Genomic DNA, 144,179 nt, shown 5'->3' on the forward strand with positions numbered 1-144,179 from the left:
CCCGTCTCGGGCACCACGCGGCTCGGCTCTGCGTGGGGACCACGGCCGGCCTGGAGGGCAGAAGGCCCCCTCTCCTGCGCACAGTCCATGGAGGGCAGCCACGGGGCGTCAGCAGTGACCGAAATGGCGCCGGCGGCCTTAGCACAGGAGGAAGAACCTGCTGTGCCGCCGCGTGGGGCGCCGCCATCCGGCAGAGACCCGTCGCTGCAGACTGTGGGGACCGACGCACGGGGACTGCCAGTCCCGCGGGCGCCGCCAGGGGCAGGGGCGACCTGGTTCTCCTCACCCTGCTGTTGCTTCTGCTCCTTCTCCCAGTACGACTGGGTGGCCATCACGCCCAGTTTTCCCTCAGACACGGCAGAGCTCGGCAGCGGACGCTGCCTGTGTGGAGCCCTGAGGTGGAGAGGCGACGAGGAGTGGCGACTTGGGGGGGGAGGGGGGGTGGGGGCGGGCCCGGTCGAGTCCTCGCCTCTGATTGGTGAGCTGCGTACCACGTGACTCTCGTCTTCCCGGAGCGCACCAACCCAGCTCCCTCTGGGGCCGAGCAGTAGGGTGTGCTCCGCCCGCCAGCCGTTGGCCTGGCCAGGTCAATGGTCTGAATGGTCCGTCCTTCCACGGGCCCCTACGAGTGTGGGGGTGTGGGGGTGTGGGTGTGGGGGTGGGTGTGTTTCGAGGGACGGGCCGGGGCAGGAAGGCTGTGTATATAAACCGTTTGCGTCACCCCAAATCAGCTTAGCTTGTCAGCCCCGCTCTGGTGGCTCAACCTCAAGCGATGGCTTGAAAGAAATACCGTGCTGGCCAACAGGAGCTATCCCCGAGCCGGCTGTCCCTCCTGGAATCTGGTCAGGACACTGGGCCCGTGTGGGATCCCAGAGGGGACGGCCCCGGAACTCCTCGGGGCATCTGGGTGACGCCGCACCGGGGTCTGGTCGGCCGTAGGGTCGGAGGGCGGCCGGAAGGTGAGAAAAGGGATGGGCTTCGGAATGTTCACCACTCCTGCCCCGCGCCAGAGGGGGATTTAGAATTTTCCAGTAAGATGCGTCTCCCTGCCTTGCCCCCTGAATACACACTGGGGTAGCCTGGGAATAAGGGTGATACTGTCCTTAAATATGTGTCCTCATTTGTATGAGCTGCGTAGTCGTCCACTGATGAATGTGCATTAATTCGTTTGACCTAGTCTCCATTCTTGGTTCCCGTTCTGCCTTTGATGGGACTATAAATATGCTGTGATGCACAGGCGTGAAGTTCAATATTTGGACACTGAGTTTTAGTCATTGTCACAAATGTCGTTATTACTGCATGTTTAGTGCCCAAAACAGAAAAGCAAATGCAGGAAAGCTAGAACCTAAGTTCCCACATTCTCACAGGCGAGTACTGGAAATGTTTAATAATTTTTTGGTACAATGGCCAGTCATAAATAATGCAGAGTTCTTTTTTTATGTAAAAATGAAATTATTTACGCATACATATTGTTTTCTAACCTCCTTTTTGGGTCCAGTAAACATTCTTTCCGTGTCAGTAAATGAATTTACACAAGATCATCGTGTAACTGCAAAACATTCCTTTTATAGAGGAAGTTTACACTTTCAAACATTGCTATATTGATCAACATATATGTTGTTTCCGACTTTTCGCTGTCTCTGACACATCAATGTGAGACATAGCCTTTTGGCTAAAAATTGTTCATATCCCCAAATCTGACCTTGTTTTGGATAAATTCCCAGAAGGGGAAATTCTTGGTACAGGCCATGCACATTTCTAATTCTTTGACTGAAATATTAGCAAGATGTTCTCCTGAAAGTCACTGTTCTAACCATTTTGGCCGGATGGAATGGAATGTTTACCGGACCGAAGGAGAAACTGGAGTGAAACACAATGCAAAAAAGACTGGAACGGTATTTGGAGGTGTAAATAACATGGAATGGAAAGTGGATTTGAAGTGGAATGCAATGGAGACTGATTACAGTGGAAACTGCATAAAATGGGGAATGGAATACGCACTTGAACAGGGTATGGAATGGACCATTGAATGGGATGGACATTGAATAGAATAGAATGGGAAAATGGGGTGGAAGTGGGAATGGAAATAAATATCTAATGACATGTAGAACCAAAAACATATATGTAATGTTACATGAGAAAAGGAATGGAATATACAGTGAAATAAAATATTAAAGAAAATAGGAAAAATCAAAATTAAATGGGAAGGAATCATAGAATGGAACAGAATGTGCAATGTCATGAAGTCAATGGGCTATGAAATTTGCACTATAGATTTAAAAATACTGGAATGGAATAGAAACAAACAATGAAATTTGGGATGAAATATAGAATACACAAAAAAATATCTAGAATGCAAAGTTATGAAGGATGAAGTAGACAATAAAAATGAACTGGAGTGGAATATGGAAAACAGATACTGATGAAGTAGAGGATATACTTAAAGAATAAATGGATAGAATGCATTCCAGTCATCTACCACTCTGTAACCGAGTGTCTTGGGACAATGACCATTTGATCCTGCTCAGGCATCCTGTAGAGCTGGAACTCAGACAGGGCAGAGGGGGGATGGCTTGTCTCTGCTCTAGGATGTCGTTGTCTGAGGCCTCAGCTGGCAAAACTTGAATGGCTGTGAGGTCGTGAGGGTAGGACAGCAATCAGTGATGACTCTGATTTTTGGACATAGTATCTGGGTGGATGGTGGTGCCACTTGCTGGAATTGGGAAGACTTGCAGATTGGGGACACAGTGGGAATCACTGATTCTCATGGGGAAAATAAATTCTGGAAGAGTAAGTTTTGTTTGCCTCATAGTTTATATTCTGAATGTTTTCAATGAACATAGATTACTCTTACATTGAGGACAATATATAGCTATTTACAGTCTGGAAAGTAAGTAATTTCTAATGTTCAATTATTATTTAAGCTGTTTTAAGAAACCAGGCTCTCCTGTATGATATTGGATGGGGTTATACATTCATAGCACCTTGCAAGATGGAAATTTGATGAGACATATAAAAAGTCATAAACATGAAATACATTTGATGCTACAATTCCCCTTATGGGCATTGATTCTAAAGAAATACATTATGTTTTTTATATATATGTATATACACACATACTATATATATATGTATATACATGTTATATATGTATGTATATATAACCACAATGTTACATGATCGAACATGATTATTTTAATGTCATTTATTTTGAAAAATTTGAAACCACCTAAATTTCCAGCAGGATACTGGATGTCCATAGGATAAACTTAAGCAGATTTTATAGGATGTTTTTGAAGAACTTTTAATGCTATTGGAAAATGGCTATTTTATGCCAATAAAAAATAATATACTGATGTGTATGTACATCTATCTATCTATCTATCCATCTTTCTATATACCTAGCATTCTATGTATATTGAAATCTCATTCACTAGAGCAATGGTGCTCATCCAGGGGCATTTTGCCCTCCAGCGGACACTTGGCAAAGTCTGGAGACATTTTTGTTTGTCACAACTTGGGTAAATGGCAAGTGCTACTGGCATCCAGTGGATCAAAGGTAGGGATGCTGCTTAAACTCCCTGAGTGAACAAGGCAGCGTCTTATAACAAAGAATGATCTGGTCCAAAAGATCAGTAGTGTCCAGGTTGGCAAACCCTGCAGTAGAGCATGTAGATAATTCAGAAAAGTTTAAACAAAATTTAAATCATGGGCAATCCCGTCAGTGATCAATAACTACTGTTAAAAATTTGTCATGTGTAGGTGTTAGATTTTCTATGAGAATTTTGTATTTTATAGTCACCAGAGGGGTATGTGTGAAGTGAATTACCTCATTTTTAGAGTTAATTCTTCCTCCGCAATCGACAGATGATTTTCAAATATTAAACATCTTAGTCTTTGCTTAAGAAATGATGTACCTTGCATGTCACCTATACTTCAATTAAAAAAAGGAAATGAAGTACCTTAAGAATTGCAATTTGAGCTCATTTACGTGGAGAGAGATTCCACCAGTATCAATCCATCATCATCTCTCTACCGATTTTCACCTTTCTGATCAAAGGTTTCGTTTCCAACTATTAACATATTTGGTTAAAATAAAGGAAGACTGCAGCCCATAACGCCACGTACCTGATTATACAGGGCAGTGTGGTTGACTAACCAGGTCATGGTAATCTCATTACCCTTCCAGTGACTGGCTTAGGAATGGGAATTCCCCAGTTGTAGTTGATGAGCTATGGATACGTGTCTGCCTGGAGTCTTTGTGGAACATTTTCTCAGCTCTTCAAAAAATACAAGAGATACAACAGATTGTTTACATTAATAATCTAAAAGAATGTATATATTTGATATTATAGTTAATGAATGAATTCAGCATGATTGCTGGATATATGGTCAATATCACAAAATTCAATTGGATTTCTATATACTAGCATTAAAATTGCAAAGAGAAAAATTTTAAAATGCCACTTATTACAGCATCAGAAAACAGCAAACACCTGGGAACTAAACTAACAAAGGAGTCCCAACACCTCTGCCCGCACATAACATAACGTTTCGGGGGAACTTGAAGAAGACCCATGTAAATCAGAGATATATCAAGAGTGAACTGAAGAGAGACTTCTCGTGAAAATGATCCATGGATTCAATGCAATCCCAATCCAATCCCAGCAGAGATTTTGAAAATGGAAATGGGCAGCTGTGTCCGAATTACGTATGGATAACAAAGATCCAAGAAGAGCCGGAGAACAGTCATCCAAACCAAGACTTTCCAGGACTTTTACAGCCAGAGAGCAAGACCAACTATGACGCTAGAATAATTAAGATAGTGTGGGGTGGGCACAGGAATGGACAAATAGACAAAGAGAACAAAGAGAAGGCCCGTACTCAGACTCACACAAGTGCGCTCACCTCATTTACGTCAATTGTGCCACTGCAGTGCTCCGGGGGAAGGAGAGTCTTTTAAATAAGTGGAGCCAGACTAACTGGATAGCCATCCATGTGGGGGATAAAGGGACTTTGACCCCTAAAATTATGCCTACACTAAAACCAATTCCAGAAGTTAAAGCTTATAGAAAATAACGTATGAGCATATCTTTATGACCTTGGAGTAGACGAGGATATTGGAAACAGAACACAAAAAGCACTAACGATACAGGAAAACGTGGATAATTTGGACTTTGCCAAAATAAGGACTTCTGTTCACCAACAGACACATTTAGAGAGCAAAAAGATAAGCCTCAGAACGGGAGAAAGATATTTGCAACATGTATATCCCACAAATGCCTTATGTACAGAATGTAATACCACCCAGAATCAAGAAGAAGACAAGACCATGCAATGAAAAATTGGCAAGATATTTGAACAGGACCTTCACAAAACAGGACATCCAACTAACTGACCAACAGACAAATAAAAAGCTGTTCAACCTCTGTCACCAGGGACATGCACGTTAAAATCCCAGTGAGATATCATGAGACGTCCAGCAGAATAGCCAAGACGACTAACAGTGGCAAGGGTTAGTGAGGATACGGAGGAACCCCCTAATGCTGGTGGGAGTGTAAACTGGTACCACCCCTTTGGAAAACTGTTTGGTACTAGCTCTTAAAGCTGAACATGTGCATTCTCTATAACCCAGCAATTCTATCTATATTAATTGTCTATTCCCGCATAACAAACTGCCATAAACTTAGCCACTTAAAAACAACGTCTACTCACTAGCTCACAGTTCTGGAGGTCAGAAGTCCACGTATGGTGTCAATCTTAAAAATAAAGCAGCCAGTTATTTTACCACCAAAACGGAGTTTATTTGGGAATAGCCAGGGAATTGCAATTCAGGACGTGCATGCAATGGCAGACCATAGGCAAATGCATCAACCAAGGGAGAAGAACTTTAATTTGTAGAGGAAAAGAAGAAAATTGGGAGGGGTTGTTTTGAACAAAAGTCCATTGGAGAAAAGCAAGAGTTCATGGTGGTGATGGTTTCTCATGGGCTGAGTTTCTGGGGTAGTCGGTTTCTGTTTGGGATGCAATGTACACTTCTTCCTGTAATTAATGATTTTCCCCTGTTGATGACTTCTTTGTGTTGGGATCTGTAATTGACTGTCTTTCCCGTAATTGACCTCCATTGGTACTGCCTGGGAGCTCCAACTTCTGACTCCCTGACTCCATTTTGAATGAGGATTCTCTTTATTATTTTTCACATTTCCCCTTTTGATCAAGATCTTTCTCTGAAAGCATTGCTGATCAAGAGTCAGGTTCTCTGTGCATAGTGGTTTTGTTCCTCAGTGCCAGGAAGGACCCCTTCTGGTTGTCACGCCCCCCGTTGGAGGGAAAATGCATAGTGGTTGGAAACCATTTAAGCCACGTTTGAGTAACAGGGAAGGTTAGGAGGGAGAACTCCAAGGCATCTCTTATTCAAAGTCTATAGTTGTCCAAGGTTGTAAGCGTCAGAAAATCATTATTTTCATAATAAATCATTTATTATTTATGATAAATACAGCAAAAATAGTGATCAACCATATAAGCTCTTTTTTGGGGGGGGTTGCTTTACTGAAACCTTATAAGCAAGGTACCAGGCCAATTTTTCCAAGCAGTTCCTTAAAGGTGTCTAGTCATTTCTGAATCTATGTACATCTTATTTGAATATGACCTTCTAGTCAAAGCCTTGCTAATGTAGCCGGTATTTCCAATTATGCCCTGTTACAAGAAGAACAGACCTTCAGGGAACCCATGCAAATACATACAGTGTCATGAAAAGAATACTTCATAGTTTCCAAATTCTGGGAGGATCAGGTAGAGAGAAAAAGAGAAATGTTTCAACCCCTTTTGCAGAGATACACTTTAGCAAATTACTGTTAAGTTGTAGATAGCCTGAAGGAGAGGAGAAAAGGGGGTCTCTTACATTTGGGAAACAAAACATCAGAGCAATCAGTCCTCCAGCCAAGTTCCAGAAATTTCCACCCAGTTCAGTGTTATGATCTTAAAGTTATTAAAACCTGTGTTCCAGAGTACTATCAAAGTCTTTTCCATGAATCTCTTTGAAAATGAAACGTATTTGTAAAAGCATCAGAGTAAAACAATAAGTGTCTGTTACTAACAAAAGGCTTAAAACAATAGGCAATGGGTAAATGCAACTGACAAGTAAATTTGAGTACTTTTGTGGCATACATTTTCGATACCAACTACAATTATAGGTAATCACGTTAGCTTAGGACATATCAGATTTTCATGTATTTTATGCAAGTTCTAGAACACTTTTTAGTAACATTCGCCCATACAATATAACCTAAAAAGGTTTATTATTGCTTATTCGAACACACTTCTCATGTAATTTGACATACCAAGTAAGCCTAATTAGTATAATGTCTCTCCTTTTATAAGGAGAAGGAAAGAATCTTTTGAGGTGTCCTAGGTGCCCTCTGAAAAATTCCAAAGTTACATCCAGGTCAAAAAGACTTCACTTAGAATTTGAATATTTGGGGAAGCTTTTCAAAAATATCCAAAGGTTTGGATACTTGACCAAATAGGATCCCTGATCATTATGAAATAATACTTAAGCCTCGATTCGACCAAAGTAAAAGTAAGAGGTTTCAAAGGCAAATACAAAAAGGTTCCATGGTTGTAAGCAAAACTTAACTCCTTTAATGCTAAGAAGACTCAGTTTTCCTAAGTAATTAAAGACCTGATAGGAACAACACAGGAACCTTCTTGATAAAACACAAAATCTCTGTTTTCTAGGCATATTACTTAAAAATAAAGAAGCTTTCACAATCCATTATCAAAAACAGACCAAGAGCCCAGGAATACCTTGTCCTTTCAACAGAAAATAAAGCCAAATTTTAATTTGGCATCAGCTTATTTTGGTATTAAAACTCACTTGAATACATTCACTTTAATCTTCGCCAGCTTGACCACACCTTAAAATTCCCTTCCCCAGATTCCTTTCCACAAACCTTCGACACTCTCTTTTCACATGCAGATTTTGTCCTGTGTTTCCCTCTTCCCCTTTCCAAAACAACCAGCCTCTCTTTAGGGCAAAATTACTTTCTTTTCCCTCAACAAAATGCATTTCCATTCCTTATACCCTCTTTTATCAAAACACACATCTTACTTTCTTTACATACAGAGATGTTTCCCTTATTAGTACGTGTATTGATTATAATTCTTCACCCTTAGAATCCTTAATTCTCAGTGAAAAACAAAGAAGTAAGCAATTTTGAACTATTTTAGCATTTTTCAGCTTTGTGAACTTAGAAATATCTTTTACGAATTTCTAGAAACGTCCTTTTTCATAGAAAATTTCTCAGTGTAGTATAAAATGTGTTCGCTAAAGATTCAAATATCTTTAGCTTCTGTGCAATAAGAAGCCAAGAGAAGACTAACCTATGTTAAGTGATTGACATTCATCTTAGTTTGAGATGATTTAGATATCCAATGACCATCCCTTATTTAGTTTAACTTAGTATAAACTTTGATCTTATTTAAATTCATTTAAATTAATTGCTTTTAACAATCATGCTCTGATTTGACATTAAATAGCCAACCATCCTCTTCAGTTACTTTCTTGCTGACAGATTTTGTAACAGAGATAAAATGAGCTTAATAAACCCAGGTAGAATGACAGTTGTATGTCTGCATTATATTCAGCACTGATAACTCTAAAGGACATGCCTGTTTCAATTAAACCAAGAACCTTAAGCTAGCTTTTATTTACTAAAGATTAATCCTCAATCGTGTAAACTGGAAAACATTTGGGTAAGTTTCTGTTATATTTCTGAGGTTATGCATACTTACTTTATAAGCGCTTAATTTCAAGCCAATTCAATAGGGCTCTTTTACAAATCAATCTTAGCAATACCACCCAGAGGTTAAAAAAAAATCACATATGTGCCTAGACATACATGACATGTAGACAGACACAGAGACCTTATAGCTTTCGTTTTAAACATTTCAGCCATGTCTCAGGTACAAAGTTCAAAGGCACAGTTGGGTGCAAATTGTGTTTCTGGCAGACGGATGAAGTTAAGGTTACTCACTCACATGGCCAGAGTTTCAGCACCAGAGGTGGTGCAGAAGCAAAGGAGGCAGATGGGATTGGAGGTAGGGCCTGAGCATAAGACAAAGAAACCAGGGGGAAGGGAAGGAGAGGCCTCAGAAGCCGTTTTATTCTCCCTCAGTTTTTCAGCTGTTTTGGCTAGTTTAGATACAGTATCTTGCAGTGAGACAATTTTAGAGCTCTGTGCACACTTGGAAGCCTCCAGGTACCAATTAAAATCAACGTATCACTTGTTCTGCTTAATTTTAGAGCTGCGGTCTTCCAATTTGTTTTTTAAGAAAAATGAGTTTAGGGAGATCTAAAGTTCCCCATAATGGCCACTGTAATTCCAAACTACTCTTGGTCAGTTTGGCCCATTTAGTTAGAAACGTGCATGCAGGGGGCCCAAAGTTCTCAAGTATAAACTCAGCTGGGGTCCCTGAAGGAGGGTTTCCCTCCGAACATTTAGGTGATCGGGGTCCCATTTCTGAAATTTCCTCTGAAAACCCGAGGAAGTTGCTAAGGTCCTAGCCCTCATCCCCAAAAGCATCTAAAAACAAAAGACAGTTGTCGGATTCTCATCCCTGATTCCAAAAGGAATCTGGAAACCAAAGAAAAACACCTGGATTTTCAGCAAGCCCGAGCCCCAAAAGGAGCTGTGCTGCCTTCAGAAAACAATTGAATGCTCACCAAGGATAATGCCTTGAGCCCAAGGACAGAGCCTCGAACCGAACGGACAAAGTCCCTCCCTCGAGAGGACAAAGCCTCTCCGGATCCCAAATAAAGTCAGAGGCTCAGATCCCCAGGGGCGTGGAGCCCGAAATCCAAGAGGGGACTCACCAACCTGAAAGCAGGCAGCGACTCCTGGAAACAATGAATTCAAGGGCCTCGGTGTGAGTACCTTGCTTGGCTCCAGGGCGCATCGTCTCTCGAGGGGTCACCTCCTTTGGATCCCACCTCATGACACCATTTATGTCAACCTTAAAAATAAAACAGCCAGTCATTTTACCAGCAAAACAAATTTATTCAGGAATAACCAAAGAATTGCGATTTTGGACGTGCGTGCTACAGTCGACCACAGGGAAATCCAACACACAAGGCAGAGGAATGTTATTTCATACAGACAAAGGAGGAACTTGGGTGCGGTTATTTTAAACCAAAGTCCATTGGAGAAAAGCAAGAGTTCAGGGTGGTGATGGTTTCTCACAGGCTGAGTTTCTGGGGTAGTCATTTTCTGTTTGGCTTCCTGACTCCACTTTAGATGAGGTTTCCCTTTACTAATTTTCATAGTGGCATGACTTTGTTCTCTGCTCAGTGTTTCACCAGGTGAAATCATGTGTTTGCCAGGCTGTGTTTCTTTGTGTAGGCACTGAGGAAGAATCCACTTCCAAGCCCACTGAAGTTATTGGCAGAATTCAGTCCCACTCTGAGCTCCTAGAGGCCACCCATAGTTCCTTACCACATGGACCATGCTGTACATCCTCTCATGCTTGAGTCTCTCAGAAGAGGCCTAGGCCGTTTTAAGGGCTCACCTTCTTAGGCCTGGCCCACCCAAGATAACCTCCTTATTTGAAGGTCCACTGATATGGGACCTTAATACATCTGCAAAATCTCTTTTCCCTTTTAATGTAACATAATCACACGAGTGATGTCGCATCAAATTTACGGGCTCCTCTCACACTCAGTGGGAGAGGATTATGCAAGGGCAAGGGTCATTAGTGGTCATCTTAGAATTCTGCCTACTAGTCTGCCCTGTGGCTCCCGGTGGTCCAATCTGTCCCACACACAAAACTCATTCACCACATTCGACAGTCTCCAAATGTCTCATGGTATTATGGCATCAGCTCAATTCCAAAAGCTCATCGGAATCGCATCGCCTCAACCATCTAAATCAGGTATGGATGACGTTCCTGGGTATAATCCGTGTAGTACAACTCCTGGGGCACAATCTTTCTCCCACTGGGTACCAGTGACGCTACAGTGACAAGCTGTGTTCCCCCAACACACTGTGGTGGGACGGGCAGAGGATAACAGCTATAAACATTCTAGTTTAATATGGAGCGAAATGGAAGGCAGAATGCAGTTCGAGTCCCAGAGCACTTTGGAAATCCAGCCGGGAAAACACCAGACAGAACTCTCTGATGAAGTTTTAAAGCCTGGAATAATCCTTGGTAGCTCTGGGTTCTGCCCTCCAGACCCTTAGTTCCGCCCTCTGAGCCACCCTTTCTTTTTCATGAAAGGTCGCAGGTGTTTGCAGCGGAGTAGTCCTTATCTGCCTGCTCTCTGCCAGTAGAATATTAGAGGTCCAACAGCCTCTTCCATTTTGTACCTTCTCTTTCCCTTTGAGTCCAAGCTTGCCGTGTTCCTGCTGATGGAAGTTTCTCCAGAACCCCGTGGGGCTTGTGTGAATTTCACTGGCATTCACTCTTTTACACAAAAGCCCCACCCATACATTGGTTCAAGGCAATCCCTTCTTCATGGGGGTCCTGCTGGGATGACCTAGGGACAGCAACCTTGAGCTTCCCAGAGGCCCTCCAGCGTAGTTAAGAAAAATCTGCAAGACACCCTTTTAGTCTCTTGAAAGGGCTTTTGTGGGACTGAATACTCTGAACTTTTGGTCTTTCTGAGCTTTCAGTAGAAGTTTGTGCAGCCAAACCCTTGGCTTTTCCTCTACATCACATCTTGAGAAGCAACCTCTTAATGTTATCTATCTTCCTTCCTTTCTCTGTCTTGCTTTCTCAAAGAGAAGGAATGGACTCAATTTGACTCTTCCCAGAGGACTCTCCACAGGGATGTGACGCTGGAGAATTATGGAAACCTAATCTCACTTGGTATGTGAAATGTACCCTCTTTCCTGTGTTCTATTTTAACATTTTGGGATAGTCTTCCTTTTTCCGGGCTTTATCTCTTGCGCCGTATCTATCTTTTAGTATTAAATCACCCACTCAACATACATTGAGTGCCTACTGTATGCAAGGCACTGTGCTAGGTTTTGGAGATATGAATCACCTTACCTGAAATAGCATTCCCATAATTTTCTACCGTCTTGCCAGATCTACTTTTTCTTCACAGGGTACTGCTGGCTTACATTTCTTTGTTCCTTTGTTACTGTCTGTCTCCCATATTAAAATAAGTCCCATGAAGGCAGAGACTCTGTCTTTTGTGCTAACCAGTGCATCCTAGATACGTAGAATAAGCCCTGGCACACAGCAGATGCTCAAAAAAAATTGGTTGAATGAGTTCTGAGATACAAGGCATTACCCTTGCCATTGATGTCCTTGTCCTCAAAAAGCTCACAGCTTTGTAAGGGAGACAACAGCGCTGAAATACTTGCACTTTCCTGAGTACACCAGGCTCTCGTAGCAGCTGTCTTGCTGCTTGCTACACATCCTTCAAGGTTCAGCATTTTATGTCTGCCTCCTTTCCATATATTCAACTAACATTTCCTGATGGCCCACACCATTCCGGGGACTGTCACATTTGCCAGGGAACTGGAGAGTGCTGACAAGAATAAAAGCATTCTAATCTGTGCCCCACGGGAGCTTAGTCTAGAGAGGCATACAGGCAAGGACGGTATTATGTGATAGATGCTGTGGTAGACGGAAGCACTGGGCCCGATGGAAGCCCAGAGGAGGGGCTTGAAACTTGTCCTAGGGAAGATCAGGGGAGACTTTCCGGAAAATGAAGTGTTTGAGCTAAATTCTAAGGGATGGACTCATGAATTCCACTTCATCCATCAAATATTTAGTGAGCGCTTACTCTGTACCAAGCCCTATTCTAAGGGCTGGCAATGCAGTCTTAACAAAACGGATACAAATAGCACCCTCGTAAAGCCTATTTTCTGGTGGAGGATGAAGTGGAATTAGCCAGATCAGGGAGGAAAATCAGTTCCAGCTGAAGGAGCCATGTGACTAAAGACCTGGGAGCTAACAAAAGCCAAGTTTGTTGGAGAAGCTCCAAGCATCAAGTTGTTCAGTATGGCTGGAGGGGAGAGGACAGAGCGGGAGTGGTGAGACTTAATGCTTTAGAGGGCACCAGGGACAGATCGTGCATGGCCACGTATGCTGTTCTCAAGAGGCTGTATCCCAAGGGCAGGGGAGGGCCAGCAGGTATTTTCAGTAGGAAATGACATTTTCATCTGGGAAGGCTTTCCTGACCATCTCGTCCCCTCCTGTCTACCATCTGAGTTAGATCTTCTCTTCTGTTCCCAGTACCTCCCTGTGATCACCTCATCGTAGCACCATAAGAGCTATGCGTAACTTTTCATTGGGAAATATAATGCATGGACAGAAAAATATATAAAAGATGATGTGTAGGATATAATGGATAATGATGAAATGAACGTCAAAATAACCACCACCTACTCAAGGACAGATTTTTTTCCATCTATATTAAAATTTGTCTATGTTTTTAAAATTGTGATAACTTTGCTTTTACTGTTAGGGAAATACTGCCCTCATATTATGAGTTAAGATGTGTTTCACACTCTCCTATATCATGGAAGAGTTTGTGAATAATTGCTTCTTTCTTCTTTATGTGTTTGGTATACTTGTCCAGTGAAGCCATCTGGACAGGGACTTCCCTTTGTGGGAAATTTTTTTTATTACTAAATTGATACATTTACTCGTTATAAGTGTATTTAAATTTTCTGTTTCTTCTTGAGTCAGTTTTGGTAGTTTGTGTCTTTCTAGCAATTTGTTCACTTCATTTAAGTTATGTAATTTGTTGGCGTATTATTTCCTTATAATTCTGTTTATTTCTGTAAGGTCAGGAGTAATATCTCCTCGTTTAATCTGATTTTAGTAATCTGTATCATCTTTCTCTTATTATTCGTCAGTCTGACTAAAGTTTGTCTGTTTTGTCTATCTTTGCAATGAAACTTATTTTGGTTTTATTTGTATTCTCCATTGTTTTTCTGTTCTCTATTTCATTAAGTTCCTCCATAACCCTTATTATGTCCTTTGTCTGCTTGCTTTAGGTTTGGTTTCCTCTTCTTCTTTTCATTATTTTAAGGTGGAAAGTTAGGTTTTTTATTTGACATCTTTCTTTCAATATAAGCTTTTAAAGCTATAAACTTCCCACTAAGCACTTATTTAACTGCATCCCATAACTTTTGGTATATAGTGTCTTCATTTTCACTCATCTCAAAGTATTTTCTATTTTCTGTTCTGAATTTTTCTTTGACTCATAAGCTACTTGTTAGGGGGTTGTTTAATTTCCATATATTTGCAGATTTCCAAAATTTCCTGCTGTTATTAATTTCCATTTTTCCTCCACCGTGATCAGATAACATACCTTGCATGATTTCAATCTTTTTAAAATTTACCAAAGCTCTAACTTATGGTGTATTCTGGAATTTTTCTATGTATGCTCAAGAAGTATGTGTATTCTAACGTTTTTGGTTAGAGTGATAGATATCTGTTAGATCTAATTTGCGTATAGTTTTGTTCAAACCTTCTATTTCCTCATTGATCTTATGCATGGCTGTTGCATCATTATTGCATGTATACTACTGAAGTCTCCAGTTTTTATTGTTGACTCTTCTATTTCTTCCCTCAATTCTGTACGCCTTTGCTTCACATATTCTGGAGCTTTGTTTTTAGGTGGATAAATGTTATAACTTCCTTATGATTGAACTTTTTTCATTATAAAACATTACCCTTTATTTCTAGTAATATTTTTAGCTTTTGAAAGCCTAACTTTCTGCCATTAGTATAGCCACCAGAGCTTTTTATGACTGCTGCTTGCATGATGCATGTTTTTCCATCCTTTTTCTTTTAAGCTATTTGTATCTTTGAATCAAAAGTATGTCTCTTGTAGATAGCACATGTTTGGATCACTTTTCTCCATGGAAATTATTATTTTTTCAGTTTTATTGAGATATAATTGACATACATCACTGTCTGAGTTTCAGGTGTAAAGCTTAAAGGTTTAACTTACATATATTGTGAGCTGGTTACCAAAATAAGTTTAGTTATTATCCATCATCTCTTAGAGATACAGTAAAAAGAAATGGAAAACTCTTTTTTTCTCTTGTAATGAGAACACTTAGGATTTACTCTCTTAACAACTTTCATATCTATCATACGCCAGTCGTAACTATAGTCATCATGTTGTACATAATACCTCTAGTACTTATTTATCTTACAACTGGAAGTTTGTACCTTTTGACCACCTTCCTCCAATTCCCACTCCCGCACCCTCTGCCTCTGCTCACCACACGCCTGATCTCTTTGTCTATGAGTTTTTGTTTCTTTAAGATTTCACATACAAGTGAGACATATAGTATTTTTCTTTCTCTATCTGACTTATTTCACTTAACATAATACCTTCAGGGTCCCTCCATGTTGTCACAAGTGGTAGAATTTCCTCATTTTTTTAATTGCTGAATAATATTCCATTGTGAGTGTGAATATATACATACATACATATATATATATATATATATAGGTTTTACAACTTCTTTATCCATTCGTTCATTGACGGACACCTAAGCTGTCTCCATGTCTTTCCTATCGTACATAATGCTGCTACGACCATGGGGGTGCAGTATCTTTTCGAGTTAGTGTTTTCGTTTCCTTTGGATATAGTCCCGGAAGTGGAATCATTGGATCACATGGTAGTTCTATTTTTAATTTTTTGAGGATCCTCCGAATTGTTTTCAATAGTGGCTGTGCCAATTTACATTCCCACCAAGAGTGCGCAAGGGTTCCCTTTTCTCACATCCAGACCAGCATTTGTTATCTCTTGTCTTTTGGATGATGGCCATTCTAGTAGGGGTGAGGTGATATCTCATTGTGGCCTCAATTTGCATTTCCCTAATGACTAGCGATGTTGAGCTTCCTTCATATACCTGTTGGCCTTTCATATATCTTCTTTGGAGAAATGTCTATTCAGGTCCTTTGCCATTTTGTAATTGGATTATTTGTTTTTTGCTGTTGAGTTGAATGAATTCTTAATCTATTTTGGATATTCACCCCTTACCAGACATATGGTTTACAAATAATTTTTCCCTTTCTGTAGGTTTTCTTTTCACTTTGTTTATGGTGTGTTTTGTCGTTCAGATGCTGTTTAGTTTGATGTAGTCCAATTTATTTTTGATTTTGTTGCTTGTGTTTTAGGTGACATATCCAAAAACTCAGTACCAAGCCCCATGTCAAGGAGCTTTATCCTTATATTTTCTTCTAGGAGTTTAATGTCTTACATTTAAATCTTTAATCCATTTCGAGTTAATTTTTGCGAGTGGTTGAAGGTATGGGTCCAGTTTCACTCTTTCACATGTGGATATCCAATTATCCTAGCACTGTTTATTGAAGAGACTGTCTTTTCTCCACTGAGTATTTTGGCTCCACTGTCAAATATTCATTGAGTGTAATATACTTGGGTTTATTTCTGGGCTCTTGATTCCATTTCATTGGTGTATGTGTCCATTTTTATGCCCCTGCCATACTGCTTTGATGACTATAACTTTATAGTACAGATTGAAATTAGGAAGTGTGTGGCTTCCACTTTGTTCCTCTTTCTCAGGTTTTCTGTGCCTACTGGAGGTCTTTTGTGGTTCCATATAAATTTTAGGAATGTTTTTCCTACTTCCATAAAATATGCCTTTGGAATCTTGATAGGAAGTGACTGAACCTATAGATGGTTTTTGGTAGTATTGATGTTTTAACAATGTTAATTCTTCCAATGCAGGAACACAAGGTACTCTTTCATTTACTGTGTCCTCTTTGATTTTTTCATCAATGTCTTCTAGTTTTCAGAGTAGAGACCTTTTACCTCCTTAGTTAAATTTATTGCTAACTATTTTATTGCTTTTGATGCTATTGTAAATGGGATCAATTTCTTATTTCTTTTTCAGAAAATTCATTGTTAGTGTATAGAAACACGACAGAGTTTTTTTTTGAAGATTCACCCTGAGCTAACATCTGTTGCCAATCTTCCTCTTTTTTTTTCCCCTCCCCAAAGCCCCAGGACATGGTTGTATATCCTAGTTGTAAGTCTTTCCAGGTCTTCTATGTGAGCCACCACCACAACATGGCCACTAACAGATGAGTGGTGTGGTTCTATGACTGGGAAGTGAACCCAGGGCACCAAAACAATGAGCGCCGAACCTTAACACACACCTAGGCCATCAGGCCTGGCTCACCCTTGTCTTATTTCTGATCTTAGGGGAAAAGCTTTCAACCTTTCATCATTGAGTATGACGTTAGGTGTAGGATTTGGTTCTTTTTGCCCCTCTTTTTCTGCCTTCTCTGGTTTTAATTGAGCTTTTCATATGACTCCATTATTCCCTCGCTTAGCATATCACTTTTAATTCTTTTTAAATTGTTCTTAGTGGTTGCCATGGAGTTTACAATATACACTTTTACTAATCTAAGGCCACCTTCAAATAACACTGTACGGCTTTGTGTGTAGTACGGGTACCTTATAAAAGAGCATTCCCAGTTCCTCCCTCCCGTTGCTTGGGACGCTTCTGTCCATCATTTCGCTTATCTACATGCTATAATCACCCACTATGTGGTCACTATTATCTTTTAGAAAACAGTTATGTTTTAGATGACACAAGAATAAGAAACATAGAAGATGTTATTTACATCCATTTAATACTTCGTTGACCCCCTTCCTTTCTTCAGGTAGACCCAAGTTCCTGACCTATATGATTTTCCTTCTGCCTGAAGAACGTCACTTATCATTTCTGGGAAGGCAGGTTTCCTGGAGATTACCTTGCTTAACTTTTACTTGTCTGAGAAAGTCTTTATTCCGTGTTCACTTTTGAATGACAACTTTCTGGAAATAGAATTACAGGTGGGTGGTTTTTCTTTTCAATCAACACTTGAAATATTTCACTCTTCTCTCTTCTTCTTTGCATGGGTCCTGATGAGAAGTCGGCTGTACTCCTTGTCCATATTCCTCAATAGGTAAAGTGTTTTCCTCCTCCAGCTTATTCTTTCAACATTTTTATTAGTTTTTAGTTTTATGCAGTTTGAATATAACATGTCTAGATGTGCATGCGCGCGTGTGTGTGTGTGTGTGTGTGTGTGTGTGTGTGTGTATTTAGTATATATACTGCTGGTATTTACTATGATTCCTGAATCTGTGATTTGCTATCTATAATTTCTTTTGGGAGTTCTTGACCCATATTCTTTCCAATATTCATTCTTCTCTGTTATTTCTACCTTCTGTCCTTTTTTGGTATTTGGATTAACGCATCAAACTTTTTCCAATTTCACATGGCGGGATGTTAAGTTACATGCTTTTCCTGATTTTATCCTCTTTGCACTTCTGTTAGAAAAGTTTTATTGACCTATGACCTAGCTTCAAGTTCACTGATTCTTTCCTGGGTCATGAAGAATCTACTAATGAGCCCCTCACTTCTGTTACTGTGCTTTTATTTTCTAGCATTTCCTTTTAATCCTTTCTCAGAATTTCCATGTCTCTGCTGTGGGGGATCAGAATTTGGCACCCCAAAATGTGTCTCTTTGGCTTATTTTAAGAACAAAAGACTCTGAAAGAAACTGTCACCTTCTCCCTCACTGCCTAAAAGAATTTAAGATAGAAGGCCTGTTCCAGGAAGGAGCTAATAACGTAAGAGAACTATAGTATACTATAAACTAGGTGTGACAGACAGGGAGGAACCTAACAAGGACCTTTCAATCTAAGTCCTCCCCATCTCTCATTGTCTTTGTGAGGCGTGGGCAACACTTGTTTATCAAACATTTGCTTTTCCGTCTCCATGTACGTTGCCTTCCTCCCCTTTGAAGTCCCAAACCACTACCCACAACGTCCTCCTTTGTCCTTCGTTGAAGATGGTATTGAAGGTAGTGGCTTCCACTATTTTGGGGAGTTACTCACTTTTCCTGGGTTTCTCCCACGTATACGTTATTAAATTTATTCGATTTTCTCCTCTTATTCTGTCTCATGTCAATTTAATTCTTAGACTAGCCAGAAGGACCTAGAGGGTAGAGGAATAGTTCGTCCTTCCCTAGACTGCTTACATTACCCATCTGCTTTTGTGTGCTGTCTATTTTTCCGTTAGAATCCTTAACATCTTAATCACAGTTATTTTAAATTTCCTGATTGACAATTCCAAAATGAGTGTTATATCAGAGATTGGTTCTAATGCTTGCCTTTTCTCTCCATTCTCTCAGTTTTTGGCCTGCTTTGTAATGTTTTTGTTGAAAGCCAGAAAATTTCTTTTGGGTAATTAGGACCTGATGTAACTAGGCATTTAGTGTGAATATTTATGTTAATCTGGCTAGGGGCTAGGCTGTGTTTTATGTTTGCTGCAGTATGACTGCCAGAGGTCTCCAGTGCTCTAGTGGCCTTATTTCGGTCCCCTCTTTTGAATTTGGGCTTCGCAAAGCACTCCTGCTCAGAGAGAATCTGTGTTTTTGAAGCGCTTTCAGTTATAACCCACTGGTATTTCTCTAGAAGCCCATTGATGTGGTGATAAGGCGTGGGGGAGGGGGAGAATTCCACAGCTTCATGACTAAATCTCAGTCTTTTAGAGGGACTGTGTCGCTGGGCTGCAACCTTCACAAGTGTTTCTCCAGGGGCATTACCTTCTCCCCGTGACCTCTATCCTTTCCCTGGCTGCAGTATTCCCACATTATTTCCTGGAAGCCTTGGCCCCTACTCACTTTTCTGTTTCCCTTAGGTGAGACAGGAGGGCTAGAGTGGGCTGGGGCGGGAGCAATAGCTTTCCTCCACCTAGGATAAGGGTCTAGCAAAGCCTTTTCCCTGGAGAGTACTCCTTTGTCATGGAAGACTCTGGCGGTATTTTGACAATGATTACTCTCTTTCTCTCTCCCAGACACAAAAACAAGGGCATCTTTCTCAGATCTCCACCAGGAAAATCTGTTTCCTGGAGTGAAAGTCCATGAAGTTGTGGATGCCCCCTAAGAGTGCAGTATGGGGCGGGGGGTGGGTAGGGGGAGCAGATTCTCACTTTCCTGCTAGTCCACACTCAGCCTCAAGAAATTCATCTTATTTACCATTTAAATGTTCTTACCAGATTATGACTACAGAGGATTCTGATTCAGGGAGGCAGATCTCGGTTTTGACACTCTGGATTCCACTCTTGCGCCAGAGTTTACGTGGTGGTTTGCCCTGCCAGCTCAGTTCTGTGAGGAGTCTAAAATATAGGTGGATTCAGTTTTTCCAGCGTTTTCTTGTTTTAAGGATGGGATTGGTGATCTCTGCCCTCTCTATATGTTGGGGCTGAAACCAGAAGTTTTATTTGTGACCATTTTTGAAATATGCCACAATCAGTATAAGCCTATGAGTTTCAAATATCATGGTAAGTACCAACAGAAGTAGAGAAACGTTGAAAGTAGTTGTCTCAGGGAGCCAGTAGGAGGAGGCTATGTGTGGTGGGATTGGGTGAGGTTTGGGAGGGGCGCAGGATTTAGAATCAGGTGATTTCTGTTTTTGTTCAACACTTGTGTTATTATTTAGCCTTTAAAATGATACACATATATGACTTAAGAAAATTTAATAATAGGTTGTGCATTTTATGTAGAAATAGTCTATAGAAATTTTACATCGGAGAATACATGGTAATTCTAAGCCTGATTTCAAGAAGATTAAATAAACACCCTCAATACATACAATTGCTAAAACAGCTATTCTCTCTCCTTTATTGATGTCAATTGTCACTATTTGTTAACTGATATGTATGTGTAGGTGAGGAAGAACTATTCCTCTACCCTCTAGGTCCTTCTGGTTGGGCTAAGAATTAAATTGACATGAGACAGAATAAGAGGAGAAAATCAAACAAATTTAATAACATGTATACGTGGGAGAAACCCAGGAAAAATGAGTAACTTGCAAAAATGGTGGAAGCCACTACCTTCAATACCATCTTCAACGAAGGACAAAGGATGATGTTGGGGGTAGTGGTTTGGGACTTCAAAGGGGAGGAAGGCAACTTACATGGAGGTGGAAAAGCAAATGTTTGATAAACAAATGTTGACCACGCCTTGCCAAGACAATGATAGATGGGGAGGACTTTGATTGAAAGGCCCTTGTTAGGTTCCTCCCTGTCTGTCACACCTAGCTTATATTATACTATAGTTATCTCACAGTGTTTGCTCCTTTCTCAAACAGGCCTTCTATCTTTAATTCTTTTAGGCAGCTGAGGGAAGGTGAAACTTTCCTCCAGAGTCTTTTGTTCTCAAAAATAGTCAAGCCAAATAGATACATTTTGTGCTGGTAAATCCCATCCCCCACAGTCCCCACTTTGAAAGTTTAAGAAGTTTCACAGTCCAGAAGCTGAGTTGGTAGATTGTTCCATCTCATTGAACCAGTCTCTTAGTCCTGACGATAGGTCAGTCTAGTTAAATTCATTTTAGAAGGTGGTGATGTGGGTGGGCTCCCAAAGTTAGGCGTATATAGTGTAAGCAAGCAAGCAGGTATTTAATAAGAAGCATTTCTATGGAAACAAACAAACAAAAAAAAACAAAGTTAATGGTTGGAGCAAATTATAAACCAGTTTCTGAGCCCATGGGGCAGCCAGTCAAGATTTCTAGACGTCAGGGTCGAAGCATCTTTTGCAGTTTGAAATGTCTTTGATGATGCCATCGGAAGTTCAGGCATCTCTTGAGTGGCTTACACAGCAACAGGCATGCTATCGTGGTGATCTCTCTTAAGCTTACTATGTTGTCAAGCTTCAGTTTGCAAGGATTCAGGAAGAAGTGCGGTTTCAGTTCTCAAGGATTCCAAATGGAAATGATGAAAAACATTGAAAATGTTAGTTTGCAGATTTGGAGCTAGCTTTTTCAGGAGACTAGAAGAATTCAGGATCCAGTCCAGTTTACAAGATCCAGGTAGAAAACAATAAGCTCAAGGAAAATTAACAGAACTAGAATGTGTAATATAGGTTTCTATTGAAACATAATTTTTTCCCTTTAAAATCACCCTCATTTTTACCAAATATAGCCCAATTAAGACAAACCTGTTTGCAAAATAAGTCTAGTTTCAATAACATTGGTCCAATTATTTACATAAGCACAGCAAGAAAAGCAATTGATCACATAGGCTCTTTTAAACCTGCTTTGCTGGAACTTTTTATAAGGAATCCCAGATTGAATTTTAAAGGCCTCTCAAGGCCAGGAAAGCCAAGCCAAGGGCTTGTCATCAGACCCCGCCTGCAATACCTTAGATTTGGGTGGATTCCTCTCTTCTTGAGGTCCCCCAAATAACCTGAGTTTCTTTGCACCTGCCAGGGAAGTGAGCTTCCATGCTCACCTGGTAAGCTTGCTGGGAATCCTGTAAGCAAGGTACCAGGCCAATATTTCCAAGTGGCTTCATTTGTCTCATAAAGTAAATCCTTGTCCCTCAAAGCTGTTTGGTCACATCCAAGTCTATGCACGTTTCTCTCAAATATGACATTCCAATCAAAGCTTTGGTAATATAAGCAATGTTTCTAATTGTGTCCTGTTATAAGGAGAATGGATTCTTATTGAACTTGTGGAAATAACTACATAACCATGAAAATAAGAATACTCACTCTCTAAGAGTTTCCAAATTCTGGAGGGATCAGGTAGGGAGAAAAAGATCAACGTTTCAATTCTGCTGACAAAACTATAATTTACCAAATTGCTATAAGTCATACTTAGCTTAAGATAAAAGAGAAAACGGTTTTCTTAAATCTGAAAATAACAAGACATTAAAAAATCAGCAATATTTTAAGTGAAAATTCATAAAAAATTATAATCATCCTCACCAGTTCATTCAGTCCCACGTAATCAACTCTTGATCTTGATCTTCTGTTAGCAGTTTCATGAAGTCATCAGTTTCTCCATTGCAGTTCAGTTATTTCTTACCCAGTTCAGTTTTATGATCTGAAAGTTTATCAGAAACCTGCATTCTCTAGTCAGTGTCAGAGTCCTTTCCATGAATTTCTCTGAAGACGAAACATATTTGCAAAAGCAAAGTAAAACAAAGCAGTCTGTAAATGACAAAAAAACTTAAAAATGGCAATTGATAAAGAAACTTGGTTATTTTTATGACATATAACATTTTAAGATAATAACTAGAATTATGACTGATAACCAGGACAGATCAGAATTTTAGGAATATTACATAATTTTTAGGATGCTTATATCAATAACATTTACCCACATGATATCACAGGTCCCTATGAAACAATTCTTAGTTATCCATTTAACTAAAGTGACAAGAGAAGATGTTAAAGGCAAACATACAGAGTTAAACAGTTAAAAAAAAATAATTTAGTTCTCTTAATAGAGAGACATCAGCGTTTTTGAGCATGGGAAATTGTTTTGACAAATCATAGAATTTCTGTCTTTTAGGTAGACTTAATCAAAAAGAAGGGAACCTTTTGTAATTTCCTTACCCAGAGCAGACTAAAGGCTTGAGAAAATTATCCTTTAAACAGAGAGAAAACCAAATTCTAATTTTGCACCAGCTTATTTCTGATATTAAAACTCATTTATGTAATGAAATTCATTTCAGTCTGAGCCAGCTTGACCGTGTATAAAACTCTTTTCTCAGACTTTTTTCCCCCATAAACCTTCTATAACCTATTTAACAGGCAAAAATATCTTTATTTCTTATACCTTCTTTACTGAAAACATACATCTTACTTTCCTTGAATACAAAGATGTTTTCCGTATTAATTTTTAGTAGCTTTAATCACACATTAGAATTTTTTAACCCTTAGAAACCTTAACTTTTAAGTAAAGACTATGACATAAGCAATTATGGACTGTCTTTTACATTAGCATTTTGTGGCTTGGCAAGTTTATAAATACTTTTTATCATTTCTAGAAACATGCTACTTCATAGTAAAACCCTTTAATAAAATACAAGACGTGTTTACTAATTGACCTAAACATCTTTTAGTTTCTCTGTAATAAGAAGCCAAAAGTAGATAAACCCATATTTAGTAATTACTATCTAATATTTTATCTTATTTGTAAGTGATCTAGATATTCAATCAATTTTCTATCATTTAATTTATCTGAGCAAAAGTTCAATTTTAAGTTACCAAAGAGATTTTGGAAGTTGTTTTAAATACACATGTCATAAAATACAATTATCGTTAAAAGTTTATCTATAAGCTCTTATCTCACTTACATCTTAATCATTTGCCCCCAAGAATTATGTTTAGATCACTCACGAAAACTTTATGAGACATTCGACAAAATAACTTATTCTTTTTGCCGACAAATTTTGTAATTGAGAAAACATGAGTTTGTTTGACTAGAAAACGCAGGCTGCATCTCTGTATCTTACCCAATGCTGATAACTCTGAGAACATGTCCATTTTAGTCATCACACAAATCAACTTAAATACGTTTTAACTTATCAGAGGTTATTTTATATCATGTTAACTTGAAAATCATTTGGGTTAGTTTCTATTAAATTTAGAAATAATTTATATAAGTACTTACTTTAAGCCAATTAAATAGAGTTCTTTTAGAAATTATACCATCCGGAGGTAAAATATCACACATTTATAACATGGACACACACACGTAGAGATTCCACAGCTATTGTTTTAAAATTACCATCATGAATCAGGTGCAGTAAAATGAGGTTCACTAGTTATGAAAGAACAGTTGTATCCAAAGGTTGTTTTAGAAATTGGTAAGAGTTAAGCTCACCTGCTAAATCTTTTTACTAGTATTTGTAGAGATGACATTTAAGAATTTTTTTTTAATTTTCAAGTATTTCCTCTTCCTTTTTGTAAGACAACGATAGTTGCTTTAAGTTTCTCAAATACTTGGGTTGTAGCCTGAATGATATCAAAAGACAGATCTGCTCATTGAATTATCTTTTCTTGGATTTGTTTCTTTATATCAGGGAGATTTTTAATGTAAGAGGCAAATGAAAAGATTTTTATGTTCTAAAACTTCAGGACAATGTATCGCACCGTTAGAACGTCTGCACAAAACGTTTAACAAAGCCCCTCTTTCTAAGTGCACAATTTAACCCTAGACCAACTTTCCTTGGAGGGAGGGCTTTTATTATCTTTTTTACTAGCACCTGATATTAGCCTCTAGTTTTTATCTGATACTGTGTGGGCTCAGGGAACCCTATTGACTTCCCTTTAGTGTGTTTAATTAACACTGTCTGAAGGGCAGATTTATGTGCTGTCTTACAATATCAGGCAGGGAAACGTTCCCCAGTGAGACACAACGTCTATCTCTACAGTACAATCTATAATACAATCATGCAAAAGAGATGTAATCACTTCATATAGAGCCCATTTAAATATACCAATTTCCTACAAAATTTTATCTGAAGTCCATCAACTCTGATACCTCTAATCATAGCTTCTATTAGGACATCATCAACCAGTCTCGGTCTTATAATATTGGGTAAGGGAAGCATTCCCACACAAATATCCATTTTCAAAACACACGCAAGCCAAGTTGATAAAACCTCTTCACATAATATTAGCTCAAACATTCTAACCTTTATAATCCTATCAACCCTTACACTTTTACGTTTGTTTTCATTCTAGTTGCAGCCTGAGTCAGGGTCCCAACACTAGGTTTTGGTACCAACGCTTGTGGATTCCTGCATGAGGGAGACTTGGACATTTCCCTTCTCCATTTCCTGGTTATTCTTCCCATTTTACTCAGAAGGCTTTGAGTCCACAGCAAGAGGTCGAACCAAGGGACCACGGCCCTTTTGTTAATCTTTAATTTGATTAACCATCCTAACTGTTGCACCAAGCGATTGTTGGTCAGGTTTCTCCTTTTGATTTCTGCCTTCTGGCTTTTTAAATAGAGCAGACTTGTTTGGGGCCCTTTAATCTTGGGGAGACTAGTAAGGGGTCCCTTCAGCCCACCCAACGTTAGGCAGTGATGTATTAAACCTTTGTCCTAACCCCATTAATGTCCATTTTATTTATCACATTTTTTAAAAATAACCATCTTAAGATTTCCGTCCTGCTGGGATGAGTCTCAAGACTCTTCCCTTTCTGATTCACCTTTGTCCCCCCCAACCTTTGTTTTGTAATTGGCACCTGAGCTAACATCTGTTGCCAATCTTTGTTTTGTTCTTCTTCTTCTCCCAAAAGCCCCTCAGTAATAGTTGTATATTCTAGTTGTAGGTCCTTCTGGTTGTGCTATGTGGGATGCCACAGCAGCATGGCTCGATGAGCAGTGCCATGTCCGTGCCCAGGATCCGAACCAGTGAAACCCTGGGCTGCCGAAGCACAGCACGCAAACTTAATCACTTGGCCACAGGGCCGGCCCCTGTTTCCCCTTTCGATATTTGCTTTATATACCTTATGTTCTAAAAAGTCCTTAATTTTTTTTTTTACCCTGTAGAGAACAGTCCCTTGACTTTCCCTGGACTTCTTTTTCTTCTTTTGTTAATTAACTTAATGTTTTCATTAGCATCTGTAAGACCAGGAGAGGAAACTGAGACCCCAAATTTTATTAAGTTCTTGAGACTAGTCATTATTTCTTTGCATTGTCTTTTAAATTTGCTATTTTTATAGGTACCAATAAAGCATCTGTATTCGAGAGCTCTCTAAACATTTTTCCAATTTAGAAGTTTTTCCAATTTAAAAGATCCATTGTCTGGCCTTTGACGAGTAGGATCCTAATAGCAACTCAAACCAATCAGCCTTTTATGGCTTACCCATGGAGGCAAGAGGTGTCCCCAAATGAGAGTGCAAAGGAGGCAGCCCTCACAAGATCCAGAATGTTCACTCCCCAAAAAGTGTAAGAGAGCAAAGGCCTTCATTACACATGCAGAACGCACTAACCGACAATGAAGGTTGAGATGCCAAAGGCCCCTAATGGACTGAGATCCCTGATGACAAACTCCCCTGAGAGCTGATACAGCCAAAGAACATACACCTTGGAACCCTAGTCTCTGTGTGGCTGGCCGCCAAGATGCACACTGGTTTGTGCATCCTCCTGATGGTGAAGACCAGAAAGGTCACAAAGCCAAGCTCTCAAGACATAGAAGAAGACAAAAGAAAACAAACTTCATCTTCTATGCACATTAACAGCTTTAGGTAAGCCTTGAGTCTCTTGGAGCCAAACGAATACCTAGGAGGGAGGTTCTGCAGGGTTGGGGGTTGTATGTGTTTTAGAGTACTTCATTGCACGGAAATTTTCTTGACGTTGGCGGGGGTCCTCTGTCATCTACCCCATTCTGTGTCCAACTTATCCTATCATGGGAGTCTTCTTGAGATGGCAAGTGCCCTGATGGCTCTTAAGTGCCCAACCCATGCCCACCAATGTCATGGCCTCTTTGGCTTCCAAGATCCCCGTTAGCAACAGCTTTCACCTCATGCACATGTCAACTCACAGCAAAGTTTACTGTGGGACAAGCCCAGACAACAGGCTTATAGAGATGCCTGTGTCTTGCCCTATGGGTTCTCCTTTTTTGTGACAGTGACGCAAAGACAAGGAAAAATAGTGACCATCTCTGGGAGGAGAAGGGTCAACAAACCAAGAGTACTCCAACAAAATTTCCCAGAGTTGCTGAGTCCAAGAAGCTAGCTTTGCCAATATTTTACCCTGCTAATCTAAATTTAGAAAAGGAAAAACAAATTCACCACTCTCACTTCCACTGAAAACTGAAGGCAGAGATTCGGGAGACTGACGTGGTAAGAACTCTTACCTGCTCCCAGCTCTCATCAGAAGTCTAGGATCTCTCAGCTGCAGGAGTCCAGGAGTGAGCAGCGTCTAGCCAGTGATGTTTTATCCAATCCTCATCACCAAAGTGTAGGGGAAGAAGAATTATCCCTCTGCCCTCTAGGTCCTTCTGGCTGGTGTCAGAATTAAATTGTCATGAGACAGAATAATGGGAGAAAAATCAATGAAAGTTTAATAACATGTATGCATGGGAGAAGCCCAGGAAAACTGTGTAACTCCCCAAAATGGCGGAAGCCACTACCTTAAATACCATCTTCAGCTAAGGACAATGGAGGACATTGGCGGTACTAGTTTGAGATTTTGGAGGAAGGCAATTTACATGGAGGAAGGCAATTTACATGAAGATGGAAAAGCAAATGTTTGATGAGCAAATGTTGACCTCACCTTGCAAAGCCAATGAGAGATAGGGAGGACTGATTGAAAGGCCTTTGTTCTGTTCTTCCCTGTCTGTCATACCTAGTTTACATTATACTATAGTTATCTTATGGTATTATCTCCTTCCTGGAACAGGCTGTGTATGTTAAACTCTTTTAGGCAGTTGGGGGAAGGTCAGGGTTTCTTTCAGAGTCATTTGTTCTTAAAAATAATCAAGCCAAAGAGACACATTTTGGGGTGGCCAATTCTGATCCCTCACACATGTATTGCTCATGATCACAGCAGGTTTGCACACGAATTGAGTAGGGTAATAGGGTGAAAATTGCTCTCTGCTAAATCTTTGGGAAACAGTTAAAGAGAGAGGGCTATAGTCCCTGTTCACAAATGAAGAAATTAAGGCTAAAAGAGATTCAGTATCATGCTGAAAGTCATACACTGAGTAAGTGGTGGATCTGGGACAGTCTCCCAAGTCTCTCTGATACCAGCATTCATTTTCTTCCCCGTGTACTTCTCTGCCGTCCTAGAATGCACATTTTTGAAGAGTCACAGCTTTTTTAGAAAACGGTGTTATTTTTTTCAACTAGGTCTGGGAACCAAAATCCCTGAGGGAAGTACAAGAAGAGCTGAATACAATCATCTAATTCTTTTCGGAAATCACAAATTCCTAAGCCTTCTTAAATGGATTTAGAAGCTAGAAACAAAGATAGAAATATTCCAAATTTATTTACTGAAGACAGCCTAAACCCTGATTCCAAAACCTGTAAAAGCTAGTACATGCACACAAGCCCACAAGCACACAGACTTACACAAACATGCATGCATGCACTCGCATGCGTGCATGCACACACAGAAATAGGGATCTATCTCACTTAGGAGCATAGGTTTAATGTTTTTATCCATAAAGTTTGAGTATATAAGGTTCAACAGTATGTGGGAAATCTACTGCATCCTGGCAGGTTTTCTAGTCACGAGAGGCTGGTGTGATATTGAGAAATATTTTAGTAATTTAATAATCTATCATATCGATAGTCAAAGGAGAAATACCATGTCATTTGAAATGTTGAAAAAAGACTCAAGAAATTCAGCCCATCCCTGATAAACTCTGTGCAGTCTTCATTAGTTCTTGTCTACTTGATTTGCCTTCAGCTGAGAGAATTATGTTAATTATGTTAATTAGGTAACAATCCCTTACCTGAAACTCTTGGGACCGGATGTTTCAGAATTCATATACCACACTTCACTAAGAGCCATAGCAGGGTCTGGAGTAGCACCGTGAATCCAGTAAAACAATATTTCTGCAGGGAAACATAAACATTCATGCCAAGAAGGATAGATAAAGACAAAAGAGCCTCATGTCTGTTCAGGTCGTGTTTTACGGGCAAATGAGTCAGAGAATCAACTTTAGTTTTTATAGCCTTTGAGGCTTTAGGCTTACAATAAGGCACGTTCAGTCTGAAGTGTGTTTCTGTCAATTCTTCTCACATGGTATACATGTCTTCCCCCTCTATTTTTGTTAGATTTTCTTTAATTGAAGTACAGCACAGAAAGTGAAGAGTGCACAAACCATAAGAGACAACAACTTGATGACTTTTCACAAAGTGAACACATACCTGTAACCACCACCAAGACCAAGATCTGGAACATTACTGGAGCCTCAGAAACCCACGTTATGCCCCTGTCTAGGTGTTTCACGTGAAGGCTAACCACTATTCTGACCTACGTCAGCATAAGGGTTTCTTGTTTTTGTTTTTGTTGTTTTGCCTCTTCTTAAACTTTATATAAATAGAATTATCAGTCACGTATGTTTTTATGCCTGGCTTCTTTTGCTCAGTGTTCTGCTATTGATATCTGCCCATGTTGTTGCACGTAGGGGTATTTTCTTGTTTCATGTCTGTATCGTGTTCTATGATATGAATATATCACACTGTATTCATTCATTCAACTGTTGATAGATGTTCATATTGCTTGCAGTTGGTGACTACCATCAATAATGATGCTGTGAACGTTTTTATTTGTGTGTCTGGAGAACATGTTTGTATTGGTGTTGCGTATATAGTTGGATTGTGTCATCGCCAGAATTCTATGATGATGCCCAATGACCCATGTCCTTTTTTTTAATTGAGGAAACATTGTTTTAATAACATTATATAAATTTCAGATGTACGTTATTCTATTTTGACTTCTGTATAGACTACAACATGTTCACTACCGAAAGTCTAGATGCCATCCATCACCATACACGCGAGCCTTTTTACCCCTTTCCCCCTCTCCCCACCCCTCTTCCCCTCTGGTAACCACCAATCTGTTCTGTATATCTATGTGATTTTTTGATGGTTTGTAAATAAACATCCCGATTAAAAACTAGGAAGAAGATCTGAGTGGACATTTTGCCAAAGGAGATACACAGATGGCCAACAGACACATGAAAAGATGTTCAACATCATTTCAGAGAAGACTCAAATAAATAAAATTAGAAACGAAAGAGGAGACATTACAGCTGATACTACAGAAATACATAGGATCATAAGAGACTACTGTGAACAATTATATGCCAACAAATTAGATAACCTAGAAGAAATGGACAAATTCCTAGAAACACAAAACCTACCAAGACTTAATCCAAAAGAAATAGAAAATCAGAATAGATCAATAATGAGTAAAGAGATTGAATCCATAATCAAAAACCTCCCAACACAGAAAACCCCAGGATAAGACACCTTCACTAGGGAATTCTACCAAACACTTAAAGAAGAATTAACGCCAATCTTTCTCAAGCTCTTCCAAAAAATTGAAGAAGAGGGGACACTTCTAAACTCATTCTACAAAGCCAGCATTACCCTGATGTCAAAGCCAGATAAGGACGGTACAAGGAAAGACATCCATCGACAAACATCCCTGATGAACATAGACGCAAAAATTCTCAACAAAATATTAGCAAACCAAAGTCTACAACACATTGAAAGGATTATACACATGGTTAAGTGGGATCTATTGCTTGGATGGAAGGGTAGTTCAACATACACAAATCGATAAATGTACTACACCTAATTAATAGAATGAAAGATAAAAATCACACAATCATCTCAATAAATGCAGAGAAAGCATTTCCCCAAACTCAACATCCTGTCGTGATAAAAAAAAAACCTCAACAGATTTCGTATATAAAGAACGTATCTCTACATAATAAAGGCCTTATATGACAAACCCAGAGCTAACATTATACTCAACGGTGAACAAGACAAAGATGCTCACTCTCACCACTCTTATTCAATATAGTCCTGGAAGTCCTAGCTAGAGCGATTAGGCAAGGTGAAGAACTAAAAGGCATTCAAATCAGAAATGAAGAAGTAAAATTCTCACTGTTTGCAAACGATACGATTTTGTATATAGAAAATCCCAAAGACACAACCAAAAATCTATTGGAACTAATCAGCAAATTAAGTAAACGTTCAGGATATAAAATCAACATACAGAAGTCAGTTGCATGTCTATATGCGAATAATGAAACATCTGAAAAAGAAATAAAGAAAACTATCCCTCTCACAGTATCATCAAAAACAATAAAATATTCAGGAATAAATTTAACCAAGGAAGTGTAAGATCTGTACATTGAAAAATACTAGACTTTGTTGAAAGAAATCAAAGAAGAAACAAACAAATGGGAAGACATCCAATGTCTATGGATAAAAAGCATTAATATCGTCAAAATGTCCATACTACCCAAAGCCATCTGTAGATTCAACACAGTCCCCAGCAAAATTCTAATGGCATTTCACAGATATAGAAAAAACAATCCTAAAATTTGTATGGAACCATGAAAGACCTGAATAGCCAAAGCAATCCTGAGAAAGAAGAACAAAGCTGAAGGCGTCACACTTCCTGATTTTAGACTATACACCAAAGCTATAGTAATTAAAACAGTATGGTCCTGGCATAAAAATAGACACACAGACCAATGGAACAGAACAGAGATACCAGAATTAAACCCCTGCATATACGGCCAACGAATATTCGACATGGGAGCTAAGAACATCCAATGGGGAAAGGATAGTCCCTTCAACAAATGGTGTTGGGAAAACTGGATAAACACATGCAGAAAAAAGGAAATTAGGCCCCTGTCGTATACCACTCACAAAAACTAAATCAGAATGGATCAAAGACTTAAGCATAAGACCTGATACCATAAGATTCCTAGAAGAAAACATAGGGAAGAAGCTCCTAGACCTTGGTCTTGGCAATGATTTCTTGGATAGGACACCCAATGCACAAGCAACAGAAGTGGAAATCAATAAGTGGGACTACATCAAACTAACAGGCTTCTGCACAGCAGAAGAAACAATCAACAAAATGAAAAGGCAACCAAAAGAACAGGAGAAAAATTTTTCAAACCATATATTGGAGAATATATATATATCCAAAATATATAAAGAACTCATACAGCTCAATAACGACAAGGAAAAAACAATCCAACTAACAAATGGGAAGGGGAACTGAATGCACATTTTTCCAAAGAAGACACCCAAATGGCCAACAGGTACATGAAAAGATGCTCAGCATCACTATTCATCAGGGAAATGCAAATCAAGGGATACCAAATAGCAAAAAAAATCTTGAAAAAGACGAACAAAGTTGGAAGACTCACACACCCCGATTTCAAACATATTACAAAGCTACATTAATCAAAAGAATGTGATACCGGCATGAAGACAAACATACAGACAATGGAACACAATGGAGAACCCAGAAATAAACCCTTGCATTTGTGGTCAAATGAGTTTTGGCAAGGGTGCCAATAATTGTCAATGGGAAAGGACAGTCAATTCGACAAATGGTACTGGGACAACTGGGTATCCATGTGCAAAAGAAGGAAGTTGAACTCTTTACCTCGCAACATACACAAAAATTAAGTCAAAACAAATCAAAGAACTAACCGTAAAAGCAAAAAGTGCAAAACTCTTAGAAGAAAACAGGGGGAAAGCTTCATGACATTGGATTTGGCCATAATTTCTTGGATATGCTTCCACTTCCCTTGTCTCACAGGGTGACATCAAAACAAAATACGCCAGATGCCAGGCATCATCAGTGGTATGGAACTCTGTTGCTTAGGAGCCATTTCCATACTGCAGCTAGGTATTAGGCCATTCTACAGCTTGAAAAGCACAGGCAACAAAAGTGAAAATAAAAGTAAAATGGACTACATCAAAATTAAAAATTCCTGAGCGTTAAGGGACACAATCAACAGAGTGAAAAAAGCAACCTACAGAATGGGAGACAATATTTGCAAATCATATATCTGATAAGGGGTTAATATCCTGAATACATAAAGAACCTGTACAATTCAATAACAAAAAACCTCCAAATAGTCCAATTTAAAAAATGAACAAAGGACTTGAAAAGACAAGTCTTCATAGATGATATATGTATGGGTCGCAAGCATATGAAAAGATGCTCAATATCACTAATCATTAGGGAAATGCAAATCAAAACCACAATGATATCACTTCACACCCATTAGCAGGGCTACTATTAAAAAAACCCCAGAAAATAACAAGTGCTGACAAAGATGTGGACAAACTGTAAATTTTGTGCACCGCTGGTGGGAATGCAAAATGGTGCAACTACTGTGGAAAACTGTAACTTGGTTCATTAGAAAATTAAAAATAGAATTACTATATAATCTTGCAAGTCCACTTCTGGGTAAATATTTGAAAGAATTGGAAGCAGGTGAAGACATATTTGTACACCCATGTTCATAGCAGCATTATTCACAATAGCCAGTAAGTGGAAGCAACCCAAGTGTCCATCGATGAACGAATGTAGAAAGAAATTGTGGTATGTACATACAATGGAATATTATTCAGACTTAAAAACGACAGAAATTCTGACTCATGCTACAACATGGATGAACTTGAAGACGTTATGCTAAGTGAAAGAAGGCAGTCCAAAAGGCAAATGCTATATAATTCCACTTATATGAGATGTCTAGGGTAGTCAAATTCATAAACAGAAAGTAGAATGTTGTTCGACAGCGGCTGCGGGGGAGGGGAAAATGGAGTGGTGGTGTTTAATGGGGATGGCGTTTCCAGTTTGTAAGATGAAAGAGTTCTGGAGTTTTGTTGCACAACAGTGTGAACATGCTTAATACTACTGTCCTGTACACTTAAACATGTTTAAGATGATAAATTTTATGTTGTATGTATTTTACCGGAATTAAATTCTTTTTAAAAAGCAACTCTTTATTGAAAAGCCATCATATGTCAGCCACCATGCTCTGTTCTTTAATGACATATTTTTAAAACAACTTCCATATGTGGGAAGTCCTATATTTATTCCCATTTGATGGACATTGAAATTGAGGTGCTAAGCAATTTTGTGCTTTGCACGATCTCATAACTAGTTGAGCTTGGCTTCAGAGTCAGACATCCTGGGTCTTAATTCTAGTTTTCCCATTGACTTGCTGTGTTGTTCGGGACAACTTAGTGAACCTGGAAACCTATGTTTCCTCATCTCTCAATAGGGCACGATAAGAGTGCATGCCATCTAGATTTTTGTAAGGGTCAAAACAGACAGTGCCCGTTAAGTGCTTCCAACAGTATCTGGCACGCAGTGAGTGCCCAATGAAGATGGATTTTGTATGGTTAGGGTTATTATCATGTACCCAGATGTTTCTGACCCCAATGGCTATACTCTTAACACTCTTTCTCAGGGCTGGATAATCATATCCTCAGATAAAGATCAAATCTGTATGAAGAACACTAGAATTCCAGCTATTCTGTCTGCACTGAGGGCAATTACTATTTCACACAGTTCCTTAGGAATAGCAAAGTGTACCTAAATTACAATTCCTTCCATTTATTGGCAGATGCTGTATACCTGGACTGTGCTAATCCCTAATGCTCAAATGACGTATGGTAGAAGTAGCAGCTAACATTTACCGAAGGCTTGCTGTCAAACGAGCTGACATATTTGGCCAGTAAGTAACAACGATGTGCCCAGGTAGACTCAGTTCATTACCTACATAGACAGGAAAAGTAATATCAACATGGTGTTAGCTCCCACTTCCCTTGTTCCACAGGGTGACATCAAAACAAAATAAGCCAGATGATAGGCTTCATCACTGGTATGGGACTCTGTTGCTCACGAGCCATTTCCAAATTGCAGCTAGACATTAGGCCATTCTATAAGCTTCAGCTGTACCCTAAGGTGAGGGAAGGAAGAAAGATGAAAAGTTCTGGAACCAGAGAGGTGATAAGAAACTGCCTATGGTGGCCTCTCTCAAAATAGGGAGATGGTGAGAAATGGTCTTGCAGCAGCTTCTCAGAACTCAGCCTGTCTTTCCACATTCCTGGAGGATAACAGGGCATTCTACTCAGCTGCAGATCAAACTGCGGTTGAAACTTACTTACATGGCCCATACACGAGCTTGTCAGTGTGCTTGGCACAGAGCAGTTCCCCTACATATACTGTGTGCCAGAAATAACCTGATGCTCATGAGAGCCATTAGAGGCATATTTTATCATCCCTAAATTGCAGATGAACAAACAGGCTAAGAAGAATAGAGAGTCTTGCCTTGAGTCTCAGATTAATACAAGGTAGGTGAAGATATACCTGACTCAAGGGCCCATGCCTTTTACCCTACACCAAACTGCCTTCAGTTTTACCAGTGCACAAGGTGGACGTGCACTGTCATTCCAACTGGACTAGAGGATCTTTGAATATAGAGAGTAAGATTTAACCTACTCTTACACTGCTGATGCCTAATTCAGTGCAAAGCAAAGTAGGTACTCAAGGAACAAGTGTTGACTCATTCACTGGGGATTCATTTTGTACTTAACACGTGGCCTACTTGATAGAGTGTAATTACTTCTAATGACAATTTGTTACACAATCTCTGTAACATAGATTTCTTTTTTTCTTAAATGGGGCAACAGGAGAATAATTGCGTGACCTGATAATGTTAATGGTATTCCTTGTTCGAGAGAGAGAGAAACAAAGAGAGAAATTCTTCCATTGTAAGCAAAGTAACATAGTAGTAAAGGATTTGGCTGTGAATTCAGAATATTATATAGGTTTTATTCCAGGTTCTGTGTTGGGGGGCTTTCTTTTTGCTAAATAACCTTGGATAATTTGCTTAGACTTCTTTATATCTATGATTCCTCATCTCTGAAATGTGAATAAGACCATTACTTACCTCTTGGATGTACTGTTTTGAGGATTACATTTTATATATGTGTGTGTGTGTGTGTGTGTGTGTGTGTGTGTGTGTCTATATACATATACATATATACATATATATATATAATAGTATTCTTGGGCCCACAGGTTATTGTATCTCAAAATTGGTTTTCAAATCACCCAAAATTGCAGCAGCATCTTCAGAATTCCTGAGATGTGATTTCCAAATGTCTGTTTCCTCATGTCATCGTATTTGAGGCCTAAAGTCAACCTGAACTTAAGGGAAAGAGCTTATTTTTAAAACTCTGTGTTACGTCTGATACGGGCTGAATCTTGTCATCCCAAAATTTATATGTTGAAACCCTAGTACCTCAGAATGTGACTGCATTTGGAGATAGGGCCTTTAAAGGGATGATTAAGTTAAAATAAGGCCGTTAGCGTGGGCCCTAATCCAATCTGACTAGTGTCCTTATGAGAAGAAACAATTTGGACACACAGGGAGACACTAGGGGTGTGTGCGCGCACACGCACACACACACACACACACACACACACACACAGAGGACAAACAACGTGAGAACACAGTGAGAAGGCAGCCACGTGCAAGCCAAGGAGAGATGCCTCAGAAGACAACAAACTTGCCAACACATTGATCTTGGACTTCTAGCCTCCAGAACTGTGAGAAAGAAATGTGTTGTTTAAGCCACCCCGTCTGTGGTGATTTTTCAGGGCAGCCGGAGCAGACAAATGTAATACAACATGTTTCTGTCTCTCTTCCTGGACCGAAGGCAGGAAATGTACCTGATTTGTCTCTCTTGCCCCAGGGTACACAGTCTGGCACAGGGTAGGTGGGTAATAAACATCTGCTCACTGTACAATGTCAATGAAGTAGACTAGCAGGAGGGGCTACCTGAATCTCCACCCCCAGATTCATAGCTGACGGGCCTGGCCAAGTCCTATGTCCTCCTCCATGTAGTGAACTGACTCATAGGCCACACACGTGGGTCAGGCTGCCTGGTTCATATCAGCTTCATTACTAACTTCCAGTGTGACCACGGGAAATTCTCTGAACATCTCTCTAACTCGTTCTCTTCATCCGTAAATGAGATAATAATAGTTGCCATATCTTGAGCTGCTGTGAGGATTAAACGAAATGATGATATATTTAAGTGCTTAGAGCTGTGCCTGGCTCAATATAGGCAGTCAATAAAATTTAGCTCTTAAAATGTACATGCCTCAGAATTACTATAAGCAATTACGTAAACTCAATAAATGTTGGTAATTAATATTAGTTAACGGCAATTGCTACTAACATCATTTCATTTGATTCTTCTAACAATTCTGCAATGTCGCTGGTAATATCTGCCACTGTAGAAACTGAGTTGCGGTAGTTAGGTATCCTAACCTAGTGCCCTTTGAGAGGAAGTATTGGTGAAACAGAAAAAGGTTACACATGTTTACAGATGGTGTTACCTAAAATGTCAATCTAGTTTTCATCTTAAAATTTTATCTCAGGCGGAGTGACTCCAATTGTGCTGAGTTTTCAGCTTCATTGAAAAGAAACAAACATGAAGGAGGACTGAATATCATGCATCATACATGAAGTGGAATTTACACTGGCTTTAGAATCTGATAGGATACGACTGGGTTTTAGACCTGGTCTTAAATACTCAGTTCCCTCATTTGTAAAATGAAGGTGACCATACCTATTTTGAAGGTGTGTTGGGAGGCTTAAATTGAAGACAATATCTAAACCTCCTAACTTACAGTATGTGGTATTTTATAAATGGTCACTTTGGGCTATCTTTGTACGCCCATCAAATGTCACAGGGCCCCTTACATGGCAAATGATGTTTTCAGGAATTTTTTTTTTTTTTTTTTAATGAATGAACTAGAGCAATGATTCTTAAGCATTTTGGTCTCAGAAACCCTTTACACGCTTAAAATCTTTTTAAAATTTATTTTATTTTATTTTTTTAATTGCAGTAACATTGGATTATAACATTATATAGCTTTCAGATGTACATCGTAATATATTTCAAATTCTGTGTAGATTACATCATGTTCACCACCCAAAAACTATCCATCCCCTCACATGTGAGCCTAATCACCCTTTTTGCCCTTTTGCTCTCCCCCTCGCCCTTCCCCTATGGTAACCGCCAATCCAATCTTCATTGCTACGTGTTTGTTTGTCATTGTTTTTATCTTCTACTTATGAGTAAGATCAGGCGGTATTTGACTTGCTCCCTCTGACTAATTTCACTCAGCATAATACCCTCAAGGACCATCCATGTTGTCACAAATGGCCGGGTTTCATCATTTCTTATGGCTGAGTAGTATTCCATCAGGTATAAGTGCCACACCTTCTTTATCCATTCGTCCCCTGATGGGCACCTAGGTTGCTTCCAAGTCTTGGCTATTGTGAATAATGCTGCAATGAACATAGGGGTGCATGTATCTTTATGCCTTTGCGTTTTCAAGTTCTTTGGATGAATACCCAGCAGTGGGATAGCTGGATCATATGGTAGATCTATCCTTAATTTTCTGAGGATACTCCACACTGCTTTCCATAGTGGCTCCACCAGTTTGCACTCCCACCAGCAGTGTACTCTCCACATCCTCTCCAACATTTGTTGTTTCCTGTCTTGTTAATTATAGCCACTCTGACCGGCATGAGGTGATCCCTCATTGTGGTTTTGATTTGCATTTCCTTGATAGCTAATGATGCTGAGGATTTTTTCATATGCCTTTTGGCCATCCATACATCTTCTTTGGAGAAATCTCTGTTCAGATCTTTTGCCCGTTTTTGAATTGGGTTGTTGGTTTTTTTTCGTTGTTGAGCTGTATGAGTTCTTGGTATATTTTGGATATTAACCCCTTATCTGATATGTGGTTTGCAAATATCGTCTCCCAATTGTTGGGTTATCTTTTCGTTTTGTTGATGGTTTCCTTTGCTGTGCAGAAGCTTTTTAGTTTGATGTGGTCCCATTTGTTCATTTTTTTCTTTTGTTTCCCTTGCCCGGTCAGACGTGGTACTTGAAAATATGCTGCTCGGACCGATGTCAAAGAGCGTACTGCCTATGTTTTCTTCTAGAAGTTTCATGGTTTCGGGTCTTACGTTCAAGTCTTTAATCCATTTTGAGTTGATTTTTGAGCATGGTGTAAGGGAATGGTCCACTTTCATTCTTTTGCATGTGGCTGTCCAGTTTTCCCAACACCATTTATTGAAGAGACTCTCCTTCCTCCATTGTATGCTCTTGGCTCCCTTGTCGACTATTAGCTGTCCGTAAATGTGTGGGTTTATTTCTGGGCTCTTGATTCTGTTCCATTGACCTGTGTGTCCGTTTTTGTGCCAGTACCATGCTGTTTTGGTTACTATGGCTTTGTAGTATATTTTGAAATCAGGGAGTGTGATACCTGCAGCTTTGCTCTTTTTTTCTCAGGACTCTGTTGGCTATTCAGAGTCTTTTGCTGTTCCATATAAATTTCAGGATTCCTTGTTCTATTTCTGTGAAAAATGTTGGAACTTTGATAGGGATTGCGTGGAACCTGTAGATTGCTTTAGGAAGTATGGACGTTTTAACAATGTTAAGTCTTCCAATCCAAGAGCACGGGATATATTTCCATTTCTTTGTGTCTTATTCGATTTCTTTCAACAATGCTTTATAGCTTTTTAGTGTACAGATCTTTCACCTCTTTGGTTTAGTTTATTCTAGGTATTTGATTCTTTTTGTTGCAGTTGTAAATGGGATTGTATTCTTAATATCTCTTTCTGCTACTTCGTTGTTAGTGTATCGAAATGCAACCGATTTTTGTATGTTGATTTTGTATCTCGTGACTTGACTGTATTCCTTTCTTGTTTCTAAAAGTTTTTCTGTGGATTCTTTAGGGTTTTCTAGATATAAAATCACGTCATTTGCAAAGAGTGACAGTTTCACTTCTTCTTTTCCAATATGGATCCCTTTTATTTCTTTTTCTTGCCTGATTGCTCTGGCGAGGACTTCCAATACTATGTTAAATAAGAGTGGTGACAGTGGGCATCCTTGTCTGGTTCCTGTTCTATGAGGGGTAGCTTTCAGTTTTTCTCCTCTGAGAATGATATTTGCTGAGGGTTTGTCATATATGGCCTTTATTACGTTGAGGTATTTTCCTTCTATCTCCATTTTATTGAGAGTTTTTATCACAAATGGATGCTGTATCTTGTCAAAAGCTTTCTCTGCATCTATTGAGATGATCATGTGATTTTTATTCTTCATTTTGTTAATGTGGTGTATCACGTTGATCGATTTGCGGATGTTGAACCATCCCTGCATCCCTGGAATGAAACCCACTTGATCATGTTGTACGAGCTTTTTAATGTATTGTTGTATTCGATTTGCTAGAATTTTGTTGAGGATTTTTGCATCGATGTTCATCAGTGCTATTGGCCTGTAACTTTCTTTTTTCGTGTTGTCCTTGTCTGGTTTTGGTATCAGGATCATGTTGGCTTCGTAGAATGAGTTAGGAAGCCCCCCCTCCCCTTCAATTTTTTGGAAGAGTTTGAGAAGGATAGGTATTAAGTCTTCCTTGCACATTTGGTAGAATTCGCCAGGGAAGCCGTCTGGTCCTGGATTTTTATTTTTTGGGAGGTTTTTGATTGCTGTTTTGATCTCCTTACTGGTGATTGTCCTATTCCCATTCTCTACTTCTTCTAGGTCCAGTTTTGGAAGGTTGTATGATTCTAAGAATTTATCCATTTCTTCTAGATTATCCAATTTGTTGGCGTATAGCTTTTCATAGTATTGTCTTATTATCTTTTGTATTTCTGAGGTGTCCGTTGTAATCTCTCCTCTTTCATTTCTGAATTTATTTATTTGAGCCTTCTCTCTTTTTTTCTTGGTGAGTCTAGCTGAGGGCTTGTCAATTTTGTTTATCTTTTCAAAGAACCAGCTCTTGGTTTCATTAACTTTTTCTATTGTTTTTTTTTTTAGTTTCTATTTCGTTTATTTCTGCTCTGATTTTTATTATTTCCTTCCTTCTGCTGACTTGGGGCTTTGTTTGTTCCTCTTTTTCCAGTACCTTTAGATGGGCTGTTAGATTTTTTTATTTGTGAGTTTTCTTGTTTGTTGAGGTAGGCCTGAATTGCTATAAACTTCCATCGTAGAACCGCTTTTGCTGTATCCCACAGATTTTGGCATGTCGTATTTTCATTTTCGTTTGTCTCCAGGAATTTTTTGATTTCTCCTTTGATTTCTTTCTTGACCCAATCGTTGTTCAGTAGCATTTTGTTTAATCTCCACATATTTGTGGCTTTTCTGGTTTTCTTCCTGTAGTTGATTTCTGGTTTCATACCTTTGTGGTCAGAAAAGATGCATGGTATTATTTCGACCTTCTTAAATGTATTGAGACTTGTTTGGTGGCCTAATGTGTGATCAATCCTGGAGGATGTTCCATGGGCATTTGAAAAGAATGTGTATTCTGTGGTTTTTGGATGGAATGCGCATAGAATATTTTGAGGACATGAAAGTGATTTTGTTTATGTGACTCATATCAATTGATGTTTATCATATTAGAAATTAAAACCAATAAATTTTTCAAACACAACAATATACAGACACGCATTCCATTAAATGTCAGAGTGATGAAGTCATCACAGGTCATGTCATCTCTGGAAGACTCTGCTGTGCACTAGAGAGTGAATAAGAGTGGAAAAGGCAGCTAACTTTTACTATTACTATAAAAATAACTTTGACCTCTCTAATCCCATGAAATGGCCTTGCGAACTCCTGACCTAGAGGTTAATGTTGCAAATTGTGGGGAACTATAAATTCAGGGGAATCCACCTGGCAAACTGAAGCTTTGACTTTTAACCTGCCATCTGGAATCACTGCTCTCCACTGAAGTCTTCACTCTGTCTTCAGCACCTGCATGAATTAATGAAGGAAACTTGAGGCTGTAGATCTGGCCTTCAACCAACTAGTGGAGGACTGGTAGCTGCGTTTGCCTCCCCAGTGTGGCTGCAAGTAATGTGTGTGGTCTGAGTATATCAGTGAACACCTAGATGAGGAAGCGCGTAATTGCCTAACGCATGATTTGACCAAGCACTAGATAGACAGTGAACGTACAAAAATACCCTAGTTGTGATTCTGAGACTCCTAGGAACATACACACATCAGTTAGGGGATAACTGTGTAGAAATTGCGTTCAAGAGTTTTATATTTAATTGTTTTCTTGAGATGATGCCTCCTCCCAAAGGAAAATAATGTGCCTACTTATTTAGAAACACATATTTCCACTATTAAATTACAAATGATTCTTCTTTTGAAGAGAACATTAATATTTGCATTTGTCCAGGTTGCATGGAACATACGTGAGGCTTTTTTTTCATATGTTCTTTGTTTGCTGCCTTGACATGTGTTGTAGCTACGAGGCTGTTAATAACAATTCACTAGCCCCGATGCAATATTAAGAAAACTGGTAGATGATTGCTTTCTATGTTTGCTAGATTATAGCTGCTGCTAACAACTGAACCAAATATCTACCTCCAATCGATAGAAAATTTGAAAGAACCGAAAGACTAAAATGAGTACCCAAAGACAAATGCTAACATTTTTCCGTTTTTGCACGCACATGCTCTATCTTGTCTATTTTTATATGTCTAGCTATCTATAAATTATCTATTTAAACTTTATGCTCTACCATTTGAAAGAAAAATTCAGATATTATGACACTTGACTCTTAAACATTTCAGCATTCAATTCTTAAAAATAAGGACATTTTCCTATATAACCTCATTACCGTTAGCAAACCAAAATATTAACGTTAATTCAATGATACTATGTAAGTAAGTATATTTTTAATTTTCTCAAATGTTCCCCAAATGTCTTTCATAGACCCTTCTCTTCCCCCAATACAATAGATTCAATTATTCAATCTGCTGGCTGTATGCCTCTCTTTTCTCCTTTATTAAAGATCTAGAACAAATCCCTCAACCTTCCTGTTTTGTTTTGTTTTCCATGACATTGAACTTTTGAACACTCTACCCAGTTTCCTTTCATAATGTTCCACAATCTATATTTGTCTGTTTCCTCATGATTGTATTCTGGTTAAACAATTTTGGCAAGAATACTACATGAGTGGGACTATATATTTAATATTTTACATCAAAAGGCATATAATGTCAGTTTACCCCAATCTTGACTAAAATGTTGACCACCTACTCTTTCCAGTTAAAGGAATATTTTCCCCTAGTAGTTAGTAAGTAATCTGTGGGTTAATAACTTCAATATCCTATTCTCTAATAATATTTCATGCAATGATTTTATCGTTCATTGATTATCCTGGCCTAAATCAATTTTTACATTGTGTGCTGCATTTATTAACTAGTATTCTTATTTAAAGAAGAATTGTTTCCCCAATTTTCCCTCTCATTCTTCACTCTTTTTAAAAATCTCTTGCGCTAACTAGACTATCAACTTTTTAAAGCAGACACTCCTTCAGTTCTTCCATATGCCTTTCCTAGAGTATTTTGTGTCATACCATATGTCCCAGATGCATGAGAAAATATTAACTAGATTGAAAGGGACAAACCAGAGAAATCATGATCCTCCTTCATGTCACCAATAAAATTTAATAATAATAACGAGTGTTCCCATTACTGAGAACTCACCATATGCCTGACATTAGGCTGAACACTTTAAATGCATTCTATTTTTAAATTACGACAACAATTCTACAAAGTAGGCATTATTCTTAATCCCAGTTTACACAGGATATAGCTGAGGCGGAGAGAACTTAGTCAACTCAGAGAAGGTTAGTCAATAGTTAATTGTTGCTGATCACATCAACTCCTGAAATCGGGGATTCTGTGATCTGACTCTGAGCTAATATCTAGGCAGAAAAGAATAATTATTCCTAGCAGAATAACATGTTTAGGGTTCTGTGAAATTGGATGTTATGAGGCCCTAACAAATCTATCTGAACAATGTTATATAGTTGAAGATGTATCAGTCTGCTCTTTTCTAATAGTATCCAGTAAATAAGTGTATGTCCCGTTGACCGACTGTCTAAATTTCTACCAGACATTTTACATACCATATCTCTTTTTAACTCCAGGTGACACTTTAAGGGTGTTTCAGTTTAACGTCAACAGAAATAAGGATGTGGATCGAAAATCAGTAGCTTTCAAAGAACTGCCAGACAATCTTTTCCAAAGTGGTCATATCATTTTGCATACTCAACAGCAATGAATGACAGTTCCCGATTCTCCACGTCCTTGTCAGTATCTGGTATCGTCAGTGTTTGGAATCTTAGCTATTCTAATAGATGTGCAGTAGTATCTCTCTCTTGTTTTAATTTGCAATTCTCTAATGACACTTGATGCTGAGCATTTTTTTCCATATGCTTACCTGCCATCTGTATTTCTTCTTTGGTGAGTTATCTGTTGCAGTCTCTTTCCCATTTTTTAACTGGGTTGCTTGTTTGTTTTATTTTTAGCTCTGTGTATACTTTGGATACTAATCCTTTATCAGATATTTGTTTTGTAAATATTTTCTCCCAGTCTGTGGCTTGTTTTAAAAAAAAAAAAAATTCAGTTAGCAGTGTTTCTCACAGAGCCTAAGTTTTAATTTTAATGAATTCTAACTCATCATGTTTTTCTTTCATGAACTGTTTTTTTGATGTTTAATCTAAAAAGTTATCACCAAACCCCCAAGGTCACCTAGATTTTCTCCTATGTTATCTTCTAGAAGTCATATAGTTTTGCTCTTTACATTTAGGTTTATGATCCATTTTGAACTAAATTTTTGAAAGTTTTAAGGTCTGTGTCTAGATTTTTTTTTTTTTTTTTTGGCAGGTGGATGTCCAGTTGTTCCAGCACCATTTGATGAAAAGGTTATCCTTTCTTCATTAAATTGTCTTTGCTTTTTGCTCAAACATCAGCTGACTATATTAGTGTCTATTCTAATCCACTGATCTATTTGTCAACTATTTTACCAATACCACACTGTCTTGATTATTGTAGCTTTATAGTAAGTGTTGAAGTTTGTTCTTCTTCAGTATTGTGTTGGCTATGCTAGGTCTTTGGTCTTTCCATATAAACTCTAGGATAAGTTTGGTGATATCAACAAAATAACTTGCTGGGATTTTGCTTGGGATTGCATTGAATCTATAGATCACGTTCTTGACAATATTGAGTCTTCCTTTCCATGAACATGGAATCTCTCTCCAACTATTTAGTTTTTTTCTGATATCTTTCATCAGAGTTTTGTAGTTTTCCACATACAGATTTTGTACATATTTTGTTAGACTTATACCTAAGCATTTCATTTGGGGGGGCGGGTGGTGCAAAGGTAAATGGTACTGTGTTTTTTATTTTGAATTCCAGTTGTTCATTGCTGGTACATAGACAAGTAGTTGGTTTCTTATTTTTAACCTTGTATCCTTCAACCGTACTGTAACCACTTATTACTTCCAGGAGATTTTTCTTTTTCTTTTTTGGTTGATTCTTTAGGACTTTCTGCATAGACGATCATGTCATCTGTGAAAAAAAGACACTTTAATGTCTTCCTTCACTAACTGTATACCTTTTCTTTTCTCGTACTATTGCATCAGCTAGGAATTTGAGCACAAGGCTGAATAGGAGTGGTAATAGGGGACATATTTGTCTTGCTCCTAATGTTAGAGGGAGAGCATCTAGTTTCTCATCCTAAGTGTGATGTTAGCTGTAGCTTTTTTTGTAGATGTTCTTTATCAAGTGGAAGAACTTCCGCTCTATACCTGTTTTTCTAGGAGGTCTTTTTTTCGTGAATGGGCGTTAGATTTTGTCTATTGATATGATCATGTGACTTTTTTCTTTAGCCTATCGATGTGATGGATTAATTATTTTTCAAATGTTGAACCACACTTGCGTACCAGGAATAAATCTCACTTGATCGTGGTGTAGAATTCTTTTTATACATTGTTGGACTTGATTTGCTAACAATTTTTGAGGATTTTCCCATCTATATATGTGGGAGATATTGGTCTGTAATTTTCCTTTTTCGTAATACTCTTGTCTGGTTTTGGTAATGAGGGTAATGCTGGCCTCATCGAATGAGTTAGGAAGTGTTCTGTCTGCTTCAATTTTCTAGAAGATATTGTAGTGATAACTGGCATTGCTGCTTCTTTGAATGTTTGGTAGAATCCACCAGTCAATGCATCTGAGCCTGGTGCTTCCTCTTTTGGAAGGTTATTAGTTATTAATTCAATTTTTTTTAATAGATAAAGGCCTGTTCAGATTACCTACTTCTCCTTGAATGATTTTTGGTAGATTGTGTCTTTCAAGGAATTAGTCCACTTCATCAAAGTTCTCAAATTTGTGGACATGGAGTTGTTCATAACATTTTTTATTATTCTTTTAATGGCCATGGGATCAGTAGTGATAGTCCCTCTTTCATTTCTGATATGAGTAATTTGTAATCTTTCTTTGTTTTGGTTAACCTAGACAGAGATTTATCAATTTTATTGATCTTTTCAATGAACCAGGTTTTGGTGTCATTGATTTTTCCCTGTCAATTTTCTGTTTTCAATTTTATTGATTTCCACTCTAATTCTCATTATTTCTTTTCTTCTGCTTACAATAGATTCAATTTGTTCTTCTTTCTCTAGTTTCCTAAGGTGGAAGCTTAGATTATTGGCTGTAGATCTCTCTTCTTTTCTCATATATGCATTCCATACTATAAATTTCCATCCAAGCATTGCTTTGACTGCATCCTAAAATTTTGCTAAGTTGTAGTTTCATTCTTATTTAGTTCATAATACTTTTTAATTTCTCTAGAGACTTCTTCCTTGACTCATGTGTTATTTTGGAGTGAAGCTTTTTGTTTAACCTCAGGATAGTTTGGGATTTCCAGCTTTCTGCTACTGATTTCTAGTTTAATCCCATTGTGGTCTGAGAACATGCTTTGTACGAATTCTATTCCTTTAAATTTGTTAGAGTGTGTCTTATGGGCCAGAATGTGGTCTATCTTAGTGATGCTCCATGGGAGTTTCAGGAAAATGTGTTTTCTAATGTTCTCAGACGCAGTATGCTATAAACATCAATTTGATCCACTTGATTGATGGTGCTGTTCTGTTCACCTATACCTTTACTGATTTTTTTGCAGGCTGGCTGGATGTATCGTTTATTGATAGAGGGTTGTTGTGGTCTCCAGCTGTAATAGTGGATTTGTCTATTTCTCCTTGCCATTCTATCAGCTTTTGGCTCCATATTTTGATACTCTATTGTTAAACACATATACATTAAGGATTATTGTGTCTTCTTGGACTATGAACCCCTCTGTCATTATGTAATGCTCCTGTTTATCCTCAGTAATGTTCCTTGCTTTGAAGTCTCCTTTGTCTGAAATTAATATTACTACTCCAGCTTTCTTCTGATTAGAACTAGCAAGAATTTTTTCAGGTTGTTGCTAATACTTTTCTTCTGTACTTAATGTGGCATTATTTTGTTGTTAAATTTAGGAAATTAAAAAAATTAATTCACCAAGTTCAGCCATACTAGGCTGAAATTTTCGTATCAGACCTACCCTCCCACAGGTAACAATTATATATATTCACCCACACAGAGGCACGCGCTTACCTGAAGGCACAATGAGTGAACATAAGTAGTCAGAAATTAGAGGAGAGTGACATTTTTTTAAAAAAGAGACTCTCCTTTTAATCATTCTTCAGTCCATTTGTCCATTCGTTGATTGTATAAACCAATTTTTCCTTTTGTAATGCCTCATTTTATTTTTGCTTTTTGAGAGTGACATTTTTAAGAAGAGTGAGTTTACCATTTTTGATGGATTTTAGTCTGAGAGCAGGTTCCAGTCTTTATCTCCAGGGTGACTAAAATCTCAAACGGAAAATATGTAGTTTTAATTGCTTGAAAAACTAGAATGCAATGTTGGGGGGAAACCATAGCAGATAGAAAGTGAGGCAGGTAAATGCTGCTATAGAAATAGCCAGAGAGGAGGAAGCCAAGTTCTTCACATAATATTTGCAAAATTCTTGGCTGACCTCTGAACTCCAAATACGAGGGCAGACTCCAAGCTGGCTAACTAAGGCTTAAAAAAACGGAATTGAGTGACATCACCAAGATGCCAGAGTGGGTGACCCCAGCCTCCATCCTCCTGCAAAGAACAACAATTAGACAGCTATCCACAAATAAAAATAACTTTGGGAGAGCTCAGGGGTATACTTAAGAAGCTTCAGCAACACAGTGGAACAAAATACCTGAGAATAGCCACACAGAAAAGATAGGAAAAACAGTATCATTTTGCCATCCCCCATGCCAGCATTGCTCAGTGCCAAGACGGAACTCCCTGGCTCAAGAGAGTTGCCCTCACCAGGAAAAGGAAAGCAGGGTATGTGGCCAGCTTCCCCCGCCTTTCAGGGCACTGCATGAAGGACTCACATTTGGTTTCATCCCACACAGAGACCAGCAAAGCTCAGACGTCTAGAGATGGCTAGGAACAAGGAAGAAGGGCAGGGGCTATAAGGATCAGCGACGTAGTGGGAGCACCCATGGTTCTCAGGGGCCTGCTCTGCAGAGGACCCCAATAGCCTTTGCCTCTGAGGACCTCAACATCCCTGGAGGATACGGTGAGCAGGCCCCTGCAGCTTTCATCACTGAGGACCCTATTGCAGACTCCTCTGCAGAGGATCCCAGCAATTCTGTCGCTGAGGAAACCAATGGCCAGCAGAGCTACTGCAGACCCCCAGCAGATTTTGCCACTAAGGGCCCCACAGGTTTTCAGGTTCACAGGCACTAGCTGTCTGAGTTCGACCTCACCTGCTCCCCACCACACATCAGAGCCACCCCAGCCAATGCCATCACAGACGTCCCAGCCTGGGATCTCTGCCAACCCCAGCCTCTGCGGATACAAGTGTGCATGGCACCAGCTTAGGCCCCCACGGCCAACCCCCATCACTGCGTGCATGCCCATAGCTAGCCCCAGCAGCTGCATGAGTGCACGCCAAAAGCCCAGGCCTCTGCAGCTGCTCGGGTGCCCGGAGCCAGCCCTGACTCCTGTCACTGGCTTGCATCGCCATGCATGTGCCAGTGGCTAGCCTCTGCAGACACACGAGTGCATGCCAACAGCCCAGTCCCCTGAAGCTACACATGCACCTGGATCTGGCCCCAACTGCTGTCATTAGCCTTCACTGCCACACATGCCTACAGCTAGCCCCTGCATCTGTGCACCTGCATGCCACTGGCCCTGACTTCCATCATTGGCTTTCATGGCTGGGCACACACCAGTGGCTAGCTGCATAAATGCAAGCTGAAAGCCCATGGCCCCGCTGCTACTTGTGTGCCCAGACCTGACCCTGACTCCTGTCACTGACCTGCACTGCCTCACATGCCTGCAGCTAGCCCCTGCATGCCACCAGCCCAACTCCTGTCACTCGTCTCCACTGCTGTGCATGTGCCCACAGCTTGCCCATGCAGCCTCACGAGTATATACCAACAACCAAAGCCCCACAGATGCTTGTGGGCCCAAATCTGGCCCCAATTCCTGTCACTGGCCTGCACCACCATGCACACCCACAACCAGCTACTACAGCCGTCCACACGCAGGCTGCTGGTCCTGACTCCTGTCACCAGCTACCATTACCATGCATGTGCCAGCAGTTACCGCTGCAGATGCATGATGGCATGCCGACAGCCCAGGCCCCGACGTGCGCTTGTGCACTGGGATTAGGCCCTGATCCCGTCATTCACCTGCATCGCCATTTGTACCCACTGCTAGCCTCTGCAGCAGTGTACCTGCATGCCCCTTCCCCCAACCCCTGTCACCGGCCCCCACTGCTGTATGTGTGCCCTCGCCTAGGCCCTGCAGCCAAAAAAGTGCATGCTGACAGTCCAGGCCTCTGCAGCTCCTCCTGTGCCCACAGTTGGCCACAGCCCTGGTCACTGGACACCAGCCCTCGCTGCTGAAACTGGAGGTGCTGCTAAGGACCTCAACAGCCCCTGCAGCCACCACAAGCCCCCTGCAGCCCCTGCCACCAAGAATCACGCAGGTGTTGAATTGAACACGAGCTGCCTGAGCTAACAAGACACCATGGCCCCTGGATGAGAACTGCCATATGGCCTTGTACTTGGTGTGCCACACCATACGACCTTGGATTACAACATACTCCAGCATGACCCCACCCAGAGATGGAGATATTTCCTTACAGAAGTCAGTCCATAAAGTCTGGAAGAGGTGAACGTGTCCTCAAATGCACAGACACCTAGGCGAGGCTACAGGGATCATGAAGAATCAGGGCAACATGATACCATCAAAGGAAAACAATAAACTTCTAGTAACTGACCCCAAAGAAATGGAGACCCGTGAACTGCCTGAAAAACAATTCAAAATAATTGTTCTAAAGAAGCCCAGAGAGCTACAAGAGAAGAGAGAGAACAATTTAACCGAACCAGGAAACCAATACAAGAACAAAATGAGACGTTCAAGAAAGAGATAGAAAACATAAAGAAGCAACAAACAGAAATCTTGGAGCTGAAAAATACAATGAATGAACTAAGAAATGCAATAAAGAGTTTCAACAGCAGACACCATCAAGCGAAAGAAAAAACTAGTAAGCACAAAGGCAAGTCATTTACAATTATCCAGTGAGAAGAACAAAAAGAAAAATGAGCAGAAATGAAGAAAGCTGTGGGGCTTATGTGACACCATCAAACAAAACAATATTCGCATGATCGGAATCCAAAAAAGGGAAGAGAGGGAGAAGGGAGCAGGAAGCCTTTTTAAAGAAATAATGGCTGAAAACTTCCAAAATCTGGGGAAAGAAATGGACATCCACGCACGTGAAGCTCAAAGGTCCCCAACCATGTTCAACGCAAGGAAGACTTCACCAAGACATGTTATAATAACACTGTCAAAAATCAAAGACAAAGAGAGAAACCTGAAAGCAGCAAGAGAAAAGAAGCTCATCATAAACAAGGGAATCTCCATCAGACTATCAGCAGATTTCTTAGCAGAAACCTTGCAGGCCTGGACAGAGTGGGATTATATATTAAAAGTGTTAAAAGAAAAAAGCTGCCAACCAAGAATACTTTACCCAGCAAAGCTAACCTTCAGAATTGAAGGAGAGAGAGAGAGACAAAAGTTCCCAGACAGACTAAAGCTGAAAGAGTTCATCAACGCTACCTACCTTACAAGAAATGATAAACGGAGTTGTCCAAGCTGAAAGAAAGGATGCTAACTAGTAACATGAAAACATATGAAAATATAGAGTAAGACTCAGAATACACTAATATTGTAATGGTGCTGTGTAAATCACATAACTCTAGCATAAAGGTTAAAATACAAAAGAATTAAAAATACCTCAGCAACATAATTTGTTAATGGATACGCAATACAAAAAGATGTAAATTGTGATAACAAAAACATTATATTTGGGGGGGGTGGTAAAAGTGTTGAGCTTTTATATGTAAAGTTAAGTTGTTATCAGTTTAACATAGACTGTTATAACTATAAGATATTTTATGTGAGCTCCGTGGTCACCACAAAGAAAAAGTCTACAGTAGAGTCACAAAAGAGAAAGAGAAAGGGATCAAAGCATACCACTATAGAAAATCATCAAATCAAAATCACAAAAGAAGAGAACAAGTGAATAGGAGAGGAAGAAAGGATCTATAAAACATCCAGGAAACAATGAACAAAATAGCAATAGTAAGTCCCTATCTATCAATAATTACTTTAAAAGTAAATGGATTGAGTTTTCCAATCAAAAGACATAGAGTGGCTGATTGAATGAAAAAACAAGACCCAGCTACATGCTGCCTGCAAGAGACTCACTTCACCTTTAAGAACACACGTATCTGAAAGTGAAGGGATGGAAAAAGATATTCCACGCAAATGGAAACCTAAAGAGACCAGGGGTGCCTACAGTTATATCAGACAAAATACACTTTACATCAAAAACCGTATAACACATATGGTTATTATAAAATGATAAAGGGATCAATTCATAAGAGGAAATAACAGTAGCGAATATATATGCCCCAGCATCCAAGCTTCTAAATATACAAAGCAAATGTTAGCTGAAGGGAGAAATAGAAAGCAATACAATAATAGAAGGGGACCACATTATCCCACTTTCCACAGTGGATAGATCATCCAGAAAATCAATGGGGAATCACTGGACCTCAACTACTCTTTAGACCAAATGGACATGACAGACACATACGGAACATTCCATTTAACAGCAGCAGAATACACATTCTTCTCAAGCATTCACAGAACACTTTCCAGGATAGATTATATGTTAGGCCACAAAAGAAGTCTTTTATTGTTGTCACCGTCAAGTCAATTCCAACCGCTAGCAGTCCTGTGTACAACAGAGTGGAAGCCTGACCAGTATTTTTGTGCCATCCTCTCACCTCCCGGCACTATATCAGACAATGTTCTGTTGCTAATTAACAGAGCTTTCCAAGCCAAGTTTTTCAAAAGTGGGTGGCCAGCTCCTTCTTCCTAGTTTGTCTTAGTCTGGAAGCTCTACTGAAAACTGTCCACCATGGGTGACCCTGCTAGTATTTGAAATTCTGGTGGCATAGCTTTCAGCATCACAGCAACACACAGCTGCCACAGTATGACAACCAACAGACGGGTGCTATGGTTCTCTGACTGGGAAACAAACCTGAGCCAGGGCAGTGAGAGCATTCACTCTGAACCACTAGACCACCAGGGCTGGCCAAAAAGTCTTAGAAAACTTAAAAGGATTGAAAGCATACCAAGTATCATTTCTGACCATAATGGTACAAAACTGGAAGTCAAAAACAAGAGGAAAGCAGGAAATTTCACAAATAGGTGAAAATTAAACAACATACTCCTGAACAACCAATGGGTCAAAGAAGAAATCAAAAGGGAAATCAAAAAATATCTTGAAAAAGAAAAAAATGGAAACACAGCGTACCAACACTTACAGCATGCAGTAAAAGCAGTTCTAAGAGGGAAGTTTATAGCAATAGATGCCTACATTAAGGGAAAGTGAAAGACCTCAAATAAACTACCTGACTTTACCCCTCAAGGAACGTGGAAACAAAGAACAAACTAAGCCCAAAGTCAGTCAACAACATGAAAGAAATAACAAAGATCAGAGCAGAAATAAATGAAATAAAGACTAGGAAAACAATGGAAGAGATCAATGAAATTATGAGGTATTTGTTTGAAAGGTAAACAACGTTGACAAACCTTTGGGTAGACTCAAAAAACAAAAAAAGATAGAAGACTCAAATAAATAAAATCAGAAATAAAAAACGATACATTAAAACCGATACCACAAAAATATAAACGGTCATAAGAGACTACTGTGAACAACTTTATGCCAACACATGGGATGACCTAGAACAAATGGACAAGTTCCTAGAAACACACAAACTATCAACACCAAAATGAAGGAATAGAAAATTTGAGCAGACCAATAACCAGTAACGAGATTGAATCGGCAATCAACAATCGCCCAACAAAGAAGGACCCAGGACCAGATGGCTTCACTGGTGAATTCTAGTAAACATTTAAGGAAGAATTAATACCAATCCTTATAAAACTCTTCCAAAAACTTGAAGAGGAGGAGGGAAAATTTCCAAACTCATTTTACAAGGCTAGCATTACCCTGATAACAAAGCCAGACAAGGACACTACAAGAAAAGAAAATTATAAGACAATATCCCTGATGAGCCTAGATGCAAAAATATTCAATAAAATACTAGGAAACTAAATTCAACAGCACATTAAAAGCAATACATAACATGGTCAAGTTGACCTTACCCCTGGGATACAACGGTGCTTCCACATATGCAAATCAATAAATGTGATACACCACATCATCAGCATGAAGGGTAAAAATCACACGATCCTCTCAATAGATGCAGAAAAAGCATTTGACGCAATTCAACATCCTTTCATGATAAAAACTTTCAAGAAATTAGGTACAGAAGGAATGCATCTCAGCAAAATAAAAGCATATATGACAGCTAACATCACACTCAATGGGGAAAAGCTGAAAGCTTTTCCTGTAAGACTAGGAATAAGACAAGGGTGCCCACTCTCACCACTTCTGTTCAACATAGTACTAGAAGTCCTAGCCAGAGCAGTTAGGCAAGAAAAAGAAATAAAAGCCATCCAAACCATAAAGGAAGAAGTAAAACTGTCTCTGTTTGCAGGTGACACAACCTTATATCTAGAAATCCCTGAAGATTCTCCCAAACAACTGTTGAGACTAATAAATGAATTCAGCAAAGTTGCGGGCTACAAAATCAATATACGAAACATCAGTTGCATTTCTATATACTACCAATGAGCTATACAAAAAGCCCTTAAGGAAACAATCCCATTTAGAGGAGCATCAAAAAGAATAAAATACTTAGGAATAAATGTAACCAGGAGGTTAAAGATCTGTACACTGAGAACTATAAAACATCCATGAGACAAACTGAAGAAGACACAAATAAATGGAAACATATTCCGTGCTCATGGATTGGAAGAATTAATGTTGCCACAGTGTCCATTCTACCCAAAGCAACCTACAGATCCAATGCAACCCCTTTCAAAATTCCAATGGCACATTTCACAGACATAGAAAAGAATAATCCTACAATTTGTGTGGAACCACAGAAGGCCCCAAGTAGCTAAGGCAATCTTGAGCAAGAATAACAAAGCCTGAGGCATCGAAACCATGTGGCACTGGCATAAAAACAGACACACAGACCAATGGGGCAGAATAAAGAGCCCCAAAGCAAATGCACGCATATAGGGTCAACGAATATTTGACAGGGGAACCAAAAATGCCCAATGGGGAAAGGATAGTCTCTTCAACAAATGGTGCTGAGAAAACTGGACATCCACAGACAAAAGAATGAAATTGGACCCTTACCTTACCCCATACACAAAAATCAACTCAAAATGGATTAAAGTCTTAGATGTAAGACCCGAAACCCTAAAATTCCTGGAAGAAAACATAGGGGGTAAGCTCCTTGACATTGGTCTTGGCAATGATTTTTGGATTTGGCACCAAAAGCACAGGCAACCAAAGCAAGAATAAGCAGGTTGGACTACATCGAACTAAAACGTTTCTGCACAGCAAAGGAAACAATCAAACCAAAAAAAAAAAAAAATAAAAATGAAAAGGCAACTTACAGAATGGAAGAAAATATTTTCAAACCATATCTGATAAGGCATTAATATCCAAAATATATAAGGAACTCATATAACTCCATCGCCAAAAAAACAAATAAGCCAACTAAAAATGGGCAAAGGACCTGAATATACATTTTTCCAAAGAGGACATACAAATAGCCGACGGGTACATTAAAAGGTGCTCAGCATCACTAATCTTCAGAGAAATGCAAATCAAAACCACAATGAGATATCACTTCACACCTGTTAGGATGGCTATTATCAAAAACTCAAGCAATAACAAGTGTTGGCAAGGATGTGGAGAAAAGTGAACCCTTGTGGACGATTGGTGGGATTGTAAATTGGTTCAGCCACTATGAAAATCAGTATGGAGTTTCCTCAAAAAGTGAAAAATATAACTACTATGTGATCCAGCAATCCCACTTCTGGGTATAAATTCAAAGGAAATAAAATCACTATCTCGAAGAGATATCTGCACCCCGATGTCCACTGCAGCCTTATTCACAATAGCCAAGGTGTGGAAACAACCTAAGTGTCCATTGACAGGTGAATGGATAAAAAAATGTGAGACACACACACACACACACTGGAATATTATTCAGTCTTAAAAAAGAAAGAAATCCTGCCATTTGTGACAGCATAGATGAACCTGGAGGACATTACGCTAAGTGAAATAAGTCAGACACAGAAAGACAAATATCCTATGATTTCACTTACATGTGGACTCTAAAAAAACAGTTGAATAGTCGTTACCAGAGGCTGGGTGGTAGGTGGGAAAGGGAAAGCGAATATATTGATCAAAGGGTGCATCCTTTCAGTTATAAGATGAATAAGTTCTGGTGATCTAATGTACAGTATGGAGATTATAGGTAATAATAATGTATTGTATACGTGAAACTTGCTAAGAGAGTAGAACTCAGGCGTTTTCAGCAGACACACGCAAAAAAAGGTAACTATGGGAGGTGACATATGTTAATTGGTTTGATTGTGGTAATCTTTTCACAACGTATACATATGTCTAAAGTTTACGTTGTACACATTAAATATACATAATTTGTATTTTTCAAAAATAAATAAATAAAAATGAAACAAAAAAGGGCCAAAAAGCCTGAACTGCTATTCGAGCAGTGACTACACCACATGGGAGATGGAAATTTCAGTTTGACTTCAGCCAAGTTAACCGCCTACCAAAAAGAACCAGATAACTCATAAATATATAGTTAAATAAGCATTCTGAAAATAAAACTATGTCATAATTTAAAATTACATTTAAAAATATAAGTAACAGATATTAGGAATATGACAGAGGAAACAGAGGGTACTATGAGAACAATAGGTGGGGCAGCAATCCAAGATTCAGGTGGGGAGCCATGGAAGTTTTCCTAGAGGAAATGACATCCTAGCTTAGACGTGAAAGGGGAATAAGAGGAAGAAAAGCAAAGGGGGCCCCCCAGGAAGGAGTTAGCAAGACTCCCCACACACAAGGGGTAGTCTGCCTTCAGTATTTCTCTTTTGTACTCTGCCTCTTGGTGGGGCAGGATTTGTAAGGATCTGGATCAGAATAGCCCACCTTCAGGTACGACCTAGACTGTCCGGCTTATTTATCTCACTGGGGTAAACTTCCCCTGTTCCGTAGGCCACATCTGTCCCCATGGGTCAGGGTTTGGCTGTGGGAAGGCTTGGCAGGGAGAGGTCTGATCTCAGTCTGGCTGAGACAATGAGAGAGAGAGCGGGAGAGCAAGAGAGCGAGAGATGAGAGAGAGAGAGAGAGAGAGAGAGAGAGAGAGAGAGAGAGAGAGAGAGAGAGGGAGAGAGAGGGAGAGAGAGGGAGAGAGAGGGAGAGAGGGAGGGAGGGAGGGAGAGAGAGAGAGAGAGAGAGAGAGAGAGAGAGAGAGAGAGAGAGAGAGAGAGAGAGAAAAGATGCTATGCTACTGGGCTTTGAAGATGGAGGAAGGGGTAGGCAGCCTTTAGAAGCTGCAAAAGGCAAGAAACAGATTCTCGCCTAGAGCCTCCAAAGGGGACGCAGCCCTGTGGACTCATTTAGACTTCTGACCTCTAGAACTCTCTAATAAATTTGTGTTGTTTCAAGACATTAAGATTGCGATAATTTGTTATCACAATAGGAACCTATTCTTATTGCACAACAGCTGCTGTAGGAAACTATTACAGAATCCCAATTTCTTTCTTGACCATGAGGCCTAACTCAGCCTTCAGTGAACGTTGTGAAGTTATCAAGCGTGTGAAAACCCAGACACTCATCTGGAGAGAAACTGATCTTAGAAAGGGGGGCAGGATTCAGCTGCTTCTCCTCTAAAGGCCTTGAGAGTAGTATAGCAGTTCTGCCTGCCCCACCTGTCTGGAGGACACCTGGTGGCTACTGACCTCAGTGATAGTAGTGTTTGTTGGAATAACAGTTGCTTCCGTGTTGCTCCCTCCCTCCCTCCCTCCCACTCCCCTCCCACTCCCTGTCTCTAATAATTCTCTCTAGCCCCATTGTACAGTAGGTGTTTAATAAACAACTTTGCGCTGTACAGTGTCAATGAAGTAGAGTGGGAAAAGCAGCTACCATTTAACTGAGCATAAGTGAGGCAGAAGAACAGGGGCGTTTAGAGTAGGGGGCTTTGAAGTCACACAGACTTGGGCTCGAATCTCCGCTGCCACCTTCATAGCTGAGGGGCCCAGCCAAGCTCCTGTGTCCTCCTCCACGCAGTGAAGTGACTCACTGGGCACACTCTGGGCTCAGGCTGCCTGGTTCGCATCAGCTTTATTACTAACTCCCAGTGTGACCATGGGAAGTTCTGACCCTCTCTGTGCCTCAGTTCCCTCATTTGAAAAATAAGCTGAGTAATACTTCCAAGTGGCCTTCGTCCGTGTTCCTCGAGTCCCCTGCTCTTGCTGTTAACTTTCTAGGTGAATGGCATAGATGTCGTTCAGGGTTACACTGACAGAATCAAGGGTGTGAACCCACAGGCTAGCGGAATTGTCGAGTACAGATGAGCTCCTTCACACACACAAGGAGACGGCTCTCTCAGGTATCCTGTTTCTTCTTTGGCCACTCATCCCCCAGTCCATCCCAGTCTGCAGCTTCTTCCTTTGTGTCTCTCCTTTGCATTCTCATGATACCCCTAAAAGACTGCTCATTCTCCACGTTAAGCCCTTTCATGTAGTTTGTCCGTTTGTCTGTCTGCCTGCTACACTAGACTGTGAGATACCTGAGGGAAAGAATCAAGTTAAGTTGGCTTTTACCCGTCCAGCATGCAGAACACTTCCTGAGTCTTGGCATAGAGGAAAACGAAAAATAAATCCAATGAAAATTTTAGAAACTTAGGAAATTATTGGAAAATGAATTTAGCAATAATATAATAAACCCCATTCCTTTCTGCTGTATTAAATACTTCAAACATGTCTTTGAATTTACTCCCCACTACACTCGGAATATGGCATATTATTCTCCTTTTCTCATATGAGATTACTGGGACCGAGAGAACTCCAGGACCATTTCCATGGTCGCAGGGCAGGTATGTAACAGAATGAGCATGGATACAGGCAACGTCCAGGTGTCGACGGACGACGTAAAAAGATCTCTTAGGAGAAAGGGCTACAGATACAGTTCGCCAATATTTTATGCCAGTACAGCTATTTTAGGATCGGGGATTGGGGGTGGGGGTGGGGTTGGGGGGGCGTCTCTTGGCCTCACTTTCAACAAGTGGCCAGTCTTGGTAGTGCAGACAAAAGGGTGGCCCGGTAAATTCTTAGAACCTGAGCAGCCACCCCCCCCCCCCCGCCCCCACCCAATCTGCACTGCAGGGTGAAGATTTAGCCAGATTTGCGTTTATGGCCGAGGATGCCATACACTGAGGCAGTGTGAGGAAGAGAACTGCCGCCCAACCGCACAGTCGAGAGCGGCCCAGGGATCCCTGCTCCCCTTGCTCCCTGCCCCCCGACTCCCATCCCCACCCTCAGCCTCACCCTCACCCTCACCGCCCCCTCCAGCGCAGCCACTTGGGTCACAGCGCCAGGTGCGCACGGCCGCCCCCTTGTCCATGCCGGGGTCAGAAGCCTGGCGGCGGCAGAGAGCACTACTGAAAGAAAACCAGCAGGCCAAGGAAGACGACTCCAAAGAGCCACAGCTATAGGCACCGCCCTGTCCCCCAAGGAGATGGACCTGGGCGCGCAGCGGGAGCGCTGGGAGACGTTCAGGAAGCCGCGGAGCCTCAGCTGCGAGGGGAGCGCTACGTTCCTGCTGGACACCCTCGAGCACCCAGGCCCCGCGCGCTACACCGGGGGCTGCCACTGCGGCGCCGTTCAATTTGAGCCGGGGCCCCTGCACACCTGTGAGTTCCGGATCGCAGCTGCAGGCTGTGCAGGAAGCAGCAGCACCGACACTTCTCGTCCTGGCCTCGCGCTTCACGCTCCTCCTGGGCGCCGAGAGCATCGTCACGGATCCACCCCGCACGCACCCGCCCGGCGCTGCACAGCTTCTGCGGCAGGGGTGGGGTGCAGAGTTTCCACGCAGCTGCTTCTGACCCCGGGGCTTACGCCGTCGCTCCGCACTGCCTGGGCCAGGGAACATTTTCCCTGGAGGTAAAGCCCACGAACACGTGGAGGCCCCCTTACGCGCGTGTACCAGTCCACGCTCAGCTGTAAGCAATTTAGCAAATTTACCCTTTAGGTGTTCTGTGTTTATGGTTCGACAAGCATCTGTGCCAGGTAAGCAGATCTTGGTTGTGACTCGCTGCATCTGCCTTTCGGGTGGTGGTTTGCCCTGCAACCTCAGTTCTCCAACCAATGAGTTCAAAAACAAAGAAACCAACCCACGTTGATTCAGTTTTTCCGGCGTCTTCTTGTTACAAGACGGGGGTGACGATCTCTAACGTCTTTACACGAGAGCGCTGAAACTACAAGTTCTCACTTGTGGGCACTTTTTGCGATATGCTACAATCAGTATAAGGCTATGATTTAGGAATATCATGGTAAGTTCCAGAGAAACAGAAAAGATGAAAGTTGTCTCAGGGAGCCAGAGCAGAAGTGTACCGGTAGGGTGTGTGTGTGAGACAGAGACTTTGGAATGAAATGACTTCTGATTTCATTAAAGGCTAGTGTTACTATTTAACTTTTAAGATCATGTCTGTATGTTATTTTGAGAAAATTAAAGAATAAGTGATGAATTTTCTGTAGAAGTTCTATGTAGAAAAATACATAGAAATAATAAGCTTAATTTCACGAAGATGAAATAACTGCTCAAAGATACATACAGTTCCTAAAACAGTTATTGCCTCCCACTTGTTGATGTTACTTGTGACTATTTTGTAAATTAATACACGTTTTCCTCTTGATCCCAGCAGGTTTGCACATTAATTGACTTGAGTAATAATGTAAACATTGCGCTTTGCTGAATCTGGGGTAAACAGTGCAAGGGAGGGGACTAAATTCCCATTTCCCAGATGAGGAAACTCAGGCTCAAAAGATTCGGTGACTTGCCGAAGGTCATACACCAAGTAAGTGGTGGAGCTGGGGCAGTCACTCAAGTCCGTCTGATATCAGCATCCATGTTATTTACAGTATATTTCTCTCCCTTCCCTAGAATGCACATTTTTGAATACCCACACGTTTGTCAGAAAATAGTGTTCTTCTTCCACTAGGTTTTGGAACCAAAATTCCTGTTGAATGCACCAGAAAAGTTGAACACAATCATCCCATTCTTTTAAGAAATTACAAATTCCTAAAAGAATAAAAAAGTGATTTTAGAAGCTAGAAGAAAAGATAGAAATCTTCCAAATTTATTTAATGAAGAAAGTTCAAACCCTGATTCCAACACCTAGAAGAGACAGCATCACACACACACACACACACACACACACACACACACAAATACAAATATGGATCTACTTCACTTATTAGCATGGATTAAGTTTTTTATCAATAAAGTTTGAATGGATAAAATTCAACAGTATATAAAAAATCTACCACATCCCGGCAGTCTCCTAGCCATGAGAGCATGGTGTAATATCAGGAAATATTTTAATAATCTATGATATCAATAACTCAAAGGAGAAAAATCATATGCTGATCTGAAGTGCTGAACAAGAATTCGATAAATTCAATCAATCTGATAGACTCTGCGGTTTTTCTCAGTTCTTGTTTAATTGGCCTGTCATCAGCTGACAGAATTATGTCCTCTACTACTACACATCCACGACCCCTTATCTCAAACTCTTGGGACCAGGGGCCGGCCCGCTGGCGTAGTGGGCAAATGAGTCAGGAAAAGTAAGTTCCGGTTTCAAAGCATTTTTTATGTTAAAATTGCCTATAAGGCATTGTGAGTCTGAAGAATATTTCTTTCAAATCTTTTTGCCTTTTATAAGGTTGTTTCTTTTAGTTTAGCTTTTTCTTTTCCATTGAAGTCGAACAAAGAGAAGAATGCATAAATCATAAGGGGCAACAACTTGAGGACATTTTACAAAGCGAACACATGCATGCAACCACCACCGAGACCGAGAGCTAGAACATCACTGGTGCCCCAGAAAGCCATATTATGCCCCTATCTAGTCAGTACACCTGAAAGTTAACCACTATTCTGACCTATGTCAGTATATGTTCATTTTGACTGTTCTTTTAAACTTTATGCAAACAGCATTATCAATCATGTACCTTTTTTATGCCTCATTTCCTTTGCTCAACATTCTGATTTGGGGATCTGTCCCGATTTGTTGCATGTGGGGATATTTGCTTGTTTCGTTGCGGCATAGTATTCCATTATATGGACATCACACTTGTATTTATTCGTTCAACTGTTGATAAACATTCAGATCGTTTCCAGTTTGTGACTATTTCTAAGAATACTACTATGACCATCCTTATTCATGTCTTTTGGAGAACATGTTCATGCATTTCTGTTTGATGTATACTTTGATTGTGTAGTAGGCAGAATTCTATGATGATGCCCAACGATCTTTGTCTTGGTACAATCTCCTCCCATTGGTTGTGGATGGAACCTGTGGGTATGATGAGCTATCACTCCCATGATTATGTTAAATTATATGGCAAAAAGGATTTTGCAGATGTAATCGAGGTCACAGATGGGCTCACCCTAAGGTAGGGAGATTATTCGGAGTGGGCCAGACCTAATCAGGTAAGCACTTAAGAGGGCCTAGGCCCTTGTTGAAAAAGAAATTCGAAGCATGGGAGAGCATTTGGAGAGGGCCACATGACAAGGAACTCCAGGCAGCCTCTAGTGTTGCCCCTGGCTGACAGCCAGCAAGAGACTGGGGGCCTCAGTCCTCCAGCTGCAGGGAACTGAATTCGGCTAACAATATGGAGGAGTTTGGAAGGGACTCTTCCCCAGAGCCTCCAGAAAGGCAAAGAGCAAGTCCGCCACCACCTCACCGTGTCAGACCCTGAGCAGTGAAGCCAGTCACACTGGGCATAGACTTCTGACCTGCACAACGGTGAGCTAATAAATGGGTGCTATTTTAAGCTGCCAGGGGTGTGGCCATTTGTTCCACACCAATAGAACACGAATATAGATTTTGATACCTTGATATGGGGTGCTGCCATTGCAAACACCTAAAAATGTGGGGGTGACTTTGGAACTGGGTGGTGGGCGAAGGCTAGAAGAATTTTGAGCGCATGCAGGAGAAAGCCTAAGTCACCTTAGAAGAAAGCCTCACTTGCCGTGGACAGACTGTTAGTAGAAATCGGCTGAATTTCCAAACTGCTCTGAGGCTCAAACTCCTTTCGGCCTTCCATTTCCCCTCTGTATTAAACCAGAATGTTTATAGCTATTATTCTATGCCTGTCCCACCATTGTGTGCTGGGGGAAGACAGCTTGTCACTTTAGTGTCACCGGTCCCCAGCTGGAGAGGGATTGTGCCCGAGGAGTTGTGCTGCATGGCTTATACCCAGGAACCTCATCCATGCCTGATTTAGATGACTGAGATGGTGAGATTTAGATGAGCTTTGGGAATTGAGCTGATACTATAAAGGTACCATGAAAAATTTGGAAACTGTGGGATGGGGTGAGTGAATATTGTATGTGGGATGGACTGAATCACTGGGGGCCAGAGGACATATTGTGGTAGGAAGAATTCTAAGATGACTCCTAATGACACTTGACCTTGTATAGTCCCCTCCCGTTAAGTGTGAGAGGAGCCTGTGAATATGATGACATATCACTGCTGTGATTGTGGTGCATTATATGGGAAAAGAGATTTTGTAGATGTATTAAGGTCCCAAATCAGTGGACTTTCAAATAAGGAGGTGCCCTGGGTGAGCCAGACCTAATCAGGTGGCTGTGCATTTAAGCTGGCCTGTGTACTTCCTGAGGGACTCAAGTGTGAGAGGCTGTATGGAGGGATCGATGTGGCAAGGACCTGTGGAAAATCTCTAGGAGCTAAAAGTGGAACTAAATTCCGCCAATAATTTGAATGAGCTGGGAAATGTATTCTTCCGAAGAGCCCCCATAAAGAAACACAGCTTGTCTGTCTTATTCAGCTTAGGCTGCTATAACAAATTACCATAGACTGGGTGGCTTAGACAACTAACATTTATTTCTCACAGTTCTAGAGGCTGGGAAGTCCGAGATCAAGGTGCCAGCAGATTTGGTATCTGGTGAAGGCTTGCTTCCTGGTTTGCAGGTGGCCGCCTTCCTCCTGTATCCTCACATGGCAGAGAGAGCTCTGTTCATTTCATCCCCTTATAAGGGCACCAATCCCAGCATGGGGCTCTACCCCTATGACCTCATCCAAACCCAATTACTTCCCAAAGGCTCCACCTCCAAATACCATCGCATTGGGGATTGGGGTTTCAACTTGCGGATTTTAGGGGGGATACAAGCATCCAGCCCACAGCGCTGGCCGACTGATTTCCCCCTGTCAGACACTGAGCAGAGAACGCAGCCATGCCACGCAAGGACTTCTGAACCTATAGAACTGTGAGCTAATGCATGGACATTGCTTTAAGCCACTAAGTTTGTGGTAATTTGTTATGCAGGAATAGAAAACTACTACAGGTGGGGTTGCTGCGTTATAGAAAATGCATAAATTCAGCTTGAAAAGAGACTGCCAAAAACTTTTCCAAGTGGCAATACCAATCTACACTCTCACCAGCAGTTAGAGTTCCCGTTCCTCTCTATCTTCTCCAACTCTTGATATTAGTAGTGATTTTGGCTATTCTGGTAGATGTTTACTGATATCTCATTGTCATTTAAATTTGCATATCCCTGATGACTGAGTTTGGGCAATCTTTTATTTGTTTATCGGTCAGTTGGATGTCCCATTCCGTGAAGCACCTATTGAAATATTGTACCAATGTTTAATTGCACTTACTTTTTTTCCTTTGATTTTATTCTGTACATAAAATATTTGTTGGATGTGTGTGTGTGGAGATATATATACTTTTTTCAATGTTTTTCTTTATTATCCATGCTCTTTGTGTCCTGTTTCAAATATCATCATCTACCCCAAGGTCACGAAGATATGCTTATACACTATTTTCTAGAAGCTTTTATCATCTGGAATTAATTTGTGTGCCTGATGTAAATTAGGGGCCAAAGTTATTTTTTCCATATGGATGGATATCCAATTAGTCCAGCTCCACTTACTTAAATGACTATCCTTCCCCCAGAGCACTGCATTGATACCTTTGGTGTAAATCAGGTGGCCACATATATATCTATATATAGAGAGATATATATATATATATATCTATATATATATGTCTGTTTGTGGACTCTCTTCTTTGTTCCATTAGTCTATTTGTCTATTCTTGTACACAAATCACACTATCTTAATTATTATGGCCTTATAGCTGGCCTTGCAATCTGGCTGTGAATGTCCTTCAAATTTCTTCTTCTGGATGGCTTTGGCTGTTCTTAGATCTTTGATATTCATACATATTTTAGAATCAGTTGGCCAATTTCCATTTACAAAAAACCAGCTGGGATTTCAACTGGGATTAGGTTGAATCCATACATCATTTTGATGAGAAATCTCTCTTTAATTTTTATAATACTGTCTTCTAATCCATGAACATGATGTATCTCTGATTTATCTGGGCCTTCTCTAATTTTTCTAAGAAACGTTATGTAGATTTCTGGGCCGAGGACTTTTGAATCTTTTATTAGATTTGTTCCTAGGTGTTTGATGTTTTCTGATTCTATCGTGAATGGCATTTAAAAATCTTTCTTTATAATTTTTGATGCTGATACCTAGAAATACAACTGGATTTCGTAACTTTGAACTTATATCCAGCAATCGTGCTAAATTCATTTAGTAATTCTAATATTTGATATATACATTCTTTAAGTTGTTTTATGTAAACAATCTGTTGTGTCTCTTTTATTTTTTTAGGAAGCTGAGAAACCTTTCCCTAAAGACCTCAAAGGGACTTAACATTTATATCTCATTAGCTACAACTGGGAAATGTCCATTGGCAAACCAGTCACTGGAGTGGTAATGAGATTACTATGACCTGGTTAGTCAAACACATCGCCCTTTGTATATCGGATACATTGCATTATGATTACGATGCCACAGTTTTTCTTTATCTTAACCAAATATATAAATATTTAGAAATTAACGTTTTGATTAGATGGTTGAGAATCAGGACATAGAAGATGATGGACTGGTATTTGTGGAATGCTCTTCCGTGTAAATGAGTTGAAATTACAATTCTTAAGTTATATAATTTCTTAAGCAATGACGAAAATGTTTCATATGTGATAAACATTTGTAGCGTGTTGAAGAAGAATGAACCTTTAGAATGAATTCGTTCATTTCAAAAAATACCCTTTTTGCTGTTTATAAAGCACAAAATTATCATAGAAAATTTAACACATACACATATCAAACTTTTAACAATAGTTATCGATCACTGGTAGGATTGATTGTGATTTGTTTTGTCTTAACCTTTTCTGAATTATCTAAATGCTCTACTGCAGGGTCTGTCAAACTCGCCCCTATCAGCATTTTGGGTCAGATAATTCTGTGTTGTCAGAATTGACAATGCTCTTCTGTGCACTGAAAAGACTGAGAGCATCCCTGGCCTCTGCATACTAGATGCCAGTAGCACCTCTCCCTCCCCAGTTGTGACAGTCTCCAGACATTTTCAAATTTCCCTCCCCGGAGTGGGGTGAGGGGCGCGGGGGCAGGCAAAATGCCCCTGGTTGAGAACAATTCCGCTATAGTAAATGTAATTCTAATATATGTAGAAAGCTAGGCAGATGTAAATATAGATCAGTAGATAAGAGTATATCATGTGTTTTTTAGGTAATATCATAGGCACTTTCCCACAGCTTTAAATTTTTTTCAAAAACATCCTCTAAAAGCTGCTTAACTTTATATTCTATGGACATTCAGTATCCTACTGGAAATTGAAGTTGTTTCAGATTATTTAAAATAAACGACAGTATAATAATCACCTTTGAGCATATAACATTGTGAGTCTATATGAGTATTTCTTTAGATTTAATGCCTAGAAGAAAAATTATAGCGTCAAATAAACATGTTTAAGACTTTTTATAAGTCTTATATCATCACCTTTCCATCTGGAAAGACACTATGAATTTATAACCCCATCTAGTAGTATAGAGGCTAGCCTGTTTTTTGTTTGTTTGTTTTACAACAGCTTAAAACCTAATTAAACATTAAAATTGTTTTAAAAATTCAAATACCTGTACTTTTTTCTGAATACAAGAATAATGTATGCTCATTGAAGACATTCAGAAGATAAAGTACGAGAGGACAAAACTCACCCTTTCCAGATTTTTTTCTCTATGAGCACATATATCCATGAACACTCTCTCTCAAACAGGAGCTCTGGGAAAGAAAAAGGGGAGGGCGCTGAAGACACGCCAATGGAGTTAAAGAGAAGGACTTCCTTAGCATAAAGTTTGAGATCTTAGAGAAGAGCAAATCAATAAGTGGAAGATTTTATACACACACACACACACACGTACATATCCTTTAAAGAGAGCAAAGATAGATGGGGGCATTTTAGCTATTACTAAGTCAAGGATCATGACTAAGGCCCAGAGATTCCAGAAAGGAGGAAAGGAAAAATCGGAGAGAGTAAACTGAAATGATTCCCAAGAGGAAAACTGGATCCATGAAACTGGTGACAGTTGACCTATAGAATTAAGAGAATGGCTGTAAGTTGGGGTCCATACCCCTAAATGACTAGGACAACTACAGAGGGTGTAGTGGCTAACATGGTCAGAACAGGATCACTGATTCCCTCTGTGTCTCTGATAGTCAAGCCTCCCCTGTTCCAGGAAGTGACACCACCATCCACCCAGATACTGTGGCCAAAATCTAGGAGCGGTCACTGATTACTGTCCTTCCCTCATGACCTCTCAGTCATTCAAGTTTTCCTAGCTGAGGCCCCGGACATCTGAGACAAGCCATGCCTGCTCGACCCTATCTGAATTCTAGCTCTACAAAGTCCATGAGCATAATCAAATGGATGTTGTTCTGACGACACTCTATTATGGAATGGTGGATGACCAGAATGCATTCTATTCATTTATTCTTCATTTAAGCCATCCTGTACTTCATCAGTATTTCATTTTCCATATTCTATTTTTATTCAATTCTTATTCAATCCTTCATAACCTTGTATTCTGTATTTCATTCCATTCTTTTGTGGTATTTTTAAATTTATAGTGCATATTTCATAGTCTCTTTATTTCAGGCCATTGCACATTCTATTCCATTCTATAGTCGTTTCTACTTCAATTTCAATTATCTTCAATGTTTTATTTCACACTATACTCCATTTCACTCCTTTTCTCATATAACATTATACTTTTCTTTTATTCCATATGCATTAGATATTTATTTCCATTTTGCACTCCATTCCATTTTCCCATTATATTCCATTCAATTTTCCATTCCATATCCTGTTCAAGTCCGTATTCCATTCTCCACTTTATTCCAGTTTCCACTACAATCAGTCTTGATTTCACTGCATTCTGCATTCCGCTTCAAATCCATTTTCCACTCCATATTATTTAATGCCCCAAATACCATTCCAATCTTTTTTTTTTTTTTTAAAGATTTTATTTTTTCCTTTTTCTCCCCAAAGCCCCCCGGTACATAGTTGTGTATTCTTCGTTGTGGGTTCTTCTAGTTGTGGCATGTGGGACGCTGCCTCAGCGTGGTCTGATGAGCAGTGCCATGTCCGCGCCCAGGATTCGAACTAACGAAACACTGCGCCGCCTGCAGCGGAGCGCGCGAACTTAACCACTCGGCCACGGGGCCAGCCCCATTCCATTCTATTTTTGAGTTGCATTTCAGTCCAGTTGTTCATCCATTCCACTAAATATCCCATTCCATTCTGCCAAAATTGCTTTAACAGCAACTTTCAGGAGAAGCACTTACCAATATTTTTATTACAAATGTGCATGGGCTGTACCGAGAATTTCCTCTTCTGGGAATTTATCCAAAACAAGGTCACATTTTGGGGTATGAACAATTTTTAGCCTAAAGGCTATGTCTCACAATGATGTGTCAGAGAGAGTGAAAAGTCGGAAACAACATATATGTTGATCAATATAGCAGTGTTTGAAAGTGTAAGCTTCCTCCATAAAAGGAATGTTTTGGAGTTACACAATGATCTTGTGGAAATACATTTATTGACATGGAAAGAGTGTTTCCTGGACCCAAAAGGCAGGTTACAAAACAGTATGTATGCATAAATAATTTCATTTTTACATAACAAAAGAACTCTGCATTATGTATGACTGGCCATTGTACCAAAAAATTATTAAACATTTCCAGTACTCGCCTGTGAGAATGTGGGAACTTAGGTTCTAGCTTTCCTGCTTTTGCTTTTCTGTTTTGGGCACTAAACACGCAGTAATAACGACGTTTGTGACAGTGACTAAAAATCAGTGCGCACATATTGAACTTCACCCCTGTGCATCACAGCATATTTATAGTCACATCAAAGGCAGAACGGGAACCAAGAATGGAGACTAGGTCAAACGAATTAATGCACATTCATCAGTGGACAACTACACAGCTCATACAAATGAGGACGCATATTTAAGGACAGTATCACCCTTATTCCCAGGCTACCCCAGTGTGTATTCAGGCGGCAAGGCAGGGAGACGCATCTTACTGGAAAATTCTAAATCCCCCTCTGGCGCGGGGCAGGAGTGGTGAACATTCCGAAGCCCATCCCTTTTCTCACCTTCCGGCCGCCCTCCGACCCTACGGCCGACCAGACCCCGGTGCGGCGTCACCCAGATGCCCCGAGGAGTTCCGGGGCCGTCCCCTCTGGGATCCCACACGGGCCCAGTGTCCTGACCAGATTCCAGGAGGGACAGCCGGCTCGGGGATAGCTCCTGTTGACCAGCACGGTATTTCTTTCAAGCCATCGCTTGAGGTTGAGCCACCAGAGCGGGGCTGACAAGCTAAGCTGATTTGAGGTGACGCAAACGGTTTATACACACAGCCTTCCTGCCCCGGCCTGTGCCTCGAAACACACCCACCCCCACACCCCCACACCCCCACACTCGTAGGGGTCCGGGGAAGGACGGGCCATTCAGACCATTGACCTGGCCAGGCCAATGGCTGGTGGGCGGAGCGCACCCTCCCGCTTGGCCCCAGAGGGAGCTGGGTTGGTGCGCTCTGGGATGACGAGAGTCACGTGGTACCCAGCTCACCAATCAGAGGTGAGGACTCGACCGGGAGGGGGGAAGAGGGGGGGAGGGGGGAAGAGGGGGGGAGGGGGGAAGAGGGGGGGGGGAAGAGGGAGGGGGGGGCCGGCCCGCCCCACCCCTCCAGCTCCGGGCTCCACCCAGGCAGCGACAGCGGCCGAGCTCTGCCGTCTCTGAGGGAAAACTGGGCGTGATGGCCACCCAGTCGTGCTGGGAGACGGAGCAGAAGCAACAGCAGGGTGAGGAGAACCAGGTCGCCCCTGCCCCTGGCGGCGCCCGCGGGACTGGCAGTCCCCGTGCGTCGGTCCCCACAGTCTGCAGCGACGGGTCTCTGCCGGACGGCGGCGCCCCACGCGGCGGCACAGCAGGTTCCTCCTCCTCCTGCGCCACGGCCGCCGGCGCCATTTCGGTCACTGCTGACGCCCCGTGGCTGCCCTCCATGGACTGTGCGCAGGAGAGGGGGCCTTCTGCCCTCCAGGCCGGCCGTGGTCCCCACGCAGAGCCGAGCCGCGTGGTGACCGAGACGGGCCGAGGTATCCAGGCCGCGCACGCGGGCAGCGCGGCCGCCATGGGGCGGGCCACGAGGGGCGCTGGCCAGGCCCGCGGGCGTCCGACCCACACCATGAGCCCAAGGGACGGCCGTGGGAGGAGGCAGCCCAGCCGCCACCGCGACGAGGCTGCCCGGGCTCCGAAGCCTCCAGAGCGCTGTCTCTTTCCTGGGGCTCCCGGGCCTCAGTGGTCCGAGCCCTTGCCGCCATCTCCTCCCAAGTCGCAGCCCGGCAGCAGCCGCCCTTCTCGGGCTTCTCCGCCGAGTCACGCACCGCCGCCTGGCCCTGCCCTTCGAAGCCAGGCCAACGCAACCGGCCCCGCTCTGCGCAGCCGCCGCACCCCACCCGGCCCTGCTCTGCGCAGCCCTGCATCTGAGCCACGCGATGCTGTCCTCCGCCGTCGCCCTGCACCCGCGCCAGGCCCTGCAGTCCGCCGCCGCCGTGCACCCTCGCCCGGCCCTGCTGTCCGCCGCCGTGCACCCTCGCCCGGCCCTGCTGTCCGCCGCCGCCCTGCACCCGCGCCCGGCCCTGCTGTCCGCCGTCGCCGTGCATCCTCGCCCGGCCCTGCTGTCCGCCGCGGCCCTGCACCCGCGCCAGGCCCTGCTGTCCGCCGTCGCCGTGCATCCTCGCCCGGCCCTGCTGTCCGCCGCCGCCCTGCACCCGCGCCAGGCCCTGCTGTCCGCCGTCGCCGTGCACCCTCGCCCGGCCCTGCTGTCCGCCGCCGCCCTGCACCCGCGCCAGGCCCTGCTGTCCGCCGCCGTGCACCCTCGCCCGGCCCTGCTGTCCGCCGCCGCCCTGCACCCGCGCCAGGCCCTGCTGTCCGCCGTCGCCGTGCACCCGCGCCAGGCCCTGCTGTCCGCCGTCGCCGTGCACCCGCGCCCGGCCCTGCTGTCCGCCGTCGCCGTGCACCCTCGCCCGGCCCTGCTGTCCGCCGTCGCCGTGCACCCGCGCCCGGCCCTGCTGTCCGCCGTCGCCGTGCACCCTCGCCCGGCCCTGCTGTCCGCCGCCGCCGTGCACCCTCGGCCTGCCCTGCTGTCCGCCGCCGCCGTGCACCCGCGCCAGGCCCTGCTGTCCGCCGCCGCCCTGCACCCGCGCCAGGCCCTGCTGTCCGCCGCCGCCCTGCACCCGCGCCAGGCCCTGCTGTCCGCCGTCGCCGTGCACCCGCGCCAGGCCCTGCTGTCCGCCGTCGCCGTGCACCCGCGCCCGGTCCTGCTGTCCGCCGCCGCCGTGCACCCTCGCCCGGCCCTGCTGTCCGCCGCCCTGCTCCTGGGCCAGGCCCTCCTCTTCGCAGCCGCGCATCCGGGTCAGGCCCTGCCCTCCAAAGCCGCGCATCCGGGCCAGGCCCTGCCCTCCAAAGCCGCACCGGCCCGCTAGGCCCTGCCCTCCGCAGCAGCAGCACGACTCCAGGCCTTGTCCCTGGGAGCCGCGCCACCCAGAGAAGATCAGCCGCTTGCAGCCGCCCCTCTCTGCCTGGGCCTGCTGGCCAGGGTCCTCCTTCTTCCCCTGGGTTCGCCCTTCGAAGGCCTGCCCTGCACAGCAGCTCAAGCTTTCCTGATGCTGAGGTCCCAAGCCTTGCTCCCCAGCCCCGTTGGCGTGCAGTCCGTAGGCGCGCCTCCTCACCCTCACCTCCTGGTAGGTTCTTTCCTTTACCTGCGCAGTGTGGTGAGAGCTTCTCCTCCTCCTCCTCCTCCACTTCTTCCTCCTCCCTCTCCTCCCCGACTGGGTCTCCTGACCAGAGCCCCTCCTCCTCCCTCACTAATTTTTCTGGCCAGAGCGCCTTGTCCTCCTCCTCTAAGGTTTCTGGCCTGGGCTCCATCTCCACCGCTAGCCCTGATGCCCTTAGGCGCTCCTTGCTGCTGCAGTTTGAGGCGCTGAGCCCTCTCTCTCCATGAGAGCGGGCTGAAACAGGGAACACGCCTCGCCCCCCTACACCTCCTGTGCTGTGACCCTCCGTGAGCATCCGCCTAAGACCCACAAAAGGCATCACCATCCACCCACTGCCCTGAATGGGCTGCCCGCTCCGCAGTTACCTGTGAGGTTTCCAAGAGTTCTGTGAGCCAGCAACCAAAGTTAGGAGTTTTGAAGCCGCCTCTCCCCAAGACTGGACTACCCAGCACTAACCTGCTCTTGGCCCTTGATTGCAGGCTCCCTTCTCCCTCCGAAGGGCCTGCCCTTGCCCCTGAGTTGAGATTCCCCTTTTCCAGGTCGCCTCTTATACAATGAATATTTGATGAATAAAATTAAAATGTTGGCTTTCTTTCTTTTAATGTACTGTGGGTTTTTATTGAAGCAAAAAGTTTTGTGGTTTTTCCTTTTCCACTTGTGTTTGTGGGTCTGCAGCAATAAATTCTCATGCAAATTGTTGTAAATATTCTCCATGCATTTCCGGGGGCTCTTTTAGTTTTTCTCTGTTTATATGTGTTTGTTCAGTTGAAAAGGTATGCAGCCACCACTGCCACCATCTTCCTAGAATCCCCTTCACCTAGTACCTCACTCCTTGAAAATGTGCTCCCTCTGCTTAGGTGCTTCCCCACCATCTGATGATAAGCAGTGTCTCTGCCTTCCATGGCTCTCAAAAGAAAGCAGAGGGATTCGTCACCTGCACTGACAGACCAAAATGGTAAAAACAGTTAAATTCAGGAAAGAGACCAAAAACCTACTGGGAAGGCCATTCAAAGTGTTAGAACCAGCCAGTGGCCTGGCGGTTCAGTTCAGGCATTCTGCTTCGGTGGCCCGGGGTTCTCCGGTTCAAATCCCAGACAGGGACCACGCACTGCTTACAAAGCCATCCTGTGGCAGGCAACCCACATATAAAATAGAGGAGGACGGGCACGGAAATTAGCTCAGGGCAGATCTTCCTCAGCGTAAAAGAGGATTGGTGGCCGATGTTGGCTCAGGGCTCGTCTTCGTTAAAGAAACAGAACTAAAGGAAATATTTCTGAGGACACACTTTAAAACATACTACTTTTGTCACATTACTTTTCTTGAATAATTCTACAGATGTCCAAGACTAGGACAAGTTGGTAGATACTTTTACTGAAGCCAGTCTCACAACTTCCGGTCAGAGGGTCTACATTTATTCCCCCTTTATAGATGTGGAAATTGAGGCTCAGAGCAATTTTGTGGCTTTTGAGATCTCATTGCTAGGAGGGCTTGCTGCTGGAGTCAGAATTCCTGGGTTTGAATTGCGGTTTCCTGTTGGCTCATTGTGTGTTCCTGGACAAGTTCAGTAACCTGGGATCCGAAGTTCCCTTATTTGTCAGGCACAATAAGAGTGCATGCCTCCTAGATTGTTGTAAGGATTAAAATGGATGGTGCGTGTTAAGTGCTTCCAACAGTGTCTGGCACACAGTGAGTGCCCAGTAAAGATGGTTCGTATTCTGATAAGGATATGAACATGTACCCAGATATTTCTGACCTAAACAGCTAGACTCTTAACATTTTTTACGGATCTTTCTCAAGCAACAATACTTCAGAAATCAAATGGGCCATTTCAAAAATGGAAGGGATATTCTTTATCATATTCACTTTAAAATATGAAGGCATTTCCACGTTTGTGCTGAGGTGTTCTCAGGGTTAGGTGTGAAATGCGTCTTGGTGTACAATATAGTTGGTGTTTTGAGAAAAGCGGATTAGTGGCATGGGTCAGGGGCCTTCATTTGTTTTTTTACCACATGTATTTTAAACTTCACTTTCAATGTTTTCCTGGTGTGGAGTTAATTTTCACAGGTCTTTTTTTTTTCTTTTAGGAATCGTTCTGCATGCTGGATTGGTAAAAGCCAGCATCTCACGGTCTAGTCTAGCAGGCAGACACACAAACAGACAAATTACATGAAAGGGCTTAACCTGAAGAATGAGCAGTCTTTTAGGGGTATCATGAGAATGTAAAGGAGAGACATAAAGGAAGAAGCTGCAGACCGGGATGGACTGGGGCATGAGTGGCCAAAGAAGAAACAGGATACCTGAGAGAGCCATCTCCTTGTGTGTGTGAACGAGCTCATCTGTATTCGACAATTCCACTAGTCTCTGGGTTCACATTCTTGATTCTGTCAGTGTAACCCTGAAGGGCATCTGAGCCTTTCACCCGGAAGATAAACAGCAAGAGCAGGGGGCTCTAGGAACAGAGGTGAAGACCATTCATCCACAGCTAGAAGGATGAGTGGGCAGGATTAGGAAAGGCTCCTCTCAGAGGAAGTGATTATGAAGTAGATACTATTATCTCCAATTTACAGATGAGGAGACTGAGGGTCAGAGAGGCTGTATAACTTGCTCAAGGTCACACAGCAACACAGAGATATGAGGCTAGTTTCCAACCCCAGGTTTGTGTGGCCCCAGTGCCAATGCAATTTGTACTACCGTGAGCTCACTCCTATGACAATGTCATCTGTTTTTATTCCTGGCTACCGGCTACACTTTCAGAGCCTCTGCCTCCAGGAAGTGTCTTTTTAAATCTACTACATACAGTATGAGGATAAGCTAATCCTATAGTTTGTGAGGTCCAGTGAAAAATGAAAATGTGGGAGCCCTTGTTCAAAAATCATTACAAATCTTAAGATGGCAACAGCACGTCATAAAACTAAGCAGGGGCCAGTGCGACTGCACAGTTCACCTGACCCTAAGGCCAGCCCTGTACCCTATAGTAGTTGATCAGCAGGCAGCTTCCAGGGACAGACTGCGGAAGGTCTTTCTGCTATTTCCTGGTCCCCCACCACCATGGAACCCTGGGGTGAAAGCTCTGTCCAGCTGTGAGTGATGCCGGACTCTGAGATAGGCCACGCACCTCCCCTTTCCCAGTTCACAGCTGTTTCTGGGGACTGCACACCACGTAGATGGCAGGGACACCAAAGGAGACTACGTCTTCTCATCCTACTAGAGAGGGCACAGAAATTCCCAAGAAGAGCCCTGTCATGCTGCTATCATGTTCTAAATGCCCTGCTCCTGATTCTAGGTAGATTAATCTTCCCTGCACAATAAATTATAATCGCTTGCTGCGATCATTTTCACATGTGCCTTTGAGTTAATGTGGCTGAGCCGGAATTTTTCACCTTCTACACAAAGTTTGAGTGGTTACTTTTACACAATACCAAAATAATACCTTTTCTCAAAACGAACAGCAGTAGATCAGGGTGTCCAAACCATCACCTTTACACTTGACAGAACAGTAGTACTCTGTGCAGGGGCATATCATGCAGCTTGACTTAGCAAAGGTTTATAACGCTGGAAAGGGCTGTGACAGAGTCCACAACTCTGTTTTTCCTTCATATTACATTTTATGTACTCTCTTTTATGCAATTTGCTCAGCTATAAAATGAACACCTGCTTACTAAGGCTGTTCTGATATTAAATGAGTATGTCTAAACCATAAAACAGTACTTAACACATATAAACATACCATAATTTTTACAGATTATCATATCTGCGTGCCATGTAATGCATAAAGGCAACTTGCAGTTGATAATGTTAATCTGTCTACCAGGACCCTCAAATAGAGGCCGCCCCAGTGGCCTGGCCCACCTCACAAATCTAAACCTAAGCCTGCACTTACAGGAAACACCTGTCCAGGAAACCCAACATGCACCACTCCCAGTCCTCCAACTCAGGTGTAGCTAGCTTACCTTACCCTGGAAAGTAGGTCCTGTTAGGCTTATAAGGAAAACCCCAACCTCCCAGCCAATTGTGCCCTTTCTGCGCTGCCTCGTCTAATGCGCTATAAGCTCGCTCTTGCCCCAAATCCTCGGGAAGAGTGCTCCCCTAGTCCATGGATTGTCTTCCCTTGAATAAAGGACATCAAACTCGTTACTACATTGTTTTAGTTTAGTAATTTGACCCAGTCAATAGTGTTAATCCCAGGCGTTTTCTTTCCATGCATTTCTAAAGGAATAAACTGCAAATTACATGTGTGGCGAGCATTATATTTCCACCGCACAGAAGTTCGTATTACTGAAGTCCGAGATGCCTATCAGACACCTCAAGTGGAGAAGTCAACCCACAGCTGGATATACATGACTGGTATACAAAGATGGGAGCAGATACACAAATTGAGGTTCATCAGCTTAAAATGATATTTGAGGGAGCAAAATGGCGGGGTGAGCTGACCCGGGATTCTCTCCCCTCCAAAGTACAACAAAAGATTGGAAGAACTGAATTTCAGAGAATAAACATAATGCCAGCTCGTTAGAGACCTACAATACCAAGAAGGCGGAGATCATAAACCTTGCTTACACCTTCGGAGGCGCTGGAACGGTAGGAGAGAACATCGCTCCCTCCCCTAGAGTGTGCGATCGCTGCGGCCCGGGTCGGGAAGGAGCGGGGGAGGGGCCGCGCGACCGGGGGATCATCCAGGACTCCTGCCGCTGATTCAGTGGAGACCCGCTGACGGGGGAAAGCTTCCGTCCACGGGGACCCCATAAATCAAGGGCCTTGGGAGACCAGAGAACAGAACTGATCTGAACCCAGACCGGCGCCTGTGAGTAACAGCCCCTCCCCCCCAGCAAAGCCAGTGGGCGCAGCCATCTTGCCCCAAGGCGGAGAGCTCACAACACGCCGCTCTCGACCCCCATCTAGTGGCCACAGGCTGTAACTGCAACCGAATTCTACCACCGTGAGAAAAAACCGCTCCCGTTGATTGATTTGCGGATGTTGAACCATCCCTGTGTCCCTGGTATGAATCCCATCTGATCCTGATGTATGATTCTTTTGATGAATTGCTGAATTCTGGTTGCCAAAATTTTGTTTAGAATTTTTGCATCTATGTTCATCAGTGATATTGGCCTGTAGTTCTCTTTTTTCGTGGTGTCCTTGTCAGGTTTTGGTATCAGCGTCATGTTGGCCTCATAGAATGTGTTAGGAAGTGTTCCATCTTCCCTAATTTTTTGGAATAGCTTGAAAAGGATAGGTATTAAATCCTCTCTGAAAGTTTGGTAGAATTCCCCAGGAAAGCCATCTGGTCCTGGGGTTTTATTCTTTGGGATGTTTTTGATTGCTGTTTCAATCTCTTTCCTTGTGATTGGTCTGTTCAGATTGTCTGCCTCTTCTTGAGTGAGCTTTGGGAGATTGTAGGAGTCCAAGAATTTATCCATTTCCTCTAGGTTATCCATTCTGTTGGCATATAGTTTTTTGTAGTATTCTCTTATAATCTGTTGTATTTCTGCAGAGTCTGTTGTTATTTCTCCTCACTCATTTCTGATTTTGTTTATTTGAGCTTTCTCCCTTTTTTTCTTTGTAAGTCTGGCTAGTGGTTTGTCAATTTTATTTATCTTCTCAAAAAACCAGCTCTTTGTCTCATTGATCCGTTCTACTGCCTTTTTCGTTTCAATAGTATTTATTTCTGCTCTGATTTTTATTATTTCTCTCCTTCTGCTGACTTTGGGCTTCATTTGTTCTTTTTTCTCTAGTTCAGTTAGGTGTGCTTTAAGGTTGCTTATTTGGGATTTTTCTTGTTTGTTAAGATGTGCCTGTATTGCGATGAATTTTCCTCTTAATACAGCTTTTGCTGTATCCCATATGAGATGGTATGGCATGCTATCATTTTCATTTGTTTCCAGGTATTTTTTTATTTCTTCTTTAATTTCTTCAATGATCCATTGCTTGTTCAGTAGTGTGTTGTTTAGTCTCCACATCTTTGTGCCTTTCTCTGCTTTTTTCTTGTAATTAATTTCTAGCCTTATAGCACTATGATCTGAGAAGATGCTTGTTATTATTTCAATTTTTTTAAATTTGTAGAGGCTTGCCTTGTTCCCCAACATATAGTCTATCCTAGAGAATGTTCCATGTGCACTTGAGAAGAATGTGTATTCAGCTCTTTCAGGGTGGAGTGATCTATATATGTCTATTAAGTCCAATTGTTTTAGTTTTTCATTTAGCTCCACTATTTCCTTGTTGATTTTCTGTCTGGATGATCTGTCCATTGATGTGAGTGGGGTGTTGTGGTTCCCTACTATTATTGTGTTGTTTTTAACATCTTCCTTTAGGTCTGTTAATAGTTGCTTTATGAATCTTGGTGCTCCTGTGTTGGGTGCATAGATATTTATAAGCGTTATTTCTTCTTGATGAAGTGTCCCTTTGATCATTATATATTGTCCCTCTGTGTCTCTCTTTACCTGTCTTATTTTGAAATCCACTTGGTCTGATATGAGAATTGCAACACCTGCCTTTTTTTCCTTGCTATTTGCTTGAAGTATTGTCCTCCACCCCTTCACCCTGAGTCTGTGTTTGTCCTTGGGGCTGAGGTGTGTTTCCTGGAGGCAACAAATTGTTGGATCGTGTTCTTTAATCCATTTTGCCACTCTGTGTCTTTTTATTGGAGAGTTCAATCCGTTCACATTGAAAGTGATTATTGATGCATGTGGACTTAATGCTATCAATCTGTCGCTCCTTATCTTGTTTTCCTGTGTTTCTTTTCCTGTGTGCTTTAGACTACCCATTTAATACTGCAATTTCTTATGCTGGGTTTCTTAGAGTTTTTGTTATTTATGATTTGTGACTCTGTTCTGTACTTTATTTTAGTGTCTACCTTGAAGTTTGTATTTAGAATCTCATGTATAAGATAGTCTATTCTCTGGTGGTCTCTTACCTACTTGACCAATACTGATTTAGACCCTTTGCTCTTCCCCTCCTAAATAATTATTTTCATTTTTTATTCCAACTCGTCTTATTAATTTGTAGTTAGAGTGCTAAGATCGTCCTTGTTTTGGTAGTTTCCTTATTTTTACCCTAATGCTATAGTTGAACATTTGCTATCCTGTTCTGGTTCTATCCATCGGTCTCCCTAGTCTGTGGATTGTGTCCCCTTTCTCCCTTTTTTCTTTTTTCAAGTATGAGACCCTTCTTGAGGATTTCTTGTAATGGAAGGCTTTTAGTTACAAATTCCCTTAACTTTTGTTTGTCTGGAAAAGATTTAATTTCTCCCTCATATCTGAAGGAAATTCTTGCTGGATAGAGTATTCTTGACTGAAGGTTTTTATCCTTTAAAGCTTTGAATATATCACTCCATTCTCTCCTAGCTTGTAGGATTTCTGTAGAGAAATCCGCTGACCTTCTAATAGGGGCTCCTTTATAGGTTATTCTCTTTTTTTTCCTTACTTCCCTGAGTATTCTCTCCTTATCATTCCTATCTGCCAACTTTACTACTATGTGCCTTGCAGTAGGTCTTTTTACATTGACAAATCTAGGAGATCTAAAACCCTCCTCTACACACATTTCTCTGTTGATCCCTAGATTTGGGAAGTTCTCTTCAAGAATTTCGTTAAGCATACTTTCTGCTCCATTTTCCTTTTCCATATTCTCGGGAATTCCTATGATCCTTATGTTCTTACTCCTCACTGAATCCATTATCTCTCAGAGATTTTCCTCATTTTTTTAAATTCTTAGTTCTCTTTCTTCCTCTGTCTGGCGCCATTCAGCCTGTCTATCATCGATTATGCTAATGTGCTCCTCTAGGTTGTCTACACGGGCATTCGGGGAATCCATATTCTGTTTTATCTGGTCCATTGTGTTTTTCATCTCAAGTAATTCTGTTTGATTCTTCTTTATGATTTCAATCTCTTTTGTGAAGTAACTCCAGAACTCGGCTTGTTTCTCTATCTTTCTCTCTACCTCATGGGGTTTTTTGATTATAGCTGCTCTGAATTCATTATCACTTAGTTCACCTAATTCCAAGTCCTCAGGACTTAATTCTGTGTTTCTATTGTTTTCCTTCTGGTCTGGGGCTTTTATAAATTGCTGGATGGTAGAGGAGCGGTTTTTTCTCACGGTGGTAGAATTCGGTTGCAGTTACAGCCTGTGGCCACTAGATGGGGGTCGAGAGCGGCGTGTTGTGAGCTCTCCGCCTTGGGGCAAGATGGCTGCGCCCACTGGCTTTGCTGGGGGGGAGGGGCTGTTACTCACAGGCGCCGGTCTGGGTTCAGATCAGTTCTGTTCTCTGGTCTCCCAAGGCCCTTGATTTATGGGGTCCCCGTGGACGGAAGCTTTCCCCCGTCAGCGGGTCTCCACTGAATCAGCGGCAGGAGTCCTGGATGATCCCCCGGTCGCGCGGCCCCTCCCCCGCTCCTTCCCGACCCGGGCCGCAGCGATCGCACACTCTAGGGGAGGGAGCGATGTTCTCTCCTACCGTTCCAGCGCCTCCGAAGGTGTAAGCAAGGTTTATGATCTCCGCCTTCTTGGTATTGTAGGTCTCTAACGAGCTGGCATTATGTTTATTCTCTGAAATTCAGTTCTTCCAATCTTTTGTTGTATTTTGGAGGGGAGAGAATCCCGGGTCAGCTCACCCCGCCATTTTGCTCCCTCAAATATCATTTTAAGCTGATGAACCTCAATTTGTGTATCTGCTCCCATCTTTGTATACCAGTCATGTATATTCCAGCTGTGGGTTGACTTCTCCACTTGAGGTGTCTGATAGGCATCTCGGACTTCAGTAATACGAACTTCTGTGCGGTGGAAATATAATGCTCGCCACACATGTAATTTGCAGTTTATTCCTTTAGAAATGCATGGAAAGAAAACGCCTGGGATTAACACTATTGACTGGGTCAAATTACTAAACTAAAACAATGTAGTAACGAGTTTGATGTCCTTTATTCAAGGGAAGACAATCCATGGACTAGGGGAGCACTCTTCCCGAGGATTTGGGGCAAGAGCGAGTTTATAGCGCATTAGACGAGGCAGCGCAGAAAGGGCACAATTGGCTGGGAGGTTGGGGTTTTCCTTATAAGCCTAACAGGACCTACTTTCCAGGGTAAGGTAAGCTAGCTACACCTGAGTTGGAGGACTGGGAGTGGTGCATGTTGGGTTTCCTGGACAGGTGTTTCCTGTAAGTGCAGGCTTAGGTTTAGATTTGTGAGGTGGGCCAGGCCACTGGGGCGGCCTCTATTTGAGGGTCCTGGTAGACAGATTAACATTATCAACTGCAAGTTGCCTTTATGCATTACATGGCACGCAGATATGATAATCTGTAAAAATTATGGTATGTTTATATGTGTTAAGTACTGTTTTATGGTTTAGACATACTCATTTAATATCAGAACAGCCTTAGTAAGCAGGTGTTCATTTTATAGCTGAGCAAATTGCATAAAAGAGAGTACATAAAATGTAATATGAAGGAAAAACAGAGTTGTGGACTCTGTCACAGCCCTTTCCAGCGTTATAAACCTTTGCTAAGTCAAGCTGCATGATATGCCCCTGCACAGAGTACTACTGTTCTGTCAAGTGTAAAGGTGATGGTTTGGACACCCTGATCTACTGCTGTTCGTTTTGAGAAAAGGTATTATTTTGGTATTGTGTAAAAGTAACCACTCAAACTTTGTGTAGAAGGTGAAAAATTCCGGCTCAGCCACATTAACTCAAAGGCACATGTGAAAATGATCGCAGCAAGCGATTATAATTTATTGTGCAGGGAAGATTAATCTACCTAGAATCAGGAGCAGGGCATTTAGAACATGATAGCAGCATGACAGGGCTCTTCTTGGGAATTTCTGTGCCCTCTCTAGTAGGATGAGAAGACGTAGTCTCCTTTGGTGTCCCTGCCATCTACGTGGTGTGCAGTCCCCAGAAACAGCTGTGAACTGGGAAAGGGGAGGTGCGTGGCCTATCTCAGAGTCCGGCATCACTCACAGCTGGACAGAGCTTTCACCCCAGGGTTCCATGGTGGTGGGGGACCAGGAAATAGCAGAAAGACCTTCCGCAGTCTGTCCCTGGAAGCTGCCTGCTGATCAACTACTATAGGGTACAGGGCTGGCCTTAGGGTCAGGTGAACTGTGCAGTCGCACTGGCCCCTGCTTAGTTTTATGACGTGCTGTTGCCATCTTAAGATTTGTAATGATTTTTGAACAAGGGCTCCCACATTTTCATTTTTCACTGGACCTCACAAACTATAGGATTAGCTTATCCTCATACTGTATGTAGTAGATTTAAAAAGACACTTCCTGGAGGCAGAGGCTCTGAAAGTGTAGCCGGTAGCCAGGAATAAAAACAGATGACATTGTCATAGGAGTGAGCTCACGGTAGTACAAATTGCATTGGCACTGGGGCCACACAAACCTGGGGTTGGAAACTAGCCTCATATCTCTGTGTTGCTGTGTGACCTTGAGCAAGTTATACAGCCTCTCTGACCCTCAGTCTCCTCATCTGTAAATTGGAGATAATAGTATCTACTTCATAATCACTTCCTCTGAGAGGAGCCTTTCCTAATCCTGCCCACTCATCCTTCTAGCTGTGGATGAATGGTCTTCACCTCTGTTCCTAGAGCCCCCTGCTCTTGCTGTTTATCTTCCGGGTGAAAGGCTCAGATGCCCTTCAGGGTTACACTGACAGAATCAAGAATGTGAACCCAGAGACTAGTGGAATTGTCGAATACAGATGAGCTCGTTCACACACACAAGGAGATGGCTCTCTCAGGTATCCTGTTTCTTCTTTGGCCACTCATGCCCCAGTCCATCCCGGTCTGCAGCTTCTTCCTTTATGTCTCTCCTTTACATTCTCATGATACCCCTAAAAGACTGCTCATTCTTCAGGTTAAGCCCTTTCATGTAATTTGTCTGTTTGTGTGTCTGCCTGCTAGACTAGACCGTGAGATGCTGGCTTTTACCAATCCAGCATGCAGAACGATTCCTAAAAGAAAAAAAAAAGACCTGTGAAAATTAACTCCACACCAGGAAAACATTGAAAGTGAAGTTTAAAATACATGTGGTAAAAAAACAAATGAAGGCCCCTGACCCATGCCACTAATCCGCTTTTCTCAAAACACCAACTATATTGTACACCAAGACGCATTTCACACCTAACCCTGAGAACACCTCAGCACAAACGTGGAAATGCCTTCATATTTTAAAGTGAATATGATAAAGAATATCCCTTCCATTTTTGAAATGGCCCATTTGATTTCTGAAGTATTGTTGCTTGAGAAAGATCCGTAAAAAATGTTAAGAGTCTAGCTGTTTAGGTCAGAAATATCTGGGTACATGTTCATATCCTTATCAGAATACGAACCATCTTTACTGGGCACTCACTGTGTGCCAGACACTGTTGGAAGCACTTAACACGCACCATCCATTTTAATCCTTACAACAATCTAGGAGGCATGCACTCTTATTGTGCCTGACAAATAAGGGAACTTCGGATCCCAGGTTACTGAACTTGTCCAGGAACACACAATGAGCCAACAGGAAACCGCAATTCAAACCCAGGAATTCTGACTCCAGCAGCAAGCCCTCCTAGCAATGAGATCTCAAAAGCCACAAAATTGCTCTGAGCCTCAATTTCCACATCTATAAAGGGGGAATAAATGTAGACCCTCTGACCGGAAGTTGTGAGACTGGCTTCAGTAAAAGTATCTACCAACTTGTCCTAGTCTTGGACATCTGTAGAATTATTCAAGAAAAGTAATGTGACAAAAGTAGTATGTTTTAAAGTGTGTCCTCAGAAATATTTCCTTTAGTTCTGTTTCTTTAACGAAGACGAGCCCTGAGCCAACATCGGCCACCAATCCTCTTTTACGCTGAGGAAGATCTGCCCTGAGCTAATTTCCGTGCCCGTCCTCCTCTATTTTATATGTGGGTTGCCTGCCACAGGATGGCTTTGTAAGCAGTGCGTGGTCCCTGTCTGGGATTTGAACCGGAGAACCCCGGGCCACCGAAGCAGAATGCCTGAACTGAACCGCCAGGCCACTGGCTGGTTCTAACACTTTGAATGGCCTTCCCAGTAGGTTTTTGGTCTCTTTCCTGAATTTAACTGTTTTTACCATTTTGGTCTGTCAGTGCAGGTGACGAATCCCTCTGCTTTCTTTTGAGAGCCATGGAAGGCAGAGACACTGCTTATCATCAGATGGTGGGGAAGCACCTAAGCAGAGGGAGCACATTTTCAAGGAGTGAGGTACTAGGTGAAGGGGATTCTAGGAAGATGGTGGCAGTGGTGGCTGCATACCTTTTCAACTGAACAAACACATATAAACAGAGAAAAACTAAAAGAGCCCCCGGAAATGCATGGAGAATATTTACAACAATTTGCATGAGAATTTATTGCTGCAGACCCACAAACACAAGTGGAAAAGGAAAAACCACAAAACTTTTTGCTTCAATAAAAACCCACAGTACATTAAAAGAAAGAAAGCCAACATTTTAATTTTATTCATCAAATATTCATTGTATAAGAGGCGACCTGGAAAAGGGGAATCTCAACTCAGGGGCAAGGGCAGGCCCTTCGGAGGGAGAAGGGAGCCTGCAATCAAGGGCCAAGAGCAGGTTAGTGCTGGGTAGTCCAGTCTTGGGGAGAGGCGGCTTCAAAACTCCTAACTTTGGTTGCTGGCTCACAGAACTCTTGGAAACCTCACAGGTAACTGCGGAGCGGGCAGCCCATTCAGGGCAGTGGGTGGATGGTGATGCCTTTTGTGGGTCTTAGGCGGATGCTCACGGAGGGTCACAGCACAGGAGGTGTAGGGGGGCGAGGCGTGTTCCCTGTTTCAGCCCGCTCTCATGGAGAGAGAGGGCTCAGCGCCTCAAACTGCAGCAGCAAGGAGCGCCTAAGGGCATCAGGGCTAGCGGTGGAGATGGAGCCCAGGCCAGAAACCTTAGAGGAGGAGGACAAGGCGCTCTGGCCAGAAAAATTAGTGAGGGAGGAGGAGGGGCTCTGGTCAGGAGACCCAGTCGGGGAGGAGAGGGAGGAGGAAGAAGTGGAGGAGGAGGAGGAGGAGAAGCTCTCACCACACTGCGCAGGTAAAGGAAAGAACCTACCAGGAGGTGAGGGTGAGGAGGCGCGCCTACGGACTGCACGCCAACGGGGCTGGGGAGCAAGGCTTGGGACCTCAGCATCAGGAAAGCTTGAGCTGCTGTGCAGGGCAGGCCTTCGAAGGGCGAACCCAGGGGAAGAAGGAGGACCCTGGCCAGCAGGCCCAGGCAGAGAGGGGCGGCTGCAAGCGGCTGATCTTCTCTGGGTGGCGCGGCTCCCAGGGACAAGGCCTGGAGTCGTGCTGCTGCTGCGGAGGGCAGGGCCTAGCGGGCCGGTGCGGCTTTGGAGGGCAGGGCCTGGCCCGGATGCGCGGCCTCGGAGGGCAGGGCCTGACCCGGATGCGCGGCTGCGAAGAGGAGGACCTGGCCCAGGAGCAGGGCGGCAGACAGCAGGGCCGGGCGAGGGTGCACGGCGGCGGCGGACAGCAGGACCGGGCGCGGGTGCACGGCGACGGCGGACAGCAGGGCCTGGCGCGGGTGCACGGCGGCGGCGGACAGCAGGGCCTGGCGCGGGTGCAGGGCGGCGGCGGACAGCAGGGCCTGGCGCGGGTGCACGGCGGCGGCGGACAGCAGGGCCTGGCGCGGGTGCACGGCGGCGGCGGACAGCAGGGCAGGCTGAGGGTGCACGGCGGCGGCGGAGAGCAGGGCCGGGCGAGGGTGCACGGCGGCGGCGGACAGCAGGGCCGGGCGCGGGTGCACGGCGACGGCGGACAGCAGGGCCGGGCGAGGGTGCACGGCGACGGCGGACAGCAGGGCCTGGCGCGGGTGCAGGGCGGCGGCGGACAGCAGGGCCGGGCGCGGGTGCACGGCGACGGCGGACAGCAGGGCCTGGCGCGGGTGCAGGGCGGCGGCGGACAGCAGGGCCGGGCGAGGGTGCACGGCGGCGGACAGCAGGGCCGGGCGAGGGTGCACGGCGGCGGCGGACAGCAGGGCCTGGCGCGGGTGCAGGGCGGCGGCGGACAGCAGGGCCGGGCGAGGGTGCACGGCGGCGGACAGCAGGGCCTGGCGCGGGTGCAGGGCGGCGGCGGACAGCAGGGCCGGGCGAGGGTGCACGGCGACGGCGGACAGCAGGGCCTGGCGCGGGTGCAGGGCGGCGGCGGACAGCAGGGCCGGGCGAGGGTGCACGGCGGCGGACAGCAGGGCCTGGCGCGGGTGCAGGGCGGCGGCGGACAGCAGGGCCGGGCGAGGGTGCACGGCGACGGCGGACAGCAGGGCCTGGCGCGGGTGCAGGGCGGCGGCGGACAGCAGGGCCGGGCGAGGATGCACGGCGACGGCGGACAGCAGGGCCTGGCGCGGGTGCAGGGCCGCGGCGGACAGCAGGGCCGGGCGAGGATGCACGGCGACGGCGGACAGCAGGGCCGGGCGCGGGTGCAGGGCGGCGGCGGACAGCAGGGCCGGGCGAGGGTGCACGGCGGCGGACAGCAGGGCCGGGCGAGGGTGCACGGCGGCGGCGGACTGCAGGGCCTGGCGCGGGTGCAGGGCGACGGCGGAGGACAGCATCGCGTGGCTCAGATGCAGGGCTGCGCAGAGCAGGGCCGGGTGGGGTGCGGCGGCTGCGCAGAGCGGGGCCGGTTGCGTTGGCCTGGCTTCGAAGGGCAGGGCCAGGCGGCGGTGCGTGACTCGGCGGAGAAGCCCGAGAAGGGCGGCTGCTGCCGGGCTGCGACTTGGGAGGAGATGGCGGCAAGGGCTCGGACCACTGAGGCCCGGGAGCCCCAGGAAAGAGACAGCGCTCTGGAGGCTTCGGAGCCCGGGCAGCCTCGTCGCGGTGGCGGCTGGGCTGCCTCCTCCCACGGCCGTCCCTTGGGCTCATGGTGTGGGTCGGACGCCCGCGGGCCTGGCCAGCGCCCCTCGTGGCCCGCCCCATGGCGGCCGCGCTGCCCGCGTGCGCGGCCTGGATACCTCGGCCCGTCTCGGTCACCACGCGGCTCGGCTCTGCGTGGGGACCACGGCCGGCCTGGAGGGCAGAAGGCCCCCTCTCCTGCGCACAGTCCATGGAGGGCAGCCACGGGGCGTCAGCAGTGACCGAAATGGCGCCGGCGGCCGTGGCGCAGGAGGAGGAGGAACCTGCTGTGCCGCCGCGTGGGGCGCCGCCGTCCGGCAGAGACCCGTCGCTGCAGACTGTGGGGACCGACGCACGGGGACTGCCAGTCCCGCGGGCGCCGCCAGGGGCAGGGGCGACCTGGTTCTCCTCACCCTGCTGTTGCTTCTGCTCCGTCTCCCAGCACGACTGGGTGGCCATCACGCCCAGTTTTCCCTCAGAGACGGCAGAGCTCGGCCGCTGTCGCTGCCTGGGTGGAGCCCGGAGCTGGAGGGGTGGGGCGGGCCGGCCCCCCCCTCCCTCTTCCCCCCCCTCTTCCCCCCTCCCCCCCTCTTCCCCCCTCCCCCCCTCTTCCCCCCTCCCCCCCCTCCCGGTCGAGTCCTCACCTCTGATTGGTGAGCTGGGTACCACGTGACTCTCGTCATCCCAGAGCGCACCAACCCAGCTCCCTCTGGGGCCAAGCGGGAGGGTGCGCTCCGCCCACCAGCCATCGGCCTGGCCAGGTCAATGGTCTGAATGGCCCGTCCTTCCCCGGACCCCTACGAGTGTGGGGGTGTGGGGGTGTGGGGGTGGGTGTGTTTCGAGGCACAGGCCGGGGCAGGAAGGCTGTGTGTATAAACCGTTTGCGTCACCTCAAATCAGCTTAGCTTGTCAGCCCCGCTCTGGTGGCTCAACCTCAAGCGATGGCTTGAAAGAAATACCGTGCTGGCCAACAGGAGCTATCCCCGAGCCGGCTGTCCCTCCTGGAATCTGGTCAGGACACTGGGCCCGTGTGGGATCCCAGAGGGGACGGCCCCGGAACTCCTCGGGGCATCTGGGTGACGCCGCACCGGGGTCTGGTCGGCCGTAGGGTCGGAGGGCGGCCGGAAGGTGAGAAAAGGGATGGGCTTCGGAATGTTCACCACTCCTGCCCCGCGCCAGAGGGGGATTTAGAATTTTCCAGTAAGATGCGTCTCCCTGCCTTGCCGCCTGAATACACACTGGGGTAGCCTGGGAATAAGGGTGATACTGTCCTTAAATATGCGTCCTCATTTGTATGAGCTGTGTAGTTGTCCACTGATGAATGTGCATTAATTCGTTTGACCTAGTCTCCATTCTTGGTTCCCGTTCTGCCTTTGATGTGACTATAAATATGCTGTGATGCACAGGGGTGAAGTTCAATATGTGCGCACTGATTTTTAGTCACTGTCACAAATGTCGTTATTACTGCGTGTTTAGTGCCCAAAACAGAAAAGCAAAAGCAGGAAAGCTAGAACCTAAGTTCCCACATTCTCACAGGCGAGTACTGGAAATGTTTAATAATTTTTTGGTACAATGGCCAGTCATACATAATGCAGAGTTCTTTTGTTATGTAAAAATGAAATTATTTATGCATACATACTGTTTTGTAACCTGCCTTTTGGGTCCAGGAAACACTCTTTCCATGTCAATAAATGTATTTCCACAAGATCATTGTGTAACTCCAAAACATTCCTTTTATGGAGGAAGCTTACACTTTCAAACACTGCTATATTGATCAACATATATGTTGTTTCCGACTTTTCACTCTCTCTGACACATCATTGTGAGACATAGCCTTTAGGCTAAAAATTGTTCATACCCCAAAATGTGACCTTGTTTTGGATAAATTCCCAGAAGAGGAAATTCTCGGTACAGCCCATGCACATTTGTAATAAAAATATTGGTAAGTGCTTCTCCTGAAAGTTGCTGTTAAAGCAATTTTGGCAGAATGGAATGGGATATTTAGTGGAATGGATGAACAACTGGACTGAAATGCAACTCAAAAATAGAATGGAATGGGGCTGGCCCCGTGGCCGAGTGGTTAAGTTCGCGCGCTCCGCTGCAGGCGGCGCAGTGTTTCGTTAGTTCGAATCCTGGGCGCGGACATGGCACTGCTCATCAGACCACGCTGAGGCAGCGTCCCACATGCCACAACTAGAAGAACCCACAACGAAGAATACACAACTATGTACCGGGGGGCTTTGGGGAGAAAAAGGAAAAAATAAAATCTTTAAAAAAAAAAAAAAAGATTGGAATGGTATTTGGGGCATTAAATAATATGGAGTGGAAAATGGATTTGAAGCGGAATGCAGAATGCAGTGAAATCAAGACTGATTGTAGTGGAAACTGGAATAAAGTGGAGAATGGAATACGGACTTGAACAGGATATGGAATGGAAAATTGAATGGAATATAATGGGAAAATGGAATGGAGTGCAAAATGGAAATAAATATCTAATGCATATGGAATAAAAGAAAAGTATAATGTTATATGAGAAAAGGAGTGAAATGGAGTATAGTGTGAAATAAAACATTGAAGATAATTGAAATTGAAGTAGAAACGACTATAGAATGGAATAGAATGTGCAATGGCCTGAAATAAAGAGACTATGAAATATGCACTATAAATTTAAAAATACCACAAAAGAATGGAATGAAATACAGAATACAAGGTTATGAAGGATTGAATAAGAATTGAATAAAAATAGAATATGGAAAATGAAATACTGATGAAGTACAGGATGGCTTAAATGAAGAATAAATGAATAGAATGCATTCTGGTCATCCACCATTCCATAATAGAGTGTCGTCAGAACAACATCCATTTGATTATGCTCATGGACTTTGTAGAGCTAGAATTCAGATAGGGTCGAGCAGGCATGGCTTGTCTCAGATGTCCGGGGCCTCAGCTAGGAAAACTTGAATGACTGAGAGGTCATGAGGGAAGGACAGTAATCAGTGACCGCTCCTAGATTTTGGCCACAGTATCTGGGTGGATGGTGGTGTCACTTCCTGGAACAGGGGAGGCTTGACTATCAGAGACACAGAGGGAATCAGTGATCCTGTTCTGACCATGTTAGCCACTACACCCTCTGTAGTTGTCCTAGTCATTTAGGGGTATGGACCCCAACTTACAGCCATTCTCTTAATTCTATAGGTCAACTGTCACCAGTTTCATGGATCCAGTTTTCCTCTTGGGAATCATTTCAGTTTACTCTCTCCGATTTTTCCTTTCCTCCTTTCTGGAATCTCTGGGCCTTAGTCATGATCCTTGACTTAGTAATAGCTAAAATGCCCCCATCTATCTTTGCTCTCTTTAAAGGATATGTACGTGTGTGTGTGTGTGTGTATAAAATCTTCCACTTATTGATTTGCTCTTCTCTAAGATCTCAAACTTTATGCTAAGGAAGTCCTTCTCTTTAACTCCATTGGCGTGTCTTCAGCGCCCTCCCCTTTTTCTTTCCCAGAGCTCCTGTTTGAGAGAGAGTGTTCATGGATATATGTGCTCATAGAGAAAAAAATCTGGAAAGGGTGAGTTTTGTCCTCTCGTACTTTATCTTCTGAATGTCTTCAATGAGCATACATTATTCTTGTATTCAGAAAAAAGTACAGGTATTTGAATTTTTAAAACAATTTTAATGTTTAATTAGGTTTTAAGCTGTTGTAAAACAAACAAACAAAAAACAGGCTAGCCTCTATACTACTAGATGGGGTTATAAATTCATAGTGTCTTTCCAGATGGAAAGGTGATGATATAAGACTTATAAAAAGTCTTAAACATGTTTATTTGACGCTATAATTTTTCTTCTAGGCATTAAATCTAAAGAAATACTCATATAGACTCACAATGTTATATGCTCAAAGGTGATTATTATACTGTCGTTTATTTTAAATAATCTGAAACAACTTCAATTTCCAGTAGGATACTGAATGTCCATAGAATATAAAGTTAAGCAGCTTTTAGAGGATGTTTTTGAAAAAAATTTAAAGCTGTGGGAAAGTGCCTATGATATTACCTAAAAAAGACATGATATACTCTTATCTACTGATCTATATTTACATCTGCCTAGCTTTCTACATATATTAGAATTACATTTACTATAGCGGAATTGTTCTCAACCAGGGGCATTTTGCCTGCCCCCGCGCCCCTCACCCCACTCCGGGGAGGGAAATTTGAAAATGTCTGGAGACTGTCACAACTGGGGAGGGAGAGGTGCTACTGGCATCTAGTATGCAGAGGCCAGGGATGCTCTCAGTCTTTTCAGTGCACAGAAGAGCATTGTCAATTCTGACAACACAGAATTATCTGACCCAAAATGCTGATAGGGGCGAGTTTGACAGACCCTGCAGTAGAGCATTTAGATAATTCAGAAAAGGTTAAGACAAAACAAATCACAATCAATCCTACCAGTGATCGATAACTATTGTTAAAAGTTTGATATGTGTATGTGTTAAATTTTCTATGATAATTTTGTGCTTTATAAACAGCAAAAAGGGTATTTTTTGAAATGAACGAATTCATTCTAAAGGTTCATTCTTCTTCAACACGCTACAAATGTTTATCACATATGAAACATTTTCGTCATTGCTTAAGAAATTATATAACTTAAGAATTGTAATTTCAACTCATTTACACGGAAGAGCATTCCACAAATACCAGTCCATCATCTTCTATGTCCTGATTCTCAACCATCTAATCAAAACGTTAATTTCTAAATATTTATATATTTGGTTAAGATAAAGAAAAACTGTGGCATCGTAATCATAATGCAATGTATCCGATATACAAAGGGCGATGTGTTTGACTAACCAGGTCATAGTAATCTCATTACCACTCCAGTGACTGGTTTGCCAATGGACATTTCCCAGTTGTAGCTAATGAGATATAAATGTTAAGTCCCTTTGAGGTCTTTAGGGAAAGGTTTCTCAGCTTCCTAAAAAAATAAAAGAGACACAACAGATTGTTTACATAAAACAACTTAAAGAATGTATATATCAAATATTAGAATTACTAAATGAATTTAGCACGATTGCTGGATATAAGTTCAAAGTTACGAAATCCAGTTGTATTTCTAGGTATCAGCATCAAAAATTATAAAGAAAGATTTTTAAATGCCATTCACGATAGAATCAGAAAACATCAAACACCTAGGAACAAATCTAATAAAAGATTCAAAAGTCCTCGGCCCAGAAATCTACATAACGTTTCTTAGAAAAATTAGAGAAGGCCCAGATAAATCAGAGATACATCATGTTCATGGATTAGAAGACAGTATTATAAAAATTAAAGAGAGATTTCTCATCAAAATGATGTATGGATTCAACCTAATCCCAGTTGAAATCCCAGCTGGTTTTTTGTAAATGGAAATTGGCCAACTGATTCTAAAATATGTATGAATATCAAAGATCTAAGAACAGCCAAAGCCATCCAGAAGAAGAAATTTGAAGGACATTCACAGCCAGATTGCAAGGCCAGCTATAAGGCCATAATAATTAAGATAGTGTGATTTGTGTACAAGAATAGACAAATAGACTAATGGAACAAAGAAGAGAGTCCACAAACAGACATATATATATAGATATATATATATATATATCTCTCTATATATAGATATATATGTGGCCACCTGATTTACACCAAAGGTATCAATGCAGTGCTCTGGGGGAAGGATAGTCATTTAAGTAAGTGGAGCTGGACTAATTGGATATCCATCCATATGGAAAAAATAACTTTGGCCCCTAATTTACATCAGGCACACAAATTAATTCCAGATGATAAAAGCTTCTAGAAAATAGTGTATAAGCATATCTTCGTGACCTTGGGGTAGATGATGATATTTGAAACAGGACACAAAGAGCATGGATAATAAAGAAAAACATTGAAAAAAGTATATATATCTCCACACACACACATCCAACAAATATTTTATGTACAGAATAAAATCAAAGGAAAAAAAGTAAGTGCAATTAAACATTGGTACAATATTTCAATAGGTGCTTCACGGAATGGGACATCCAACTGACCGATAAACAAATAAAAGATTGCCCAAACTCAGTCATCAGGGATATGCAAATTTAAATGACAATGAGATATCAGTAAACATCTACCAGAATAGCCAAAATCACTACTAATATCAAGAGTTGGAGAAGATAGAGAGGAACGGGAACTCTAACTGCTGGTGAGAGTGTAGATTGGTATTGCCACTTGGAAAAGTTTTTGGCAGTCTCTTTTCAAGCTGAATTTATGCATTTTCTATAACGCAGCAACCCCACCTGTAGTAGTTTTCTATTCCTGCATAACAAATTACCACAAACTTAGTGGCTTAAAGCAATGTCCATGCATTAGCTCACAGTTCTATAGGTTCAGAAGTCCTTGCGTGGCATGGCTGCGTTCTCTGCTCAGTGTCTGACAGGGGGAAATCAGTCGGCCAGCGCTGTGGGCTGGATGCTTGTATCCCCCCTAAAATCCGCAAGTTGAAACCCCAATCCCCAATGCGATGGTATTTGGAGGTGGAGCCTTTGGGAAGTAATTGGGTTTGGATGAGGTCATAGGGGTAGAGCCCCATGCTGGGATTGGTGCCCTTATAAGGGGATGAAATGAACAGAGCTCTCTCTGCCATGTGAGGATACAGGAGGAAGGCGGCCACCTGCAAACCAGGAAGCAAGCCTTCACCAGATACCAAATCTGCTGGCACCTTGATCTCGGACTTCCCAGCCTCTAGAACTGTGAGAAATAAATGTTAGTTGTCTAAGCCACCCAGTCTATGGTAATTTGTTATAGCAGCCTAAGCTGAATAAGACAGACAAGCTGTGTTTCTTTATGGGGGCTCTTCGGAAGAATACATTTCCCAGCTCATTCAAATTATTGGCGGAATTTAGTTCCACTTTTAGCTCCTAGAGATTTTCCACAGGTCCTTGCCACATCGATCCCTCCATACAGCCTCTCACACTTGAGTCCCTCAGGAAGTACACAGGCCAGCTTAAATGCACAGCCACCTGATTAGGTCTGGCTCACCCAGGGCACCTCCTTATTTGAAAGTCCACTGATTTGGGACCTTAATACATCTACAAAATCTCTTTTCCCATATAATGCACCACAATCACAGCAGTGATATGTCATCATATTCACAGGCTCCTCTCACACTTAACGGGAGGGGACTATACAAGGTCAAGTGTCATTAGGAGTCATCTTAGAATTCTTCCTACCACAATATGTCCTCTGGCCCCCAGTGATTCAGTCCATCCCACATACAATATTCACTCACCCCATCCCACAGTTTCCAAATTTTTCATGGTACCTTTATAGTATCAGCTCAATTCCCAAAGCTCATCTAAATCTCACCATCTCAGTCATCTAAATCAGGCATGGATGAGGTTCCTGGGTATAAGCCATGCAGCACAACTCCTCGGGCACAATCCCTCTCCAGCTGGGGACCGGTGACACTAAAGTGACAAGCTGTCTTCCCCCAGCACACAATGGTGGGACAGGCATAGAATAATAGCTATAAACATTCTGGTTTAATACAGAGGGGAAATGGAAGGCCGAAAGGAGTTTGAGCCTCAGAGCAGTTTGGAAATTCAGCCGATTTCTACTAACAGTCTGTCCACGGCAAGTGAGGCTTTCTTCTAAGGTGACTTAGGCTTTCTCCTGCATGCGCTCAAAATTCTTCTAGCCTTCGCCCACCACCCAGTTCCAAAGTCACCCCCACATTTTTAGGTGTTTGCAATGGCAGCACCCCATATCAAGGTATCAAAATCTATATTCGTGTTCTATTGGTGTGGAACAAATGGCCACACCCCTGGCAGCTTAAAATAGCACCCATTTATTAGCTCACCGTTGTGCAGGTCAGAAGTCTATGCCCAGTGTGACTGGCTTCACTGCTCAGGGTCTGACACGGTGAGGTGGTGGCGGACTTGCTCTTTGCCTTTCTGGAGGCTCTGGGGAAGAGTCCCTTCCAAACTCCTCCATATTGTTAGCCGAATTCAGTTCCCTGCAGCTGGAGGACTGAGGCCCCCAGTCTCTTGCTGGCTGTCAGCCAGGGGCAACACTAGAGGCTGCCTGGAGTTCCTTGTCATGTGGCCCTCTCCAAATGCTCTCCCATGCTTCGAATTTCTTTTTCAACAAGGGCCTAGGCCCTCTTAAGTGCTTACCTGATTAGGTCTGGCCCACTCCGAATAATCTCCCTACCTTAGGGTGAGCCCATCTGTGACCTCGATTACATCTGCAAAATCCTTTTTGCCATATAATTTAACATAATCATGGGAGTGATAGCTCATCATACCCACAGGTTCCATCCACAACCAATGGGAGGAGATTGTACCAAGACAAAGATCGTTGGGCATCATCATAGAATTCTGCCTACTACACAATCAAAGTATACATCAAACAGAAATGCATGAACATGTTCTCCAAAAGACATGAATAAGGATGGTCATAGTAGTATTCTTAGAAATAGTCACAAACTGGAAACGATCTGAATGTTTATCAACAGTTGAACGAATAAATACAAGTGTGATGTCCATATAATGGAATACTATGCCGCAACGAAACAAGCAAATATCCCCACATGCAACAAATCGGGACAGATCCCCAAATCAGAATGTTGAGCAAAGGAAATGAGGCATAAAAAAGGTACATGATTGATAATGCTGTTTGCATAAAGTTTAAAAGAACAGTCAAAATGAACATATACTGACATAGGTCAGAATAGTGGTTAACTTTCAGGTGTACTGACTAGATAGGGGCATAATATGGCTTTCTGGGGCACCAGTGATGTTCTAGCTCTCGGTCTCGGTGGTGGTTGCATGCATGTGTTCGCTTTGTAAAATGTCCTCAAGTTGTTGCCCCTTATGATTTATGCATTCTTCTCTTTGTTCGACTTCAATGGAAAAGAAAAAGCTAAACTAAAAGAAACAACCTTATAAAAGGCAAAAAGATTTGAAAGAAATATTCTTCAGACTCACAATGCCTTATAGGCAATTTTAACATAAAAAATGCTTTGAAACCGGAACTTACTTTTCCTGACTCATTTGCCCACTACGCCAGCGGGCCGGCCCCTGGTCCCAAGAGTTTGAGATAAGGGGTCGTGGATGTGTAGTAGTAGAGGACATAATTCTGTCAGCTGATGACAGGCCAATTAAACAAGAACTGAGAAAAACCGCAGAGTCTATCAGATTGATTGAATTTATCGAATTCTTGTTCAGCACTTCAGATCAGCATATGATTTTTCTCCTTTGAGTTATTGATATCATAGATTATTAAAATATTTCCTGATATTACACCATGCTCTCATGGCTAGGAGACTGCCGGGATGTGGTAGATTTTTTATATACTGTTGAATTTTATCCATTCAAACTTTATTGATAAAAAACTTAATCCATGCTAATAAGTGAAGTAGATCCATATTTGTATTTGTGTGTGTGTGTGTGTGTGTGTGTGTGTGTGTGTGTGATGCTGTCTCTTCTAGGTGTTGGAATCAGGGTTTGAACTTTCTTCATTAAATAAATTTGGAAGATTTCTATCTTTTCTTCTAGCTTCTAAAATCACTTTTTTATTCTTTTAGGAATTTGTAATTTCTTAAAAGAATGGGATGATTGTGTTCAACTTTTCTGGTGCATTCAACAGGAATTTTGGTTCCAAAACCTAGTGGAAGAAGAACACTATTTTCTGACAAACGTGTGGGTATTCAAAAATGTGCATTCTAGGGAAGGGAGAGAAATATACTGTAAATAACATGGATGCTGATATCAGACGGACTTGAGTGACTGCCCCAGCTCCACCACTTACTTGGTGTATGACCTTCGGCAAGTCACCGAATCTTTTGAGCCTGAGTTTCCTCATCTGGGAAATGGGAATTTAGTCCCCTCCCTTGCACTGTTTACCCCAGATTCAGCAAAGCGCAATGTTTACATTATTACTCAAGTCAATTAATGTGCAAACCTGCTGGGATCAAGAGGAAAACGTGTATTAATTTACAAAATAGTCACAAGTAACATCAACAAGTGGGAGGCAATAACTGTTTTAGGAACTGTATGTATCTTTGAGCAGTTATTTCATCTTCGTGAAATTAAGCTTATTATTTCTATGTATTTTTCTACATAGAACTTCTACAGAAAATTCATCACTTATTCTTTAATTTTCTCAAAATAACATACAGACATGATCTTAAAAGTTAAATAGTAACACTAGCCTTTAATGAAATCAGAAGTCATTTCATTCCAAAGTCTCTGTCTCACACACACACCCTACCGGTACACTTCTGCTCTGGCTCCCTGAGACAACTTTCATCTTTTCTGTTTCTCTGGAACTTACCATGATATTCCTAAATCATAGCCTTATACTGATTGTAGCATATCGCAAAAAGTGCCCACAAGTGAGAACTTGTAGTTTCAGCGCTCTCGTGTAAAGACGTTAGAGATCGTCACCCCCGTCTTGTAACAAGAAGACGCCGGAAAAACTGAATCAACGTGGGTTGGTTTCTTTGTTTTTGAACTCATTGGTTGGAGAACTGAGGTTGCAGGGCAAACCACCACCCGAAAGGCAGATGCAGCGAGTCACAACCAAGATCTGCTTACCTGGCACAGATGCTTGTCGAACCATAAACACAGAACACCTAAAGGGTAAATTTGCTAAATTGCTTACAGCTGAGCGTGGACTGGTACACGCGCGTAAGGGGGCCTCCACGTGTTCGTGGGCTTTACCTCCAGGGAAAATGTTCCCTGGCCCAGGCAGTGCGGAGCGACGGCGTAAGCCCCGGGGTCAGAAGCAGCTGCGTGGAAACTCTGCACCCCACCCCTGCCGCAGAAGCTGTGCAGCGCCGGGCGGGTGCGTGCGGGGTGGATCCGTGACGATGCTCTCGGCGCCCAGGAGGAGCGTGAAGCGCGAGGCCAGGACGAGAAGTGTCGGTGCTGCTGCTTCCTGCACAGCCTGCAGCTGCGATCCGGAACTCACAGGTGTGCAGGGGCCCCGGCTCAAATTGAACGGCGCCGCAGTGGCAGCCCCCGGTGTAGCGCGCGGGGCCTGGGTGCTCGAGGGTGTCCAGCAGGAACGTAGCGCTCCCCTCGCAGCTGAGGCTCCGCGGCTTCCTGAACGTCTCCCAGCGCTCCCGCTGCGCGCCCAGGTCCATCTCCTTGGGGGACAGGGCGGTGCCTATAGCTGTGGCTCTTTGGAGTCGTCTTCCTTGGCCTGCTGGTTTTCTTTCAGTAGTGCTCTCTGCCGCCGCCAGGCTTCTGACCCCGGCATGGACAAGGGGGCGGCCGTGCGCACCTGGCGCTGTGACCCAAGTGGCTGCGCTGGAGGGGGCGGTGAGGGTGAGGGTGAGGCTGAGGGTGGGGATGGGAGTCGGGGGGCAGGGAGCAAGGGGAGCAGGGATCCCTGGGCCGCTCTCGACTGTGCGGTTGGGCGGCAGTTCTCTTCCTCACACTGCCTCAGTGTATGGCATCCTCGGCCATAAACGCAAATCTGGCTAAATCTTCACCCTGCAGTGCAGATTGGGTGGGGGCGGGGGGGGGGGGGTGGCTGCTCAGGTTCTAAGAATTTACCGGGCCACCCTTTTGTCTGCACTACCAAGACTGGCCACTTGTTGAAAGTGAGGCCAAGAGACGCCCCCCCAACCCCACCCCCACCCCCAATCCCCGATCCTAAAATAGCTGTACTGGCATAAAATATTGGCGAACTGTATCTGTAGCCCTTTCTCCTAAGAGATCTTTTTACGTCGTCCGTCGACACCTGGACGTTGCCTGTATCCATGCTCATTCTGTTACATACCTGCCCTGCGACCATGGAAATGGTCCTGGAGTTCTCTCGGTCCCAGTAATCTCATATGAGAAAAGGAGAATAATATGCCATATTCCGAGTGTAGTGGGGAGTAAATTCAAAGACATGTTTGAAGTATTTAATACAGCAGAAAGGAATGGGGTTTATTATATTATTGCTAAATTCATTTTCCAATAATTTCCTAAGTTTCTAAAATTTTCATTGGATTTATTTTTCGTTTTCCTCTATGCCAAGACTCAGGAAGTGTTCTGCATGCTGGACGGGTAAAAGCCAACTTAACTTGATTCTTTCCCTCAGGTATCTCACAGTCTAGTGTAGCAGGCAGACAGACAAACGGACAAACTACATGAAAGGGCTTAACGTGGAGAATGAGCAGTCTTTTAGGGGTATCATGAGAATGCAAAGGAGAGACACAAAGGAAGAAGCTGCAGACTGGGATGGACTGGGGGATGAGTGGCCAAAGAAGAAACAGGATACCTGAGAGAGCCGTCTCCTTGTGTGTGTGAAGGAGCTCATCTGTACTCGACAATTCCGCTAGCCTGTGGGTTCACACCCTTGATTCTGTCAGTGTAACCCTGAACGACATCTATGCCATTCACCTAGAAAGTTAACAGCAAGAGCAGGGGACTCGAGGAACACGGACGAAGGCCACTTGGAAGTATTACTCAGCTTATTTTTCAAATGAGGGAACTGAGGCACAGAGAGGGTCAGAACTTCCCATGGTCACACTGGGAGTTAGTAATAAAGCTGATGCGAACCAGGCAGCCTGAGCCCAGAGTGTGCCCAGTGAGTCACTTCACTGCGTGGAGGAGGACACAGGAGCTTGGCTGGGCCCCTCAGCTATGAAGGTGGCAGCGGAGATTCGAGCCCAAGTCTGTGTGACTTCAAAGCCCCCTACTCTAAACGCCCCTGTTCTTCTGCCTCACTTATGCTCAGTTAAATGGTAGCTGCTTTTCCCACTCTACTTCATTGACACTGTACAGCGCAAAGTTGTTTATTAAACACCTACTGTACAATGGGGCTAGAGAGAATTATTAGAGACAGGGAGTGGGAGGGGAGTGGGAGGGAGGGAGGGAGGGAGGGAGCAACACGGAAGCAACTGTTATTCCAACAAACACTACTATCACTGAGGTCAGTAGCCACCAGGTGTCCTCCAGACAGGTGGGGCAGGCAGAACTGCTATACTACTCTCAAGGCCTTTAGAGGAGAAGCAGCTGAATCCTGCCCCCATTTCTAAGATCAGTTTCTCTCCAGATGAGTGTCTGGGTTTTCACACGCTTGATGACTTCACAACGTTCACTGAAGGCTGAGTTAGGCCTCATGGTCAAGAAAGAAATTGGGATTCTGTAATAGTTTCCTACAGCAGCTGTTGTGCAATAAGAATAGGTTCCTATTGTGATAACAAATTATCGCAATCTTAATGTCTTGAAACAACACAAATTTATTATTTGAGAGTTCTAGAGGTCAGAAGTCTAAATGAGTCCACAGGGCTGCGTCCCCTTTGGAGGCTCTAGGCGAGAATCTGTTTCTTGCCTTTTGCAGCTTCTAAAGGCTGCCTACCCCTTCCTCCATCTTCAAAGCCCAGTAGCATAGCATCTTTTCTCTCTCTCTCTCTCTCTCTCTCTCTCTCTCTCTCTCTCTCTCTCTCTCTCTCTCTCTCTCTCTCTCCCTCTCCCCCTCCCTCCCTCCCTCTCTCCCTCTCTCCCTCTCTCCCTCTCTCCCTCTCTCCCTCTCTCTCTCTCTCTCTCTCTCTCTCTCTCTCTCTCTCATCTCTCGCTCTCTTGCTCTCCCGCTCTCTCTCTCATTGTCTCAGCCAGACTGAGATCAGACCTCTCCCTGCCAAGCCTTCCCACAGCCAAACCCTGACCCATGGGGACAGATGTGGCCTACGGAACAGGGGAAGTTTACCCCAGTGAGATAAATAAGCCGGACAGTCTAGGTCGTACCTGAAGGTGGGCTATTCTGATCCAGATCCTTACAAATCCTGCCCCACCAAGAGGCAGAGTACAAAAGAGAAATACTGAAAGCAGACTACCCCTTGTGTGTGGGGAGTCTTGCTAACTCCTTCCTGGGGGGCCCCCTTTGCTTTTCTTCCTCTTATTCCCCTTTCACGTCTAAGCTAGGATGTCATTTCCTCTAGGAAAACTTCCATGGCTCCCCACCTGAATCTTGGATTGCTGCCCCACCTATTGTTCTCATAGTACCCTCTGTTTCCTCTGTCATATTCCTAATATCTGTTACTTATATTTTTAAATGTAATTTTAAATTATGACATAGTTTTATTTTCAGAATGCTTATTTAACTATATATTTATGAGTTATCTGGTTCTTTTTGGTAGGCGGTTAACTTGGCTGAAGTCAAACTGAAATTTCCATCTCCCATGTGGTGTAGTCACTGCTCGAATAGCAGTTCAGGCTTTTTGGCCCTTCTTTTTTGTTTCATTTTTATTTATTTATTTTTGAAAAATACAAATTATGTATATTTAATGTGTGCAACGTAAACTTTAGACATATGTATACGTTGTGAAAAGATTACCACAATCAAACCAATTAACATATGTCACCTCCCATAGTTACCTTTTTTTGCGTGTGTCTGCTGAAAACGCCTGAGTTCTACTCTCTTAGCAAGTTTCACGTATACAATACATTATTATTACCTATAATCTCCATACTGTACATTAGATCACCAGAACTTATTCATCTTATAACTGAAAGGATGCACCCTTTGATCAATATATTCCCTTTCCCTTTCCCACCTACCACCCAGCCTCTGGTAACGACTATTCAACTGTTTTTTTAGATTCCACATGTAAGTGAAATCATAGGATATTTGTCTTTCTGTGTCTGACTTATTTCACTTAGCGTAATGTCCTCCAGGTTCATCTATGCTGTCACAAATGGCAGGATTTCTTTCTTTTTTAAGACTGAATAATATTCCAGTGTGTGTGTGTGTGTGTCTCACATTTTTTTATCCATTCACCTGTCAATGGACACTTAGGTTGTTTCCACACCTTGGCTATTGTGAATAAGGCTGCAGTGGACATCGGGGTGCAGATATCTCTTCGAGATAGTGATTTTATTTCCTTTGAATTTATACCCAGAAGTGGGATTGCTGGATCATATAGTAGTTATATTTTTCACTTTTTGAGGAAACTCCATACTGATTTTCATAGTGGCTGAACCAATTTACAATCCCACCAATCGTCCACAAGGGTTCACTTTTCTCCACATCCTTGCCAACACTTGTTATTGCTTGAGTTTTTGATAATAGCCATCCTAACAGGTGTGAAGTGATATCTCATTGTGGTTTTGATTTGCATTTCTCTGAAGATTAGTGATGCTGAGCACCTTTTAATGTACCCGTCGGCTATTTGTATGTCCTCTTTGGAAAAATGTATATTCAGGTCCTTTGCCCATTTTTAGTTGGCTTATTTGTTTTTTTGGCGATGGAGTTATATGAGTTCCTTATATATTTTGGATATTAATGCCTTATCAGATATGGTTTGAAAATATTTTCTTCCATTCTGTAAGTTGCCTTTTCATTTTTATTTTTTATTTTTTGGTTTGATTGTTTCCTTTGCTGTGCAGAAACGGTTTAGTTCGATGTAGTCCAACCTGCTTATTCTTGCTTTGGTTGCCTGTGCTTTTGGTGCCAAATCCAAAAAATCATTGCCAAGACCAATGTCAAGGAGCTTACCCCCTATGTTTTCTTCCAGGAATTTTAGGGTTTCGGGTCTTACATCTAAGACTTTAATCCATTTTGAGTTGATTTTTGTGTATGGGGTAAGGTAAGGGTCCAATTTCATTCTTTTGTCTGTGGATGTCCAGTTTTCTCAGCACCATTTGTTGAAGAGACTATCCTTTCCCCATTGGGCATTTTTGGTTCCCCTGTCAAATATTCGTTGACCCTATATGCGTGCATTTGCTTTGGGGCTCTTTATTCTGCCCCATTGGTCTGTGTGTCTGTTTTTATGCCAGTGCCACATGGTTTCGATGCCTCAGGCTTTGTTATTCTTGCTCAAGATTGCCTTAGCTACTTGGGGGCTTCTGTGGTTCCACACAAATTGTAGGATTATTCTTTTCTATGTCTGTGAAATGTGCCATCGGAATTTTGAAAGGGGTTGCATTGGATCTGTAGGTTGCTTTGGGTAGAATGGACACTGTGGCAACATTAATTCTTCCAATCCATGAGCACGGAATATGTTTCCATTTATTTGTGTCTTCTTCAGTTTGTCTCATGGATGTTTTATAGTTCTCAGTGTACAGATCTTTAACCTCCTGGTTACATTTATTCCTAAGTATTTTATTCTTTTTGATGCTCCTGTAAACGGGATTGTTTCCTTAAGGGCTTTTTGTATAGCTCATTGGTAGTATATAGAAATGCAACTGATGTTTCGTATATTGATTTTGTAGCCCGCAACTTTGCTGAATTCATTTATTAGTCTCAACAGTTGTTTGGGAGAATCTTCAGGGATTTCTAGATATAAGGTTGCGTCACCTGCAAACAGAGACAGTTTTACTTCTTCCTTTATGGTTTGGATGGCTTTTATTTCTTTTTCTTGCCTAACTGCTCTGGCTAGGACTTCTAGTACTATGTTGAACAGAAGTGGTGAGAGTGGGCACCCTTGTCTTATTCCTAGTCTTACAGGAAAAGCTTTCAGCTTTTCCCCATTGAGTGTGATGTTAGCTGTCATATATGCTTTTATTTTGCTGAGATGCATTCCTTCTGTACCTAATTTCTTGAAAGTTTTTATCATGAAAGGATGTTGAATTGCGTCAAATGCTTTTTCTGCATCTATTGAGAGGATCGTGTGATTTTTACCCTTCATGCTGATGATGTGGTGTATCACATTTATTGATTTGCATATGTGGAAGCACCGTTGTATCCCAGGGGTAAGGTCAACTTGACCATGTTATGTATTGCTTTTAATGTGCTGTTGAATTTAGTTTCCTAGTATTTTATTGAATATTTTTGCATCTAGGCTCATCAGGGATATTGTCTTATAATTTTCTTTTCTTGTAGTGTCCTTGTCTGGCTTTGTTATCAGGGTAATGCTAGCCTTGTAAAATGAGTTTGGAAATTTTCCCTCCTCCTCTTCAAGTTTTTGGAAGAGTTTTATAAGGATTGGTATTAATTCTTCCTTAAATGTTTACTAGAATTCACCAGTGAAGCCATCTGGTCCTGGGTCCTTCTTTGTTGGGCGATTGTTGATTGCCGATTCAATCTCGTTACTGGTTATTGGTCTGCTCAAATTTTCTATTCCTTCATTTTGGTGTTGATAGTTTGTGTGTTTCTAGGAACTTGTCCATTTGTTCTAGGTCATCCCATGTGTTGGCATAAAGTTGTTCACAGTAGTCTCTTATGACCGTTTATATTTTTGTGGTATCGGTTTTAATGTATCGTTTTTTATTTCTGATTTTATTTATTTGAGTCTTCTATCTTTTTTTGTTTTTTGAGTCTACCCAAAGGTTTGTCAACGTTGTTTACCTTTCAAACAAATACCTCATAATTTCATTGATCTCTTCCATTGTTTTCCTAGTCTTTATTTCATTTATTTCTGCTCTGATCTTTGTTATTTCTTTCATGTTGTTGACTGACTTTGGGCTTAGTTTGTTCTTTGTTTCCACGTTCCTTGAGGGGTAAAGTCAGGTAGTTTATTTGAGGTCTTTCACTTTCCCTTAATGTAGGCATCTATTGCTATAAACTTCCCTCTTAGAACTGCTTTTACTGCATGCTGTAAGTGTTGGTACGCTGTGTTTCCATTTTTTTCTTTTTCAAGATATTTTTTGATTTCCCTTTTGATTTCTTCTTTGACCCATTGGTTGTTCAGGAGTATGTTGTTTAATTTTCACCTATTTGTGAAATTTCCTGCTTTCCTCTTGTTTTTGACTTCCAGTTTTGCACCATTATGGTCAGAAATGATACTTGGTATGCTTTCAATCCTTTTAAGTTTTCTAAGACTTTTTGGCCAGCCCTGGTGGTCTAGTGGTTCAGAGTGAATGCTCTCACTGCCCTGGCTCAGGTTTGTTTCCCAGTCAGAGAACCATAGCACCCGTCTGTTGGTTGTCATACTGTGGCAGCTGTGTGTTGCTGTGATGCTGAAAGCTATGCCACCAGAATTTCAAATACTAGCAGGGTCACCCATGGTGGACAGTTTTCAGTAGAGCTTCCAGACTAAGACAAACTAGGAAGAAGGAGCTGGCCACCCACTTTTGAAAAACTTGGCTTGGAAAGCTCTGTTAATTAGCAACAGAACATTGTCTGATATAGTGCCGGGAGGTGAGAGGATGGCACAAAAATACTGGTCAGGCTTCCACTCTGTTGTACACAGGACTGCTAGGGGTTGGAATTGACTTGACGGTGACAACAATAAAAGACTTCTTTTGTGGCCTAACATATAATCTATCCTGGAAAGTGTTCTGTGAATGCTTGAGAAGAATGTGTATTCTGCTGCTGTTAAATGGAATGTTCCGTATGTGTCTGTCATGTCCATTTGGTCTAAAGAGTAGTTGAGGTCCAGTGATTCCCCATTGATTTTCTGGATGATCTATCCACTGTGGAAAGTGGGATAATGTGGTCCCCTTCTATTATTGTATTGCTTTCTATTTCTCCCTTCAGCTAACATTTGCTTTGTATATTTAGAAGCTTGGATGCTGGGGCATATATATTCGCTACTGTTATTTCCTCTTATGAATTGATCCCTTTATCATTTTATAATAACCATATGTGTTATACGGTTTTTGATGTAAAGTGTATTTTGTCTGATATAACTGTAGGCACCCCTGGTCTCTTTAGGTTTCCATTTGCGTGGAATATCTTTTTCCATCCCTTCACTTTCAGATACGTGTGTTCTTAAAGGTGAAGTGAGTCTCTTGCAGGCAGCATGTAGCTGGGTCTTGTTTTTTCATTCAATCAGCCACTCTATGTCTTTTGATTGGAAAACTCAATCCATTTACTTTTAAAGTAATTATTGATAGATAGGGACTTACTATTGCTATTTTGTTCATTGTTTCCTGGATGTTTTATAGATCCTTTCTTCCTCTCCTATTCACTTGTTCTCTTCTTTTGTGATTTTGATTTGATGATTTTCTATAGTGGTATGCTTTGATCCCTTTCTCTTTCTCTTTTGTGACTCTACTGTAGACTTTTTCTTTGTGGTGACCACGGAGCTCACATAAAATATCTTATAGTTATAACAGTCTATGTTAAACTGATAACAACTTAACTTTACATATAAAAGCTCAACACTTTTACCACCCCCCCAAATATAATGTTTTTGTTATCACAATTTACATCTTTTTGTATTGCGTATCCATTAACAAATTATGTCGCTGAGGTATTTTTAATTCTTTTGTATTTTAACCTTTATGCTAGAGTTATGTGATTTACACAGCACCATTACAATATTAGTGTATTCTGAGTCTTACTCTATATTTTCATATGTTTTCATGTTACTAGTTAGCATCCTTTCTTTCAGCTTGGACAACTCCGTTTATCATTTCTTGTAAGGTAGGTAGCGTTGATGAACTCTTTCAGCTTTTGTCTGTCTGGGAACTTTTGTCTCTCTCTCTCTCCTTCAATTCTGAAGGTTAGCTTTGCTGGGTAAAGTATTCTTGGTTGGCAGCTTTTTTCTTTTAACACTTTTAATATATAATCCCACTCTGTCCAGGCCTGCAAGGTTTCTGCTAAGAAATCTGCTGATAGTCTGATGGAGATTCCCTTGTTTATGATGAGCTTCTTTTCTCTTGCTGCTTTCAGGTTTCTCTCTTTGTCTTTGATTTTTGACAGTGTTATTATAACATGTCTTGGTGAAGTCTTCCTTGCGTTGAACATGGTTGGGGACCTTTGAGCTTCACGTGCGTGGATGTCCATTTCTTTCCCCAGATTTTGGAAGTTTTCAGCCATTATTTCTTTAAAAAGGCTTCCTGCTCCCTTCTCCCTCTCTTCCCTTTTTTGGATTCCGATCATGCGAATATTGTTTTGTTTGATGGTGTCACATAAGCCCCACAGCTTTCTTCATTTCTGCTCATTTTTCTTTTTGTTCTTCTCACTGGATAATTGTAAATGACTTGCCTTTGTGCTTACTAGTTTTTTCTTTCGCTTGATGGTGTCTGCTGTTGAAACTCTTTATTGCATTTCTTAGTTCATTCATTGTATTTTTCAGCTCCAAGATTTCTGTTTGTTGCTTCTTTATGTTTTCTATCTCTTTCTTGAACGTCTCATTTTGTTCTTGTATTGGTTTCCTGGTTCGGTTAAATTGTTCTCTCTCTTCTCTTGTAGCTCTCTGGGCTTCTTTAGAACAATTATTTTGAATTGTTTTTCAGGCAGTTCACGGGTCTCCATTTCTTTGGGGTCAGTTACTAGAAGTTTATTGTTTTCCTTTGATGGTATCATGTTGCCCTGATTCTTCATGATCCCTGTAGCCTCGCCTAGGTGTCTGTGCATTTGAGGACACGTTCACCTCTTCCAGACTTTATGGACTGACTTCTGTAAGGAAATATCTCCATCTCTGGGTGGGGTCATGCTGGAGTATGTTGTAATCCAAGGTCGTATGGTGTGGCACACCAAGTACAAGGCCATATGGCAGTTCTCATCCAGGGGCCATGGTGTCTTGTTAGCTCAGGCAGCTCGTGTTCAATTCAACACCTGCGTGATTCTTGGTGGCAGGGGCTGCAGGGGGCTTGTGGTGGCTGCAGGGGCTGTTGAGGTCCTTAGCAGCACCTCCAGTTTCAGCAGCGAGGGCTGGTGTCCAGTGACCAGGGCTGTGGCCAACTGTGGGCACAGGAGGAGCTGCAGAGGCCTGGACTGTCAGCATGCACTTTTTTGGCTGCAGGGCCTAGGCGAGGGCACACATACAGCAGTGGGGGCCGGTGACAGGGGTTGGGGGAAGGGGCATGCAGGTACACTGCTGCAGAGGCTAGCAGTGGGTACAAATGGCAATGCAGGTGAATGACGGGATCAGGGCCTAATCCCAGTGCACAAGCGCACGTCGGGGCCTGGGCTGTCGGCATGCCATCATGCATCTGCAGCGGTAACTGCTGGCACATGCATGGTAATGGTAGCTGGTGACAGGAGTCAGGACCAGCAGCCTGCGTGTGGACGGCTGTAGTAGCTGGTTGTGGGTGTGCATGGTGGTGCAGGCCAGTGACAGGAATTGGGGCCGGATTTGGGCCCACAAGCATCTGTGGGGCTTTGGTTGTTGGTATATACTCGTGAGGCTGCATGGGCAAGCTGTGGGCACATGCACAGCAGTGGAGACGAGTGACAGGAGTTGGGCTGGTGGCATGCAGGGGCTAGCTGCAGGCATGTGAGGCAGTGCAGGTCAGTGACAGGAGTCAGGGTCAGGTCTGGGCACACAAGTAGCAGCGGGGCCATGGGCTTTCAGCTTGCATTTATGCAGCTAGCCACTGGTGTGTGCCCAGCCATGAAAGCCAATGATGGAAGTCAGGGCCAGTGGCATGCAGGTGCACAGATGCAGGGGCTAGCTGTCGGCATGTGTGGCAGTGAAGGCTAATGACAGCAGTTGGGGCCAGATCCAGGTGCATGTGTAGCTTCAGGGGACTGGGCTGTTGGCATGCACTCGTGTGTCTGCAGAGGCTAGCCACTGGCACATGCATGGCGATGCAAGCCAGTGACAGGAGTCAGGGCTGGCTCCGGGCACCCGAGCAGCTGCAGAGGCCTGGGCTTTTGGCGTGCACTCATGCAGCTGCTGGGGCTAGCTATGGGCATGCACGCAGTGATGGGGGTTGGCCGTGGGGGCCTAAGCTGGTGCCATGCACACTTGTATCCGCAGAGGCTGGGGTTGGCAGAGATCCCAGGCTGGGACGTCCGTGATGGCATTGGCTGGGGTGGCTCTGATGTGTGGTGGGGAGCAGGTGGGGTCGAACTCAGACAGCTAGTGCCTGTGAACCTGAAAACCTGTGGGGCCCTTAGTGGCAAAATCTGCTGGGGGTCTGCAGTAGCTCTGCTGGCCATTGGTTTCCTCAGCGACAGAATTGCTGGGATCCTCTGCAGAGGAGTCTGCAATAGGGTCCTCAGTGATGAAAGCTGCAGGGGCCTGCTCACCGTATCCTCCAGGGATGTTGAGGTCCTCAGAGGCAAAGGCTATTGGGGTCCTCTGCAGAGCAGGCCCCTGAGAACCATGGGTGCTCCCACTACGTCGCTGATCCTTATAGCCCCTGCCCTTCTTCCTTGTTCCTAGCCATCTCTAGACGTCTGAGCTTTGCTGGTCTCTGTGTGGGATGAAACCAAATGTGAGTCCTTCATGCAGTGCCCTGAAAGGCGGGGGAAGCTGGCCACATACCCTGCTTTCCTTTTCCTGGTGGGGGCAACTCTCTTGAGCCAGGGAGTTCCGTCTTGGCACTGAGCAATGCTGGCATGGGGGATGGCAAAATGATACTGTTTTTCCTATCTTTTCTGTGTGGCTATTCTCAGGTATTTTGTTCCACTGTGTTGCTGAAGCTTCTTAAGTATACCCCTGAGCTCTCCCAAAGTTATTTTTATTTGTGGATAGCTGTCTAATTGTTGTTCTTTGCAGGAGGATGGAGGCTGGGGTCACCCACTCTGGCATCTTGGTGATGTCACTCAATTCCGTTTTTTTAAGCCTTAGTTAGCCAGCTTGGAGTCTGCCCTCGTATTTGGAGTTCAGAGGTCAGCCAAGAATTTTGCAAATATTATGTGAAGAACTTGGCTTCCTCCTCTCTGGCTATTTCTATAGCAGCATTTACCTGCCTCACTTTCTATCTGCTATGGTTTCCCCCCAACATTGCATTCTAGTTTTTCAAGCAATTAAAACTACGTATTTTCCGTTTGAGATTTTAGTCACCCTGGAGATAAAGACTGGAACCTGCTCTCAGACTAAAATCCATCAAAAATGGTAAACTCACTCTTCTTAAAAATGTCACTCTCAAAAAGCAAAAATAAAATGAGGCATTACAAAAGGAAAAATTGGTTTATACAATCAACGAATGGACAAATGGACTGAAGAATGATTAAAAGGAGAGTCTCTTTTTTAAAAAAATGTCACTCTCCTCTAATTTCTGACTACTTATGTTCACTCATTGTGCCTTCAGGTAAGCGCGTGCCTCTGTGTGGGTGAATATATATAATTGTTACCTGTGGGAGGGTAGGTCTGATACGAAAATTTCAGCCTAGTATGGCTGAACTTGGTGAATTAATTTTTTTAATTTCCTAAATTTAACAACAAAATAATGCCACATTAAGTACAGAAGAAAAGTATTAGCAACAACCTGAAAAAATTCTTGCTAGTTCTAATCAGAAGAAAGCTGGAGTAGTAATATTAATTTCAGACAAAGGAGACTTCAAAGCAAGGAACATTACTGAGGATAAACAGGAGCATTACATAATGACAGAGGGGTTCATAGTCCAAGAAGACACAATAATCCTTAATGTATATGTGTTTAACAATAGAGTATCAAAATATGGAGCCAAAAGCTGATAGAATGGCAAGGAGAAATAGACAAATCCACTATTACAGCTGGAGACCACAACAACCCTCTATCAATAAACGATACATCCAGCCAGCCTGCAAAAAAATCAGTAAAGGTATAGGTGAACAGAACAGCACCATCAATCAAGTGGATCAAATTGATGTTTATAGCATACTGCGTCTGAGAACATTAGAAAACACATTTTCCTGAAACTCCCATGGAGCATCACTAAGATAGACCACATTCTGGCCCATAAGACACACTCTAACAAATTTAAAGGAATAGAATTCGTACAAAGCATGTTCTCAGACCACAATGGGATTAAACTAGAAATCAGTAGCAGAAAGCTGGAAATCCCAAACTATCCTGAGGTTAAACAAAAAGCTTCACTCCAAAATAACACATGAGTCAAGGAAGAAGTCTCTAGAGAAATTGAAAAGTATTATGAACTAAATAAGAATGAAACTACAACTTAGCAAAATTTTAGGATGCAGTCAAAGCAATGCTTGGATGGAAATTTATAGTATGGAATGCATATATGAGAAAAGAAGAGAGATCTACAGCCAATAATCTAAGCTTCCACCTTAGGAAACTAGAGAAAGAAGAACAAATTGAATCTATTGTAAGCAGAAGAAAAGAAATAATGAGAATTAGAGCGGAAATCAATAAAATTGAAAACAGAAAATTGACAGGGAAAAATCAATGACACCAAAACCTGGTTCATTGAAAAGATCAATAAAATTGATAAATCTCTGTCTAGGTTAACCAAAACAAAGAAAGATTACAAATTACTCATATCAGAAATGAAAGAGGGACTATCACTACTGATCCCATGGCCATTAAAAGAATAATAAAAAATGTTATGAACAACTCCATGTCCACAAATTTGAGAACTTTGATGAAGTGGACTAATTCCTTGAAAGACACAATCTACCAAAAATCATTCAAGGAGAAGTAGGTAATCTGAACAGGCCTTTATCTATTAAAAAAAATTGAATTAATAACTAATAACCTTCCAAAAGAGGAAGCACCAGGCTCAGATGCATTGACTGGTGGATTCTACCAAACATTCAAAGAAGCAGCAATGCCAGTTATCGCTACAATATCTTCTAGAAAATTGAAGCAGACAGAACACTTCCTAACTCATTCGATGAGGCCAGCATTACCCTCATTACCAAAACCAGACAAGAGTATTACGAAAAAGGAAAATTACAGACCAATATCTCCCACATATATAGATGGGAAAATCCTCAAAAATTGTTAGCAAATCAAGTCCAACAATGTATAAAAAGAATTCTACACCACGATCAAGTGAGATTTATTCCTGGTACGCAAGTGTGGTTCAACATTTGAAAAATAATTAATCCATCACATCGATAGGCTAAAGAAAAAAGTCACATGATCATATCAATAGACAAAATCTAACGCCCATTCACGAAAAAAAGACCTCCTAGAAAAACAGGTATAGAGCGGAAGTTCTTCCACTTGATAAAGAACATCTACAAAAAAAGCTACAGCTAACATCACACTTAGGATGAGAAACTAGATGCTCTCCCTCTAACATTAGGAGCAAGACAAATATGTCCCCTATTACCACTCCTATTCAGCCTTGTGCTCAAATTCCTAGCTGATGCAATAGTACGAGAAAAGAAAAGGTATACAGTTAGTGAAGGAAGACATTAAAGTGTCTTTTTTTCACAGATGACATGATCGTCTATGCAGAAAGTCCTAAAGAATCAACCAAAAAAGAAAAAGAAAAATCTCCTGGAAGTAATAAGTGGTTACAGTACGGTTGAAGGATACAAGGTTAAAAATAAGAAACCAACTACTTGTCTATGTACCAGCAATGAACAACTGGAATTCAAAATAAAAAACACAGTACCATTTACCTTTGCACCACCCCCCCCCCCAAATGAAATGCTTAGGTATAAGTCTAACAAAATATGTACAAAATCTGTATGTGGAAAACTACAAAACTCTGATGAAAGATATCAGAAAAAAACTAAATAGTTGGAGAGAGATTCCATGTTCATGGAAAGGAAGACTCAATATTGTCAAGAACGTGATCTATAGATTCAATGCAATCCCAAGCAAAATCCCAGCAAGTTATTTTGTTGATATCACCAAACTTATCCTAGAGTTTATATGGAAAGACCAAAGACCTAGCATAGCCAACACAATACTGAAGAAGAACAAACTTCAACACTTACTATAAAGCTACAATAATCAAGACAGTGTGGTATTGGTAAAATAGTTGACAAATAGATCAGTGGATTAGAATAGACACTAATATAGTCAGCTGATGTTTGAGCAAAAAGCAAAGACAATTTAATGAAGAAAGGATAACCTTTTCATCAAATGGTGCTGGAACAACTGGACATCCACCTGCCAAAAAAAAAAAAAAAAAATCTAGACACAGACCTTAAAACTTTCAAAAATTTAGTTCAAAATGGATCATAAACCTAAATGTAAAGAGCAAAACTATATGACTTCTAGAAGATAACATAGGAGAAAATCTAGGTGACCTTGGGGGTTTGGTGATAACTTTTTAGATTAAACATCAAAAAAACAGTTCATGAAAGAAAAACATGATGAGTTAGAATTCATTAAAATTAAAACTTAGGCTCTGTGAGAAACACTGCTAACTGAATTTTTTTTTTTTTAAAACAAGCCACAGACTGGGAGAAAATATTTACAAAACAAATATCTGATAAAGGATTAGTATCCAAAGTATACACAGAGCTAAAAATAAAACAAACAAGCAACCCAGTTAAAAAATGGGAAAGAGACTGCAACAGATAACTCACCAAAGAAGAAATACAGATGGCAGGTAAGCATATGGAAAAAAATGCTCAGCATCAAGTGTCATTAGAGAATTGCAAATTAAAACAAGAGAGAGATACTACTGCACATCTATTAGAATAGCTAAGATTCCAAACACTGACGATACCAGATACTGACAAGGACGTGGAGAATCGGGAACTGTCATTCATTGCTGTTGAGTATGCAAAATGATATGACCACTTTGGAAAAGATTGTCTGGCAGTTCTTTGAAAGCTACTGATTTTCGATCCACATCCTTATTTCTGTTGACGTTAAACTGAAACACCCTTAAAGTGTCACCTGGAGTTAAAAAGAGATATGGTATGTAAAATGTCTGGTAGAAATTTAGACAGTCGGTCAACGGGACATACACTTATTTACTGGATACTATTAGAAAAGAGCAGACTGATACATCTTCAACTATATAACATTGTTCAGATAGATTTGTTAGGGCCTCATAACATCCAATTTCACAGAACCCTAAACATGTTATTCTGCTAGGAATAATTATTCTTTTCTGCCTAGATATTAGCTCAGAGTCAGATCACAGAATCCCCGATTTCAGGAGTTGATGTGATCAGCAACAATTAACTATTGACTAACCTTCTCTGAGTTGACTAAGTTCTCTCCGCCTCAGCTATATCCTGTGTAAACTGGGATTAAGAATAATGCCTACTTTGTAGAATTGTTGTCGTAATTTAAAAATAGAATGCATTTAAAGTGTTCAGCCTAATGTCAGGCATATGGTGAGTTCTCAGTAATGGGAACACTCGTTATTATTATTAAATTTTATTGGTGACATGAAGGAGGATCATGATTTCTCTGGTTTGTCCCTTTCAATCTAGTTAATATTTTCTCATGCATCTGGGACATATGGTATGACACAAAATACTCTAGGAAAGGCATATGGAAGAACTGAAGGAGTGTCTGCTTTAAAAAGTTGATAGTCTAGTTAGCGCAAGAGATTTTTAAAAAGAGTGAAGAATGAGAGGGAAAATTGGGGAAACAATTCTTCTTTAAATAAGAATACTAGTTAATAAATGCAGCACACAATGTAAAAATTGATTTAGGCCAGGATAATCAATGAACGATAAAATCATTGCATGAAATATTATTAGAGAATAGGATATTGAAGTTATTAACCCACAGATTACTTACTAACTACTAGGGGAAAATATTCCTTTAACTGGAAAGAGTAGGTGGTCAACATTTTAGTCAAGATTGGGGTAAACTGACATTATATGCCTTTTGATGTAAAATATTAAATATATAGTCCCACTCATGTAGTATTCTTGCCAAAATTGTTTAACCAGAATACAATCATGAGGAAACAGACAAATATAGATTGTGGAACATTATGAAAGGAAACTGGGTAGAGTGTTCAAAAGTTCAATGTCATGGAAAACAAAACAAAACAGGAAGGTTGAGGGATTTGTTCTAGATCTTTAATAAAGGAGAAAAGAGAGGCATACAGCCAGCAGATTGAATAATTGAATCTATTGTATTGGGGGAAGAGAAGGGTCTATGAAAGACATTTGGGGAACATTTGAGAAAATTAAAAATATACTTACTTACATAGTATCATTGAATTAACGTTAATATTTTGGTTTGCTAACGGTAATGAGGTTATATAGGAAAATGTCCTTATTTTTAAGAATTGAATGCTGAAATGTTTAAGAGTCAAGTGTCATAATATCTGAATTTTTCTTTCAAATGGTAGAGCATAAAGTTTAAATAGATAATTTATAGATAGCTAGACATATAAAAATAGACAAGATAGAGCATGTGCGTGCAAAAACGGAAAAATGTTAGCATTTGTCTTTGGGTACTCATTTTAGTCTTTCAGTTCTTTCAAATTTTCTATCGATTGGAGGTAGATATTTGGTTCAGTTGTTAGCAGCAGCTATAATCTAGCAAACATAGAAAGCAATCATCTACCAGTTTTCTTAATATTGCATCGGGGCTAGTGAATTGTTATTAACAGCCTCGTAGCTACAACACATGTCAAGGCAGCAAACAAAGAACATATGAAAAAAAAGCCTCACGTATGTTCCATGCAACCTGGACAAATGCAAATATTAATGTTCTCTTCAAAAGAAGAATCATTTGTAATTTAATAGTGGAAATATGTGTTTCTAAATAAGTAGGCACATTATTTTCCTTTGGGAGGAGGCATCATCTCAAGAAAACAATTAAATATAAAACTCTTGAACGCAATTTCTACACAGTTATCCCCTAACTGATGTGTGTATGTTCCTAGGAGTCTCAGAATCACAACTAGGGTATTTTTGTACGTTCACTGTCTATCTAGTGCTTGGTCAAATCATGCGTTAGGCAATTACGCGCTTCCTCATCTAGGTGTTCACTGATATACTCAGACCACACACATTACTTGCAGCCACACTGGGGAGGCAAACGCAGCTACCAGTCCTCCACTAGTTGGTTGAAGGCCAGATCTACAGCCTCAAGTTTCCTTCATTAATTCATGCAGGTGCTGAAGACAGAGTGAAGACTTCAGTGGAGAGCAGTGATTCCAGATGGCAGGTTAAAAGTCAAAGCTTCAGTTTGCCAGGTGGATTCCCCTGAATTTATAGTTCCCCACAATTTGCAACATTAACCTCTAGGTCAGGAGTTCGCAAGGCCATTTCATGGGATTAGAGAGGTCAAAGTTATTTTTATAGTAATAGTAAAAGTTAGCTGCCTTTTCCACTCTTATTCACTCTCTAGTGCACAGCAGAGTCTTCCAGAGATGACATGACCTGTGATGACTTCATCACTCTGACATTTAATGGAATGCGTGTCTGTATATTGTTGTGTTTGAAAAATTTATTGGTTTTAATTTCTAATATGATAAACATCAATTGATATGAGTCACATAAACAAAATCACTTTCATGTCCTCAAAATATTCTATGCGCATTCCATCCAAAAACCACAGAATACACATTCTTTTCAAATGCCCATGGAACATCCTCCAGGATTGATCACACATTAGGCCACCAAACAAGTCTCAATACATTTAAGAAGGTCGAAATAATACCATGCATCTTTTCTGACCACAAAGGTATGAAACCAGAAATCAACTACAGGAAGAAAACCAGAAAAGCCACAAATATGTGGAGATTAAACAAAATGCTACTGAACAACGATTGGGTCAAGAAAGAAATCAAAGGAGAAATCAAAAAATTCCTGGAGACAAACGAAAATGAAAATACGACATGCCAAAATCTGTGGGATACAGCAAAAGCGGTTCTACGATGGAAGTTTATAGCAATTCAGGCCTACCTCAACAAACAAGAAAACTCACAAATAAAAAAATCTAACAGCCCATCTAAAGGTACTGGAAAAAGAGGAACAAACAAAGCCCCAAGTCAGCAGAAGGAAGGAAATAATAAAAATCAGAGCAGAAATAAACGAAATAGAAACTAAAAAAAAAACAATAGAAAAAGTTAATGAAACCAAGAGCTGGTTCTTTGAAAAGATAAACAAAATTGACAAGCCCTCAGCTAGACTCACCAAGAAAAAAAGAGAGAAGGCTCAAATAAATAAATTCAGAAATGAAAGAGGAGAGATTACAACGGACACCTCAGAAATACAAAAGATAATAAGACAATACTATGAAAAGCTATACGCCAACAAATTGGATAATCTAGAAGAAATGGATAAATTCTTAGAATCATACAACCTTCCAAAACTGGACCTAGAAGAAGTAGAGAATGGGAATAGGACAATCACCAGTAAGGAGATCAAAACAGCAATCAAAAACCTCCCAAAAAATAAAAATCCAGGACCAGACGGCTTCCCTGGCGAATTCTACCAAATGTGCAAGGAAGACTTAATACCTATCCTTCTCAAACTCTTCCAAAAAATTGAAGGGGAGGGGGGGCTTCCTAACTCATTCTACGAAGCCAACATGATCCTGATACCAAAACCAGACAAGGACAACACGAAAAAAGAAAGTTACAGGCCAATAGCACTGATGAACATCGATGCAAAAATCCTCAACAAAATTCTAGCAAATCGAATACAACAATACATTAAAAAGCTCGTACAACATGATCAAGTGGGTTTCATTCCAGGGATGCAGGGATGGTTCAACATCCGCAAATCGATCAACGTGATACACCACATTAACAAAATGAAGAATAAAAATCACATGATCATCTCAATAGATGCAGAGAAAGCTTTTGACAAGATACAGCATCCATTTGTGATAAAAACTCTCAATAAAATGGAGATAGAAGGAAAATACCTCAACGTAATAAAGGCCATATATGACAAACCCTCAGCAAATATCATTCTCAGAGGAGAAAAACTGAAAGCTACCCCTCATAGAACAGGAACCAGACAAGGATGCCCACTGTCACCACTCTTATTTAACATAGTATTGGAAGTCCTCGCCAGAGCAATCAGGCAAGAAAAAGAAATAAAAGGGATCCATATTGGAAAAGAAGAAGTGAAACTGTCACTCTTTGCAAATGACGTGATTTTATATCTAGAAAACCCTAAAGAATCCACAGAAAAACTTTTAGAAACAAGAAAGGAATACAGTCAAGTCACGAGATACAAAATCAACATACAAAAATCGGTTGCATTTCGATACACTAACAACGAAGTAGCAGAAAGAGATATTAAGAATACAATCCCATTTACAACTGCAACAAAAAGAATCAAATACCTAGAATAAACTAAACCAAAGAGGTGAAAGATCTGTACACTAAAAAGCTATAAAGCATTGTTGAAAGAAATCGAATAAGACACAAAGAAATGGAAATATATCCCGTGCTCTTGGATTGGAAGACTTAACATTGTTAAAACGTCCATACTTCCTAAAGCAATCTACAGGTTCCACGCAATCCCTATCAAAGTTCCAACATTTTTCACAGAAATAGAACAAGGAATCCTGAAATTTATATGGAACAGCAAAAGACTCTGAATAGCCAACAGAGTCCTGAGAAAAAAAGAGCAAAGCTGCAGGTATCACACTCCCTGATTTCAAAATATACTACAAAGCCATAGTAACCAAAACAGCATGGTACTGGCACAAAAACGGACACACAGGTCAATGGAACAGAATCAAGAGCCCAGAAATAAACCCACACATTTACGGACAGCTAATAGTCGACAAGGGAGCCAAGAGCATACAATGGAGGAAGGAGAGTCTCTTCAATAAATGGTGTTGGGAAAACTGGACAGCCACATGCAAAAGAATGAAAGTGGACCATTCCCTTACACCATGCTCAAAAATCAACTCAAAATGGATTAAAGACTTGAACGTAAGACCCGAAACCATGAAACTTCTAGAAGAAAACATAGGCAGTACGCTCTTTGACATCGGTCCGAGCAGCATATTTTCAAGTACCACGTCTGACCGGGCAAGGGAAACAAAAGAAAAAAATGAACAAATGGGACCACATCAAACTAAAAAGCTTCTGCACAGCAAAGGAAACCATCAACAAAACGAAAAGATAACCCAACAATTGGGAGACGATATTTGCAAACCACATATCAGATAAGGGGTTAATATCCAAAATATACCAAGAACTCATACAGCTCAACAACGAAAAAAAACCAACAACCCAATTCAAAAACGGGCAAAAGATCTGAACAGAGATTTCTCCAAAGAAGATGTATGGATGGCCAAAAGGCATATGAAAAAATCCTCAGCATCATTAGCTATCAAGGAAATGCAAATCAAAACCACAATGAGGGATCACCTCATGCCGGTCAGAGTGGCTATAATTAACAAGACAGGAAACAACAAATGTTGGAGAGGATGTGGAGAGTACACTGCTGGTGGGAGTGCAAACTGGTGGAGCCACTATGGAAAGCAGTGTGGAGTATCCTCAGAAAATTAAGGATAGATCTACCATGTGATCCAGCTATCCCACTGCTGGGTATTCATCCAAAGAACTTGAAAACGCAAAGGCATAAAGATACATGCACCCCTATGTTCATTGCAGCATTATTCACAATAGCCAAGACTTGGAAGCAACCTAGGTGCCCATCAGGGGACGAATGGATAAAGAAGGTGTGGCACTTATACCTGATGGAATACTACTCAGCCATAAGAAATGATGAAACCCGGCCATTTGTGACAACATGGATGGTCCTTGAGGGTATTATGCTGAGTGAAATTAGTCAGAGGGAGCAAGTCAAATACCGCCTGATCTTACTCATAAGTAGAAGATAAAAACAATGACAAACAAACACGTAGCAATGAAGATTGGATTGGCGGTTACCATAGGGGAAGGGCGAGGGGGAGAGCAAAAGGGCAAAAAGGGTGATTAGGCTCACATGTGAGGGGATGGATAGTTTTTGGGTGGTGAACATGATGTAATCTACACAGAATTTGAAATATATTACGATGTACATCTGAAAGCTATATAATGTTATAATCCAATGTTACTGCAATTAAAAAAATAAAATAAAATAAATTTTAAAAAGATTTTAAGCGTGTAAAGGGTTTCTGAGACCAAAATGCTTAAGAATCATTGCTCTAGTTCATTCATTAAAAAAAAAAAAAAAAATTCCTGAAAACATCATTTGCCATGTAAGGGGCCCTGTGACATTTGATGGGCGTACAAAGATAGCCCAAAGTGACCATTTATAAAATACCACATACTGTAAGTTAGGAGGTTTAGATATTGTCTTCAATTTAAGCCTCCCAACACACCTTCAAAATAGGTATGGTCACCTTCATTTTACAAATGAGGGAACTGAGTATTTAAGACCAGGTCTAAAACCCAGTCGTATCCTATCAGATTCTAAAGCCAGTGTAAATTCCACTTCATGTATGATGCATGATATTCAGTCCTCCTTCATGTTTGTTTCTTTTCAATGAAGCTGAAAACTCAGCACAATTGGAGTCACTCCGCCTGAGATAAAATTTTAAGATGAAAACTAGATTGACATTTTAGGTAACACCATCTGTAAACATGTGTAACCTTTTTCTGTTTCACCAATACTTCCTCTCAAAGGGCACTAGGTTAGGATACCTAACTACCGCAACTCAGTTTCTACAGTGGCAGATATTACCAGCGACATTGCAGAATTGTTAGAAGAATCAAATGAAATGATGTTAGTAGCAATTGCCGTTAACTAATATTAATTACCAACATTTATTGAGTTTACGTAATTGCTTATAGTAATTCTGAGGCATGTACATTTTAAGAGCTAAATTTTATTGACTGCCTATATTGAGCCAGGCACAGCTCTAAGCACTTAAATATATCATCATTTCGTTTAATCCTCACAGCAGCTCAAGATATGGCAACTATTATTATCTCATTTACGGATGAAGAGAACGAGTTAGAGAGATGTTCAGAGAATTTCCCGTGGTCACACTGGAAGTTAGTAATGAAGCTGATATGAACCAGGCAGCCTGACCCACGTGTGTGGCCTATGAGTCAGTTCACTACATGGAGGAGGACATAGGACTTGGCCAGGCCCGTCAGCTATGAATCTGGGGGTGGAGATTCAGGTAGCCCCTCCTGCTAGTCTACTTCATTGACATTGTACAGTGAGCAGATGTTTATTACCCACCTACCCTGTGCCAGACTGTGTACCCTGGGGCAAGAGAGACAAATCAGGTACATTTCCTGCCTTCGGTCCAGGAAGAGAGACAGAAACATGTTGTATTACATTTGTCTGCTCCGGCTGCCCTGAAAAATCACCACAGACGGGGTGGCTTAAACAACACATTTCTTTCTCACAGTTCTGGAGGCTAGAAGTCCAAGATCAATGTGTTGGCAAGTTTGTTGTCTTCTGAGGCATCTCTCCTTGGCTTGCACGTGGCTGCCTTCTCACTGTGTTCTCACGTTGTTTGTCCTCTGTGTGTGTTTGTGTGTGTGTGTGTGTGTGTGTGTGCGTGTGCGCGCACACACCCCTAGTGTCTCCCTGTGTGTCCAAATTGTTTCTTCTCATAAGGACACTAGTCAGATTGGATTAGGGCCCACGCTAACGGCCTTATTTTAACTTAATCATCCCTTTAAAGGCCCTATCTCCAAATGCAGTCACATTCTGAGGTACTAGGGTTTCAACATATAAATTTTGGGATGACAAGATTCAGCCCGTATCAGACGTAACACAGAGTTTTAAAAATAAGCTCTTTCCCTTAAGTTCAGGTTGACTTTAGGCCTCAAATACGATGACATGAGGAAACAGACATTTGGAAATCACATCTCAGGAATTCTGAAGATGCTGCTGCAATTTTGGGTGATTTGAAAACCAATTTTGAGATACAATAACCTGTGGGCCCAAGAATACTATTATATATATATATGTATATATGTATATGTATATAGACACACACACACACACACACACACACACACACACATATATATAAAATGTAATCCTCAAAACAGTACATCCAAGAGGTAAGTAATGGTCTTATTCACATTTCAGAGATGAGGAATCATAGATATAAAGAAGTCTAAGCAAATTATCCAAGGTTATTTAGCAAAAAGAAAGCCCCCCAACACAGAACCTGGAATAAAACCTATATAATATTCTGAATTCACAGCCAAATCCTTTACTACTATGTTACTTTGCTTACAATGGAAGAATTTCTCTCTTTGTTTCTCTCTCTCTCGAACAAGGAATACCATTAACATTATCAGGTCACGCAATTATTCTCCTGTTGCCCCATTTAAGAAAAAAAGAAATCTATGTTACAGAGATTGTGTAACAAATTGTCATTAGAAGTAATTACACTCTATCAAGTAGGCCACGTGTTAAGTACAAAATGAATCCCCAGTGAATGAGTCAACACTTGTTCCTTGAGTACCTACTTTGCTTTGCACTGAATTAGGCATCAGCAGTGTAAGAGTAGGTTAAATCTTACTCTCTATATTCAAAGATCCTCTAGTCCAGTTGGAATGACAGTGCACGTCCACCTTGTGCACTGGTAAAACTGAAGGCAGTTTGGTGTAGGGTAAAAGGCATGGGCCCTTGAGTCAGGTATATCTTCACCTACCTTGTATTAATCTGAGACTCAAGGCAAGACTCTCTATTCTTCTTAGCCTGTTTGTTCATCTGCAATTTAGGGATGATAAAATATGCCTCTAATGGCTCTCATGAGCATCAGGTTATTTCTGGCACACAGTATATGTAGGGGAACTGCTCTGTGCCAAGCACACTGACAAGCTCGTGTATGGGCCATGTAAGTAAGTTTCAACCGCAGTTTGATCTGCAGCTGAGTAGAATGCCCTGTTATCCTCCAGGAATGTGGAAAGACAGGCTGAGTTCTGAGAAGCTGCTGCAAGACCATTTCTCACCATCTCCCTATTTTGAGAGAGGCCACCATAGGCAGTTTCTTATCACCTCTCTGGTTCCAGAACTTTTCATCTTTCTTCCTTCCCTCACCTTAGGGTACAGCTGAAGCTTATAGAATGGCCTAATGTCTAGCTGCAATTTGGAAATGGCTCGTGAGCAACAGAGTCCCATACCAGTGATGAAGCCTATCATCTGGCTTATTTTGTTTTGATGTCACCCTGTGGAACAAGGGAAGTGGGAGCTAACACCATGTTGATATTACTTTTCCTGTCTATGTAGGTAATGAACTGAGTCTACCTGGGCACATCGTTGTTACTTACTGGCCAAATATGTCAGCTCGTTTGACAGCAAGCCTTCGGTAAATGTTAGCTGCTACTTCTACCATACGTCATTTGAGCATTAGGGATTAGCACAGTCCAGGTATACAGCATCTGCCAATAAATGGAAGGAATTGTAATTTAGGTACACTTTGCTATTCCTAAGGAACTGTGTGAAATAGTAATTGCCCTCAGTGCAGACAGAATAGCTGGAATTCTAGTGTTCTTCATACAGATTTGATCTTTATCTGAGGATATGATTATCCAGCCCTGAGAAAGAGTGTTAAGAGTATAGCCATTGGGGTCAGAAACATCTGGGTACATGATAATAACCCTAACCATACAAAATCCATCTTCATTGGGCACTCACTGCGTGCCAGATACTGTTGGAAGCACTTAACGGGCACTGTCTGTTTTGACCCTTACAAAAATCTAGATGGCATGCACTCTTATCGTGCCCTATTGAGAGATGAGGAAACATAGGTTTCCAGGTTCACTAAGTTGTCCCGAACAACACAGCAAGTCAATGGGAAAACTAGAATTAAGACCCAGGATGTCTGACTCTGAAGCCAAGCTCAACTAGTTATGAGATCGTGCAAAGCACAAAATTGCTTAGCACCTCAATTTCAATGTCCATCAAATGGGAATAAATATAGGACTTCCCACATATGGAAGTTGTTTTAAAAATATGTCATTAAAGAACAGAGCATGGTGGCTGACATATGATGGCTTTTCAATAAAGAGTTGCTTTTTAAAAAGAATTTAATTCCGGTAAAATACATACAACATAAAATTTATCATCTTAAACATGTTTAAGTGTACAGGACAGTAGTATTAAGCATGTTCACACTGTTGTGCAACAAAACTCCAGAACTCTTTCATCTTACAAACTGGAAACGCCATCCCCATTAAACACCACCACTCCATTTTCCCCTCCCCCGCAGCCGCTGTCGAACAACATTCTACTTTCTGTTTATGAATTTGACTACCCTAGACATCTCATATAAGTGGAATTATATAGCATTTGCCTTTTGGACTGCCTTCTTTCACTTAGCATAACGTCTTCAAGTTCATCCATGTTGTAGCATGAGTCAGAATTTCTGTCGTTTTTAAGTCTGAATAATATTCCATTGTATGTACATACCACAATTTCTTTCTACATTCGTTCATCGATGGACACTTGGGTTGCTTCCACTTACTGGCTATTGTGAATAATGCTGCTATGAACATGGGTGTACAAATATGTCTTCACCTGCTTCCAATTCTTTCAAATATTTACCCAGAAGTGGACTTGCAAGATTATATAGTAATTCTATTTTTAATTTTCTAATGAACCAAGTTACAGTTTTCCACAGTAGTTGCACCATTTTGCATTCCCACCAGCGGTGCACAAAATTTACAGTTTGTCCACATCTTTGTCAGCACTTGTTATTTTCTGGGGTTTTTTTAATAGTAGCCCTGCTAATGGGTGTGAAGTGATATCATTGTGGTTTTGATTTGCATTTCCCTAATGATTAGTGATATTGAGCATCTTTTCATATGCTTGCGACCCATACATATATCATCTATGAAGACTTGTCTTTTCAAGTCCTTTGTTCATTTTTTAAATTGGACTATTTGGAGGTTTTTTGTTATTGAATTGTACAGGTTCTTTATGTATTCAGGATATTAACCCCTTATCAGATATATGATTTGCAAATATTGTCTCCCATTCTGTAGGTTGCTTTTTTCACTCTGTTGATTGTGTCCCTTAACGCTCAGGAATTTTTAATTTTGATGTAGTCCATTTTACTTTTATTTTCACTTTTGTTGCCTGTGCTTTTCAAGCTGTAGAATGGCCTAATACCTAGCTGCAGTATGGAAATGGCTCCTAAGCAACAGAGTTCCATACCACTGATGATGCCTGGCATCTGGCGTATTTTGTTTTGATGTCACCCTGTGAGACAAGGGAAGTGGAAGCATATCCAAGAAATTATGGCCAAATCCAATGTCATGAAGCTTTCCCCCTGTTTTCTTCTAAGAGTTTTGCACTTTTTGCTTTTACGGTTAGTTCTTTGATTTGTTTTGACTTAATTTTTGTGTATGTTGCGAGGTAAAGAGTTCAACTTCCTTCTTTTGCACATGGATACCCAGTTGTCCCAGTACCATTTGTCGAATTGACTGTCCTTTCCCATTGACAATTATTGGCACCCTTGCCAAAACTCATTTGACCACAAATGCAAGGGTTTATTTCTGGGTTCTCCATTGTGTTCCATTGTCTGTATGTTTGTCTTCATGCCGGTATCACATTCTTTTGATTAATGTAGCTTTGTAATATGTTTGAAATCGGGGTGTGTGAGTCTTCCAACTTTGTTCGTCTTTTTCAAGATTTTTTTTGCTATTTGGTATCCCTTGATTTGCATTTCCCTGATGAATAGTGATGCTGAGCATCTTTTCATGTACCTGTTGGCCATTTGGGTGTCTTCTTTGGAAAAATGTGCATTCAGTTCCCCTTCCCATTTGTTAGTTGGATTGTTTTTTCCTTGTCGTTATTGAGCTGTATGAGTTCTTTATATATTTTGGATATATATATATTCTCCAATATATGGTTTGAAAAATTTTTCTCCTGTTCTTTTGGTTGCCTTTTCATTTTGTTGATTGTTTCTTCTGCTGTGCAGAAGCCTGTTAGTTTGATGTAGTCCCACTTATTGATTTCCACTTCTGTTGCTTGTGCATTGGGTGTCCTATCCAAGAAATCATTGCCAAGACCAAGGTCTAGGAGCTTCTTCCCTATGTTTTCTTCTAGGAATCTTATGGTATCAGGTCTTATGCTTAAGTCTTTGATCCATTCTGATTTAGTTTTTGTGAGTGGTATACGACAGGGGCCTAATTTCCTTTTTTCTGCATGTGTTTATCCAGTTTTCCCAACACCATTTGTTGAAGGGACTATCCTTTCCCCATTGGATGTTCTTAGCTCCCATGTCGAATATTCGTTGGCCGTATATGCAGGGGTTTAATTCTGGTATCTCTGTTCTGTTCCATTGGTCTGTGTGTCTATTTTTATGCCAGGACCATACTGTTTTAATTACTATAGCTTTGGTGTATAGTCTAAAATCAGGAAGTGTGACGCCTTCAGCTTTGTTCTTCTTTCTCAGGATTGCTTTGGCTATTCAGGTCTTTCATGGTTCCATACAAATTTTAGGATTGTTTTTTCTATATCTGTGAAATGCCATTAGAATTTTGCTGGGGACTGTGTTGAATCTACAGATGGCTTTGGGTAGTATGGACATTTTGACGATATTAATGCTTTTTATCCATAGACATTGGATGTCTTCCCATTTGTTTGTTTCTTCTTTGATTTCTTTCAACAAAGTCTAGTATTTTTCAATGTACAGATCTTACACTTCCTTGGTTAAATTTATTCCTGAATATTTTATTGTTTTTGATGATACTGTGAGAGGGATAGTTTTCTTTATTTCTTTTTCAGATGTTTCATTATTCGCATATAGACATGCAACTGACTTCTGTATGTTGATTTTATATCCTGAACGTTTACTTAATTTGCTGATTAGTTCCAATAGATTTTTGGTTGTGTCTTTGGGATTTTCTATATACAAAATCGTATCGTTTGCAAACAGTGAGAATTTTACTTCTTCATTTCTGATTTGAATGCCTTTTAGTTCTTCACCTTGCCTAATCGCTCTAGCTAGGACTTCCAGGACTATATTGAATAAGAGTGGTGAGAGTGAGCATCTTTGTCTTGTTCACCGTTGAGTATAATGTTAGCTCTGGGTTTGTCATATAAGGCCTTTATTATGTAGAGATACGTTCTTTATATACGAAATCTGTTGAGGTTTTTTTTTTATCACGACAGGATGTTGAGTTTGGGGAAATGCTTTCTCTGCATTTATTGAGATGATTGTGTGATTTTTATCTTTCATTCTATTAATTAGGTGTAGTACATTTATCGATTTGTGTATGTTGAACTACCCTTCCATCCAAGCAATAGATCCCACTTAACCATGTGTATAATCCTTTCAATGTGTTGTAGACTTTGGTTTGCTAATATTTTGTTGAGAATTTTTGCGTCTATGTTCATCAGGGATGTTTGTCGATGGATGTCTTTCCTTGTACCGTCCTTATCTGGCTTTGATATCAGGGTAATGCTGGCTTTGTAGAATGAGTTTAGAAGTGTCCCCTCTTCTTCAATTTTTTGGAAGAGCTTGAGAAAGATTGGCGTTAATTCTTCTTTAAGTGTTTGGTAGAATTCCCTAGTGAAGGTGTCTTATCCTGGGGTTTTCTGTGTTGGGAGGTTTTTGATTATGGATTCAATCTCTTTACTCATTATCGATCTATTCTGATTTTCTATTTCTTTTGGATTAAGTCTTGGTAGGTTTTGTGTTTCTAGGAATTTGTCCATTTCTTCTAGGTTATCTAATTTGTTGGCATATAATTGTTCACAGTAGTCTCTTATGATCCTATGTATTTCTGTAGTATCAGCTGTAATGTCTCCTCTTTCGTTTCTAATTTTATTTATTTGAGTCTTCTCTGAAATGATGTTGAACATCTTTTCATGTGTCTGTTGGCCATCTGTGTATCTCCTTTGGCAAAATGTCCACTCAGATCTTCTTCCTAGTTTTTAATCGGGATGTTTATTCACAAACCATCAAAAAATCACATAGATATACAGAACAGATTGGTGGTTACCAGAGGGGAAGAGGGGTGGGGAGAGGGGGAAAGGGGTAAAAAGGCTCGCGTGTATGGTGATGGATGGCATCTAGACTTTCGGTAGTGAACATGTTGTAGTCTATACAGAAGTCAAAATAGAATAACGTACATCTGAAATTTATATAATGTTATTAAAACAATGTTTCCTCAATTAAAAAAAAGGACATGGGTCATTGGGCATCATCATAGAATTCTGGCGATGACACAATCCAACTATATACGCAACACCAATACAAACATGTTCTCCAGACACACAAATAAAAACGTTCACAGCATCATTATTGATGGTAGTCACCAACTGCAAGCAATATGAACATCTATCAACAGTTGAATGAATGAATACAGTGTGATATATTCATATCATAGAACACGATACAGACATGAAACAAGAAAATACCCCTACGTGCAACAACATGGGCAGATATCAATAGCAGAACACTGAGCAAAAGAAGCCAGGCATAAAAACATACGTGACTGATAATTCTATTTATATAAAGTTTAAGAAGAGGCAAAACAACAAAAACAAAAACAAGAAACCCTTATGCTGACGTAGGTCAGAATAGTGGTTAGCCTTCACGTGAAACACCTAGACAGGGGCATAACGTGGGTTTCTGAGGCTCCAGTAATGTTCCAGATCTTGGTCTTGGTGGTGGTTACAGGTATGTGTTCACTTTGTGAAAAGTCATCAAGTTGTTGTCTCTTATGGTTTGTGCACTCTTCACTTTCTGTGCTGTACTTCAATTAAAGAAAATCTAACAAAAATAGACGGGGAAGACATGTATACCATGTGAGAAGAATTGACAGAAACACACTTCAGACTGAACGTGCCTTATTGTAAGCCTAAAGCCTCAAAGGCTATAAAAACTAAAGTTGATTCTCTGACTCATTTGCCCGTAAAACACGACCTGAACAGACATGAGGCTCTTTTGTCTTTATCTATCCTTCTTGGCATGAATGTTTATGTTTCCCTGCAGAAATATTGTTTTACTGGATTCACGGTGCTACTCCAGACCCTGCTATGGCTCTTAGTGAAGTGTGGTATATGAATTCTGAAACATCCGGTCCCAAGAGTTTCAGGTAAGGGATTGTTACCTAATTAACATAATTAACATAATTCTCTCAGCTGAAGGCAAATCAAGTAGACAAGAACTAATGAAGACTGCACAGAGTTTATCAGGGATGGGCTGAATTTCTTGAGTCTTTTTTCAACATTTCAAATGACATGGTATTTCTCCTTTGACTATCGATATGATAGATTATTAAATTACTAAAATATTTCTCAATATCACACCAGCCTCTCGTGACTAGAAAACCTGCCAGGATGCAGTAGATTTCCCACATACTGTTGAACCTTATATACTCAAACTTTATGGATAAAAACATTAAACCTATGCTCCTAAGTGAGATAGATCCCTATTTCTGTGTGTGCATGCACGCATGCGAGTGCATGCATGCATGTTTGTGTAAGTCTGTGTGCTTGTGGGCTTGTGTGCATGTACTAGCTTTTACAGGTTTTGGAATCAGGGTTTAGGCTGTCTTCAGTAAATAAATTTGGAATATTTCTATCTTTGTTTCTAGCTTCTAAATCCATTTAAGAAGGCTTAGGAATTTGTGATTTCCGAAAAGAATTAGATGATTGTATTCAGCTCTTCTTGTACTTCCCTCAGGGATTTTGGTTCCCAGACCTAGTTGAAAAAAATAACACCGTTTTCTAAAAAAGCTGTGACTCTTCAAAAATGTGCATTCTAGGACGGCAGAGAAGTACACGGGGAAGAAAATGAATGCTGGTATCAGAGAGACTTGGGAGACTGTCCCAGATCCACCACTTACTCAGTGTATGACTTTCAGCATGATACTGAATCTCTTTTAGCCTTAATTTCTTCATTTGTGAACAGGGACTATAGCCCTCTCTCTTTAACTGTTTCCCAAAGATTTAGCAGAGAGCAATTTTCACCCTATTACCCTACTCAATTCGTGTGCAAACCTGCTGTGATCATGAGCAATACATGTGTGAGGGATCAGAATTGGCCACCCCAAAATGTGTCTCTTTGGCTTGATTATTTTTAAGAACAAATGACTCTGAAAGAAACCCTGACCTTCCCCCAACTGCCTAAAAGAGTTTAACATACACAGCCTGTTCCAGGAAGGAGATAATACCATAAGATAACTATAGTATAATGTAAACTAGGTATGACAGACAGGGAAGAACAGAACAAAGGCCTTTCAATCAGTCCTCCCTATCTCTCATTGGCTTTGCAAGGTGAGGTCAACATTTGCTCATCAAACATTTGCTTTTCCATCTTCATGTAAATTGCCTTCCTCCATGTAAATTGCCTTCCTCCAAAATCTCAAACTAGTACCGCCAATGTCCTCCATTGTCCTTAGCTGAAGATGGTATTTAAGGTAGTGGCTTCCGCCATTTTGGGGAGTTATACAGTTTTCCTGGGCTTCTCCCATGCATACATGTTATTAAACTTTCATTGATTTTTCTCCCATTATTCTGTCTCATGACAATTTAATTCTGACACCAGCCAGAAGGACCTAGAGGGCAGAGGGATAATTCTTCTTCCCCTACACTTTGGTGATGAGGATTGGATAAAACATCACTGGCTAGACGCTGCTCACTCCTGGACTCCTGCAGCTGAGAGATCCTAGACTTCTGATGAGAGCTGGGAGCAGGTAAGAGTTCTTACCACGTCAGTCTCCCGAATCTCTGCCTTCAGTTTTCAGTGGAAGTGAGAGTGGTGAATTTGTTTTTCCTTTTCTAAATTTAGATTAGCAGGGTAAAATATTGGCAAAGCTAGCTTCTTGGACTCAGCAACTCTGGGAAATTTTGTTGGAGTACTCTTGGTTTGTTGACCCTTCTCCCAGAGATGGTCACTATTTTTCCTTGTCTTTGCGTCACTGTCACAAAAAAGGAGAAGCCATAGGGCAAGACACAGGCATCTCTATAAGCCTGTTGTCTGGGCTTGTCCCACAGTAAACTTTGCTGTGAGTTGACATGTGCATGAGGTGAAAGCTGTTGCTAACGGGGATCTTGGAAGCCAAAGAGGCCATGACATTGGTGGGCATGGGTTGGGCACTTAAGAGCCATCAGGGCACTTGCCATCTCAAGAAGACTCCCATGATAGGATAAGTTGGACACAGAATGGGGTAGATGACAGAGGACCCCCGCCAACGTCAAGAAAATTTCCGTGCAATGAAGTACTCTAAAACACATACAACCCCCAACCCTGCAGAACCTCCCTCCTAGGTATTCGTTTGGCTCCAAGAGACTCAAGGCTTACCTAAAGCTGTTAATGTGCATAGAAGATGAAGTTTGTTTTCTTTTGTCTTCTTCTATGTCTTGAGAGCTTGGCTTTGTGACCTTTCTGGTCTTCACCATCAGGAGGATGCACAAACCAGTGTGCATCTTGGCGGCCAGCCACACAGAGACTAGGGTTCCAAGGTGTATGTTCTTTGGCTGTATCAGCTCTCAGGGGAGTTTGTCATCAGGGATCTCAGTCCATTAGGGGCCTTTGGCATCTCAACCTTCATTGTTGGTTAGTGCGTTCTGCATGTGTAATGAAGGCCTTTGCTCTCTTACACTTTTTGGGGAGTGAACATTCTGGATCTTGTGAGGGCTGCCTCCTTTGCACTCTCATTTGGGGACACCTCTTGCCTCCATGGGTAAGCCATAAAAGGCTGATTGGTTTGAGTTGCTATTAGGATCCTACTCGTCAAAGGCCAGACAATGGATCTTTTAAATTGGAAAAACTTCTAAATTGGAAAAATGTTTAGAGAGCTCTCGAATACAGATGCTTTATTGGTACCTATAAAAATAGCAAATTTAAAAGACAATGCAAAGAAATAATGACTAGTCTCAAGAACTTAATAAAATTTGGGGTCTCAGTTTCCTCTCCTGGTCTTACAGATGCTAATGAAAACATTAAGTTAATTAACAAAAGAAGAAAAAGAAGTCCAGGGAAAGTCAAGGGACTGTTCTCTACAGGGTAAAAAAAAAAAATTAAGGACTTTTTAGAACATAAGGTATATAAAGCAAATATCGAAAGGGGAAACAGGGGCCGGCCCTGTGGCCAAGTGATTAAGTTTGCGTGCTGTGCTTCGGCAGCCCAGGGTTTCACTGGTTCGGATCCTGGGCACGGACATGGCACTGCTCATCGAGCCATGCTGCTGTGGCATCCCACATAGCACAACCAGAAGGACCTACAACTAGAATATACAACTATTACTGAGGGGCTTTTGGGAGAAGAAGAAGAACAAAACAAAGATTGGCAACAGATGTTAGCTCAGGTGCCAATTACAAAACAAAGGTTGGGGGGGACAAAGGTGAATCAGAAAGGGAAGAGTCTTGAGACTCATCCCAGCAGGACGGAAATCTTAAGATGGTTATTTTTAAAAAATGTGATAAATAAAATGGACATTAATGGGGTTAGGACAAAGGTTTAATACATCACTGCCTAACGTTGGGTGGGCTGAAGGGACCCCTTACTAGTCTCCCCAAGATTAAAGGGCCCCAAACAAGTCTGCTCTATTTAAAAAGCCAGAAGGCAGAAATCAAAAGGAGAAACCTGACCAACAATCGCTTGGTGCAACAGTTAGGATGGTTAATCAAATTAAAGATTAACAAAAGGGCCGTGGTCCCTTGGCTCGACCTCTTGCTGTGGACTCAAAGCCTTCTGAGTAAAATGGGAAGAATAACCAGGAAATGGAGAAGGGAAATGTCCAAGTCTCCCTCATGCAGGAATCCACAAGCGTTGGTACCAAAACCTAGTGTTGGGACCCTGACTCAGGCTGCAACTAGAATGAAAACAAACGTAAAAGTGTAAGGGTTGATAGGATTATAAAGGTTAGAATGTTTGAGCTAATATTATGTGAAGAGGTTTTATCAACTTGGCTTGCGTGTGTTTTGAAAATGGATATTTGTGTGGGAATGCTTCCCTTACCCAATATTATAAGACCGAGACTGGTTGATGATGTCCTAATAGAAGCTATGATTAGAGGTATCAGAGTTGATGGACTTCAGATAAAATTTTGTAGGAAATTGGTATATTTAAATGGGCTCTATATGAAGTGATTACATCTCTTTTGCATGATTGTATTATAGATTGTACTGTAGAGATAGACGTTGTGTCTCACTGGGGAACGTTTCCCTGCCTGATATTGTAAGACAGCACATAAATCTGCCCTTCAGACAGTGTTAATTAAACACACTAAAGGGAAGTCAATAGGGTTCCCTGAGCCCACACAGTATCAGATAAAAACTAGAGGCTAATATCAGGTGCTAGTAAAAAAGATAATAAAAGCCCTCCCTCCAAGGAAAGTTGGTCTAGGGTTAAATTGTGCACTTAGAAAGAGGGGCTTTGTTAAACGTTTTGTGCAGACGTTCTAACGGTGCGATACATTGTCCTGAAGTTTTAGAACATAAAAATCTTTTCATTTGCCTCTTACATTAAAAATCTCCCTGATATAAAGAAACAAATCCAAGAAAAGATAATTCAATGAGCAGATCTGTCTTTTGATATCATTCAGGCTACAACCCAAGTATTTGAGAAACTTAAAGCAACTATCGTTGTCTTACAAAAAGGAAGAGGAAATACTTGAAAATTAAAAAAAAATTCTTAAATGTCATCTCTACAAATACTAGTAAAAAGATTTAGCAGGTGAGCTTAACTCTTACCAATTTCTAAAACAACCTTTGGATACAACTGTTCTTTCATAACTAGTGAACCTCATTTTACTGCACCTGATTCATGATGGTAATTTTAAAACAATAGCTGTGGAATCTCTATGTGTGTGTGTCCATGTTATAAATGTGTGATATTTTACCTCCGGATGGTATAATTTCTAAAAGAACTCTATTTAATTGGCTTAAAGTAAGTACTTATATAAATTATTTCTAAATTTAATAGAAACTAACCCAAATGATTTTCAAGTTAACATGATATAAAATAACCTCTGATAAGTTAAAACGTATTTAAGTTGATTTGTGTGATGACTAAAATGGACATGTTCTCAGAGTTATCAGCATTGGGTAAGATACAGAGATGCAGCCTGCGTTTTCTAGTCAAACAAACTCATGTTTTCTCAATTACAAAATTTGTCGGCAAAAAGAATAAGTTATTTTGTCGAATGTCTCATAAAGTTTTCGTGAGTGATCTAAACATAATTCTTGGGGGCAAATGATTAAGATGTAAGTGAGATAAGAGCTTATAGATAAACTTTTAACGATAATTGTATTTTATGACATGTGTATTTAAAACAACTTCCAAAATCTCTTTGGTAACTTAAAATTGAACTTTTGCTCAGATAAATTAAATGATAGAAAATTGATTGAATATCTAGATCACTTACAAATAAGATAAAATATTAGATAGTAATTACTAAATATGGGTTTATCTACTTTTGGCTTCTTATTACAGAGAAACTAAAAGATGTTTAGGTCAATTAGTAAACACGTCTTGTATTTTATTAAAGGGTTTTACTATGAAGTAGCATGTTTCTAGAAATGATAAAAAGTATTTATAAACTTGCCAAGCCACAAAATGCTAATGTAAAAGACAGTCCATAATTGCTTATGTCATAGTCTTTACTTAAAAGTTAAGGTTTCTAAGGGTTAAAAAATTCTAATGTGTGATTAAAGCTACTAAAAATTAATACGGAAAACATCTTTGTATTCAAGGAAAGTAAGATGTATGTTTTCAGTAAAGAAGGTATAAGAAATAAAGATATTTTTGCCTGTTAAATAGGTTATAGAAGGTTTATGGGGGAAAAAAGTCTGAGAAAAGAGTTTTATACACGGTCAAGCTGGCTCAGACTGAAATGAATTTCATTACATAAATGAGTTTTAATATCAGAAATAAGCTGGTGCAAAATTAGAATTTGGTTTTCTCTCTGTTTAAAGGATAATTTTCTCAAGCCTTTAGTCTGCTCTGGGTAAGGAAATTACAAAAGGTTCCCTTCTTTTTGATTAAGTCTACCTAAAAGACAGAAATTCTATGATTTGTCAAAACAATTTCCCATGCTCAAAAACGCTGATGTCTCTCTATTAAGAGAACTAAATTATTTTTTTTTAACTGTTTAACTCTGTATGTTTGCCTTTAACATCTTCTCTTGTCACTTTAGTTAAATGGATAACTAAGAATTGTTTCATAGGGACCTGTGATATCATGTGGGTAAATGTTATTGATATAAGCATCCTAAAAATTATGTAATATTCCTAAAATTCTGATCTGTCCTGGTTATCAGTCATAATTCTAGTTATTATCTTAAAATGTTATATGTCATAAAAATAACCAAGTTTCTTTATCAATTGCCATTTTTAAGTTTTTTTGTCATTTACAGACTGCTTTGTTTTACTTTGCTTTTGCAAATATGTTTCGTCTTCAGAGAAATTCATGGAAAGGACTCTGACACTGACTAGAGAATGCAGGTTTCTGATAAACTTTCAGATCATAAAACTGAACTGGGTAAGAAATAACTGAACTGCAATGGAGAAACTGATGACTTCATGAAACTGCTAACAGAAGATCAAGATCAAGAGTTGATTACGTGGGACTGAATGAACTGGTGAGGATGATTATAAATTTTTATGAATTTTCACTTAAAATATTGCTGATTTTTTAATGTCTTGTTATTTTCAGATTTAAGAAAACCGTTTTCTCTTTTATCTTAAGCTAAGTATGACTTGTAGCAATTTGGTAAATTATAGTTTTGTCAGCAGAATTGAAACGTTGATCTTTTTCTCCCTACCTGATCCCTCCAGAATTTGGAAACTCTTAGAGAGTGAGTATTCTTATTTTCATGGTTATGTAGTTATTTCCACAAGTTCAATAAGAATCCATTCTCCTTATAACAGGACACAATTAGAAACATTGCTTATATTACCAAAGCTTTGATTGGAATGTCATATTTGAGAGAAACGTGCATAGACTTGGATGTGACCAAACAGCTTTGAGGGACAAGGATTTACTTTATGAGACAAATGAAGCCACTTGGAAATATTGGCCTGGTACCTTGCTTACAGGATTCCCAGCAAGCTTACCAGGTGAGCATGGAAGCTCACTTCCCTGGCAGGTGCAAAGAAACTCAGGTTATTTGGGGGACCTCAAGAAGAGAGGAATCCACCCAAATCTAAGGTATTGCAGGCGGGGTCTGATGACAAGCCCTTGGCTTGGCTTTCCTGGCCTTGAGAGGCCTTTAAAATTCAATCTGGGATTCCTTATAAAAAGTTCCAGCAAAGCAGGTTTAAAAGAGCCTATGTGATCAATTGCTTTTCTTGCTGTGCTTATGTAAATAATTGGACCAATGTTATTGAAACTAGACTTATTTTGCAAACAGGTTTGTCTTAATTGGGCTATATTTGGTAAAAATGAGGGTGATTTTAAAGGGAAAAAATTATGTTTCAATAGAAACCTATATTACACATTCTAGTTCTGTTAATTTTCCTTGAGCTTATTGTTTTCTACCTGGATCTTGTAAACTGGACTGGATCCTGAATTCTTCTAGTCTCCTGAAAAAGCTAGCTCCAAATCTGCAAACTAACATTTTCAATGTTTTTCATCATTTCCATTTGGAATCCTTGAGAACTGAAACCGCACTTCTTCCTGAATCCTTGCAAACTGAAGCTTGACAACATAGTAAGCTTAAGAGAGATCACCACGATAGCATGCCTGTTGCTGTGTAAGCCACTCAAGAGATGCCTGAACTTCCGATGGCATCATCAAAGACATTTCAAACTGCAAAAGATGCTTCGACCCTGACGTCTAGAAATCTTGACTGGCTGCCCCATGGGCTCAGAAACTGGTTTATAATTTGCTCCAACCATTAACTTTGTTTTTTTTTTTTGTTTGTTTCCATAGAAATGCTTCTTATTAAATACCTGCTTGCTTGCTTACACTATATACGCCTAACTTTGGGAGCCCACCCACATCACCACCTTCTAAAATGAATTTAACTAGACTGACCTATCGTCAGGACTAAGAGACTGGTTCAATGAGATGGAACAATCTACCAACTCAGCTTCTGGACTGTGAAACTTCTTAAACTTTCAAAGTGGGGACTGTGAGGGATGGGATTTACCAGCACAAAATGTATCTATTTGGCTTGACTATTTTTGAGAACAAAAGACTCTGGAGGAAAGTTTCACCTTCCCTCAGCTGCCTAAAAGAATTAAAGATAGAAGGCCTGTTTGAGAAAGGAGCAAACACTGTGAGATAACTATAGTATAATATAAGCTAGGTGTGACAGACAGGGAGGAACCTAACAAGGGCCTTTCAATCAAAGTCCTCCCCATCTATCATTGTCTTGGCAAGGCGTGGTCAACATTTGTTTATCAAACATTTGCTTTTCCACCTCCATGTAAGTTGCCTTCCTCCCCTTTGAAGTCCCAAACCACTACCCCCAACATCATCCTTTGTCCTTCGTTGAAGATGGTATTGAAGGTAGTGGCTTCCACCATTTTTGCAAGTTACTCATTTTTCCTGGGTTTCTCCCACGTATACACGTTATTAAATTTGTTTGATTTTCTCCTCTTATTCTGTCTCATGTCAATTTAATTCTTAGCCCAACCAGAAGGACCTAGAGGGTAGAGGAATAGTTCTTCCTCACCTACACATACATATCAGTTAACAAATAGTGACAATTGACATCAATAAAGGAGAGAGAATAGCTGTTTTAGCAATTGTATGTATTGAGGGTGTTTATTTAATCTTCTTGAAATCAGGCTTAGAATTACCATGTATTCTCCGATGTAAAATTTCTATAGACTATTTCTACATAAAATGCACAACCTATTATTAAATTTTCTTAAGTCATATATGTGTATCATTTTAAAGGCTAAATAATAACACAAGTGTTGAACAAAAACAGAAATCACCTGATTCTAAATCCTGCGCCCCTCCCAAACCTCACCCAATCCCACCACACATAGCCTCCTCCTACTGGCTCCCTGAGACAACTACTTTCAACGTTTCTCTACTTCTGTTGGTACTTACCATGATATTTGAAACTCATAGGCTTATACTGATTGTGGCATATTTCAAAAATGGTCACAAATAAAGCTTCTGGTTTCAGCCCCAACATATAGAGAGGGCAGAGATCACCAATCCCATCCTTAAAACAAGAAAACGCTGGAAAAACTGAATCCACCTATATTTTAGACTCCTCACAGAACTGAGCTGGCAGGGCAAACCACCACGTAAACTCTGGCGCAAGAGTGGAATCCAGAGTGTCAAAACCGAGATCTGCCTCCCTGAATCAGAATCCTCTGTAGTCATAATCTGGTAAGAACATTTAAATGGTAAATAAGATGAATTTCTTGAGGCTGAGTGTGGACTAGCAGGAAAGTGAGAATCTGCTCCCCCTACCCACCCCCCGCCCCATACTGCACTCTTAGGGGGCATCCACAACTTCATGGACTTTCACACCAGGAAACAGATTTTCCTGGTGGAGATCTGAGAAAGATGCCCTTGTTTTTGTGTCTGGGAGAGAGAAAGAGAGTAATCATTGTCAAAATACCGCCAGAGTCTTCCATGACAAAGGAGTACTCTCCAGGGAAAAGGCTTTGCTAGACCCTTATCCTAGGTGGAAGAAAGCTATTGCTCCCGCCCCAGCCCACTCTAGCCCTCCTGTCTCACCTAAGGGAAACAGAAAAGTGAGTAGGGGCCAAGGCTTCCAGGAAATAATGTGGGAATACTGCAGCCAGGGAAAGGATAGAGGTCACGGGGAGAAGGTAATGCCCCTGGAGAAACACTTGTGAAGGTTGCAGCCCAGCGACACAGTCCCTCTAAAAGACTGAGATTTAGTCATGAAGCTGTGGAATTCTCCCCCTCCCCCACGCCTTATCACCACATCAATGGGCTTCTAGAGAAATACCAGTGGGTTATAACTGAAAGCGCTTCAAAAACACAGATTCTCTCTGAGCAGGAGTGCTTTGCGAAGCCCAAATTCAAAAGAGGGGACCGAAATAAGGCCACTAGAGCACTGGAGACCTCTGGCAGTCATACTGCAGCAAACATAAAACACAGCCTAGCCCCTAGCCAGATTAACATAAATATTCACACTAAATGCCTAGTTACATCAGGTCCTAATTACCCAAAAGAAATTTTCTGGCTTTCAACAAAAACATTACAAAGCAGGCCAAAAACTGAGAGAATGGAGAGAAAAGGCAAGCATTAGAACCAATCTCTGATATAACACTCATTTTGGAATTGTCAATCAGGAAATTTAAAATAACTGTGATTAAGATGTTAAGGATTCTAACGGAAAAATAGACAGCACACAAAAGCAGATGGGTAATGTAAGCAGTCTAGGGAAGGACGAACTATTCCTCTACCCTCTAGGTCCTTCTGGCTAGTCTAAGAATTAAATTGACATGAGACAGAATAAGAGGAGAAAATCGAATAAATTTAATAACGTATACGTGGGAGAAACCCAGGAAAAGTGAGTAACTCCCCAAAATAGTGGAAGCCACTACCTTCAATACCATCTTCAACGAAGGACAAAGGAGGACGTTGTGGGTAGTGGTTTGGGACTTCAAAGGGGAGGAAGGCAACGTACATGGAGACGGAAAAGCAAATGTTTGATAAACAAGTGTTGCCCACGCCTCACAAAGACAATGAGAGATGGGGAGGACTTAGATTGAAAGGTCCTTGTTAGGTTCCTCCCTGTCTGTCACACCTAGTTTATAGTATACTATAGTTCTCTTACATTATTAGCTCCTTCCTGGAACAGGCCTTCTATCTTAAATTCTTTTAGGCAGTGAGGGAGAAGGTGACAGTTTCTTTCAGAGTCTTTTGTTCTTAAAATAAGCCAAAGAGACACATTTTGGGGTGCCAAATTCTGATCCCCCACAGCAGAGACATGGAAATTCTGAGAAAGGATTAAAAGGAAATGCTAGAAAATAAAAGCACAGTAACAGAAGTGAGGGGCTCATTAGTAGATTCTTCATGACCCAGGAAAGAATCAGTGAACTTGAAGCTAGGTCATAGGTCAATAAAACTTTTCTAACAGAAGTGCAAAGAGGATAAAATCAGGAAAAGCATGTAACTTAACATCCCGCCATGTGAAATTGGAAAAAGTTTGATGCGTTAATCCAAATACCAAAAAAGGACAGAAGGTAGAAATAACAGAGAAGAATGAATATTGGAAAGAATATGGGTCAAGAACTCCCAAAAGAAATTATAGATAGCAAATCACAGATTCAGGAATCATAGTAAATACCAGCAGTATATATACTAAATACACACACACACACACACACACACACACACACACACGCGCGCATGCACATCTAGACATGTTATATTCAAACTGCATAAAACTAAAAACTAATAAAAATGTTGAAAGAATAAGCTGGAGGAGGAAAACACTTTACCTATTGAGGAATATGGACAAGGAGTACAGCCGACTTCTCATCAGGACCCATGCAAAGAAGAAGAGAGAAGAGTGAAATATTTCAAGTGTTGATTGAAAAGAAAAACCACCCACCTGTAATTCTATTTCCAGAAAGTTGTCATTCAAAAGTGAACACGGAATAAAGACTTTCTCAGACAAGTAAAAGTTAAGCAAGGTAATCTCCAGGAAACCTGCCTTCCCAGAAATGATAAGTGACGTTCTTCAGGCAGAAGGAAAATCATATAGGTCAGGAACTTGGGTCTACCTGAAGAAAGGAAGGGGGTCAACGAAGTATTAAATGGATGTAAATAACATCTTCTATGTTTCTTATTCTTGTGTCATCTAAAACATAACTGTTTTCTAAAAGATAATAGTGACCACATAGTGGGTGATTATAGCATGTAGATAAGCGAAATGATGGACAGAAGCGTCCCAAGCAACGGGAGGGAGGAACTGGGAATGCTCTTTTATAAGGTACCCGTACTACACACAAAGCCGTACAGTGTTATTTGAAGGTGGCCTTAGATTAGTAAAAGTGTATATTGTAAACTCCATGGCAACCACTAAGAACAATTTAAAAAGAATTAAAAGTGATATGCTAAGCGAGGGAATAATGGAGTCATATGAAAAGCTCAATTAAAACCAGAGAAGGCAGAAAAAGAGGGGCAAAAAGAACCAAATCCTACACCTAACGTCATACTCAATGATGAAAGGTTGAAAGCTTTTCCCCTAAGATCAGAAATAAGACAAGGGTGAGCCAGGCCTGATGGCCTAGGTGTGTGTTAAGGTTCGGCGCTCACTGTTTTGGTGCCCTGGGTTCACTTCCCAGTCATAGAACCACACCACTCATCTGTTAGTGGCCATGTTGTGGTGGTGGCTCACATAGAAGACCTGGAAAGACTTACAACTAGGATATACAACCATGTCCTGGGGCTTTGGGGAGGGGAAAAAAAAAGAGGAAGATTGGCAACAGATGTTAGCTCAGGGTGAATCTTCAAAAAAAAACTCTGTCGTGTTTCTATACACTAACAATGAATTTTCTGAAAAAGAAATAAGAAATTGATCCCATTTACAATAGCATCAAAAGCAATAAAATAGTTAGCAATAAATTTAACTAAGGAGGTAAAAGGTCTCTACTCTGAAAACTAGAAGACATTGATGAAAAAATCAAAGAGGACACAGTAAATGAAAGAGTACCTTGTGTTCCTGCATTGGAAGAATTAACATTGTTAAAACATCAATACTACCAAAAACCATCTATAGGTTCAGTCACTTCCTATCAAGATTCCAAAGGCATATTTTATGGAAGTAGGAAAAACATTCCTAAAATTTATATGGAACCACAAAAGACCTCCAGTAGGCACAGAAAACCTGAGAAAGAGGAACAAAGTGGAAGCCACACACTTCCTAATTTCAATCTGTACTATAAAGTTATAGTCATCAAAGCAGTATGGCAGGGGCATAAAAATGGACACATACACCAATGAAATGGAATCAAGAGCCCAGAAATAAACCCAAGTATATTACACTCAATGAATATTTGACAGTGGAGCCAAAATACTCAGTGGAGAAAAGACAGTCTCTTCAATAAACAGTGCTAGGATAATTGGATATCCACATGTGAAAGAGTGAAACTGGACCCATACCTTCAACCACTCGCAAAAATTAACTCGAAATGGATTAAAGATTTAAATGTAAGACATTAAACTCCTAGAAGAAAATATAAGGATAAAGCTCCTTGACATGGGGCTTGGTACTGAGTTTTTGGATATGTCACCTAAAACACAAGCAACAAAATCAAAAATAAATTGGACTACATCAAACTAAACAGCATCTGAACGACAAAACACACCATAAACAAAGTGAAAAGAAAACCTACAGAAAGGGAAAAATTATTTGTAAACCATATGTCTGGTAAGGGGTGAATATCCAAAATAGATTAAGAATTCATTCAACTCAACAGCAAAAAACAAATAATCCAATTACAAAATGGCAAAGGACCTGAATAGACATTTCTCCAAAGAAGATATATGAAAGGCCAACAGGTATATGAAGGAAGCTCAACATCGCTAGTCATTAGGGAAATGCAAATTGAGGCCACAATGAGATATCACCTCACCCCTACTAGAATGGCCATCATCCAAAAGACAAGAGATAACAAATGCTGGTCTGGATGTGAGAAAAGGGAACCCTTGCGCACTCTTGGTGGGAATGTAAATTGGCACAGCCACTATTGAAAACAATTCGGAGGATCCTCAAAAAATTAAAAATAGAACTACCATGTGATCCAATGATTCCACTTCCGGGACTATATCCAAAGGAAACGAAAACACTAACTCGAAAAGATACTGCACCCCCATGGTCGTAGCAGCATTATGTACGATAGGAAAGACATGGAGACAGCTTAGGTGTCCGTCAATGAACGAATGGATAAAGAAGTTGTAAAACCTATATATATATATATATATATGTATGTATGTATATATTCACACTCACAATGGAATATTATTCAGCAATTAAAAAAATGAGGAAATTCTACCACTTGTGACAACATGGAGGGACCCTGAAGGTATTATGTTAAGTGAAATAAGTCAGATAGAGAAAGAAAAATACTATATGTCTCACTTGTATGTGAAATCTTAAAGAAACAAAAACTCATAGACAAAGAGATCAGGCGTGTGGTGAGCAGAGGCAGAGGGTGCGGGAGTGGGAATTGGAGGAAGGTGGTCAAAAGGTACAAACTTCCAGTTGTAAGATAAATAAGTACTAGAGGTATTATGTACAACATGATGACTATAGTTACGACTGGCGTATGATAGATATGAAAGTTGTTAAGAGAGTAAATCCTAAGTGTTCTCATTACAAGAGAAAAAAAGAGTTTTCCATTTCTTTTTACTGTATCTCTAAGAGATGATGGATAATAACTAAACTTATTTTGGTAACCAGCTCACAATATATGTAAGTTAAACCTTTAAGCTTTACACCTGAAACTCAGACAGTGATGTATGTCAATTATATCTCAATAAAACTGAAAAAATAATAATTTCCATGGAGAAAAGTGATCCAAACATGTGCTATCTACAAGAGACATACTTTTGATTCAAAGATACAAATAGCTTAAAAGAAAAAGGATGGAAAAACATGCATCATGCAAGCAGCAGTCATAAAAAGCTCTGGTGGCTATACTAATGGCAGAAAGTTAGGCTTTCAAAAGCTAAAAATATTACTAGAAATAAAGGGTAATGTTTTATAATGAAAAAAGTTCAATCATAAGGAAGTTATAACATTTATCCACCTAAAAACAAAGCTCCAGAATATGTGAAGCAAAGGCGTACAGAATTGAGGGAAGAAATAGAAGAGTCAACAATAAAAACTGGAGACTTCAGTAGTATACATGCAATAATGATGCAACAGCCATGCATAAGATCAATGAGGAAATAGAAGGTTTGAACAAAACTATACGCAAATTAGATCTAACAGATATCTATCACTCTAACCAAAAACGTTAGAATACACATACTTCTTGAGCATACATAGAAAAATTCCAGAATACACCATAAGTTAGAGCTTTGGTAAATTTTAAAAAGATTGAAATCATGCAAGGTATGTTATCTGATCACGGTGGAGGAAAAATGGAAATTAATAACAGCAGGAAATTTTGGAAATCTGCAAATATATGGAAATTAAACAACCCCCTAACAAGTAGCTTATGAGTCAAAGAAAAATTCAGAACAGAAAATAGAAAATACTTTGAGATGAGTGAAAATGAAGACACTATATACCAAAAGTTATGGGATGCAGTTAAATAAGTGCTTAGTGGGAAGTTTATAGCTTTAAAAGCTTATATTGAAAGAAAGATGTCAAATAAAAAACCTAACTTTCCACCTTAAAATAATGAAAAGAAGAAGAGGAAACCAAACCTAAAGCAAGCAGACAAAGGACATAATAAGGGTTATGGAGGAACTTAATGAAATAGAGAACAGAAAAACAATGGAGAATACAAATAAAACCAAAATAAGTTTCATTGCAAAGATAGACAAAACAGACAAACTTTAGTCAGACTGACGAATAATAAGAGAAAGATGATACAGATTACTAAAATCAGATTAAACGAGGAGATATTACTCCTGACCTTACAGAAATAAACAGAATTATAAGGAAATAATACGCCAACAAATTACATAACTTAAATGAAGTGAACAAATTGCTAGAAAGACACAAACTACCAAAACTGACTCAAGAAGAAACAGAAAATTTAAATACACTTATAACGAGTAAATGTATCAATTTAGTAATAAAAAAAATTTC

General features: G+C 41.5%; 2 long non-coding RNA genes across 4 annotated transcripts in view; one reads left to right on the forward strand and one right to left on the reverse strand.

Moving 5' to 3' along the window:
• Positions 1 to 6,539: 6,539 nt before the first annotated feature.
• Positions 6,540 to 60,172, reverse strand: LOC138921962 (uncharacterized). 2 transcript variants are annotated; one of them, XR_011435014.1, is made up of 5 exons: positions 59,715 to 60,172; positions 29,255 to 29,357; positions 27,653 to 27,800; positions 22,761 to 22,940; positions 6,540 to 10,014 (listed from the first exon to the last, which is right to left on the reverse strand). It is a non-coding gene; the product is annotated as an uncharacterized lncRNA (long non-coding RNA). The 2 variants fall into 2 exon arrangements; XR_011435015.1 differs by lacking the exon at positions 6,540 to 10,014 and adding an exon at positions 20,512 to 21,467 and having other exon boundaries at positions 59,715 to 59,853.
• A 37,749-nt stretch (positions 60,173 to 97,921) lies between these two features.
• LOC138921963 (uncharacterized) overlaps positions 97,922 to 144,179 on the forward strand; it is a 53,343-nt gene continuing 7,085 nt past the window's right edge. Inside the window, exons 1-5 of one of the 2 annotated variants that reach the window (XR_011435017.1) lie at positions 97,925 to 98,077; positions 128,450 to 128,552; positions 130,007 to 130,154; positions 134,865 to 135,044; positions 136,337 to 137,273. This is a non-coding gene — a long non-coding RNA (uncharacterized lncRNA). Of the gene's footprint in view, positions 98,078 to 128,449; positions 128,553 to 130,006; positions 130,155 to 134,864; positions 135,045 to 136,336; positions 137,274 to 144,179 lie in introns of those variants that run through there. The other variant, XR_011435016.1, reaches the window with a different exon arrangement.

This window comes from Equus caballus, chromosome X (assembly GCF_041296265.1).
Source record: "Equus caballus isolate H_3958 breed thoroughbred chromosome X, TB-T2T, whole genome shotgun sequence".
Taxonomy (NCBI): Eukaryota; Metazoa; Chordata; class Mammalia; order Perissodactyla; family Equidae; genus Equus; species Equus caballus.